At 44.6% G+C, this 141327-nt stretch overlaps 5 protein-coding genes across 14 annotated transcripts; 1 reads left to right on the forward strand and 4 right to left on the reverse strand.

Moving 5' to 3' along the window:
- The first annotated feature begins 9419 nt into the window (after positions 1-9419).
- PKNOX1 (PBX/knotted 1 homeobox 1) lies at positions 9420-48099 on the forward strand. 2 transcript variants are annotated; one of them, XM_085044596.1, is made up of 12 exons: positions 9420-9539; positions 20144-20228; positions 24463-24564; positions 26628-26755; positions 27920-28091; positions 35273-35443; positions 36804-36903; positions 37773-37870; positions 39950-40078; positions 41133-41209; positions 42750-42922; positions 43907-48099. In XM_085044596.1, exons 3-12 carry the CDS (start codon positions 24514-24516, stop codon positions 44116-44118), a joined length of 1311 nt encoding a protein of 436 aa, XP_084900722.1. In that variant the 5' UTR covers positions 9420-9539; positions 20144-20228; positions 24463-24513; the 3' UTR covers positions 44119-48099. The 2 variants fall into 2 exon arrangements, with proteins under 2 accessions (XP_084900722.1, XP_084900761.1); XM_085044635.1 differs by lacking the exon at positions 9420-9539 and adding an exon at positions 13936-14752.
- A 7897-nt stretch (positions 48100-55996) lies between these two features.
- Positions 55997-58603, reverse strand: LOC146444108 (fibulin-2-like). Its single transcript, XM_085054299.1, has 2 exons — positions 58541-58603; positions 55997-56787 (listed from the first exon to the last, which is right to left on the reverse strand). Exon 2 carries the CDS (start codon positions 56781-56783, stop codon positions 56277-56279), a length of 507 nt encoding a protein of 168 aa, XP_084910425.1. The 5' UTR covers positions 56784-56787; positions 58541-58603; the 3' UTR covers positions 55997-56276.
- A 2492-nt stretch (positions 58604-61095) lies between these two features.
- On the reverse strand, positions 61096-82366 carry LOC146444109 (cystathionine beta-synthase-like). The gene is made up of 17 exons (XM_085044717.1): positions 82214-82366; positions 81548-81698; positions 79898-80040; positions 76994-77100; positions 75207-75341; positions 73735-73814; positions 72413-72544; positions 71417-71486; positions 69807-69898; positions 68480-68605; positions 67723-67807; positions 66075-66180; positions 65483-65554; positions 64178-64312; positions 63523-63631; positions 63231-63315; positions 61096-61386 (listed from the first exon to the last, which is right to left on the reverse strand). The coding sequence occupies exons 2-17, from the start codon at positions 81557-81559 to the stop codon at positions 61289-61291; spliced, it is 1587 nt and encodes a 528-aa protein (XP_084900843.1). The 5' UTR covers positions 81560-81698; positions 82214-82366; the 3' UTR covers positions 61096-61288.
- Positions 82367-88293: 5927 nt separating this feature from the next.
- Positions 88294-112954, reverse strand: LOC146444110 (cystathionine beta-synthase-like protein). Of its 4 annotated transcripts, none has more exons than XM_085044863.1 (18): positions 112796-112954; positions 107042-107165; positions 106082-106293; positions 105732-105838; positions 104869-105003; positions 102000-102079; positions 101433-101567; positions 100822-100891; positions 99349-99440; positions 98408-98533; positions 97642-97726; positions 97233-97338; positions 96443-96517; positions 95600-95734; positions 94550-94658; positions 94213-94242; positions 92462-92546; positions 88294-91321 (listed from the first exon to the last, which is right to left on the reverse strand). In XM_085044863.1, exons 2-18 carry the CDS (start codon positions 107075-107077, stop codon positions 91212-91214), a joined length of 1728 nt encoding a protein of 575 aa, XP_084900989.1. In that variant the 5' UTR covers positions 107078-107165; positions 112796-112954; the 3' UTR covers positions 88294-91211. The 4 variants fall into 4 exon arrangements, with proteins under 4 accessions (XP_084900989.1, XP_084901059.1, XP_084901130.1 ...); XM_085044933.1 differs by having other exon boundaries at positions 112727-112953; XM_085045004.1 differs by lacking the exon at positions 94213-94242.
- Positions 112955-123083: 10129 nt separating this feature from the next.
- On the reverse strand, positions 123084-136958 carry U2AF1 (U2 small nuclear RNA auxiliary factor 1). Of its 6 annotated transcripts, none has more exons than XM_085045237.1 (10): positions 136796-136934; positions 134320-134407; positions 134054-134110; positions 132126-132156; positions 131471-131537; positions 127309-127358; positions 126608-126706; positions 125359-125492; positions 124982-125074; positions 123084-123336 (listed from the first exon to the last, which is right to left on the reverse strand). In XM_085045237.1, exons 2-10 carry the CDS (start codon positions 134364-134366, stop codon positions 123201-123203), a joined length of 714 nt encoding a protein of 237 aa, XP_084901363.1. In that variant the 5' UTR covers positions 134367-134407; positions 136796-136934; the 3' UTR covers positions 123084-123200. The 6 variants fall into 6 exon arrangements, with proteins under 6 accessions (XP_084901363.1, XP_084901441.1, XP_084901231.1 ...); XM_085045315.1 differs by lacking the exon at positions 136796-136934 and adding an exon at positions 135456-135594; XM_085045105.1 differs by lacking the exons at positions 131471-131537; positions 132126-132156; positions 134054-134110 and adding exons at positions 130624-130690; positions 135456-135981 and having other exon boundaries at positions 136796-136921.
- Positions 136959-141327: the final 4369 nt, after the last annotated feature.

The following is a 141327-nucleotide window of genomic DNA, read 5'->3' on the forward strand; positions in this document are numbered from 1 at the left end:
TTTATAGTCACCACAGATTCTGGCTACATGCAGCTTGTGTTATACTAATTGGGGGAAAAAACACAAAACATCAAACCTTTGATAATGTAAAACTCTGCTCCCAAGCTTCCAAAAAGAAGGAATGTCCCTAAAAGCAGACAGGATTGAATCTCACTGTGCAAACGCAGTCTGTCGCACAAACTGTGCAGCACGGGAGCTCGGCTGCTTGCTGCCTGTGGAGGCTGTGGAGTCAGGGAATATCTTCCTTGGCAGCCAAAGGAATGCCAGCATCCTGAAAAAGTGCTGAGGAAAAAAAATCCACTGAGTGTCTCATGATTGTTTTCCTGTGTCTGATTGAAGTAAAGAAAATAATGAAGACTGACATGCAAAGTAGGCACACGTTTTCTACGTGGGATGTTGTACTGAGACAAACATGCTGGGTTTGAAACAGCTTTTTGATTCCTGTGTGACTGGAAAAGCAAAAGCATGACCATTTTTAGAAGAGAATTGGAGAAGGCAGTGCAAAACAAAAGCACAATTTTGACTGGGTTTGGTGATAGTTGTCAGAAAGTAGAACTGAGGGAAGCAAACCCTGGAGGCAGCTGAACTGTAAATCCCTGAAATGGGGAGGGAGCAGAGCAAGAGTCACCTCTCGATGAAGAGCAGATTTCATTGCTGCCTTTTCTGTTGCTTTAAACTACTTATGGAGAGCAGGATTTAGTTATGAAATGGACTGCAATGCTGGTCCTGCTCTATGAACACCTACAAAGCCAGAGGCAGTATTGCTTCTGGCACTTTTTGAAAGGTCTCTGCTGATTCCAGTGTGTTCTCTCTGACCGTGATCAATGCTATATTTATGACAGTAAAGCTGTCAAAATATGTTGAGTGACCTAAATGTGGCTTTCCAGTGCTTGAAGAGAGCCTACAAGAGAGCTGGAGAGGGGCTATTTACAAGGGCCTGGAGTGACAGGACAAGGGGGAATGGCTTCAAACTTTGAGACAGAAGGTTTAGATTGGATACTGGGAAGAAATTATTCCCTGTGAGGGTGGTGAGGCCCTGGCACAAGTTCCCCAGAGAAGCTCTTGCTTCCCCTGGATCCCTGGAAGTGTCCAAGGCCAGGCTGGCTGAGGCTCTGAGCAATCCGGGATAGTGGAAGGTGTCCCTACCCATGGCAGGGGGTTGGAACAGGATGATCTTTAAGGTCCCTTTCAACCCAAACCATTCTGGGATTCTTTGTTTCTTTGAAAATATATAGATTATTACAATGGAGCTGCAGTCTACATGAACTTCACTTACTAGACTTAAAAAAGAAAAATCTTGCTGATGTGATTTATTCCTGAGGTGAGTCAAAGGGAATGAGTTGCTAACGGCTCTCTTCTCCAGGGCTGCACTGGCTGTTGCCTGGGGCTGTGAGCTGGGACGCCAAGAATTCCACCACATCCCTGAGAGAGTTGTCAAAAGGCTTCTTGAGCTCTGGCAGGCTGGGTGCTGTGACCACTGCCCCGAGGAGCTGTTCCAGTGCCCAGCCACCCTCTGGGTGAAAAGCTTTTCCCTGATATCCAACCTAAACCTGCCCCTACAGAGCATTGCTCCATTGTTGCCTGTGCTAGTCAATAAATATTGTGTACAATGAGAATTAATCCCAGTGCTGGATGGTTCAGCCCCTGTCCCAGGAGGCCCTGTGGAATGGCATGGGCTGTGGGGTCTGTGGGGCTTCATGCACTCCTTCTACAGGAGAAGGCTTAAGTCTCTCCCTGGGAATCTGCACCTGTCTGGGAAATAAACAGGATGTTGCAAACTGAAAAGAGCTGAAAAGTCACTGCTGATTCGCCCCAGTCGAGCCTGGAGACACTTTAGAGACTAAGTCAGAGAAGTGGGTATTTGCTTTATTCAGTGCACTGGGTGTGTGGGAATTGTTTCCACCAAACACACACACCTCAGTAGCCCAAAGACACAGTGTTATAGGTAAAATTCATGAATATTCATTACATTCTTCAGGATAGGAGTGGTTATACAAATCATTTTTCGGAAGTCATTAATATCATTAGCATGTGCACCATGCAGTCTCTGTATGTCCTGGTGGTCTTTGGAGACCCCCAAAGCCCCCTCCAGGGTGAAGGTCCTTCATGGGATGATTCAGCCGTTTCTGTGCTGGTTTCAAATGCATGCTTGACTGATAAGCCATCAGGCCAGAGCTGTTACCTACAATTTGAATTTGAATTAAGGGTTCAGCCTTCAGCCCTAGAAGCCACAGACAGGCGCCTGTGCTGGTGGAAGGGGGGCAAAAGCTCAGAGAATCTTTCTCACTGCCCAGTTAGGTGGTCCACGGGGCAGGTGGGTCTGTAGCTCAGGCATTGCAGATCCTTGGGAAAATGCCATGCACAAAGCATCTCTGTGCTGCTGATCCCAGCCCAGGGCTGAATGGGCCAGTCTTCCTCAGAGGAAGAAGCAGAGCTTGGCAGGGAGACAAGCCTGGATCCCAGCACTGCCTTGCTAGCAGAGCGTTCAGTCTCAAGCCAATGTGCCTCCCAGCCCACCAGCTAACCTGGGCACAGCAGGAGGTTGGTATTTCTTCTGCTGCTTCCAGATCCAAAGCTATTTCATGCAGAGCCAGCATGGGGATCTCTGCAACTTATTGCTATGCAAGGTGTTGACACAGCCTTTCTTTCCTACAATGTTTTCTTATCAGTATATCTTGGAAAAACTGTCTGGAAAGTCTCTTGTATCTCCTCTTTCTTGTGAGGAAAGGCTGACTTGGGTAATCCAACTCCAGGAGAGACTTATTGGCAGGCAAAAGGACATTATAGAATTGCAATCTGTTCCAAAATGGGAATAAAGGATTTAATGGAGGAGAAGTCTGCCAGTGGCCATTGAATATGATGGTCTGCTTGAAACTTCTGATTCGGAAAGGTGCAAGCTGTGCCAGGGGAGGTTCAGGTTGGACATCAGGAGGAATTTCTTCATGGAAAGAGTGGTCAAGGGGCTGTCCAGGGAGGTGGTGAAGTCCTCATCCCTGAAGGTGTTGAAGGAACCTCTGGACATGGCACTCAGTGGTCTGCTCTGAATGACAAGGTGGAGATCCATAAAGGTCGAATTTAATGATATTGGAGGTCTTTTCCAACCTAAATGGACATGGTGTTCTTGTGCTCAGGTGACAGCAGCCCCTGGTGTTGAGGAAGAGCCTGAAAGCATCAATGGGAATGCTGCCCCAAACATAACCCATCAGCTGATCCAAAGCCTGGTCCAGATGCCTGGCTTCTCCAAAGATCAAGGCTTCAGCCAGATGTGGTGGGAATGTGTGTTATCTCCAGGATGTCAGTGTGGATGTGGCACTGGAGGAGATTGTGCAAGAGCTGCAGTGTGGACCATCAGAGACAGGCTTGGCTACCTTCCTCCCGGGGTGGGGGAGCACGGTAGTTTCCACAAATCCCACCTTGGCAGAGGTGAGAAGGGGAATGTTTGTGCAAGGCTTCTGCCCTTGGCATTTCCTATTTGCTTTTAGCTGCGTGCAGACATCTGTGTGGGGCTCAGCTTTGCTTTTGCTTTGTGCTGGGAGCTCAGGTGCCTGGCTAGACAGTTGCATTAGGCAGCAAAGCACCTAATCCTCACTGAAGGCCACCTAATCCTCTCAGCTTAATGGCCTTCTGCTCCTTCAGATAGTCCCTTCTTTATTCCTTCCCTATTTGCTCAGCAGTTGAATTCTTTCCTCTTCCATCTCCAAAAGAGCTGGCTCTGCTGGCTGGCCATTCTCATTCCTGGTTACCAACACCTCTCAGTCCTTTGAGGCTCCAAAATGCAGAAACCCATAAAAACAGCTGGAAGTAAATGAGTAATGGAGAGGGAAGTCAGGTCTCTATGGACTGAAGAAAGTGCTCTGTAGACCAGTGTTTGAGAACCTTTCATTAGTGCTTCCTGGTTATTTTTTCTGCATTTCACTTTGCTGAATCCAAACCCTGCTCAAGCCAGTGGGAATTATTCCACTGACTTCTGTGAGAGTTGGATGCAACCCCTTGGTCTGAAAAGCAAAACTAGCCTCACTGGTTTTCTTTTATTTCAGTTGGTTTCACTTTCTGCTTTTCAACTCCCAGAATAACATGAATGCATTCATAGTCCTCCATGGTGAGATTCACACAAAATATTCTCTTTTCATGTTTTTCATAAAATAAGATGTGTATCAGCAATTCCAGCTCTGTCCTTCTGACTCTGTTTTTCAACCCATTTTTTTGCCCCCTTCCATCCTCCCCACCTTCTACACAAAGGTAAATAAAAATTTCTTTTTACGCATAGCACATTTTTGAAGCAACTTTGACCAGTAAGATACTCTCAACTTTTGGCATCATTAAAGGCAGACGGTTTGCCCTCAGAAGGTAACCTGTTTGTAGTATCTCAAGTGGAAAAAAGATCCATTGGGTTGTGAAAGATGTTTGTTCCATCACCATGGAACTCCTCACACAGTTCCCAGGGCAAGACATGGCACATAGAAAGGCAACAGTGGATTTCTACATCACAGCTCGATCTTCCGTTTTTAAATGGAAGCTTTGCTTTTATTCCTAAAATAGCAGTTTGTTCCAATTAACATCCTTCTGGTAGCAGAAAGGGAGCAATGAGTAGAGTATGGTGCTACAGAACACAGAGAAGGGAACATTATCTTACAGAGCTCTGGGGGTTTGTCCTCCAGATCGCCCAAAATTTTTTCCAAGTAACGTGTTAGAATATTGGTAATGCAGTGACTCAACCATATAAACAGATGGAGTGAGTAGTGTGCAGCCAGTGATTCAGCTAATGTACAGCTCTGGAAAATTCAAATTTGATTTAACACGAGGAGAAATATTGAACAAGGCGTTTCTAATTTTTCCTTTTATTTAAGGAGACTTCAAGTAGGTTGGCTTTTCTACTCAACAGAGAGGGTGGAAAAACATAAGCCAGTAACAGCTGATTCAAAGGATGGCATCCTGATCCTGCACAGAAACTCCTTGCAGTAGTGCTGCACTGCAGTGCCAGCTCTTGGTCTAAGCCCAAGTCCTGCTGTGGGACACGAGCTCTTAATTTCTCCAGAGGGAGTGTTCCCAGCCGAGTTACGCAGATCTCCATGATCTAGTTCAAGCAAAGCTTAGCATTTATTTAGACTGAGTTAACTCATTAATTTCGGCTTTAAAATCTTAAAGGCTGTATCCACTAAAAAGTAAACCACATGTTTTTTCCAGGCTCCTCCTATACCACGTAAAGTTGTGGCTGCAGATGTGAATGTGCTGTGCCTGCAAACAGGGCACACCAAGGCTGCTCCTTGAAATGCTCTCCAAACAGCCAGAGGACATCTAAGTTGTTGACATGTCTTACTACATCCTTTTATTTCCCTTGGAGTGACGAAAGGAGAAACTGGTTTTCTGCAGAGGCCTCCCATTGTCAGGAGATCAACACTTAAAAACTCACCTGATCTTTATGGGAATCCAGGGGAAACCCTGTTCTCGTTAGATTATTCCAGTCTTATCACTGCAATTTCAGGCTTTATTCCACAAGTTATACATACAGATTACTGCCACCTGCATGGAAGCCCATCCCTTCACCTCTATGAAAATGTTGCCTTTGAAAGCTTAATTATGGAAGAGTTGGCATGTACATAGTCAAGAGGCACGAGAAGTGATCTGAACAGGTTAAATGCAGATGAATATTATGTTTTGCACACACAGTTGTAATATTCATAACGTGGTAATTGCTGAAGGATGTCAGAGTAAGCTTAATTCCTTTAGCAGATGTATGTAGAATAGAGTTTTTCCCCCCAATACACTTACACAATCCTAGTGTGCCTAAATTGATACTGAAAGTGTATTTCAGAGAAGAGATCTGGGAGAGTGCTTGTCTCATTTGATGAGGCAGGACCTAAATAGTTTAGTGTGTGCAATTATTTGGGCCAGCTGTGAGGAGTGCTCTTAAACATCAGGGACTGTTCTCAGTTATCAGGCAATGCCTGACCCCACAAATATATCTGGACTTTAAGTAATGAACTATACTGAATAAGTGTATTTAACATGTACAATGTGAAGAGGGTAACAGAAGTTAGAGAATCCGAGTGTTCTGTCAGTCGCCTGAATATTACCAAACTTCGTTTTCATGTGTTTGTAATTTGCTATTACAAATTATTAAAATGGCATTTCATTCACCCTGGCATGTGGGTTTTGCTTTTTTAGAAAGAAAAGCAGCCCTCTTGCCACTGCATTGGAGCAAGGGCACCCATACCAATGGGAGCTCAGAGCATAAAACCTCATCAGCTGTGTAATAATCCTTGTAAGATTTGTGGTATGGAGAATTTCCTCAGGAGTGCTCTCTTCCTTCCTACGGATTGGAGAGTTGTTCTTTTGCAGAACTGATGAGGGACAACGCTGTTTGTTTGGACAATCAGAAACAGAAAGAAAAGGCACCTGTCCTTTCCCTTTTTATTTTGTTTTGTTGGGGTTTTTTGTTGTTTGCCTTTGGATCACTCATCTCAATTACTTCATTCTTTTCCCCTGCTGCTCCTGATTTCTAAGTTACTGGCTTCTCTCAAAGGCCCTGCAATTTTTAGGCCTTTTCTTAAATCTTCATATCCTGGAGATGTTTCATCTGAGATATTTTACAAATTACACTTAAGATTTAAAAATTAAGCCTGCAGAAGCTGTATCAGAGATGACTGTAGACAAATTGAAAAGCAGGAACCTCTTGACAGTGAGTGCAATCTGAGCTTTCAGTGAGCTGGAAGTCATGAGTTTGATCAGGAATGATTCTTAGATTACTTTCTTGTGAGAATGAGTTTATATGGTCATGTCATGTGAGTACAGCTATATCTGAGGGTGTATCCATGTCATTTAATAATGTTTGAATCTAGTGGCTTACTGCAGACGGGATTAAAGCTGACAGAATAATTTATTTCCTGTGACTTTCATGAAAATAAAAAGGGAGGATATATCATGTTCTCCCTGAATTATGGAAAATCTGCGGTGGGAAATTTTGGGCAACAGCATCCACTGACTAAAGACCACTGACTAAAAAGAAGCCTTAAGTAAATCACAACTTTTTAAGAGATTTCAGTTAAAACTTGCGTCTTACACCTAAAGTTAACAAACCATGGGACACAGACATGTGGGGGACCAGGTTTTCTTCATTCTGGTCACAAGCTTTTAAGATTGAGGGAGTTAAAATATCTGTTGAGATCACAAAAAATGTAAGAGGCTGAGGAAAGTAATGAATGGAGTAACTCTAACTACAAAGGAGACCAAAAAATGGGATTACTGGGGTGAGGGGGAAACAGCAGATGAGGAATTTCTACACCTGTTGTGTGTGAGGGGGGAGCTCAGGAAGAGAAAGGGCTAGCCAGGAAGGGAAGGAAAAGCAAAGGGAAGCAGGAGGAGAAAAGAAAATTCAAGTTGGGAAAGGCACCGAGAAAGGCTTTGAAGATCACTGGGAGGAGAGATTAAACAGAAACTAAATTAGTTTTAATTTAATCTGTACATTCTCAGAAGAAATCAGTGAACTCCTATCCAAAGAAGTGCAGGCGAAGCAGAAGGAGAACAAAGGGGTTGCAGGGAGAATCAAATTTGAAGAAGAGGCAGGTCTGGGCATGGGAACCAGTTAATTTTAAGCACTGTTTAGTGAATGTGTCACTAATGAATGTGTCAGGGATAATGAGTGCTGAAACTTGTGGTAGAAGCAGCCAACCTGGCCACAGGAACTGTATGAGAGGTGTTGTTACATGACACAGGAGCGGAAACAGAGAAAGATGCTCCTGTGAATGAGACAAACTAAGAGTTGGTTGGGGGGCTTCTTTCTAATCTTGTGTAAATAAATCACCCCCATTAACACAGAGCTGTGATTCACCCATCTGAGCACTCTGGATTAGCACAGCTCGGTTCCACTCCCACCCTCTCTGCTTGGTGCACAAGTTCCCTCTCTGCTCACAAGCCCAATATCCACGTGGTGATGACTGTGCAGGGAGAAATGGCTGGAAAAGGAACCCCTGAGAAGGCTCCAGGCGGTCTGGCGAGGGGATGGAGCAACTGTTTTGTCAGTGGACAAATGGTGGCAGTGTGCACAGGGTGACCAGATTCCTGAAGCAACTGTGCTGGCTGAGCAGGGTCTTGACACAGCGGTGACGGCAGACCCGGCTTGCAGGAACATTTAAGTAGCTGTTTCTATTGCCAAACTATTAGCCAGATCTTTTTCAAGTGGCCTGGCCCAGGGAAGTGTTATATAAAACAAAAGAATAGCTGATTTGCTGCTGTTAAACCAGGAAGAGTGGCATGAGCCGTGAAAAAATGTAGAGTATTCCCACTTTACTGGGTACAGGATAATCACGTAGATTCCCAGTGGCTGCTTTGCAGAGGGACTACAAGACCTGAAAGTAAACCTGCTTTGGGTTTAAACTGAGCTTCCTAACATGAGATTTACTCTGTGTCAGCTTCTTCTTCCCCTTGCAAAGCTCTGCTCTAGAAGACAGCAAGGATTTGCAGGGATGATCTTCCAGAAGTCTTGAGAATGAGGAACAAGGTGGAGAGGACAGATCACCTGTGACATGCATGACTCAAAGGCATTCCAGTCATTTTGCACAGCAGAGACACTTATTAAATATCCCAACAGCAAAAGGGATTATTATGCCTTTTATCCCCATATAATATCCCAAGCCACAGGGCACCCGTCTGAAACCACATTCCTGACACTCTCCTGCCCCTTATGTAGGAATGGTTTGGGGAAAGGGGGAATATTTAACCATGGTAGCTCATGAGGGAAGGAGCTGTGATAGCGCTGGTTCCTCCCAAGTGGAGTTTCAGTACGAAAATACCATGTGTGGTCAGCACCTTGATTTCGGGGCATGGCAGGACCCGAGAAGGAGCTGATCCATGGGCAGGGTCCTGAGGGATCGCTCAGGGATCCCGCAGTCTGGGGAGAACAGGGGCTGCAAGGGTCACAGGGACCAGCCGGGCAGTTTCACCCCTCACAGGACACAGGAGAAGTTCCTGGCACGGTCTGAGGGCAGCCTGACCGCTGCTCCCACACCAGGGGCTCCCGTGGGTCACCCCGCCCGCCCCAGGCGCCTCCCGGGGACACCCCACCGGGCGCGGCGACTTGCAGCCCCACCAGCCGAGGCAAGGGACTGCCCCAAGCCCGGGGAGCCGCGCCCTGAGGAGACCGAGGGCGAGCAGCGAGCGCTGCCCGAGGGAAAGCAGCGCCAGCCCGCCATAGCGGCCCCCGCCTCTCCCCGCATGGCGGAGCCACTTGGTACCTCCCTCCTCCCCCCACCCCCAGCAGTGGTTTCACCCCACCCCACGGCGGGGGGCGTGGCCTCCCCTCCCGGCTTTCCCCGCCCCCTTCATCCATATCCACGAGGGCGAGGCGGGCGGAGCCAATGCGGAGGGGCGGTGCGCGCAAGCCCCGCCCCCCGGCGATGAATATTGATGAGGCGCGCCGTGGCGTCGGGGGCGGCGCGGGCGGCGATTGGCCGGGCGCGGCGGCGCGCGGTGACGCGCGCGGCGGCGGTGCGGGTCCCGATTGCTGCAGCCGCTTGTCAGTGTGACGAAGATTGGCACCCGAGGTAAGCGCTGTCACTCAAACCCCGCTCCAGCCCCGCCGTCCATCACGGCGCGCCCGCCGCCCGGGCACGGCCGCACCGGGGAAGCGGGAGAGCGGCTGGGGAAGGGGCGAGCGGGGCGGCGGCGGCGAGGGGCGAAAGGGGCACCCGCGCTGCGCCGCCGCTCGCACGGACCGGGGGGTTTAAGGGGCGGTGGCGGGCGCGGGGAGGGGAAGGAGGGGAGAAGCGGGGAGGGGTGGGGGGGGGAGCGAAGCGAGGAAGGTTCTGGAACGGCCGCCGTTCGCCCGTTGTGTCCCGGCGGGGGCGCGCGCGGGGAGGGGAGGCGGGAGCGCGCGCGGGTCCGCGCGGAGGAGGAGGAAGAGGAGGAGGAGGAGGAAGGAGATGGGGGCGATGGGATGGTGGGGGGAGGGAAGGGAAGGGAAGGGAGGGAGAGGAGGCGACGCGATGCTTAAAGGGGCAGCGCCGTGCTGGCCGCTCGGCCGCGGCGAAGGGAAGCGGGGGGCGCTCCGGGGGCTGCACAGCCGCCCCAGGGCCGGAGCGCGGCTCGGGGCGCCGCGGCAGCTGCACGCCGCTCTCCTCTCTCCCCGCTGCGATCCCTCTCCCTCTGCACACCTGCCCTGCCCCGGGGGACAGCAGGAGGGGACGCGGCGATGCCCCCGGGCTGAGGGATGCTCCCCTCGCTTCCCCGTTCTTAGAAAGCGGCGCCCGGCCGGGGCAGCGTGCGCTGAGCCGGTTGGGGTTTCACCCTCGTTTTTATCCTCTTTTCGCCGTGACCCCGTGCTCTCCCGGCTGGGTTTTGAGCTCTCGCCTTCCCCGCAGCCGGGCCGAGGGTTCCCGGGTGTTTACGCGGCCGCAATTAGGAGCTGAGACCTGACACTGCCCAGAGGCCTGGCCGGGATGTGTGTAAACAATAATAAATCAAGCGCTGGTTTCATCCCCGAGCGTTGCCTCAGTGAGCCACATGTCCCAGGTCTCTGAGCACTCCGTGGCTTTCCCTCATTCCCATCGAGTCTGGCAATTAACAATGTAACAATATAAGTAGTTAGCGCGTTTGTGTGATAATTCTCTGTATAGCTTGTTGCTAATTGTTTTTATAATTTATTAAATATTTTCTGTAGCCTTCAGTGGTGACATGCAGTGTACTTTTAGAGGCAGATCGCAGTATTTATTTTTTTGATCACCTGCTGTTGCAGTTTTTGGTCCCTTTTTGCATTTTTGTCTAAGGAAATGTCTAGTGTGGTTTGGGGAGGGAAAGTCCCGGAATGGTTTGGGTTGGAAGTGACATTAAAGATCATCTTGTTCCACCCCCTGCCGTGGGTATGGACATCTTCCACTATCCCAGCTTGCTCCGAGCCCCATCCAGCCTGGACACTTCCAGGGATAGAACATCCACAAGTTCTCTGGGCAATTTGTTCCAGTGCCTCACAGTAAATAATTTCTCATTCACATGAGATGCTGTATCTGGAATGAGACCCTTAAAAGTGAATCAATTGCTGGTTTGCTGGCTTTTTTTTTTTTTTTTTTTTCCATGTGCTCTTAAGAGCTGCCCAGGAAAGATTCATTTTTGTCCTTGCCCCTCTGTGGAATATGTTGTGTGCATTCCATGAAACAGATCACAGGAACAGGGAACACGGGCATTATGTTTTGGATGTTGGAAAACACTTGGGCCAGGATCCAGGTTAACAAGAGGGTTTAGGTCACTTTCAAAGTAGGCTAAATGTCTCATTTAATTTTTTTGTTTCTCTAGAAAATCCTTTCTTTTTACAAAAAACATGCACATGTAGTTAGTTCCTAATTTTATTCTTGGCTGTGCTCTTGCACAAACTTTCACCAGTGTAGATTGTTTGATGGGGGGAATTGTAACAACTATGGCTTAGGATATCCACACGTCTTGCTGTTCTCAGTACTGTGAATACACCCAGAGGTTGTTCCCTGTCCTCTGTGGATATAATCTCTTTATGGGCTGCCTGTGCTGTGGGGTTATATCCCTTTAGCTATATTTGTATGTGTGGTTGGAGTGAGATGGCTTCTGCAGCTGCATGGAGTCCTGCTTTTAGCCCCTGTTAGCTGCACGCGTGAATTTTATGGATTGCACTGAACCAGGAAACAAATTGTTGTGATTGTATCAGAAATCCATCCTTACGCGTATTTCCAGGCTGTGTCAATGCTACAGTATCAAGCAACAGCAAATGCCTTTTGAGAGCATTTTCTGTCAAGTAAAATTGCATATATATCCTTTTCTGAGTCTGTGTAGCCACATAGAATCATTGCATTCAAGTTTTCAAAAATTTCTGAGGAAAAAAAGCCCAAAACATTTCACCTGATCTATTCAAAATAATTCTGATTATTTTTTGATGCATATTCCACCTTCAAGTTATTTTATGAGCTGTACAGAATATTTTTACTTTTGATTGTCACTGCTTGACATATTTTTGTGTCATCTCAATTAAAGTATCCACAGGAAAACTTCAGTGTAGGTTTCACTGTGTTTTCTTTGCATAATCTCCAGTTAAGTGGTGAAAGGCAGAGCTCAGCGTGCTTCAGTCAGAGGGTAAAGATGGGGGAGGCTCAGATAATTTCTTATTGATCTCAGTGGATTTGGGATACTTTTTTTTTTAATCTGTACTTTTTTGGTTTGCTGGACTGAAATTTTTCTTATTACCATTTCCTATGTTCTGATAGAAAAACCAAGAATTCTTCACATTTTTAGTACATTGCTGTTCTTAGAGTTGGTGGGGGTTTTATTTTGTATTTGGAAATTTCATTTAGGCATGTAAAAAGTCAGTCTGCTATTCAGTAATTTACAGCCTTGATTTTTACTCTTAATCTCAATACAGTTTGAAATATTTGGTTAAATAAAAATAACGTTTTAAAGCTAAGTCCTTGCAGTCTTCCCTTATTAGGACTGAAAGGAGTTTAGAAAGAAATATAAATCTGAATTAATTTTAAGTACTTTAGTCTTATAAAATGGATATGTCTTTTAGAAGCTGCACTTTCTTATTCAGAATTTTGCTTTCCAACTATATTTTTCTCATGCCTTTCCCTGTGCTGTAAAGGCAGTGCTCTAATAAATCCCTAATAATTCTGCTTGCTACCACAGCAAGTTTAGGAGTGTTCAGGAGCAGTTCAGTTTCCTGGAAAAGAGTAACTCTTTGGTGATATAAAGCCCTGTACTAGTGGCCAAGGGTGAATGATCCACAGAACCACCACTGTGGCAGTGGAACTGCCTGTTCTAATGGCCATGTTAATGTCCTGAATGAAGCAGTCCAAATTGTATTTCAGAATATTATGTCGTGCTCTGGGAGCCAAATGTTGCCTCTGCAAAACTGGCACATATGTGAAAGCGTACAGTAAAGCAGATTAATATTTTTATTTTGGTCTGAGTAAGACCCAATTCGATTTTTCTGTGTGAAATTAAAAATTTTGCAAATGTTGCTTCTCTAATAGCAGCAGCTGGTTACTTCAGTCTCACTTGTTCAAAGAATCTGTAGGTTTAAAAATGAGAAGTCTCAGAGGGCTTTATTTTGCCACAGCTCAGTGCTGTACAAAATGTAAAACAACTTACTGCTCTTCTAAGCAAGAGGATTCCAAGAGCAAGGAGAAAAAGCTGCTGATGGAGTTCTTTCATTTGCTTGCTTGCTGCCAGATGTCACCAAAATCTTTTACCCAGACCATTCTAGATCTCCCCAAGGAGAACACTGAAATATTCACACTTGTAGCAGGTTCATCACTTTGTTCACTGAGGCTGTTTCATGCCAGAACTGTGGAATACAGGACTCATCAAAGTGGAACTGGGGGTGGGGTAGAAAATAAAATAATGGCACCACAGATCTGGAAATGCCAATTTTGTTGTTATGGAGCTGTGACAAGTTTTTATGAAGTTGGTGAGGGGCAGTAACTTGGTTCCTCTGCCAGCAGTGAGGGAACACCAAGTCATGTATGGCACTGAGAGGCAAAAGTTGGTGTTAGAAAGGGAAATAAAATTTAGATCTTGTTCTCGCATGGTTGGTTCTCATCCTTCCCAGGAACACATTGTTTGGGGTTTGATGTGGCAGCTGCTCCAGGCCATGCTGTACTCATTTTTTAGTACATAGGTGCACAAAAGAGGTATTTGCTGTTAAACCTGAGGGCTGCTTAAGTACACAGAGAGTCAAAAGGTGATTTTTGAAAATAGGAGCCAAGTGTGATAATCACAGCCTGTCCCTCACCCTGCTGTGCCTAGACATCTGCAGCTCTCTCTTCTGCAGCTGATGGGAAATTCAGGCAAAAAAAAGTAGAATATGGCAGCTTACTTCTGGTGTACTGAAAGAGGGATGCATTTCTTTAAAACCTCCAAATTCCAAATTTTTTTTTTTTGTGAGCTTTTGGAATTGCCTGTGTTTTTTCTTGAGGACAGAAGAAGCTAGGAAGTGTGGCTATATTTCACATCCTGCTTGGCTTTTTATGAGTTACATAGCAAACAAAGCAAAGGGAAAGGGATATTATCATACTTACTGAAAAATCAAGTCCAAGCCTTTTATATTCCAAGGAAACAGAGGCAATTAGAGAGCAGAAATTGCAGCTTTATACATGTTTAAGATGCCTACAGAACAGGGGAATGAAAATGTATGTGCTATGTTCTGTGGTTTTGTAATTAAAGAACTTCTAGGTCAGCCTGATCACTTAATTATGTGTTCTAGCCCATTTTTCTGTGTTCTAGACTATGATAGAAGAAATACCAGAAGTAAGATTACCTGGTTGGGTTGTTATTATTATTTTGAGCTGTTGTTTTCAGTAGCTGATTTCTTAGTTGTACTCAAATTTGTCATAATGAGTATGTTAGAGCACGGTTATTCTGGCAGCTTTAAGATAAAATGACTCAGCATCTTGAAAATTAAGAGAAAGTAAATATGTTGATTTAAAGGAAAGGGGGAATTGTTCTTAAGAACATACCAGCAGTTGAATTGTGGAATTTAGTGTGGCAGAAGGGAAAAAAGCATAAGCATTCCCACAGAGTACATGGCTGTTCCTTGGGAAATTTCAACAGGCCATAAGTTCTTGGAAAACATGGTTTATATATGTTTCTGGGCAAATATTTCTTAACTAAATTACCTGAATATTCCATGTAACATCAGTGTCTTCCTGTCTGTTGGTCCTTGCATGTCACCTGCCTGTGCAGTCATCACCTGGACCAAGTAGTTCAGCATGATGCAACTCACAGCAGTAGGTGATTTGAGGTGGGTAAGTTTAATCCTAAAAAGTCTTTTGTTACCCCACTACCCCTAGGCAGCAGTTATAACTCCTGGGGGCATGGAGACTGGTGTTTGGGAGAGGTGGGAAACAAGAGTGGAGCAGGAAAGGAAGAGTTGTTATTTAATCATCCTTTTGAAAAGAAAATAACAGTTCATTTTGGGGCCTGAACTTAGTAGCAAAACAAAGTTGTTCAGGTTTGACCAAATGTTAGAGTCAAAACAGGGAAGATTCTGGGAAAGTTAGTGATGGATTGGAACTGGATTTGACACAGCAAGGGCTCTCCTTGAAGGACCAGGATTTTGTGTCACTTTCAGGTTTTTTTGGTTAGTCCAAGTTAATGCTTGATTCATTGATGGGGTTGTTATTCCAGAAATCATAAAAGACATAAAAATGAAATAATTGGTAAGGGAACATCTTGATCTTGAAGTGTTTAAATGCCAAAAATGTGTAGAGGGCATTTTCTTATCCATTCAACATCCCAAGTCCATTTTAAATGCAGTTACTATTTAAATAAAACTCTTCTTCACCCTTCAACTGAACTTCAATAGCATCAGGAATTCAGTCCTTCATAGAATAATTGGAAACTTTTATGGTTTTACAGTAAAAATGTTGGAAAACATAACATATGCTTACACAAACTGCTCACATTGTAAAGTATTCAATAGCAATAAAGGCAGAGAGACTGGTGGTTATTCTGTGTCTTCTTTATGAAACCACAAAGTATAAACACAAAACAAGATTCATTTCAGTCATAGTTTATTGGGTGCTGATGCAAATCATGATTAAAATAGGATTTCCTGTTGCTTTGGTTTAATTTGCCTGGAAGGAGATGGTTCTAAGAGTGTCTCCAAAAGTAAGAGATTCAGGATGTGCTTGTGTGGATATTCCAAAGGCTTCAGTGGCAGAGGGATGGAGTTGTGTCTGTGGCATAGACAACCCTGTTTATCCATGTGGGGAGTGCCAGGGAAACAGGGAGGGTGGTGCAGCTGTCATCTTTTTCTGGTTTATTGATTTATTTTTTTTTTAAATGAAGTTGTGTTTGCAAAAGTAATTAAATATCATTAAGTAGGCAAGTTGAACAGGATCAGTTCCAGCTGTGGAAGTGCTCATACACATCCTGTGGAATGTAAGAGGTGTTTAGTTTTTCCAATGCCACCCTCTTGCCACGAGAGCAGCAAGGCACACACCACGCTGTCTTCCTAATATTTGGGTCCAAAATGTTATGACAGCACAGTGGGTAAAAACTGAGGGCCAAAAATCCTTCTCTGTCCTGTAACAAGAAATATGTGTGAGGATTCATGATGTGTATGTGAGGATTCTCAGGCTTGAACCGTAAAAAGTCCTTCAGTTCATAGTGTTAAGAATACAGAAAAAAGGAATCTTCATTTACGATGTGAATATTGGTGGTGGATGAGGGAGTGATGGGAAATACTTCTGCTCCCTCACAGCCTAATCCCTCAGCAGTCTTGGAGCAATTAAAGAGGGAGGTTTCCTTTCCCCTGAGTTTTGTTTTTCTCTTGCCAAAATTGCTGTTTAGTCCCCTAAATTCCTTACCATTACTTTATGGGGCTAATAAAGCCGGGTCAAATGACAGTGTGAATTGGGTAGGAGAAACTGAGATGCTGCAGGAAGTTCCTTCAATCTGAGGATCTTCCCATAGTCAGAATGAGGATTCCATTTTGCAGGAGGTAGGAAAGCAACCTGAGGATTTCCTCCTGGAATTCCAAGAGCTACCTGGGGGCAGAATGTCTGGCATACTGAGGTGACATCATTTTATGGCTGGATTGGGTAGGATTCCTCATCTTGTCCTTGTTAAGGAGGATTGTGGTAAATTGATGATGACATGAATCAGGAACGTGAACCGTGATTATGCACCTTTCCCAAGAAATATGCTGGTTTACACACAAAGGATATCTGCAAAATTGGGAGCTGGAGTTCTTCACAAGACCCACATCCCCTCAATTTTACTTCTGTTGTTGTGCCTGGAGGAATTTATATGATCTATGCATCCTTAATATCCATTTTATAAGTTAACTGCATATGCAATTTTAGCTTATAAAGAGGCACATTTTTAATAAGTTTTTTATTTGGTACTTGTAAATAGGAGAATTTACAGAATTAAATGTACCAAAAGCTGAATTTAAGCAAAGAGCGAGTTGCTAAAGGAACACAGATCTTTTAATGAGGTGGATTGTTGTTGGTCATGCTGTGTGACAATATCTGGTGTGCTTGGGAGGTGGTCTGTGATATGAACACTTTGTATGGCTTGTTAAGATCTGCAATGGAGGGATATGAAAGGAGGACGCTATGAAAGCTTAATGAGACAACAAAGCTGTAGATACACTGTTGGAGAGGTCTTGCTGAATAAAGTCACTGTTACATAGAATGTATGCTCAAAATCCTACATGCAAAACAAGGTTGATGGTAGCTTGGAGTGTAGCCTGTATTTCTGCAGAAATTCAGCTTCAGTTTTGTTCTTTAATTTATTTTTAATTTTCCGTTTCTTAAAGTATCATTTGCATTTTTTAAAATGTAATCTCATATCCATCAAGATTAACATATAAATAACTCCATTGCACCACCGAACAATAAAGGGAACAAAGTGACACAAAATAAATCTCATTTTACTGCAGCCAAAAATTGGTTTTGTGGCTTTTTAGGGCTTGGCTCCCAGGGCAATTGACAGCATAGCTGTTGTATAGTAACTGAGTGGCTGTATCTGTGTGACAGAACTCCCTGAGGCTGGGATTATGTTCCTGAACAGGAACATTGTCTTTCTTAAAAGTATAATATTCTAAATAATGACTGTGCTTTGTAAGTACATGAGGCAGAGGAAATGGAAGCCACCTTAGTGCTGAATGAGGAGAACATTCTCATTTAATAAACTTGCCTGCATCAACTTCCTATTGATTTGCTTGTGTTAATTTTGCTGAATGACTGTGTGGGCAGGGTGGTGGAGATGGATAACCACTGCAGCAAAGGTGGGATCAATCCTGGATGCCATGTGTATCCTACTTACTGCTTCATTAGCAGAATCAATTATTACTATTATTATTATTTGAACCTGTAAAAAGACATTGATCTTAATGTCTGCTCCTATTTGTACACGTGAATGTGCTCACAGGTCTTTGCTTCCTACGCAAGCTGAAATGCAGAATGAGAGAATGACTCAAAAGAGGGTTCTTCGACGCTTCAATGAACAAGTTCCTGTTTCACTTTGTAGTAAAAACCTTACTGGTGATTCACTTTCTAAGAGACACAGCAAGTTGCCCTTTGTTTTGGTTTTGTAGTTAGGTATTTTTATTAAGGTGGCATTACTTTAAAGCTTGTCTGCAAGAGGAATAAAAGGAAAACACAAATTGGGAATAGCAAGTCCAGGTTAAGACTCCGCAGTGCCTTGGTGTTGTCTCCACCCCTTAACAGGTGGATCTGCTCTCACTTCTTGCCCCCGCTGAGATCTGCAGGAAGACATAATGTGCAGGCTCAGACCTCTCTTGTCTGATATGTTTTAGGGTAGACAGCAGTATGAGATGTTGTCCAGTGTCTCTTGGAAGAGGGCAATACAACTGCAATATCCTCTGGCTCCTTCTCAGCCACACCTTTCCCTCTGCAGCATCTTTCCCCTGGGCCTGTGTTTCTTTAGCACCTCTTTGTTCCTGCCTTGGTATCTCCTAAGCTTGAGATGTCCAGAAGCTTGTTATTTCCAGAGTTTCAGCTGAAAGCTTTGCAGGCAAGGGCTACTTCTTCATATATTGAATATTTTTGACCAACCAGATCTGGCAGCAGTGGCACCATTGATTCTTGGCTGCAGATGTTTCTGAATGGAAGAGCAGAATATTTAGATTTGCAATAGTCCTCCTTATGTCTGACCAGAGACAAGGAATAGATAATTTATCTATTTATCTATCCCAATTTATCTGGCAGTGACCTCCGTTCTGAGGGTGCCATGAGTAGTGAGAAATCTTTTATTTGAAAGTAGGCTGGTAAATTGAAGTGAGAATGAGTACCAAAATTATACTAAATACATGTGTGAAGAAGGGAATAAGAGGGTTATACTGTCCTCAGAACAAAATTAAGAAGCTGCAAAAGTGTGAGAAGCCCATTGTCTGTAGACTTAGATCTTTGAGAGTTTAGGAAAAAGAATTTTTATTGTGCCATCTACTCCTTGAACCTTCAAGACCAGGTGTATCACTTTGGACTGAAACTCCTTACTCCAGTGTTCAATCTCTAACCAGTGGCTGAAATTTAAATTGCCTTTAAGCTCCTCAGATATCTTCCATGCTCTGTTTAGAACCAGAACCATGAACCAGAGATGGAGTCTAGACTGAGTGGCCTTTCACATTTCTTCTGTGAACTTGTCTGAAAAAAACCATCACTTTTTGAAAAACAACACACATATAAATTTTGCTTCTCAAATCCAAAGACCAATTTCATCTTGCTTTCAAAAATGTTGGAGTTAACTTTCTCTTCAGTTTTTATTGAGAACTTTGTCTATGTGAGAAACAGAGATAATCTGATTCAAGATCTCTGCTGTGTTTTAGCCATCATATAAGTTCTGGTGGCCTCTGTGCAACCTTAGTGTCTGGAGCTTCCCCTGAGATGATTTTTTAATGCTTTGCAGCAGTTGTGTTTTCTAAATATTCACAATCTTCGCTACTTTGCTTTCACAAGCTTTACTGGTTTTTTTAAAGTAGCTTCAATGTATCAAATGCATGCTATTAAATATAATTAAAGTAATTTTAAGTGGTAATTTTTGGAAAGCTTTTTAAAATTGCCTAATAATCCTGTAGCAGAACCTGTCTTCACAGAACACAGGATCCTAACAATGGCCCATTTCTAGCACCATGCTTTGATTTTACCATGGATTGTATTCAAATGATCATGAAGGAGATTTAAATGGGGGGGGAGGGAATCTCACACTTTTCTTGATTTCGTGCTTAATTTTCACAACACTGGTGAGTTATTCCTATTTGCATTTCATAGTTTTATTTTTGGGATGTGTCTTGTCTAGTCTTAGCAGACAGACACCGAGCCAGAGAGTAAAATATGGAAGTTGAACAGCGAGTGAGTTATTATCCAAATGGAGCCTTCTGTTAGAGGTGTCAGCAGAGACAAAGGTGAACGTGGAGAATGAATGGAATAAGATGAGAGAAAGATCAAATAATGGGATAAGGAGTTCAAGCGTGGGATAATGGGTGTGATTAGAGATTATTAACAATGCAAAAATTTGCAAAACGTGCAAAAAATTCCTGTCTGTTCATTTAAACTTGATGAGGGAACCACATAATGAACCAATTTTTTTTAATCATATTCAGCGTTAGAATGTGTGTTCTGTGGTGTTGCTTTCTTCTGACTATTTCTCTGTTGCTTTTTAGGTTTCTGTCTTCCACGTTGTATGTACATCAGTGGGATCTCTGCTGGAACAAGATAATGTCTTCTTCAACTCATTGAAGGAAAGGGGTGAGCAGCTTTCTCACAGCCAATAATTTATCTCCTGTAGAAAACAGTGTGCTCTGGAAAGAAATATCATCATGTGTTGAAAAGGAAGCCAGTTCTAGATGCTTTTCATGTGTCAAAAGGAATTGATTTTTGTTTCTTTTTAACTTGGTGTGTGAATGTAAGGATCTATGTTATATAGCAAGTGCCAGGACTAAAGTTAAATAAGAATGAACAAAGAGCCATGCTGAATCTGCCAGTCACGCATTTCTCTCTGGAGGACTTCAGAGAAACGTGTATGAGGGAAAATTAGAAGGAATTGCTAACAAGGCTGTTGGGTAGTTCCTTCCCAACCTTAAGAAGTTTGGTGGTTAGTTTGTAGCCTGAAGCATAATTATTTATATCTCTTACAAACATCTGTTGTAGCTTGTATATGTTAAAAATGATACGACTGATCTCCAACAGCTCACTTGCACCTTCTGTTAACGTTCCTGGGTGGTCCCTGTGCCCTTAATTATACAGCAGTAAGTGGAACAAGTGAGGAGTGATGTATGTTAAGTGATCACTTTGTGTGGATGTTTCAGCTCAGGTTTAATCTCTTCTCTTACATACTCAACTTGCACAAAGTCTCCACACTTCTAATTAGGATTACCCCTCCTCATTTAGCTTCCTTTCTGCTTTACATTTTACCTTCATACTTCATTTTATTAAAGGCCTCATATTTTCTTTTTCCCTTTGCTCTGTAGACCACAATGCTTTTTATGAATTCCCTTTTGCCACAGCTATCAGTGGAGTTTCTGATTGCAGTGGAAGCATTAGCTTAAGTCATGACCTTAAGTTTTTCCTTGGGTTTTCCACACACTTTGCTTTCAAAATAAATAGAATGATAGTTAGTTCTGTTCTGCATGAAGTAGACTTGCAGACTCACCCTCAGGTTATTTTTGTTATTTGTAAGTCTTTGAATATAACACAAACGCACAGTTTTCCCTCTACTCTCGATTTCTTTCACGGAGAATAATTGGCATTTTGAAAGCTAAGACATCCAGAAGTCACATATTCTTGGGTTCACCTCAGATTCCAAATCCTCCGTGTCCTGAGGAGCGTGCTGGTTGGAGATGGTCCTGCAGAGAGCTGAGAATCGACACCCCTGAGCCAGAAATCAGCACACGAGCAGGTCAGCCAAGAGCAGGGGTTGTCCGAGTGCACAGCGAGCGCCTCAGAGAGAGTCAGCTGCTTTCCATCACAGCCACCTTCAACAGCGAGAGCCCTGAGCTAGCCTGGCTGACTTGCTGTGAGAAGGATCAGAAACCATCCACGTGTTGTGAGAGCTCGGTGGAGGAGCTGGGGAAGTAATTAGCCGTGGCAGGGTGGCAGTGATGAACATCTGGGAGCGATAGCAGCCCCAGTGCTGTCTGCAGCCTGAGCATCTGCTGAGCTGCTGGCTAACAAGCCTGGGTGCTGCATCCCAAACGAGGTTATAAAAGCCAAATCTGTAAATACCTCTGCAGTTACTTTTCTTAAAGTTTAGCGTAGTTTGTTTCTTGCCTCTGCTGAGTAATGAGGAGACGTTTCTTTTTAGTGAACCGAAGTAATTCCTCAGTTAATTGCCTCAGTTTAAGTGTGTGATGAGCTCAATTTGTTCTTCTTGATTTGCAGTGGTTGTCTTCGCTAAATCTCGTCAGTTCCTATCTTGCCTAATAGCTTAATCTTTTTCTACTGTAATTATAAGTCAGAGGGGAAGCTCTTGTGGGAAATAAAGGATATACCCATGTGGAATTCTTTCCAGCCGTTCCCCTGGGAGAAAAGAGGGCAAAAGTCCTTCTAGATGAAATAATCTATGGATCTAGCTCAAAGCTGTGCACCTCCTTTCTTCTTTTGTGTGGCCTGAGGGCCTTCCAGATGTGGAACGTCTCTTCCTTATGGAAATCTGGAAGGAGGGGTTGGTCCAGCCTGTCTTGTTCCCCAGAAATTCTTACCATGTCCTATTGTCTTTACCAGTTTACATGTATTATCTTTGTGGCCTCCCTCTCCAGGTTTTTCTTCATGCTACTAATATGATCTCACATCCCTGTACTCTCTTAAGACATGCTTCCTGTTCTACGACTGTTTTACTTTTTATTTTCTCATTTTTGCCTAAGAATTTCATCCTTCTGCCACGGCCAAACAATTTCTTTGGCAGTGTTTTGTGTGGAGCTTACTTTGCTTTAAAATAATCATTAAATAGTGTTTGCTCTTTCTTTGTTGATCATTTCAACTGTTCTGCTTTTATGTTGGGGGTAGTCTGGTCCATGCTTTGGATGTCACAGTCATAAATTAAATGTGTGTCTTTTGAGAAGGAAGAAAAGCAGCATTTTCTATGTGCCTCTTCACTCTATCAATACAGACAGACACTTGCCCTGGCTGTCAGCTGCCATTTATGAAAGAAAATAAATGTTTAAACATAAGGCAAATGCTTACAGGGCTGATGTTTTGTAATGTGTTCCCTTAAAGTATTTGGAGAGGTATCCCACTTATTGTGGCAAATGCTGATTTAACTTTTAAAACTAAATGATTCATAACTATAAACAAAATTTTAGAATCTGAAGTACTTCTATCAGTGAGTGCACTGATGTTGTTCCCTTTTTGTTTTTAATTTTGGCAGAGAAATCAGTAACATTTTTGGAGTTTCAAGGAAAGAATACTGATGTTCTCTAAAAACAGATATAATCTGCTTTGTAGAGGAAGCCATGCTTACATCATCCTGGTGAACTTCTCTGGTCTTTGAAGCTGTTTAAAAAAAGAATTTAAAAATTGCAGTCATATTTAGAAATTACTGAGTAGAATTTGATGCAAAGTAAGGCTTGAGGTTTGTGCTGAGGAGTTTGATTTGTCTCTGTGCCTGAAACTGTTCTCAAAGAAGGGAACCTTGAAATTTGTCCTGTGTTTGCAAAATGAAACACTCAGTTGAGACTGTTATAATCTGTAGGGGAAAATATCCAGAAATGTAAAAATTGCTCTTAAAAATGGTCATATGCAGTAGTAGTACACAATAGTAAGGGAAGGACCTAAAAATAGTTGAAAATTTGTAGTGATTAAATGCATTACAAAAAAAAAAAGTTTCTGTTTCAGATCTTAAATGGGTGAAAATTTTAGAACTGAAGTGTTTAATACTGACGTAAGTGAAAAAGAGCAGAAAACCTGGAATTACTACCTGAATGTAATCTCTTTCAAGACATGAGCTCCAACTTCTTTTTAATGTGGGGGTTTTTTATAGTAGCTAAACATTAGGACTCCTACATGTCAAGGAAAATTGACTTCTGTGATAATAGTTACTGGTAATAGCTGAATGAGTTATGTGATTTCAGTTGTAATGGCTGCAAATCTGACAAGAAAATGAAATGTGAATTAGTAATTTGATGGGTACACTCTAGCTGATGGTGGTGCTTTGATAATTTTTTTTTTTTTAATTACTGGATGTCTTAACTTAAAAATGTTTAACTCATCTAGGCACCAAACTCCAGCTAACGCCTGGAGGGAATAACATGATGCATTTACTTGTATTTAAATCCTACTGTAATTAGTATTTCCCAAAGTGCCAAATGTCTCTGAAATCGAGACTTGTGAATTCCTAGGGCACTTTTGAAACCTTATAATCACGTGGACCCAACTGTTTAAAAGTTGTTAGATATTCTTCCATTCTTTGTTGAACTTTAAATGGCTTGGATGGCAAATTCCTGGTGTCAGAAGTGATTTGAAATCTTTGAATCTCTGAAAGTGGTTTCAGGCTTTACTTCAGAATATGGGATTCACACTCACAAGTAAACAGGATATTTACTACTTTGCATTTGGTTCATCAGTTTTAACTACTATTTTTTCAGTTAGAGTAATGCTTAGCGGGTTGGTAACCTTTTCAAAACACAGAAACACAAACCTGCCTGTTTCTAGGTTTCCTGTGTTACTTTAGAATGCCATTTAAGTAGTGCAGAAACAAATGCTAAAGTTTACTTGAAGTTTGTGAGTGTAAAAGGACCTCAGCCTCTTATTAAAAACTTTACTTTAAAACATAAAAAGATACTATGAACGTTTTGCTGATAAAACATGTTGTATTTCCAAACTGAATTCTTTGGTTGTTCTAATATTCATGTGGTCATTGCTGTCAATAAACTCTCTGCAAAGTGTGTATAAATCTTAATTTTTACCTTTATTTTTTCTTCACTTTTTAGAACAGGATTCTAAGTGGCCACTTTTGTAACTGACTATTTTTTTTTCCTCTTTAAAGAATATTTGTTCATGTTTATGATGATTTGACACAATTTATGTCTCAATAACCATGATGGCAACACAGACATTAAGTATAGACAACTATCAAGATGGACAACAGGTAGGTGTGATTTTCTTTCTCTAGGAACTAAATACAGTTAGGAAGAAAAAGAAAAATAGTGACTTTAATGCCTGCTTTGGCATTGTTTAAGCTGGAATAATGAAACATACTCATGTATGTCTGGTCATGATGTTCCTTTTTTGTACAACAGGCTGGGTATTTCTACATTTAGTGCTAAATTAAAATGCTATTAACTGAGATAAGTCATGAGGTGGCCTGTACTCTGAAGACCCCTTTTTCTGTGTCAGCCCTAAGTAATAAATGCAAGTACTTCTGTCAGCAGATGGCAACAATAGTGAGGAGTCAGAAGAACATCAGCAAATTTACACATCTCTTATAAAATTTTAATCTGAGCACAGTCAGATTTTTGATTTTTGCTTTTATTGTTTCTTTTATTGCAGTTCTGATTTTTTCTCTCTCCTCTCACCTATGTTATGTATTTGACTTTATTCCCCCAGCAAATACATACCGTCCTGTGGCACTGAAAGTAAAATATGTTTCTTTCTAAATAGCAGATGGGGAAAGAGCTTTTTCTTCCTATTTGTTCTGTATTTCAAGCTCTCAGTGTGCAAGGCAGACAGGTGATTTGGATGCCTGCTCTTCTAGTCTGGAAATGGCCCACAGAAAAAACCTCGCTGTTTTAAGTGAGCTATTTCCTCCTCCTAGTGAGACAGAAACCTAGCTGAACACACTCTCTCCCTTCAAACTCTGCAGATGTATGGCCAACATTTATAATCACTTGTCTGAGTCCATCCCCTTTTAATTTGCTCCTCCTTCCTGTCATTAGACAAGAAATTAGTCCATTAGTTGCTATTTTTTGGCAAGTATTCTGGCTTGAAAATTGTCTCTGCTTGCTGAGGAAGCTCTTTGCAAGGCAGGCTGCTCTGTTGGGTGGGAGATGCTGGATTTTCTCAGTTTCTGACTTTACTAGGAGATGGCTTGGCCCCAAGAGGTAATAAAGCACAAAACTTTTGGTTCTCCCAGAGTGTGTTCAAAATAGTAAAAATTTTTCTGCTCCTGTGGTGTGGAAATAAATTAGGTTCTGTCAAAGGCAAATTCTCTAATAGTTTCTGGAGGTCTTCCTCTCTGCAGCTGTCAGTTCTGGCTACCTGGAGATATCTAGAACAGTGTCTGTCCTCTACTGAGATAAAAGAGAAATAAGAGAAAAGATTGCAGTGGTTTCATGTCTTTGTGCAGATGCTCAAATGGGAAAAAAGCAAGGATTTTGGGTTGAGGGGTGGAAAATGTGGCTTTTACAGTTCAGGTTCCTTTAAGACCTTTTAGTCCAAAAGATATTTAGCTGGAGGTGATGGAAAAACCACTTTCAACCCTTCAAAGCATCCCAAAGGTGTTCCCAGCCTCCTAATGCAATTTAGGAGGTGCTCAATTGAAGCTGTGGCTCTGTCTTGCTTTTCTGTGGTATAAATGTGTGTTAAATGGATGTGTAGAAGGAGTTTCTGCTATTTGATAGTCCTAAAATGATTGGTTCTTACAGGTATATAAAAGGGATTGGTAAAGGTCATGGGAGGTTATGCTCCTATAATTGAAGGACTGGAGGGACAGAGAATATTTCAGATCTTCTTAAGAAAATGTGCATTTTAATGGGAAAAAAACCAAGATCCTTTTCTTCAGTATCCTGATACAATGTACAGTAAGAAATAAAAAAGAAAACATAAGAGGGTAAACTTTTCTTTACATTGATTTCATTCTGAAAGACTTTTGTGCAGACATTCCCATGAACATTTTGGAACAATATACTGTAAGCTGTTCCAAAAACAGCCCCTTCACAGACAAAATGCTTTAACAATTTACTAATATCTGTCACTCCCATTTTAAAGCCAAATGCTAAAACTTGAAGTGACCTTTCTCCATCAAAAACTGTCAGGGATTAAAAGAGGGGTTTTGTTACTTCCATGACTTCTTGTGCCACTGCCAAGTCATACCAACCTTCTGGCAATTTAGCAGCCCTTTGCACTGCTCTTTCCTCAGAACACAGAACCCTTATTTTACATCAGGGCTGCAGATTTACTTTGAACTTACTCTTTTTTTTTTTTTTTTTACAGATGCAAGTGGTAACAGAGTTAAAAACTGAACAAGATCCCAACTGCTCTGAAACTGATGCTGAAGGGGTGAGTCCTGCCCCTGTAGAATCTCAGACTCCAATGGATGCAGACAAGCAGGCCATTTACAGGTAGTGATGGACTCGTGTTCTGTCTTTTGAAGGGTTAAGGATAGGGTAGAGGATTTTTTTTTTTTAATAAATAAATAATAAGTAGCTTAAAATCAGGTGATCTCTTGGCTGTCTCTGCAGTTTGTGGGGAAAGAATGAGATCAAATAGGCTTCACTGTCAGTCATCAGCCAAGGGAAAAAAAAAAAACCTCCTGAGATTGTGGGATTCTTCAGTTTGAGCAGAGTTTTAAAGGGTATTCTAAGGGTGGCTGCAAAATTCAGCAATCTAGCTTAGACTTTCAACTGTGGTCACTATTTGTCAAGCAGTAGTTTTTATCTTTAATACGAGTTTTTACTTTTATTGTAATTAGGTCAATCTTTACTCCTTTTTTCTTTAGGTATTACCATCTATTCCCCAGTAATTAGCTCAAAAGGGATTGAATATTGATGTATGAACACACTAATTGGAGATTTTTCGGTGTTAAGTGCTGTGCTAAGCAGTTTGCTCAGTTTTGATGGGTTTAAGTGTTCTTTCACTTTAACTGCTTTATAAAGGCAGAATTGGTTTTGAAGTTCGGGGAAAAAAACCCAAACAGGAAAAAGCCAAACAAAACACAAAAAAGTCCTCCAACCTGAGGCAGAAAGGTGTATCCATTCATTTACAGACTTATGCCAACAAAATCATCTTCTCCTCAGAGCATGATGTCGTAAGAGGCCTCTGAGCACAGTCTGAATACTGTTCTCAATTTTTTTAAGTGATTTTGTGATGTATAAGTATGGCCCACATTAAACAATAAATTAATTTTATTAGGCCTCATTTAAATCTGCATTTGTCCTGTTTGTAAATCCCAAATCTCATTTCTAGTGCACTGTATTAATCTATCTCATGTCACTCAATTACAGTGAATTAAACAGTCAGAGCTTTTTTGCTTGTGGTTGTTCTCTTTAATTAAATATATACTTATTTTACTGCTGTATTTGCTTCTAGAGTGTGGTAAATCAAAATGAAAATAAATTTTTATTTTATTTTGCTCTAGCCAGTGGTGTTATATGCAATCTCTTCCAGGACTTGTCACACTTACATGAGTGGCTGTGACCTTACCTGAGCTAGGTATCTTAATTTTCACTGGTGTATACCTAAGTGAAAATATTTATTTATTCATGTATTTGAACTTTTTTTTCTAGGCACCCACTATTTCCCTTGTTAGCACTATTATTTGAAAAATGTGAACAATCTACACAAGGCTCAGAAGGTACAACTTCTGCCAGTTTTGATGTAGATATTGAAAACTTTGTGAGGAAGCAGGAGAAAGAAGGAAAACCTTTTTTCTGTGAAGATCCAGAAACTGATAATTTGGTAAGTATTAGCACTTTGTTTCATTTCTGAAACAATCATCACATTTGCAGCTTCTTCCTAATTTCTGATGTCAGCTGGTCCTTATAGTTTCTCCTCACATTTTTCTGCCTCTGAGAGATTCTACTTTATGTTAATGCTTACTTTTTTTTTTTAATTTCTTCTGACCCCCTTTTCCCTTTTATCTGTAAATTTACATTGGGCTCTTCACAGTTGTTTCCTGTTCTCAGCTGGCTGACATGAATGTATTGGAGACAAAAAGAAACAAATCCTTTCCATAGCCAGGTTGATTCTGTGAATTAATTTTAGAGTGTTAGGTGTTTAACATATTTATCAAAAGCATGTAATTGATGTAAACTTTTTCCTTTTTTTTTTTTTAAATCAGGGCTCATCTAGTTAATGTGGGAGAAGAGCTGCTGTAAGATGAGCTAAGAAAGTCTTTAACATATACAATTTTTTTCATTAATGTCATTTACTCCTTTAGGCTTTCTGAAAGTTCTCCCTATGATGAAGCTGTGATTTCCCTATTTTGAATATACTTGCCTTCAATATTGTACTCAAAATTAGAGTTAGCTCCGTTCTGCATGAAGCAGGTCTGCTGACTTGCTAAGCCTCAGGTTATTTTCTTAATTTGTATCTCAAATTCAACACAAAAATTCAACACAAAAACTTTGTTTTCCCATATCTCTATAACCCCAATTTCTTTTCAGAAGAACAGCTGAAATCTAACAGTTGGGATGTAGTAGCTGTGGCTCAATGATGAGGGAAGAGCAGTGGTTGTGGTTTATCTTGACTTTTCATGTCTCTTACAATGTTCTCTTAGACAAGCTGATAAAATATGGGCTAGATAAATGAACAGTGAGATGGACTGAAAACTGGGTGAACTCCTGGGCTCAAGGGATTTTGGTCAGCAGCATGAAGTCCAGCTGAGGGCTACTCATAAGTGATGTTCTCCAGGGATTGATCATGGAAACAGAACTGTTAAACATCTCCATTAGTGACTGGAATGATGGAGCAGAGTGAACCCTCAGCAAGCTTTCAGGTGTTGCAAAACTGGCAGCATTTTTGTAACTGATCCACAAATGGCTCTGCCACCATTCAAAAGTACTTTATTGCTTTTGGAGAAGCAGAAAAACAGGAATCTCATGGAATTCAACAAAGGGATTTGCCATGCCTTAATAGGGGAATAAAAAAGACAGACTCTGACTCTTCTCAGTGGTGCCTAATGAAAGGGCAAGAGGAAATGGGCATGGATTGAAACACAGGAAGTTCCATTAAAACCTTTTTACTGTGAGCTGCCCAGAGAGTTGTGGAGTCTCCATCCTTGGAGACAGTCAAACTCAGCTGGACATGGCCCTGAGGAACCTGCCCTAGTTGACCTTGCTTTGAGTAGAGGGGTTGAATAAAAAAATCTCCAGAGGTCCTTTCCAACCTCAGCTATTCTGTGGTTTCTGTGAGCCTCCAAAAATTGGTTTCCCAAATATCCTGCATGCCTTGGCCTGTGCCCTGTGCTTTTGGTCATACATGAACATTTCTCAGATCCAGCTTACTTTGGTTGTAGTTTGGTCTGGTGTATTCAAATAGTCCTTCTTGTCAGTTGAGCTGTTTGTGGTTTTAGTGACAAAGTCTCTTGGTTTATGTGGTGTTCACCTTTGCTGATGAGCTGCACAAGTCTGGCTGATTGTGCCTGAGGTGGGTGAGGAAGCATTTGTTTATGTCCTGGATTCTGTGGCTGCTGAGGTCACTAGTGGCTTAAACTGGAACTGTGTTGCAAAATCAGAGCTCCTTGGCATTGAACTGCTGTCCTGTGGTCGCATTGTTAGCTGTGACTTTCTGTCACTGGACACCAAGTGAAACCTGAGTGCAGCTTGTCCTCTGCCTGTCCTGGAGGCTGGCAGCTTCAGCAGCTGACCTTCTCACAGGCTCCTTGTTTTGTCTGGGGCAGTGAGCACAACTTTCTGTCAAGTTGTGAACTAGCTAGCGTGGTTTTCAGTGTCTTTTTTCAGCTTGAAATATTGGTGCTTGCCACAGGGAAGGCTGTAGATGGGCAGTTTTTTCTGCCTTGTGTCACATATATTTTTCTTCATAGACGTTAAATGTCTTTCTTTAGTAGAGAGGAGCACTGTTGAGCATCTTTGCTACATCTTCTGTTCTTGCTGTCCTTCCCTTTTTAATTCCAATGTTAACTCAACCATTCACTTGAAAGGAGAAGCTGTTAAGACTGATAATTAGACTGGGCTAGAGGGGTAGAGCAGGTAGGCCAGACAGAGTCAAGCAAATAAGGTGTAAATGCTTGCTTGCTAGCATCAACTTGGAGCCTGAGCTAATCTAAAACGAACTGAGCATCACAACACCCTAAAGAGCCAAGTTGAAGTCCTATCTGAGAGTCATAGGCCTGCTGCAGTAAGGAAATTGGTCAGCTAGTTAATTCTTTTTCCTTATACCTCTTTGGGAAGTGGCATGTGGAACTCAGCCAGACTGCAGTTTCTGTGACAAAGCTTCAACTGACAGCTCCAAAACAGCAGAATATAATTCCATGCTGCCTGTGGGCTAATTAAGTAGGTAGCAGAAATTATGAAGGGTCACAGATAGTGATTGTAGGGTCACTTACAGCCCTGGCCATGTTCCACATTGCTCACTCACTTGAAACGCCTTGGATACTCCACAAGACGAGTTTGGAGTTCATCCAGAGGACCACAGAATGTTAATCTGGGTGGCACAGGCATTAGATCAGTTTGACCAGAAAGGAAGTTCATTAAGAGCAGTGGATGCTTGGTCCAATTTGAGTAGCTCTTACTAAGCTATGGTCTAGATTATCTCGTTACTTTGGTATTATAATTCCCATTCTGAATTTATTGGTGACTTCCTATGTTAGTATTAAAGAGGATTTCTGCACTGGGAAACGCAGGTAGCATCCACCTGAAACTTAATTTTAAGAACTCATATATTGCTAAGCCTGGCCTGTAAACCAGGTTTCAGAAGACATGTGTTTGCTGTCAATAACCAGATTTTGGTGGTCTGTATTTTCAGTCAGGGGTTCTGAAGTGCACATGCATCTTTCTGGAAGTGTGCTCAGCTGATCCACCTAACTTGGAGTATCATCTGTTGGAGCTCCACACCCTTTGCCTCTTACCTGTGCTTTCTTTGCCTCATTTTCACAGATAAAACAGATCTTGAGATGAGCCAAGGTGCTACCTGCACTTTGTTCTCCATTAGTCTCCTTTTGTGCATAGGACATACACAGACAGATTCCTCCATGTCTGAGGTGTTGTTCAGCATGAGTGCTTACCGAGGATTTTTTTAGACCTTTCACAGATTATTTTACGTTTTAAGACATTCATTGCTTAACACTTTTTTTGTTGCTCACTGCTAACCCTGATCTTGCAGAAAGACCACGTTGCCTCAGGGTGGTTCCTACCTCTTGTGTAGCTTCTGTTCAGAGTCAACTCTTCCCACATATGGGTGGCTTTTTTAATTTCCCCTCATTCATAGGACCATAGGATGGTTTGGGCTGGACTGCAAGCTCAAGAGCTTTGTCCAACCTCCTGCACAAAGTAGGGTCAGCTGTGAAGTCAGAGCAGGTTACTTATGGCTTTGTCAAGTCTAGACACAGCACAAAACAAGGAGTGTTAAATATACTCTCCCTTTTGTATTTGAACAGGACATTGCCTTTTTTGAAGACCCCCCGAGTTTTTTGTTTCATTTGGGGTAAGGAGTTTTGGTTCAGTACCCTCTTGTCAATTCTGTTGAGTTGTTAGTCGTGTCAGGAAGAGTTGCAGTGGTGAAGCCAGCTGATGTCATTTGAATATTGACTGAACAAGCCTTTCTGAATAGTGGTTTTGCTATTTAATATGCAGATCCATCCCATAAACCTCTACTTACACCTTTTCTAGCTGTGTCTCCTAGCTGAGGACTCAAAATAGAGGAGAGAGGTTATCAAATCAAAACAAGTAAAAACAAAATACCCCTTCTCCAAGAGTTTGTGCTTTTCCCCTGAAATTCTAAATTGCCCCAGGAGGATTTGGGTCAGGAAGGCAGGTGAGCTGTGAATGTACGTCTTTTAATTGGGTTTTTTTGCAAATGAAAAGAGTCATTAGAGTGAGAAGATTACATGTCAGTATATGGAGATTCTTTCAGGTATATTGCCCACATGTAGTTCTGAAATTCCTAACAAACTGTGGCTCTGTGTTTTTTCATCAGCAAAGGTGACCTGGGCATCCTGACTGAGGCAGTGCATGCCATGGACTTGAGGCACTGGAGACAGGACACAGGCACCATTTAAAGCTTATTCAGGGTTAAAGATGCCATTTCTTAATTCAGCAACATATTTATATATGAATAGGCTCTACATAGCAAGAACAGGAAAATTTTCAATAGCTTTTCTTTCTATACTTAATAGTTTACCATTATCTTTCTCTACAATAATTTCAGCTACAGTGGAAGGTGCCCTGCCCTCAGCAGGGGATTGGAACTGGATGATCTTAAGGTCCCTTCCAACACAAACCATTCTAGGATTCTGTGAATGTACACAAATCTCATGGTTACTTCATCTTCGTGCGTTTCTCTGAAATGATGCTCCAGGTTTATTTCAACACCTGAAAAGACTAAATCAATTGGTTTATAAAAATACATTATTCCGTGGCATATTCTTTGCAGCAGCACTAAATAAATGAAATATCACTGCTGCTGTGACCTATTTGAAAACACGTCTTCATATTACTTCTGTCCAACATGGGTGATTTTACCAGGAATTCTTGATTTTTGTGGTTTTAAGGAAACAGTGACCTTCTGCTAACATTAAGTTTGGTCCACCCGTGCTGCAAGAGAGCAAAAGCCATATGGGCATGATTAATGTGGTTGTAAATGAATTAATAAGTTCTGGTGACAGGCATGGCATATTTACAAAGTTCTCTTTGCTTCCTAACCTCAGCAGCACAGCTTCCTGCAAGAGTAGTGTGACACAGTGGGGCTCTGCAGAAACCTGGGTAGTGTTGCTGAGTCTGGGCTTGTGGTTAATTTTGACTTTAATTCAATTTTCACCTCAAGTATCAACTATCCATTTTAAACTGAAGTCTAAGCTGAAGAAAGGACTTTCATTTTTCCTCCAAGCACATGCTGATAAATAAATAATACAAATATGGATAATGTTTAAAAAACCCTAACTCTGTTAACTGAGCAAAAATAAACTAATCTCTAACATAGCCAAATATTTTCTGTTCCAAAGCATAGTTTGTTGCATGAGTTTTAGCTGAATGTTTAAAGCACTCACTAATATTATGTGCGGCGTGTTGATCTATCACACGAGAAGAATTTTCTATTTTAAGCTTTTTTATCTCTGAAACAGAATTTCTTTTAACACAGATGACCTTTGCTTTGTGTTAAAATTTAGTTAAATTTGCATACTTTACCTTTGGTGTGTTTAAAGGTGCTTAAGCACAGTTTAACCAGCAGCCTGGGCTGGTTTAGAAGATCACTGGTTTGTGTCTCAGTGCTGGGTCACTGCACTTAGGGTTTCAAAGGCTTTCAGTGTCATAGGTCAAAAGAGATACCAGATACTAATTTGGATCAACTCCCTCAAATCAACAGCTCAGATTTTTCTGCAACTCTTTTTTGAAAGATGTATGGGGTTTGGTGTTTTTTTTTTCATGTTAGCATTGAGAAGAAATCATATTTCCTTCTTTTCTTTTTTTAATCTTGTTTATTTTAACGCACAAATGTCTGCAATGGGTGAGTGTCCTAGAGCTGGAATGCATTCTGCTCAAAAAACAGGGAAAAATATCAAAGCTGTCACAATGACAGCTAAAATGTCATGGTGGAGAGGGGAGCACACACACAAATTTCCCTGCCTTGATCTCCTTTGGGTGACTTCAGCAAAGGCATCTTCAGCTACCTGTTGGCTCCTTGAATTGGAAGTAATAGGTGGATTAATTCATAACTTGTCATTTCTGGTCATTGGATGCAGTGCTCTGCCCAGTTAAATAACCCCTCATATAGGACAGATTTTTCCAAATAATTGTAAAGTCAAGCTTTGTACTATGCAAAATTACAATTATTCAGTTTCATAAAACTGAGGGGTATTTTTCTCACAGATCCAGCACAGCACAGAAAAGTTGGGGGTGGATTTTGTGTAAAAAATAATTACTTTGCTGGTGTGTTGTGTACATATTTGAATGTCCTGGATTTCCTACTGCTTTTAGACCATCTGGATTTGGTTTTAGCTTCTGATCTTCTGCCATGACCCTTACAATCACCTAAGCTATTTTTATGCAGTATGTAATACCATTGGTTATCCAGGCTTACAGTGTTTTTCTCACAGTGAGCATGACAAGTATTCTCCTTACATACATATGTCCTGTACTGAGATTTTCATTTAAACATGGATTTTTGGTTTTTTATTTGGTTTAGTGCTTTGCATTTAATTGTTTGGTATTTCATAACCAGTCTCCTCACCTGAGAGTTCTTACAAGATTTTACCTGAGAGTTGTTCATCTTTGATATACAATCACAGAGGAGCTTAAAAGCTGTAGGACTGAAGAAATGTTTGATTACTTTAAGCTTTGTTGAACAGTATGACTAAATTTGGACCTCTTTATTCTGATTTTATTGAAAAACAAAAGCTGCTTTCATCCTCCCTAGCAATCTGTGGGACAAATTCAGGCTTAATGAGAGGAAAGTCTTCTCACTGTATCTTAAACTCAGCTGTACCCTTCTGGTTCCCTTGGGTCAGGGTGCAATGTGGAACTGAACCTGGTATTTCTGATTTATAGAGCTCAAGAGAACTGCTGCTGGCCAAGCTTGTTCCAGCAATGCTTTCCAAATAATTTGTGTGGATGGGATTGCTTTCCATCACTTCCAGTCTTGTGTGGTCTCTGACCCAGACTTGTACAAAGAGGTTGAAGACCACGTGGATATCCAGGCTCATCCTGTGCCCTGTGACACCTGAACTGCTCTGTCTTCCTGATGTGTCACATGTGACAAGGATCACTTTGTTGTCCTGGTTTGTTTTCCCTGTGTGGCAGTTTACTTGTGTTCCTTTCACATTCCAGGACCTAGCAATTAGTACCTCTGCTGTAATTGGGTGACCTTTGTTACCAGAAAGTAGTGTTTGCTTACATCTCACATTAAATATTTTTTTAAATGAACAGTTATTTTGTTTCTAATTTTTTCCCAATTCTCTCCCTCAGATGGTAAAAGCAATCCAAGTTCTACGTATCCATCTGCTGGAGCTAGAAAAGGTTAATGAACTCTGCAAGGATTTCTGTAGTCGTTACATTGCCTGCCTGAAGACAAAAATGAACAGTGAAACTCTGTTAAGTGGAGAGCCTGGAAGTCCTTATTCACCTGTGCAATCTCAGGTGTGTTTCAAATACTGTTCAGTGGATTTTTGCTTAGATTTCCATAGGAGCTTACAGCTACACTTCTTTTACTATCAGTTTGCAAGCAGAGTTTCTGCAGTTTATTTTCTCTAATCAGTTACTAAGAGTAGAAAGAGCTGTTTTCATTTCTTTTGGTGCACACCTGTGTGCCACTGCCTGATGGACAAATCTGTTGAAATGTGCCAGAACACAGAGTCCATTTTTTATTATCTGTCTTCCTTTTATGATTTTCTCCCAGTTCAGCAAGTGGAGACATTCAGAATAGCCTGATTTTGCTGTTTTGTTGGAAGGAGGTTAGGAAACAGAATAAACAGAGAAAAATTTTCCTTGTTAAGGTCTCCTTAGTCTGTCTCCCTCATTAAAATATTGAGATGACTGATACGATTTATACACAACCTGTGTTGTAGAATAAACAGACAATGTCTGATGGCTTAAAGATGCAGTACTGTATTTTCTGTATTAAATGGACCACAGTTAATTATCAGCAGTAAATAGGTTATGGCTGATGTTTTAGCTGTCAGATGCTGCAGAATGAGCTCTGCCACCCCAGTACCCCCTGGATCCTGAGTCTTAGAGGATGGCCCTTCTCTGAATTACTCATGCATCTGATGCTCTTTATTCCAAAAAAGACCCATGACTTTTAAATTGCATTTTCTGGACTCCTTACATAAGTTTTGGTGTCTGGATGTGGAAAGGAGATTCTAAAATCAGGCAAAACTAGCTTTTTAAAGGTTTTTTTTTTTTTTTAAATGTATCACAGTTTTCTGTAGAGACAGGAGGGTCCCATTTTACATTTGCTATCAAAAGAGATAATTCATACATACTAAGGAAATGGGTAAGAGTTTGCCTGGTCAGGGTCGAGTAAGAGCTATCTTGAGCAGAGTAAAACATATTGAATATTTAATAGATTATGCTGAAATTGAAGGAATTAAGGTAGTAACTAAAATTCTAAAGCTTTGATTTTTGTAATAAGAGCATCAAGGGTCATTTCATTTGTCCTTTTTCTCTCTCGCCTTTGGAAACTGTTTCTCTTATTCTTTATATACCTAGAACTAAAATTTCTCAAGATAGTTTTACATCTTTTCTAACAGTTGCTTTCATGAGGGTTTTCAAAGGTAATGGTTGGTGATAATGAGGAAGTTAATGTAGGTAATGATGAACCCCTAATGAAGTATCTTTCTTTTCAAAGGTAATCCTGTGATTAAACTCCAAATGCATTTTAGAGCCAAAAATATGTAATACGAATTACAAAAATACACAAGCATGCTATATCACATTACAAAAAAAAAAGAAAAAAAAAGTTTAAAAATGTAAGCAACTAATTGTTTTATTTTTCTAGCAAATTCCAAGTGCCATTGCAGGCACACTCAGTCCCCAAGGGATCATGGTGCCAGCATCAGCATTGCAGCAGGGAAATGTAACTATGGCAACAGTAGCAGGTATGACACACTAAAAACAACTGGCACCTTCCTCTTCATCTTGGTTTCTTTTATAGTTGTTACAAAAACTACACAAATACTTTCAAAAACGCGTTTTAATACCTGAAAAGTTGTTGTAATACAGTCAAGTGCTTTAGTGGTGTAGGAATGTTTGTTTAATTTATATGTATAGCAAGTATGCCTATGGGAGTGGCAGTTACATATGTAATATTAAGAAATCATTCTGTGTAACACTACATTTGTTAAAAGGCATTCCAGAGACTGTGGTGTTTTGCTTTTTTTTTTTTCCCCCTCTTAAAAAGAAGAATTCTATTTGACAAAAACATGCATTACCTAAACCACTGCACTTGCTGGCTGCCTCATGCTCCCTGGAGTTTGGAACCACACCTACAAGTCTGTGAAATCCTTGATGTCCTTGTTGCCCTCCTTCCATTCCATGGAAATGACATTTGAACTGAAATGTTTTCTCTTCCTTCTAAGCAATGTTTTAAATCAAACCCAGCTGCCTGCCCTAGGCACTGACCACACGTAGGTGTGGGTTTGGTGCTGTGACCCCTCTTGGTTGAACATCTCATTCAGTTAAAACAACATGGTGAACTGTTTTATAGCCTGATGATCATGGCATTTTCCTGATCTAATGGATTTGGAATGTCTAAAGTACAGGCAAATGAAATCAAATTTTGTACAGTTTTTTGTGGATGGGAGAAAATTTTAGTGTAGCAAAGAGCATTTCTTGCATGCTGACTAGAAAATAATAGTTGCTATATTATCAAATGTCTTGTATGGTCTGCAGTGCTGATGTGTTGAAAGAGAATAATACTTGAAGGGCTTTTTCTTACCCATATTCTGTGTTGCTGTTTTGCTTTAAGGGGGGACAGTGTACCAGCCAGTCACTGTGGTCACTCCACAAGGTCAAGTGGTGACACAGGCACTGTCACCTGGGACTATTCGCATCCAGAACTCTCAGGTTTGTTTTGTGGGCTCCACAGAATGGTGTTTGGGGTGGAATTAAATCTCAGTGGGTTTAGCTGTTTGGTTTAAATTTGACACGCTGGCAGAAGGAGCTCTGTGTACACACAGTAATTAATGGTAAATTAGTGCAGCCACTGCTGTAGGAGTTACAGGTTGTATAATTTGGCATAAGGTCCTCCTTGCCACAACAGGTCATCATAATTCCTACCTGTTAAATGTCTTCCTTTACTGATGCCAGAAGATTATAGGCACATGGAATTTAAAACAAAACAAAACAAAACAAAAAAACCCCAACCAAACAACAACAAAAAAACAAACAAAAACCCAAAATAACCAACAAAAACCCCCACCAAACTAAAATTTTAAAAAACCCCATCTCTAAACCCAACAAACAAAAAAAAACCCAACAAAACCCAACCCAAACCAAAAAACCCCTCTGAATTAAATGAACACTTCTTCAATGATTATAACTTTTCTAATTGTTGAACTATGTTTATGCCTGGATAGATTTAATGTGTTGCATTAAGTTGCCACACCACTATTGTGGGAAATTTGACTTTTTATCATGATGGCAAGCACTAGTACTGTGAAACTGTGTGTATTCAGAGTTTATCCATTTTGAGAAGCATTTTTCTATAAAACCTTCAAAATACTCAGTTGAGACTGGGAGATCTTCAATTTTGGTTGCTTATATCCTAAAATACAAGGACCAACACTCTTTTGAGGGAGGCTCTTCAGAGCTGGATCTGAAGAATTTAAAGAAACAACTAAAGAAAAGAAAACATGAAAGGTAGAACATCTTCTGTTACAGAAAACCTTGCTAGCTTTCTCTGGAAATGATAAACCAAATCTTCCTGGAATCTGGATTTAATTAAAAATGTGAATGAGGAGTTCCCATCTCCACAACATAAAATCTGTGGGTATTCACTGACTCACTGGCTTCTCTTTTTCCCTATTCTGGCCTTCCAACCAAAAATGTGTGCACAGAGTGTTCTTTTAATTGGCAGGAGCAAATCTGTGCTTTCCCATGTTTGCTCCCCTAGAATACAGACAGCTCTGTCCTCACACACTTCTCAGAAAGAAACATGTAAAGTTACTCTCCTGAACTGAAATTATTTTGAAGAAAATTGGGAGTTTTTACCTCTTAGGAAAAAAAATTAAATACTGAGAGGAAAATAATGTCTCTAGCCTATTAAAAAAAAAAAAAAAAAAGGACTTGACCTTCTGTGGACATCTGTGACTACCCTTGATGTTTGCAGGAGTCTCCAAGTCCACCTATGCAAAGGTCACCCATAGAAAATTCTTCTTCAATGTCTTTTTCAGTGTTTCAGATTGCTGTGGAGGTAGGGCAAAATACTGTGGAAAAGCTATTCAGAGTTCATTATAAAACCTCCACATGCAAGCAGGTTATTTAGAATGTAAGACATTACTTTGGAAATGAAAATGTGCTCCAGATGCATATTTGTTGTAATTTGATAGCTTAAACCTTGTTTAAAACTAGTTTCCTACATATTGATTGGCTTAAGAAATTGCTCCAATTTGTCTGGAAAACCTAATAGAGAATTATTTCAGTTACAATTGTCTGAAATAGAATCTTATATGCAATTTATGTTATGTATCCTTTTATTTCTGCATAAGCATTTAAGAATGTATTCCCAAATGTTCAGATAACCAATGTGCAAATGATTTGATGAATCCATAAGAAGTGAAAAACAAAGAGAAACAAATAGGAATATTTAGGAAGTAGTATGAGTATTGTAAAGTGTGCTGTAAAGTTCTGCTGTGTAGATCTTACTGCTCTTTGAGAATTTAGATGCATTTATTTAGCAGGACCTTCAGCATCTTTGTTTGCAACCCTAGAATAATAATTAATTTACTTAATCCTTCGTTTAAATCTTAAATCAGTAATATTTTACAGCTCCCATAGTTGTCTGTGTTTGCACACAGTGAGTATATTCAAGATATTCAAACCTCATTTCTTTTCATCCCTTCTATAAATGCATTGTTCATTCACTGATACAGAACTGCCATTACTATGCTAACTGCCTTATTTCTTCTAAAATTACGTGTGCAGCTCCAGTTGCAATTAAACCAAGATCTAGGCATCTTGCATCAAGATGATGGCTCATCAAAAAACAAGAGAGGAGTTCTTCCCAAGCACGCTACAAATGTGATGAGATCTTGGCTTTTTCAGCACATAGGGGTAAGGACTGAGCTCTGGTTTTTTATTTAGCTCTTTTATGTGGTCTTTTATGGTTTTCCTTCAGAAACAAGGTGAATTTATTCTGTTGTCATTTATGTAATCTCAGTTCAGTTTTCCCTGGAGTCATTTGGAGTCGTTCCACAGTCCAATGCTGGTTGACTTTTATTAATATTTTAATAAATATGTTACGACTGTACTGCATGGTCTCAATAAATATTGTTAAAGGGAAACTTGCTTCATTTCACTGTGTTGAGAACTTCATGCTCTCTACACCCTGGCTCATGGCACAAGGCAAAATAATTCCACCCCTTTTTGTGCTGTTTTGGGGATATTTTTGATACAGCAAACTTCAAATTTTCTGTCTTTATCTGCTTTCCAACAATCTTTCTAATGAGCACCAAGCATATCACTATCTGCTTGTACTTTCAATTGTCTTTCCTTTCCATGAATACTTTGAAAGGATAAATGATTCTCAAGCTATTACAATCTTCAGCTGATTGGTATTTTGCCTTTTACAACTATTTTGCAGCAGCAAACTGATACAGGGAAGCCACATGTGCACTTCTTGTGTTACACACCCTGTCTTCATCTGCTTAGTTGAGAGAGCAGCTTTATTTAACTGCAGAGTGCTCCTCAGCTCTCTCATATGACACTGCCCTGGCCAGCAGAACTAATCAGAGCTGCTCACATGCTGTGCTGCCCAGGGATCATGCTCTTTAATAAGGACTGTCAGCCATGAGAAGCTTTTTCTTCTGAATTACACAGCAGCAGCTTCATGATGCCACAGATACTTGCGAGGATAAAATCAGTTTTTTTGTGTAGTAAAGCGCTCTTTGTTAAATCATTTTCATCTATAAAAGTTCATGAGGTTTCCAAGGTTTGTGTTTTAATGAGTCAGATGGCCTTAATCCACCGTCTTTAATCAGATGTAATAAAGGAGTTCTTATTTTTGATGAGGAGCAGCTTTAATCAGTTGTAATAAAGGAGTTCTTATTTTTGATGAGGAGATGAAACAAGCTTATGCCTTTTCTGTTTGCTTTTTTTACCTCTTTAGCATCCATATCCAACAGAGGATGAGAAGAAGCAGATTGCAGCACAAACAAATCTGACACTACTCCAGGTTAACAACTGGTAAGAGCAAAGCCCTTACTTAATAGCTGTCCTTGTCCCCATGTGCTAAAAACTTAGAAACAATGAGGAGTAGAACTTGGACATCAGGAGTTAAACTTAAATATTCTACATATGTTGCAAAATACGTATAGAGATACAAGAGTTATGCACTGGCACACAAGCATGTTATTTTTACAAGGTATAATAATACTTATGCCATTTAAATTATATAAGGACTCCAGAAAACATGGCAACATGAAGGAACTGTGTTCTGTTCTAGTGCTGAGGGAGATGGAAGTACTCTCCTGTCTCTTCTGCAAGTGAAGAAATTGAAGTCTAAAGGCATTTAGTGGCCTGATGGCTGCAGATGTTTAAGAAGTTACTGCTGACAGATTCTGTCCTTGTATCAAAGGATGCTCTGCTGAGCAGTGATGTCTGAATGGGGAGGCAGTTCCTCAACTGCACTAGTTCAGCATGTTTTGTCATGTCTTGTCTTCCCTGGAGGTGTAAGATAAGACACCTTCCCCCACAGAGGAGAGCAGGGAAGGTGCTGACACGTGTCCTGTTCGCCTTGTGGCATCAGTTCCTAAAATTGCAGCAGCAAAGTCCCACTGGGATCTGCCTCAGATTTCAAAGATGGCACTGGCTGTGAGGCTGTGGAGGGGTCCAGGGGGGAAATAGTCAAGATAGTGACAGAACTCTGGTTCCAAAAGTGGAACAGGGTGACTGTGCCTGAGTGACATGTGGTCACGGAGCTCTGTGCTCTGGGATCTGACTTATGTCTTTGCAGAGCATTTTATTGCAGCTTAAGGACCTGCCAGCTGCACCTGATTTCCTTCCATTGCAGGTAAAGCTGGGTCCTGGATGTGTTTTGTGAGATTTAGGGATGATAGCTTCAGTCACAACTCCTTGCCGCAACTCACTATGTCGATGTTGATTCAGTTGAAATATTTTCTTGTTCACTAGCAGAAAGGGGAAGAGCAGCAACTAGTATGCTAAAGTAAGCAATTGAAAAGCAGAGAATTAAAAGGAATTGGGAGAGATCTGAAAAATATGTTTGCTGATTTCTGCTGTATCAGGAGCCAGACCTTGGAAAGCCATGGAGCCTGTAAAATAAGTAATGCAGAAGCTTAAGGGAGTAAATGAAACCAGCCCAAACAAACTAGGTTAGGCAGGGGCTAGATTTTAGGTGAGCCCTAATGAGAGGAGTATCAGCTTTCTGAGCTGGGCTGTCAGCAGGTTTTCTGGTGCTTAGTTTTTAATAAGATCCTGAAGGGTACATCTGTTGTGCTGTCTGGAGAATTTTTCCTTCTGAGGTGAGGGAAAAAATGCTGTTTGCTGCAAAATGGTAGAAGTGTTTTTTTAGTTACTTTGCCAAAATCAAAGGGTGCTGGTGTTCTAGGAGTGGTTCTACACTTTTAAAAGAATGTGAAGGCCAGCTGATAGAAGATTTTATATCCATAAGTTTTCTCTTCTCCTGCATATTTTGTGAATGTGAGAGAGAGAGAGGGAATTTGCAACCAACTGGTCCTAAGTTCACCTTGCCCTCAATTTTATGTAGGTTTATCAATGCCAGAAGGCGAATTCTTCAGCCAATGCTGGATTCCAGTTGTTCTGAAACCCCCAAAACAAAGAAGAAAACAGCTCAGAACCGACCAGTGCAGAGGTTCTGGCCTGACTCCATTGCCTCAGGAGTAGCTCAGCAGCAGTCGAACGAGCTCACGATGTCAGACGGTGAGGAGAGCTGCCTAAACGTGGATAATAAAGTTAATTCCTCTCTGCCAGAGACATGGAGGGTTTGATCCTCTGGGGGGAGGGGAACTCCTGGACATTTCAGTGTAAACGTTTTCATCTGGAAGAAACAGAACGGAAATGTGTCACTTTTTTCCTCTAACAATTTTCTGTGGTTTAAGGGAGGGTATTGTGTTGGAATTTATGTTGAGAGACTGTTGCTCGTTTCAAAAGTTATGAAACAACAGAACAAAAGATGTAAAACTGTGATGTTCAGCTAAGTTCTCTCTGTGCACATCAGGAGTGCCTGCTGGATGAGCAGCACTGGGCTGCAGCTTCAGCTTCATGGCTGAGCATCTGCAATTCCACATCTGCCTCACGTGGTTCAAACTTAACAATGAGAGGTAGAAAAATGTCATAGAGCCTCCAAAGACTTTGACTGAAGTAACTTCCTCAGCATCAGATAAAACAAAAAGATCTAATTTAAGAAAGATAAAGAACTGCTTTAATCTCAGGACCATCCTTTCTGTCCTTCTGCCTGGTGCTTTATTCTTTCCAGTTTGTAATAACTTTTCCCTCAGCCTCTGCTGGATCTGACAAGAGTTTTATCCACTGAAGTTACCTTGAATTTGTATGAGCACTCCCATTTTTCTGCAATGAATTCAGCTGGGATACTTTGCAGAAATGGCCTTGTGATGACTTCATTGGAGAATTGCTGTAGTGGTGTCCATAACCCAGATTTAAGATTCACAACCCAAAGTTTAATATTCCTGACCAACCTAAATCTGGCATTTCCTGATATTTAAGTGTTTGACAACCTATATAACATGTATATAATAACATGTATTTTATGTGCATGTATTTTATATCTAACATATATTTTAATGCAATTCTTTAAGCTTTCTTACCGTTGATTAGAAACAAGCTCTGTCGTGTATACGCAAAAGTGAAGGAAGGTGCTAAAGTGCTGTGCCTGTGCTTCTGCAGGTGCTGTTGTGACCATCACAGCTCCAGTGAACATGAATGTAGACAGTCTGCAGTCCTTGTCATCCGATGGTGCTACCCTGGCCGTGCAGCAGGTGATGATGGCAGGGCAGAGCGAGGATGAGTCTGTGGACAGCGGCGAAGATGACGGAGGAGACCTCTCAACAACAAATATCAGTGGGCTGGTCTTGGATAACAGCGATTCTCTGCAGTAGGAAGCAAGAGAGTGTGGAGAAAAACACTTAGGAAAAAAGAATGGACTGACTGACTGACTTTTTATAGTTTGCACAGCAAACATTTTACACAAGTTTTATTTCTAATATGTTTTATATGTAGATATAGAAGGGTGCACTTTTTTGTATTTCATAGTAAGCTTAAAGAGTGTTTTTGCAGGTGCAGCAACTTCTTTCAAATGTGGGGTTTTTTTTTTTGTTTGTTTCTTTTCCTTTCCTTATTTCAGAAAATTATATCTAGTAATATAAAGAACCACGTAAGCACCCCTTTGCTCTCTGAATTGGAAGTGCTGCAGTTTCTGATGAATTATGCAGTTTCAATTAGTGCTGTTATTTAACACAGCTTTTGATGGGCAGGTGATGTAAATTTAAAGCATGTGACACTAGTGTGTGAAACTTGATTATTGAGTTAGATGCATATATTTGAAAGATGCTTCTGCACCTTAAAAACTGCTAGTCTGAGGTGGACAGCAACACACATAAAAAAAGAAACTGTTGATGTGTGATTCAGTAGAGAATGTATGGCAATTTAAATAAGTTTAGTTTCTCTCATAGTCCGTGAGCCTGTTTTATCATTTGCTATAAAAACTCCTATTTTTACCTTGCTGGGGTTATTGGATAAAAAAAAATATTTTTATAAATTCACTAGAAATTGGGATGACAACTGTATTAAGCAGGAGGAAAAAAAATTTCCAGAGGGGAAAAATAAATGTTTAGTATTCCTATTTGGAAAGTCTGAAAATTGACCCAATTTAATAAACAAGCCTACAGTAGCATTCTATGATTCTCAGCTATCCCACAGTGATATACTATATTTGATAATAGCATAAGAAGGGCCCACTGTTTGATGGGATTTTGATATTGTCAAACATTGATTTATATTATGTGTAAACTAATATTCAAATTGCATAACTCTGTATCTAGACTTGTATCTGAAAATATTTGCTAAATGAGTATTCAGGTAAGTAAGTTCAAATACCCACAACTTTTCCAATTATTAGAGGAATTTAACAGTTTATAGTTTGTACAACTGAATCTAAAAAAATGAAAAGTTGCCTACTATACAGTCATGAATTCTGCTATTTTATTGCATTTGAAATATTTTCCCCTAATACAAAAAGAAATATAACATGGATTTATATAAAATTTCTTCAGATCTGAAGTTTACTACCAGAACATACAGCAGGCTTTGTTAGAGTAGGAAATCCTTGTGTGTCATTTGAAAAACAAAGAGCTGGTGTTGAAAACAGCTGGTTTTTGGTTTTGTTTTGGTTTGGGTTTTACTTTTTTGTTGTGGTAACAATTCATTGCTTTTATTTTCCCAAAGTTTGAAGTCTGTGATTGTCTATCCATGAACACTTGCTTTTTGGAACTTTGTATTTCCCATTGTTGAGTACAAATAAGAGACTCAAGAGCCTCATGGTATGATCAACATCCTCTTTTGTCCCTGTCCATTTGTCACAGTCTTGGGTTAGATCAAAGCCAGAACTTCCTTCTGATTTAGACCAAATCTGGGTGTGTTTCCAACGTGACAAGGAGAAAGAAAGGTGGTAGCTTTTAGAATCTTTAGCCACTGTATTTGAACAAAGCCCTTTGGCAGATGCAAATATTTAACTGAGTACTTAAATTTCTGCTTCTCAGAACACTCAGGCACGTGCTTAGGTCCCCTTGATTTCAGGAAGATGAAGGAATGTACTGCTGGACATGCTGAAATGGTTGGAGCTGGTCATGGCAGATTGTCTTCCAAGGCAAGGCTGAGTTGGTAGGAAGAAAAACTTCAGGAAGAAAAACTTCAGGAAGAAGTGTCAATAGCATTGCCATACATACATGGAGAATAACAGGAGTTTCCAGTGACTGGTGGTTATTTTTTAAAAATGTTGTTACCCAGCACAAGTGGTGTTTCTGCTCTGGCTCTCACCAAGTCCTGGCTGAGGATCTTCCTTAGTTCAGGTGCTGTGATGATCTGCCCCACTGGACTGGTGATTCTAAAGGATTTGTTTTCTTCTGACTTCTCTGCTTTGCAGCTCATGTGCCATGTTTGTTTAACAGCACAGTAAATGAATAATGGAAGATTTAATTAGGAAGGCTTTGACATAGCATGACTATCTCAAAGCCTATGGTCAAATCCAGTTTGACCCCAAAACACTTTAAAAGACAAACTGTGTACAAATCCTGCTCCTTTGGAAACATTCAACCTACTGCCCTTACAAAAGATAGCTCAGATTACTGGAACTGAAAGACAGATTTCTTTTAATTGGTTTTAATTGTTTTTAACTCCAAAAGTGCTTCATCATCCCCCACAGTTTCCATTCTATAGCAGGTTATATTTGTTGGTTTGTTTGGGGTTTTTATTGGAAACTCAATTGGAAACAACCAGACCTCAGGGTTTGCAAATTTCTGAAAGTTTATTTTTCAGAAAGAAGCCATTTTCTAGTTAGCTTTTTAAAAAATATTATTCCCCCCACCTTACATGCAGCAGAAGTTTTATTCTTCCAAAGCATTTGTGACCTTGTTTTCAGCTACTTTATCAATACCTGGAGACTGAAGTTGACAGAGTTTATACTGTGAAAGGGGAATATGGAATTGTTTCACTGTCAGATTAGAAACGTTAAAAAACATATGGGGACATGAATTCCTAAAACTGAAAAGGCTTCACCAATATAAAAGTATTGCTTAACAAATGAAACTCAAACCTCTTTTTTTAATTCAGTGAGAATTCTGTAGTGGGTGTGAACTGCAGGGAAGTGCTTGTTCTTTTCATCGTTTGAAAAAAAGAAAAAACAAGTAGACCTTTTTTTTTTTCTTTTTTTTCTTTTTTTTTTTTTTTTCTGTGTAAGAAAGATTGCTGGTTTCAGCAAAGCATCACCATTCAGGAAAGGTACATGTTTACATTAGTTAAAAAGTCTTTATAGGGGACCTAACTTCAAGTCCATGTATAATTCCCCCACTGCCCCCAGTTAAAGTCATATTCATATGCAATAGAACTAATTTGTTTTTTGAATCAGCTCAATTCTCCTGCAAATATGATTATTGAAACTTCTATTTTTTTTCAATGTAACCCAAAACAGGGTTCTCAGTCCAATTTTTTCAAGATTCCTGGAACAGGCAAGGCAATTTTCTGTTGTTTTTTCACTTTGGAAGCATTGCAGTTCAGTAAATCAATTCCAAAACAATCAGGATAAGTTTCTGAATGACTGTTGCAGAGAAATAATCACGCTGGAAAATATGCAGAATCCACTCTGGCTCTGCAGAAGGTTTTCTACATCTGGATATTGTGTCACAGTGGAGTCCTGCTGACCTCAGGGAAGCTCCATATGGATCCATGTCAGGCTGCATTTACCTGCCAGGGAATTGGTTCCTTTTTCTGGTACCTGCTGTCTGTCAGGAATTTTTTGGAATCTTTCTGGAGGAATCTCCAACTCCACCTTGCCTGCATACCTGGCTCTTCTTCCAGTGCAAACCAGGGTATGGATGAAGGGCTTGGCAGGGCAGGATTTCATGTTGACCTGGGGTGCAACAAATATTTATTTTGATGTTCAAAATGTGGCCAGAAGCCAGACCTGCAGTGAGGAATTGTAGCTCCCTGTGCTTCCAAAGTAGCTTTAGGTTTATGGATTTTGGAGTGGAGTAGGAGCACAAAGCTCAGCTCCTGACCTGAGATTGGCTCAGGTGCTCAGAGCACAGTGCCAGTGCAACAAGAGCCATTCAGGGGAGAGTTGGATTCCTTGAGGGTCCCTTCCAACTCAGAGTGTGCTGTGAAATCTGTGAATTAATGTATGGATCTGTTTCTGGAAGAATCAGAAGTTCACCTTCCTGACTTCATGAACTTGGCAGCCCACAGGATGAAACAAAGCCTTTCCAAGGGATGATTGTTGCACTGAAACAAAAATCCAGAACACCGTGGTGTTTTGAGAAATTGGAATACATGTGTTTAATTGTAATTAAAGTTGATTTAGCATTTTATTTTCTGAAGCTGAGTCGTCTTGGGAGGAAAAAAAATGAATAAGTATTTGTCTATGCAAGACACAGATGTCAATAATGTGTGAATTACCCATTTTTAGGTACTGTATTGTTACTGTCTTTCTGACTTCTGTTCCTTTGATTAGTCTCTTCAACCTTTCAGCCTTACATTTGGCTTAGAGTTGAATAGGCAAAATGTAGTTTTGAAACCCTGTTGGAAATGTAACTAACCTTCGTTCCCTCATGAAAATCTCGCATGTTAAACAATTCAGTGAACTGTTTTGGTTTCCTAATAATAAATTCAAGCTCTCACCACCTCCTGAAAACAGCAGATCCATGAACATGCAGGTTTAATTGTGGTGTGCAAACCATCAAACCATCAGCTGGATGCACTTTGCTCTTTGTTCTGCAGCAGAGCTGAGGAGAAAATCAAGTTTGTTCTGCCAGACTCAAACTCAGTGTGGATTCCTTCCCCTTCCCCTGCCCTGGGCACGCTGAACTCCTTCAAAGACCTTTTGGGTTGTTTAATTTTTATGTCCTGCAGTAACCTGATGGTCCAGTGCAAAATGCAATGAAATTGGCACTGATGTGCTTTTAGCTGATTGCCCAAATCAGGTGATTTGTTCTTTCCTGTCGCCTGGAAATACGAAATCTGTTCCTTTTCTGTGACTCAGTTCTTTAGGACCTGCTGAGTGAGCTCAGCTGGTTGTGCCAGAGAAAAGCAAGGTGTGAGAAGGCAGGGAAATGCTTTTCCAACCTTGTAGGCACCTATAAAGATTCATAGTTGGTGTTAATAGAATCCAATGTTTTCAGGTCGTGACGGAAGTGGCTCATAAATCTGCCCATGGATTAGCAGCACTGGGTCTGTACAACTGACAATCCTTAAAATGTGAACCCTGTAACTTCTTTCCTTGGTTGTTAAGGGATTTTGAAGCAACTGATCTGTCAAGGGATGAAATTAAAAATGAGAATATGCTTCATGGATGATTTGTTTTTACACTGCTGTTCTCTGTGAACAGAAAAAGCACATTTTTGAAGCAAAGCATTTACATTGCTTTAACAGTATTGTTTGGCTGAAAGACAAATATGTTTTCAGGAAATCTTGAGCATAGTTTTAAACTATTTAACCAGTTCTTGGCCAGGGAAAGTCCTTGGCCTTTGTATTTGTTTGGGGTTTCTTGTTTATGCAAATGAAGAAAAATGTTTACTAGTCCTTACCAGTGTGGGGATTTTTATTACACTTTTGTAATGCAGGAGCAGCTTTGATGAAAGAAAGAATTAGCAGGTAAATAATCCATAATGTTTGTGACTTTGGGTGGGCTTTTTTTTTGTTGTTGTTGTTTCAAAATGATTAATTAAAATGGCATGGACATCAAACTTCCAGCAATGGTTCCAAGCATACATGGTAGTGACTTCTTTGAAAACACCTCCTCTCTCCAAATCCCATGTGTTAACTTGTTTAGCCAGATTGTAATGCATTTCTAAAATTACCATGTTGTACTAAATCAGAAATCTTCAGGAAATGAGCAACTCCTTTATTACAAGACTCTTCTCTAGCAAGAATCTCAAGTTCATTTCATATCCAGCATGCAAGTCCTGCTCAGCAGAGATGAAGTGGATGCTCTGTGGATTTACTTCTGCTCAGCACTGGAGCATTATTTATTCCTGCTGGAGCATTATTCATTCCTGCTGGCTCTTCCCCAACATCTGGCGTGGTGACACCCATGATTTGGGGATTTGGGCAGATTTGGGATCATGTTTTGTTGTTAGAGGGTTAATCTGTGGATAGCTGAGCAGTTTGTGTTCTAGACAAAGAAATATTTATCATTTCTTTGTCTGACCTTAGGACTGTCTGAGAGTAGTGCCAGTGACTCCTGGTGATATAAGTGGAAATTATTTTAACTCCACTGCTGCCAGGGAGCAGTTTTTTCCCATGGATCCCTGGAAGTGTCCAAGGCAAGGTTGGACAGGACTTGGAACAACCTGGGATAGTGGAAAATGTGGAAAATCCCCCCATGGCAGGGGATGTTGGAATTGGACGATCTTTAAGGTCCATTCCAACCCAAACCATTCTGTGATCATATATCACTTAAATTGGGTCCCATATAGAGTATTTTCAGTTGAATGATTTCAAATTCCCCTGAAAGGTAAATCCCCACTTCAGGTTGTAGGTAACTGGTGACCTGGTTTGCTTTTGTGAAACATCACTTTAGTTCTTTAGTCTGCAGCTTAGGGTTGTTCCTAAATAAATTTCTTTGTAAAAACCACAGCAATATCCTCAAGGCTAAAACAAGGGAAAATAAACTACACAGAAAATGTAAAACTAGGATTCTGGGGGGGAAAAAAACCCCAAAACCAATAATAAAAGCTGGGACACATATTATGTATTTATTTATCCATATATCAATTCATGCAAGTTCAGGGTATATGAGGTATGTGGGATTATGTCTGTTGTGTATTTAAACCACGAAATGATAAATCATTTAGAGACCCTCCTAAAATCTGAAAGCAATGTGACCTTTGAGGTGAAGTTTGGTTTGTCTTCCTGATGCTACTGAGGTGTGATCTAGGCTTGGGAAGAAATCAGGGAAAAACTGTGGGTATTTACCTTCTCTGCTGGACTTGGGTGTCACCTCTGGCCCAAGGCAGGAGCTGAGGCTCTTGGACCTCCTGAAAATTATTCCTTGCCCATCTTTTGTCAAGTGAATCCTGAATCCTAAATACAAACTGATGCATATATACTAAATGTGACTGTGGCAATAAAAATTAATTTAGATAATTTTTTTTGCTAAGATCCAAGAACTTTTCAAGTTAGATTTTTAGTAGTCGTGAAGAAACAAGCAGATCATACTGCACAGTGATTGTCCCTCTGTGCTGGGCATGAGTGAGGGACTGTGTCCAGTTTTGGGCACAACTGAGAAAAAATTGAGGGGCTGCAGAGTGTCCAGGGCAGGGAAAGGAGCTGGGAAGGGGCTGGAAAACTGCTGAGGGAGCTGGGAAAGAGCTGAGGCTGGAGCAAAGGAGGCTCAGGGGAACCTTGTGGCTCTGCACAGCTGCTGCCAGGAGGGGACAGCCGGGGGGTCAGGCTGTGCTCCAGGGAACAGGGACAGCAGGAGAGGGAACAGCCTCAGGCTGGGCCAGGGGAGGCTCAGCTTGGCCAGCAGCAGGAATTTCTGCATGGAAAGGGTGCTCAGGCCTTGGCAGGAGCTGCCCAGGGAGGTTTGCAGTCCCCATCCCTGCAGGTGTCCCAGGAAGGCCTGGCTGTGGCACTCAGTGCTCTGGGCTGGGGACAAGGTGCCCATTGGGCACAGCTGGACTTGATCTCAGAGGACATTTCCAGCCAAAAGGACTCTGTGATCAAGAAACTGCTGACTGACTTCTTGCCTTTTTATCCCATGCTGGGCTGTTCTTCCCTCCTCCTGCAGCCTCTCACTGTGAGCTACAAACTGTGGACATTTGCCTTAATTTCTGAATGCTCATCCAATTATGTTTCCTCATGTTTCTGCGTAGCTCAGTTCATGGTCCTCTTTGGTCTTTAAGATTTAGACCCCTTGCTTTCTGTGTGCTTCTGCCACACAGAAAGGACAAGGGGACTAATTTATATGTGCAATTGCAAGTAATTACAATTTCGATTACTGTGCAGGTACTGGTTTTCTGATTTTTGTAAGATACTTAGCAGTATCTGTGGTTCCATGGGCAGGATCCCAGTTAAGGCCAGGAAGGAGAGAGAATATTTCTGTTGCTTTCTTTCTTTTTTTTTTAAATACACAAAAGGACTATTTTGCACAGCTGATTCTGATTAAGTTTCTTAACTCAAAACTATAGCTGGATTGAGACCTAAAAGCTCTTCAAAATTTTAAGCATCATCATCAAATGAAACTTGGACTGGCAAAATTCCAGAGATTCTGATGAACTGGGTTGGCATTTGTTAGGTAATACCTATGCTGCTCTCCCAGATTTTCAGATGCTGGGAGGAAACAATGTTCCTGACTCATTTATACACACAGGGACACTTTCAGCAGCTACAGAAATAATAAATTTCCTCTAAGCTCCTGCATTCTGCTTTCAAACAACTGGTTTTGTATTCTTTTTTTTTTCTTCTTTCCTTCCCACTTCCTTTCTTTAGAAGCTGGCAACAATTAATCCTTGATTACATACCCCGGACTTTTTTTGTGTCTCTTGAACTTCTGAACTGTGAATAGCCATGAATAATGTCTCTGCAAATCACTCCAGGATTCAAAGCTGCTGGAAAAAACCCAACAGCCTTAGAAAACTGAGTTGTGGATGCTGCATCAGAATGATTAAAAAAAAAAAGCTGTCCTAAGTGGAGATGCACAATATTGAAGCTAAATAAATCATGGAACAGAATGAATGAAGTTGAAAAGACCTCCAAGATCACAGAGTCCAACCTTTCACCAAACACCTTCTTGTCCCCAGCCCAGAGCACTGAGTGCCACAGCCAGGCCTTCCTGGGACACCTGCAGGGATGGGGACTGCAAACCTCCCTGGGCAGCTCCTGCCAAGGCCTGAGCACCCTTTCCATGCAGAAATTCCTCTTGATGTCCAACCTGAGCCTCCCCTGGCCCAGCCTGAGGCCATTCCCTCTTGTCCTGTTGAAATCACTTTGGCCTCAAAACAATTTGAACGTTATTTTCCCAAAAAGTGTGTCACTTTTGTCACATACAGGCTTTTTTATGATGTTTATGGTTGCACCAATAAAAGATTTTAGGATTAGAAATGCGTATTTCAATATTCTGCCTCACAAAATATGCACACCTTAGGGAGACATGCATAACCCCTCTCTACTAAATCACAAAAACACAAATACACTTGTGTGAGGTTCCCATCCTTGTGCCATTTGCTGGTTTATGCATCACACCTTTAGCTTAAAATTTCCTATAAGGAACACATCCAAAAGTGTCAAATGTTACCTCTCTCCATTCCCCCAAGTTTTAAAGAAAAACTTTTTCTAGGGGGATTCAGTCAGTCCATTACCAACACTGAGTGATACATTCTAATTAAATTAGGGGATCCTCTGGGAAACCTCTGTTGTACTTTTCTCATCCTGATAAGAAATCATCAGTGCAGAACCTGCCATGGATCAGGATTTCTGATCATTTAAGAGTGATATACCTGGAAAAAAAAGAAATGCCAGGCAGCCATCCCTCACCCCTGGGCTCTGCAAGTGAAGTCTGGGGGTACTAAAGCTGTTTGGTGAGCCACAGCTAAGGTATTCACTTCTGGCAGGTTGGTGGAAAAGGTAGAAGGACTTGGGCAAACACTTCAGCTTCTTGACATAGCTGTGCCCAAAGGAAGCCTCCTGATGGGCTTTCATTCATGAATATTTTAATGTTTTACAGCCTCGTGAGGCAGGAACTGAGAACATGTTAAAAGGACTGAGGGCCAAAGCATGGTTGTATGGAAATCAATCATTTTGTGATTAAAACAATGAAGAAAGGCTCTGTCCCTTCCACAAATAACATCAGTAATGATCTTTTACAAAGTTACAGGACACTGAAAAACACCAACAGCCCTCAAAATTGATTGCACCACATGTAAAATGAGTTCTTTTTAGGACCTGGAAATTTCAGCTTTTGTTTCAATTTTTTTAAGGATGCACAGGAATTTGTGTGTTTCTTTTCCTTGAGAAACAAATACAGCTCCTTCCCTGCAGACACTGCCTGGCTGTGGTGCAAAGTGACAGTGTGAATGAGTAGCCACAAAGCTACACCCCTTCCCAGACTGGGGAAAATCTGACCTGGAAAAATACAAATAATACCAGCAAAACTGTGTCCAAATTGTAGACAAGCACAGGGGTGATTAATACTGGAGAAGCCAGGACAACACCCATGCCAACAAAGCATGCCAAAGCCCAGGACATTAAATTTAAGTGAACAAATTCTGACAACTGATCACTGTGGTTTTTTAATTTTCTCGCTGTGCTGGTGCTGTTCATGGTAACAGAAAAACAATGCAGCTGCTGCTTTCAGTGTGATGAAATGCAGACAGAGGAAGGATCCTCACATCAGCCGTGGGGGCAGAGCAGAGAAACTCTTCACCACCTCCAAGGAGCAGCTTGCAAAGGAGCCCACAGGGGCCTTTTTGCACAGATATTTGCACAATAACTCTTCCATTGTTCCAGTGCTGACACTGGGTAGAGAACACAAACCCAATTTCATGCAGGGGTTGCCCATCTGTTGGCCATTCCCTGTGCTCAGAGGTTATCAGTCACACAAGGCAGGGAGCAGCCAGGCAGATAAGATACGTGACAAAGGATAAGCAACCCCAGCAGCACACAGCCTTCCCCAGGCAGAGAGGAGTCTTGCCAAATCCCTCGGGAGGCTCCCCAGGAATAATCCCTGTGCTTGAAAAACCCATCACTGCACTTGCAGGCTCCTTCTGATCTCCTTAAGTTCCTGGCAGACACAAAAGAGAGCCAAACCCCATGGACTCAAACACTCTCACCTTGCAAGGGCATACAGGGTGTGGATTCCTTCAGCTATTTGTAAATACCTGGACAGCATGTAATTGGAAACCTGTGATGGGAAGAATTCCATGTGCTGCTGGTGGACATGGTGGGTCAGGGTGTCTGGTGTCTGTCTGGAAGGTGGACAGAGAGTTTTAACCAAACTAAAAACTCAGATTTTTGCACTGAATGGGGAAAAGCAGAGGGGGAAGTGTTGTCAGGTCAAACTCCCTTCCCTGCCACAGAAACATGGAGCAGCGCTGCTGTGAGGAAAGGCTGAGAGAAATGGGATTGTTCAGCCCAGAGAAGAGAAGGCTTTGGGATGATCTAACTGTGGCTTTCCAATACCTGAAAGGGCCTAAAAAAACATGGAGAGAGACAATTTCCAGGGGTCTGGAGTGACAGGACAAGGAGGAATGGCTTCAGACTGAAAGGGGGGAAATTTAGGTATTTAGGAAATTTAGATATATGGAAGAAATACTTCCCTGTGAAGGTGGAGAGGCCCTGGCACAGGCTGCCCAGAGAAGCATCCCTGCTCCATCCCTGGAAGTGTCCAAGGCCAGGCTGGATGGAGCTTGGAGCAAACTGGCACAGTAGAAGGTGTCCCTGTCCATGGCAGGATATTGGAACTGGATGTTCTTTAAGGTCCTTTCTGCAGTTGATGGAGATCCTTGCTGCATCCCAAAAGGCAAATTCACCTGCTTCCTCCAAACTGAATCCCATCTGCTCACTGGTTTTTTTGCAGTCAAACAGCATCAGACAGAGCAGCAGGGAGGAAAATTAAAACAATCCAGGGGACACATTTAACATGTCCAGGTACACCTGGAGTGAAGGTGGTTGAAGAGAAGCTTGTGTGGCCCAAGTTAGCCACCAGCTAACACAGGAGGAAAGTATATGTGTCCTTATCAGTAAAGTCTTCAAAAGTTTATTGGCAGCACTGATTTTATTCAATCCTTTAACAATTAACATGGGTTAATAACTCAGCCTGATGAAGCTGTGGTTTTTATATATAGATATATTTATATGTGTGTGTGTATTTATATATGTCAAAGCATTCAGAAGGTGCTGTATCCTCGGAGGACACATGATACACATTTTGGGGGATTCCTGCTGAACTGGGACACAGCTGGGACTGACAGAGAGGTAACATCAGCCCTGGGTAACATCAAGGTGGCTGTGAAGGACTGAGATTTGACTGCCAACATCTTCATATGAGTCCTCAAGGCTTTGCTCCAGAGGATGGAGACATGAGAGGAGTTTGCCTCCTAAGAACACAGCCCTGTGCCAACCCACCTCATGAAAAGATTGGAGAGAAGGTGTCAGCCAGCCTTCTGATCTTGGTCCCACCACTTTGAACTCAATGGAATCACAGGAAGAAAAAGCCTGGCTCCTGGGAGGAAGTTTATCCAGCAAGTTTAATACAAACAGCCTACATAAACACAAACACACACGAAAGCAGAATCACCTTCCAAATAAATAAATAGCTGTGCTTGCTCCAGTTTGGTGCCAGCAGCACTCAGCCCAAGCCCTGTGGAACAAACCTCACAACCAAGCAAGCTCACCCTCCACAGACCCTCTGCCATGGCCTATAAGTGACAGAGATGTGACATCTCCCCAGTGCTCCAAGTCCTTGAGGACACTTTGGATCTTCTCAGCGAGGATGCCCCAGGGTGCAGGAAGCCTTCTGCTGCCCTCACCAGCACGGAGCAGAGCTTCACTCCTCTCCTTTGCCACCACTGCACTGCAGCTGTCCCCCCTGGGCAGGGCAGGAGCAGCTTTGGGAGCCCCGGCTGGTGACAGTGCCGGCTGGCACTGCCATCCCCTCCTCGTCGTAGCACACACAGCGGGGACAGCCATCGGCCACGGGGCTGCCCACGGCCCGGCAGGCGGGGGACAGGCGGGGACAGAGCGGGGCGCAGGCGATGTCCCCGCCGGGCTGGCAGGTGCACAGCTTGCGGGCGAAGTCGATGTAGAAGGAGCGGCCCGAGGGGACAAGGCCGCTGGCGAAGCCTTGCATCTCGCAGTCGCTCTCCAGGTAGGGCGGGCAGGGGCAGGGCGGGGGACACGGGGGACAGCAGGCACCGGCAGCGGGGGTGGCTGTCCCCTCGGGGTCCCTGTCGGGGCAGGGGGTGCAGGCGCTGGGGTCACAGGCGGGTCTGGGGGCTGCGCTGCAGAGCAGGAGGCAGGCGAGCGACAGGCGCAGGGCGCTGGCCAGGGCCATGGTTCTGGGAGGAAAAGGGGGAAATGGGAGCAGGAGTCACACGGGGCATGGCCACATCGAGCCCCCAGCACCTGGGCTGCCCCTCCATGGGGTAAAGCAAAGGGGATGCAGCCACATCCCTTTGGATGGAGTTTGGATCACCCACATCCCCCTGATGTGCCCATGGCTGGAGTTTGGATCACCACAGCTGGCTAGCACCAGTGAGGTTTGCTCTAAAACAGAATTTCTCATCCCCAAAAGCTCATCCTGGCATGAGCACAGTGCTCTCCACCCCCAGGTGTTCAGAGAGCTCCAGTGTGAGCACTGGGTGAGCAAAGTCCACACTGCAGCACTCATTGAGCTTTGGAGTGGTTGCCCTGACTCTCAAATGGAACTTGTTCCCCCTGATATTGATGCTAATAATTTACATTTAAGTGACTAATTAATTGTTCCTGGGAGGCATTCAGGCATGGACACAAGAAGGGTTCAAAGAAGCACTGTCTGCCATGGTGGCTTGTCCTGTGGCTGTTCCTGCAGATGGGACCTGGCCTCTCCAGGAGCCAGGTTTGGTGTCAGCTCCCAGCTTGTCCTGCTGTGCCACTCACTGCCTGCCTTTTCCAGCCACCTCACTCCCTCACAGGAAGCCAAAGGGGTCACTGCATCTCTGTTTCAAGTGGAAAAACCTTTTCTTCTTAAGGAAGTCGTTTCCAGTGTTGGGCTCTCTGCTCTTTGCCTTCTCAGATTTTTGGCCAGCCTGTTTTCAGGCAGAGTCGTTCATGGCATGAAATTCCCTCCCTGTGCCTGCTCCCTCCTCCCTCTCCACTCACACCTCAGATGTACAGCACCTGGCAGCCCATGCTGAATCCTTTTTCTGCTTAAAGGCTGACTGTTTTTTTTTTTAGCTTTTCAAAACCCACTATTTCCTTTAAGTGCATTTTTGTATCCCTTCCCTCTGTCTGAGTGACCTTATGTCCTGCTGTATTAAATACACTTCCTTCCTTCCTGCACTGGGTCCTTCCAGGTCTGGTCTCTTCCCCCATTGCCACCTTTGATTACATTTATATCATCATCATCCTCATAGTGTGCATTTGATAGCCCAAATTCCCTACTCTTGCAGATATGCAGCTACCTGCAGTTATTTCTTAACATCTCCTTAAACAAAAATATTTGCAAATTGCATAACCATAAAGAAAAAAATTGAAAGCATGGACTCCACCCACTATCAATTTGAAAAAAGGGAAGACTTTGAAGCTTTTCTGGTTTTAAAGCAAGTTCTCACCTAGTCTGAGTTACTTACACCCATTTTATCTTTGCTGGAGTTTACTGTTCTGCCCCTTCCTTTCATTCACATATTTTAATCTAGTGGTTATTTTACTGTCATTGCCAGAGGACTGATGGCTCTGCCAAGCAGAACAGAGCCCAGAGATGTTCCCCATGGAGAAGCTGCTGCTGGAAAGGATCTTCCCCAAGCCAAGAGCTCCCTGCAGGCTGCCCCAGAGCAGGACACCACCAAACATCATTCAGGCAAAGGTCTCTCACACCCCAACCTCTGCCCAGCCTCATCAGTCCCATCCATTGCCAAAACATCACCCAGCAGTGGAATTGGGCATCTCCAACAGAGCCAGTTCCCGGCAAAACCACACCATGGCTCTGTCGCTCAGCAGCGGCAGCATCATCACCCTCCCGCTATTTCCTAGGGAAATGTCCATCCTCCCCCTCACTTCTGGGGATCCAGGCTGGCCCTGCCCCGTGCCAAATCCCCGTGGTTCCCGGGTTACCTGCAGGGTGGCCGGGCAGCCGGGATGAGGTGTCAGACCTCGGGAGGAGTCCCTTCTCTCGCCCCACAACCCGCCAGCACCTCTATTTATGTGGCTCCAGCCCTGGCTCCACGGTGCAACCCTGGCGGGGGGAAAGGGAGGCGGGGAAGCCTCCAAGGAGCTGGGCAGGGCCGGCGAGATGCTTATCTTGCTCGCGGTGTTGGTTTAGTCTGAGCGCACACGAACCCGGCGCGTCCCAGCGCCTGCAGGTCTGTCCTCTCCCCGCTCCCCTCTGCAGGCTTCACCAGGGCTCCTGAGCCACCAGCATCCCCCAGACTGCTGGGGCAGGGCTGCCGGGCTCCACAGGGACAGCAAAACGAGTTAAAAGCTCTAGCGAGGCAGCACAGGTGAAATGCAGCCAACTGTGGGGTGATGCACCCCAAAATGCAGGAGCTGGTGGTGGACATGGAGCTTCTCAGAGCTTCCTTCTCTCCACAGGGCTTCCAGGGACAGGACAGCCTTCCCATGCCACATGGCTGACATGCACTCTTCAAAGCACTTGTGTTTGTTTCCTCTTGGTTAAGCTGCAGGGAGCCAAAGCCATGGATCTCAGCAGAGAAGGGATGCACAATTTTCATGTGCCCTGACCAGCATGGGCAGCCCGAGCTTCTTCCCCCTGGGCCATTTGGTGTGGAAATACCCTGATGTACTCATGAACTCGTTGGAAATGTGCCCCCCAGCCTTGTAGAGCAGAGGGATGAAGGGCAGAGGCATCCTGCAGCAGATGGACTGGAAAGCAGTGAGGTTTTGGGGAACTCACACTTCCCAATCACCCTTTGGAGCAGGAGGTGTTGGGGAAGAGCATGGGCAGGAGCTGCAGGTTGAGTGTTTATCTCTGGCACTGCACTCAGGACAAGGGGCTGGGAGGCTGCCTGACCTTCACCCAGCTCCTGCTTCCCTCTCATGGCTCCTGAAGCCTGGAAACTTCCATCCCTCTGGTAAATCCCCATGCCCCACAGAGCTCAAGAGCACGGAGCTGTGCCAAGCTGGGCAGCTGCTGCTCACTGGATGCACCAAATAGTGACAGGCCTGGGTGGCAAGGGAAGGGAAAGGAGCTCAAAAGACCATTTATCTGAAGGCAGTCAGAGGGCAGCCCCAAGGATGTGGGGAGAAGGGACAGAGGGTGGTGTGGGAGACACTGAGACACTGCTCCTGCCACGGATGCTGTGTATGGGCAGCCATTCCTAGGTCCTGCAGGGATTTCTGCAGACAAGTCAAATGAAACCTCCTCCTTTGCTTCCAGAGGCCTTTTCCACCCCAGAGAGATGGTGGGCAGGAGGGCACCAGCCAGTCCCTCTCACCCCCAGCACAGCACTCTCATCCTGGTGGGGCTGTGCCCTGTGGGTATCCCCAGGATGCTGCATTTGCATCCTCAGGGTCACAGCCTGGAGAAGGACAGGAGACACAACACCAACATCCCTGGGCAGGGCAGTGACACTGTGGGATGTGCCTGCAAAGAGCAGCCCCAGGGGCAGGGGACAGGGCCCTGGGAGTGCCTTGGCCAGCCTGGCTCCAGCCCAGGTACAGCAATCCTGAAATATCTGGAGCTCACACCCCAGTTTATGAGCTCCTGCACTCATAGCTAACATACAGAAGCAGTTGTAAATATTCGTGGTTAATACTCAGCAGTTACTTCACCTCTGCTGGAGTGCATCTGCCTGTCCTGGAGCCTGTCTGCAGCTGGCAGCCACTGCCCTGCAGCCCTGCTGCTGCTGCTGCTGGTGATGATGATGAGGATGCTGGAAGCACTGGGCTTTGGGTTAATCCATAACATCCAGCCTGGTCCATATTCAGACTAATTTCTGGGCTTCATGCAGTTATGGGGCACTTTAAGACTTATCCATGTGTGTTTGGAATACATGCATGGACTAAAATCTTTCACTTTGCAACAGGATTGCTAAAATAAATACAATACGATGAGGTTTGAGCTGATCAGTTTTTGTTTTTCTGGACAAATACGGTTATTGCTCAAGGAAAAACTCACAGAAAATCTGGTAATAGCTTGTGTCACTCAGGAAACAACAGACAGCAGAGACACTTTTCCTAAATATAAATACTTCAGCATTCTATAACTTAATAAAAGTCTTGTACCAACTGGATTAGATTGAGAATATGGAGTAGCCAACTTAGCAGCAAGCTGAAACTGAAATTGGTTGTTGCCACCTTGGAGCAGCTCCTGAAACTTATGGAAAGATTGAAAACCTCTCTGGGTCTTTTGAGAGCAACTGCCCCAAAACTGTGTTTCAATGGCACTTCAGTTTGGTCCCACAGCTCACTTTTGAGAGAAATGGGGCAGAAATTCTTGTGGCAGAAGTGGGGTTTGGCCCAGAGGGACCAGGACAACTCTCAGCAGCTGCAACACAGGCAATGCACAGATCCCTGCAGCTGGCAAACACCAAACCTCCTCCTGCTAAAATCTGGGCAGCAACAACCATCCCCATCCCACCCTCACCTCCCCACATTCCCTGTCCAGCCCTGGGAAGCTCCCTGTCACCACACATGGCTATTAAACACCATTTCTGTCATTATCTTCTCTTTAGTGATACTGTGGGTGGCATTTGGCAGACAAATAGAATACATTACAATTTTCACCTAGGCATTTTGAGAAACTATTGATGGATGAGGCCAGAGGGTTCCTTGACCAGGTGGTTTGGGCTCAGGGGCACACCTGGACCTGCAGGAGGAGTTGGGGGCAGCTGAGCTGCTCTGCTACTTCTTGTCATTCCTGCTGACAAAGGTGAGGAGATCCGTGGCTGTGACCACACCAAACACCATCTGCTTCATGAAGGAGCTGCCGTTCCCATTGACTGGAAGCACAGAAAATTCCAGCTTAGTGGGAAAAAAGAAACCAAAACACCTCACCCTCACCAGCCCCACCACCTTCCAGCTGTGCAGAGGCTGATGTTCATTTATTAAAAAAGCTTTAACAGGGACAGCATCTGTCTGAGCTCCACCTCCACAGAAATGACAGATGGAGCCTCAGTCAGGTCACTGTGATCACACCTGAGAAGTTTTTGCTGCAAATAATGCACCTTTCCCAGAGCAGGAAATTTTATTTCCCAGTTGTTTTTACCCAACCTCTGCTCCAGTTCTGCTTCTATCACCACAAAACTTTCCAAGGCCAACTAATGAGACCCTCTAAAAGTGAGGCACTTTTCCTACTCTGTTCTCATAACATCCTCCAGCCCCGTTAATGAAACAGCACTTCAAAAATTGATTTAACTGTCTGATAAATGTTTTCTTAAATAAAAATAAAACTAGCCACCAGAGTCCAAACACGAGATAAAATGCAAACTCCGAAGGTGTGGGGAGAAAGTAATAAATAAGGGGGTAATTGTGACAGCATTAAACCAGCAGCTCTGGAAAAGAAAGTGGGTGTTGTTTGAACACCAGAGCAAGAGGTGCTGCATACAGCTGGCTGATATTTTTTGGTGCCATTTAATTGCTGATGCCATTTAATTTATATCAAAACATAATACAAAGCAGATATTGCTTATTTTGTGATGACATAGAGAAAGGAAATTCTGCCTGACATTAACTTTGGTGACAGAAATGGAAAAGCCCATCAAAGGCAGTTTTGAGTGGCAGGTTTTTGTTCGCAGCCTGTTGTGGGAACATGGATGGGCTTGCAAGCTTCAGAGCTGATGGGGCTCTGGGGAAGCAGGAGATAGAAGGTTTGGGATGCTTGGGCAAGGTGGGTTTTGGAGGCACAAGCTCAGCAGGCTGCTGACAGTGTCACCCACTGCACACCCTGGGGATGCTTTGCATGTTTCATGTGTGATCCTATCAAATCAGCATAATTACACCCTTCAGCTCTGATTCACAAGACCTAAACTTGGGTATTCTGACTGCTTTTCCATGTTGCTCACTTCTCCCAGCAAAGCAACTCCCTCGAGATAAGGTCAAATTTGTATTTCTGGAAGCCTTATGGTGCAATTGTGCTGGAAAGGTGTGTCAGGTCAGATTTGCTGGGCAGCACCTGCCACCACACCTTTTTTGGGTCAGAGGAGGGACAGGGGGTGATCCCTGCTGTCTTTGATCCCTGGCTGATGCTGCTGTGGTGTTGCTGGAGGTGACTTGGCTGAGCTGGTTTGCCGCACCAAGGGGAAGGTGGCTGTGCAGTGGATTGAGAATAAACCAAACCTGCTTTACTGGGCTAGTCTGATGGTGCTCCAGACCTGGCAGAGCATCCCTACACCCAGCCATGGTCCAGGTAAGATTCTCACACAGCTGCCCTAGGCTACACATCAGTGTTCCCAACACCCCATGCCACAGGACTTGCTCATGGCCTGAGCCATTCTTCCCATCTTTCTCAACTTACATGCCTGAATTCCACCCAGGCTTTACCTAACGTGCCCAAATGCACCTTTTGACCTTGCCTTTGGGATGCAGAAGCCTACAGAGATCCCCTATTCCCTCCTTGCTTGCTTTGCCCCTCTCCCCTCCTCCCTGTGGTGTCAGGAAAAGACATGGGTGAATAGTCAGCAGCTCCAGGCTTTGCAGAGCCATGGGGCAGAAATCCCTCCTGCTGAGGCTCAGGGGCTGCACAGGTGGAGCAGCTGCACTGACCAAGCCACACTCAGCTTGAGAATTCCCTTTCCCCTCTCAATCATTCATGCCAAACCCATGGAGAGTTCCTGCAGATACCTACACTGCATTTGCTCGTGTACAACGATAGCAAAGTGATCATTCTCCAGGATGCAGGAAAGCTTCCCCAGGCTGTCCTCCAGGCTGATCTAAACAGCACAACAAGAGATATTTAATGTTTTACTTCACCTGGCTGTGGCTGGGCTCTGATTTCAGAGGGTGCTGATTCCACAGGTGGATGAAATTCCCATCCTCCTCTCCCAGCCCCTCTCACACACCACGGTGGTGGTGCTGCACCTCTCCCTCTCTCCCTGTCCCCAAACAGAGGCTGACAGCAGCCCCAGCCCCAGTGGTACCTTTGAGAATTGGTCGTAGGTGACCTTTGTGACAGGGTCTGAGAACTCCGCGTTTCCAGCCAGCATGGAGGTGAGGGTGTTGCTGAGGGTCACCATTCCCAAAATAAGCCTGTAAGGGAACAGGGAGTTTTCCAGAAGGTCAGACCTGAGTAGGACACATGTTTTATGTAGGGGCTGGACTGCTCTGGTTGAAGTCAGTGACTAAATTTTTGCTGCAGTCAGTGAGAGGCACCAAGTTTCTCCTCACTTGTGCAGAACAAGAAAGTCTTTGTCCTCACCAAGCTGTCGGTTTCACAGTAGTTTAAACCTGCTATTGCAGTGCAGGATTTAGCAGCTGGGAGAAGGAAAACTTGTGGACTCTCCAGTTGCTTTTTTGTGTGGGTTTCCCCTCAGCCCTCACCACTCCTCTGGGTTCCCCTTGCCTGTGCACTGACCCAACACCTACTGAGTTTGGTGGGCACTGGATTGAGCTTTCACTGGCTTGTTTATAGTTTTATTGATTAATCTTCACAAGGAGGCAGAGGATCTTTTTAAAAATATGCATCAGAGTCCAACAGAGGAGCCCCAACTCTGAATCAGCAAATGGGACCTTAGCCTCATCATGACTGATTTTTCTGTGTGAATGGCCTTCTCTGTAGTGAGCAAAAATAGTTACCCTGACTCAGCAACAACAGGAGCTTGGTCATATCCCTTCTCCTGGAGGATCTCCACTGCCTTTTGACAGCTGACTTCTGGGAGGAGAATGAGAGGGGCCGAGAGATTCAGTTTCTGCACCTTGATGTTCCACCACCTGTTGGAAGACAAATGGCAGCGCCGAGCTGTGACTCTGCTGCACAGCTGTGGCCTTGAGCAGGGGGCAAAGCCAGAGGAGAGGAGGGATATTCTGTCAGCCTGAAAAGCCAGCCCCACTCCTACACCCAAAGCAGAAATGCCACCGTGGGCAGGTCTTGATGAAGCCAAGCTTTCCCAGTGTTCATGCATCTCCAGAGGCAGGGCTGAGACCAGCAGCTGGCAAGGTGCTGAGCTGTCCTGAATCCAAGGAAGCTACTGAGGGCTTCACCTCAAGCTCATAAATGGGTGACCTACCAGTTTTACTCCTTTGGTCTGTATCCTTGGTCCTCAAAACGCAGCATTTGCAGCTCCTGCAGGAGAGAGCCTGGCAGAGATGCTTGCGTGACTTATGAGGGACAAACTGAGCTGCTTTGTGGGGGAAAAAAGCACCTCCCAAAATCTCAAACCTTGCAGAAAAGGCAGGGCAATGCTAGAGCCTGGAAAGGCCAAGAGCAACTCTAACCAGTCACAAGAGATCTTGGAAATGTATTAAGTTTTTAGGGAATATTTTGCAATAACCTTTGGTTATAGTAACCCAAAGGAGCAGGTGACATCAGTAATATCTGCTGTCTTTGAAGTGAAACTAAGGGCTTTTCCAAACAACTGGCATTTGTCCAGCCACACATCAACTGACACCAGCACTTTGCCTGTGACTCCCTGCCTCGAGGGGACTCTCTCCCCATGGTGTCCAAGAGACAGCAGAGTTGGTCATCTTTTCTGGCCAGCACCTCCACAAGGTGACAATTTCCTGTCCCCTACCTGAAAAGACCTGCAGAGCTGTTTGAAAGGAGGCTTGCTAGAGCAGAGACTCACCTCCCCAGCAGCCTGATGGTCCTTTGAACATCAGCAGTGGAGCAGAGAGAGGTTTTGAGAGGGTTTAGGTGGCCTGGGCAATGACTGGATCTGCTACTTTGGGACAGAAAGGGCTCCTTTACAGACTTTGATTGGAGAACTGGGACATAACTACACAAAAGAGAGGAGCTGACATTACAGCCTCCCCAGAGGGGTCTGGACTTGACTGTGTTTTTTCTAAACACCAGAAGAGAACACTTCCCTTTGAAGATAATGATTTCCAGACTCAGAAAGCTGAATCCCTTAGCACAGTTTACCCCCGTGGAAGTTGTCTTACCAAGGCTTGTGCTCCTGGACGTCATTTAGGAACCCATTTTTTATCATCCACTTCTCATTCACAAATTTGGACCTAGAAATCACCACCAAAGAGCGAGTCTGTGAGGCTTGCAGAAGAAGTCGTGCTTTGTTTCATGCACCAGACCACAGCACTGCCCCCGGGGCTCCCATGATTTTTGCAGCTGGCTACTCTCAGCCCCTTTTAAGGTCAACAGGAGCATCGGGTGCTCAGTAACTCTTTGAAGCATGCCAGCTATTTGCCTTCCTAACTTTAGGCATGCAAGTTCAGAAAGTGTAGCTTGGCTGACTCCAGGAAGTCAGTGACAAGAGGAAATAAACCCCAAGTGTCCCAATGCTCATTCCCTGGTGATTGCTACAGTAATGTGCTGTTTCTCCATGTGGTTTATTTTGCTTTTTTCCTGTGATCCACCTGAAGGAGACTCCCAGCTCTGGGCTCACTCTGTGTGCCTTGCTATCAGATTTATTGGGGTGGTTCTCCAGAACCCCAAGCACTTGGGTTCAACTCATGTCCCAGAAGGCCATGGGAGCTCCCATCTGCTGCTGGAAAGCAGGGGAGGGAGCAGAACACTCACATGTAGTTCCGCACGGAGTCGGGCAGGATGACAACGCAGCGCTGACCCTCCTTCAAGTCCTTGGCAGCTCTCACAGCCACTGACATGGCACTGCCCGAGCTGCCACCTGGATAGACACCAAGGAGAGGGACACAAGGGTCAGGGTGGCACAGGACCACTGTCCTGGTGTGGGAGGCACAGCTAAGGGTGCAGAGGTGGCACCTTGTGGGATGGTGGCTTGGGATGCTGGGATGGGAGGACAATCAGTTCCAAAGCCTTGGAGGCTTTAGGGTCAGGCAGAGGTAGGGACTGATGGGATGTGTTCATATGGTGGCTCTTGGGCTTTTGAGGCAGCATAAAAGCCACCTTATGAACTTCATGACCCACATCTTATGGTGACTGTGGGCAGCCAAGGGCTGAAAGGTTCCCTACAGGGACATTCACACCACACTGCCCACACCACACCCTCCTTTTGCATGAGCACAGCACCATGCCAGTTCTAGAACTCCTGGCTGACATACTTGGCAACCAAAGATCAGCTTTAAATGCACTGTAGAGACTGAAAAAACCATAAACATTACACTCATGCTTGGAATACCAGGCCAACGTGATGGGAAGGCTTGAACACTCCCCGTGTCTGTGTGCACGCATGTGGTTTGCTGCACGTAGGGAAAGCAGGGATCTGCCTTACAGAGGCAATTCTTCCACCAGTAGTCTGAGTACTGGAAGTCAAACACATTCCACTATCTGTGTGCCAATTACGCACTGCATTCAAGGCAGCACGTATTTTACAGCAGGTTAATTATCCCTGGGTCACATTTTTCAAACAAACGAGGAACGGCCCTGAAAAATGCAGCTCAGGGAACATGAGGCTGTTCACAAATTATAGTTGAGTTCAAACAAGTGGTTTCTGTTGAAACACAGTGACTCTGTGCCTGCTAGGTTAAGTCAACATTTAAGTGTTTCATTACATATACATAGCCTGATCTTTTCCCAAACTCCCTGGATATGAGTGCTCAGGGCTTTTATCAGCTGTACTACGTAGTGTCTGGTCCTGGATGCAAACCTGTGTCTGTCTGCTTGGTGTCAGGGGAGGCTGAAAACACACTGATGCTGTGTGGAGACTCTCAGGGCACAAGCAGGGTTTGTCTGAGGGCACCTGTTCATTTTGGGAAGCCAGTGGGATCACTTACAGCTTGTTGGCACGAGGAGAAATGCTCAGCAAGAACATCTCACACTTTCTTTGCTTTCAAACTCCCCGGGTCCAAACCTGGCACCTCTGGTGTGGCAATGACACCAAGCATGGCCTCACAGAGCTGCTGGCAGAGCCCACCTGTCCAGCCCTGAGCCCCACTAATCCTCCCTTCAGCCTCTGTAACTCTACACTGCCTGAAGATCCAGTTCCACTGCAAGAGCACTCCAGTAAGAGGAGAATTATTGCTTCTATAATTATGGTGGCCAATGAGTCAGACCCCAGACCAGAGTCAGGGACACACCTCTGAAATCTGCAGTGACCTCTGCTCAGCTTGGGGCTCAGCCTTTCAGCTCTGCTGACCCAGCAGACACAAAATGCAGAGGGCACCTCACCCTGGAGGGTTTTGGTCCCAAAAGGATGAGGCTCAGAAGGTTTGTTAAGAGAAGAAATGTCGTGGTTGGTGCCAAAACTTACCACACAACAACCCCTCCTCTCTGATCAGCCTGCGGGACATGAGGAATGATTCTCTGTCATTGCTTTTGTACCACTGATCCACCACCTGAAAGAAAAGCAAAGAACAGTGTTGGAAAAATCATTTCAGGCTGCCCTGGCCCTCTGAGACACACCACAACATCTGGCAGCTCAGAGCTGCCTTCCACACTTTTTGAAAGCATTTATCAGGGCACCCATGGTCTGGAGGGTGTGTTCCTGCCTTCAGACATCCTCACCTTTCCAGCCAGCACCCTTTCCCTGGAGAGTTAGGGATGCCTGACAGGTCCAGAGTTAGGATGTGGAACAGGGAGTGGTGTTTGTGATGTTCCAGGTCAGACTACACTAAAGGTTGAGATTTTGCCAATATGAGACCCAGCTACAAGAATCAGTTTGGGTTATTACAGGTGACAGCTCTACAGCCATTTGCTGACAGCAGGGATGTATTTAACACACATCTGGAAGCAGAAAGAATCAGGTCTGAGGCTGTGAGGGACCTTTCTAGAATGAGGCACGGGGAATGCAGACAGCCTGCTTTTCTCCTCTATTTGCCTCCTCCTTGTGGGTGAGTTATAATCAGAATTACTCAGAGAGATGCTCCAGTGCTGGGGTCCCAATCCCCCCACAACAGCTTGCTCTGCACTGGGAAGGGATGTCAGGGCCACCACAGCTCTGGGCTTGGGAGTGGGCTGGATGCAAAGCCAGAGATCAGGCAGAGGCCTCTCCCCCCATGGTTACTCACTGATCTGTCAAGGACAGTAGGGATGAAGTCATGCCCAATTCCCTCCACCTCAATGGTTGTGGTGTTGGTTGTGTTCATCTCGCTGGGCAGAGCGACGATGGAGCCATCAGGGTCTACACCAATGATCTTGGAGGGAAGGACATTTTGTCAGCCCAAAATGGGAATTCAGAAACAGCCAAACACAAAACTCAAAGGAAAAGTTACCCATACCCTTATCAGCAATGTTTCCCTTCCCACAACCTTCATTAATTTTCCTAACCACTGGCAGCATGGAGAGCTTCCAGGATAAAAGGGTGCTGTTTTTCACTGTCTTTTTAAATAGATCCTAGGTAGTCTTCAGCTGTTGCAGAAGTGACTGGTGGCTTAAAATGTTATCACTCTCAAGGTGTTTGTCATCACCCCTTTGGCAGAGCCTGCCACTTCCCCAGCCCAGCCCTTAGGACAGTGCCAGTTCTCCTTAATCTGCTCCAGAGTGAAGCCAGCCAGGGAACTCCAACCTGTGGAAACCTGTGGATGCAGACATCCTTTCTGGATCTAGCTGTGCTGGCTGATGGTGACACCTCCCTGATTATTGACAGCTTTGTGTCTGGGCTGTCTCCTCCCTCCCATCCCAGCCCTGCAGTGGTGGCTCCACACCTCTCTGGTGGATCAGGGATCACTCACACACTGCCCAGACCAGAGAGGCAGTGACTGTCACACCTCCAATGTGCCTTGAAGCATGAGTTCTGCAGGATGAGCATCGTGGCTGATGGCAACCCTAAAGCATGGAGGGTTTTGCAGTGGCAGAGGAGAAGCATTTGCAATCTGTGCCCCCCAGAGTATCCTGCACAGGGCAAGGCACCAGGCAGGGGGAGATTTTAGTGGGGCTGTGGAAACTTTGGTCTCTAAGGCACCTGGATGGGTCTAGGTCAATATAAGCATCATCAAATTGCTCCCAACAGAAGCCAAAGTTGCTGTGAGAAAACAAATAGGTGAAGACAACAACTGCTCCCTCAGATGAGATGTGGGGTTAGGCAGGAAATGACAGGCAGTGACAGGACAAGGGGGAATGGCTCTGAGCTGAAAGAGGGCAGGTTTAGATTGGGTATTAGGAAGAAATTCTTTGCTGTGAGGATGCTGAAGCACTGGCACAAGTTGCCCAGAGAATTTGTGGACTTCCCACCCCTCAAAGTGTTCAAGGGTGGAAGGGGCTCTGAGCAGCCTGGTCTAGTGGAAGGTGTCCCTGTCCATGGCAGGAAGGTGGAATGGGATGACCCTTAAGGTCCCTTCCAACCCAAACTGCTCAGTGATTCCATGAAAACCTCATCAGTCCTGCCTCCTGCCTTACCTTGCACTCTGGGCACTTCTCCTTCAGCTTCCTGGCCACACCAGTGATGGTGCCTCCTGTGCCAGACCCAATCACCACCATGTGCACCTTGCCTGCAGGGCAGGGAAGAGAGAGGCTTACAAGGACTCAGCACAGCTCCCAGCACCATCTCCCCTTAGTTCAGACCCCTGTACAGCCTGTGTCCACCTGAACCCCATGGGAGGAGAGGTCAGGCAGAGGCTGGGCTGGTGGCCAAAGCCTGGTCCTGTGGAAAAGTTTGGGTAAACTTGCAGGACCTGAGCTGATCCTGCCTCAGCTCAGGGAGCTGAAGGTGACCTCCAGATCTCCCACTCCAGCTCTCCATGATTTCTGCATCTTTGGCATCTGCTGAGCAGAGGGAGCAGCATGAAGTTGTGTCAGGGGGGGTTTAGGTGGGATAGCAGGGAAAGGTGATTCACCCAGAGGGTGGTTGGGCACTGAACAGCTCCCCAGGGCATGGGCACAGCACCAAGGCTGACAGAGCTCAGGGAGGGTTTAGACAATGCTCTCAGACACATGGTGTGACATTTTGGGTGTCCTGTGCAGGACCAGAAGTTGGACTTTGATGATCCTTGTGGGTCCCCTCCAACTCAGGATATTCTGTGGCTTAAGGGGCAGGGAATATCTCAGCACTTTCAGCCCTTCCAAACCACACCAGGTCAAACAAATCACACATGTAAATATCACTGACAGGGACAACTTTTCAACCTGTGTTGGCATCCACAGTGTAGGGAAGGCTGAGCTCTGCCCTGCCACCATCCTCTGTCAGATGTAACCCCCTGGCATGGCTGAAATTATAAAGATTTAGGGCTGGTAGGAGCAGAATCAGAGTCTGTCCTTCAAAACCTGATGCTGCAACTGCATTGGGAAAGGTGGACCTGCAATCCACAGCTGGCAGCCAGCTGGAGCAAATCCCAACACTGCAGTGGAGGGAAGGCTGGGACTCTCTTGTTCCTGTTGATACCTGACTGCTTTACTGCTCTGATAACTCTGATAACTTTACTGCTCTCTCTTAAAACCCTCGAGTCCTGCTCCCATTTTACAGTGCTCCCAGAACTGGCAATAAATTTCCCTTCTATCTGCACAGACACCGACTGGGACAGTCCTTTGTCCTCCCCCAGCCCTCCAGTGACTTAGTGACTTCCAATGTCACCAGTTTGTGAGGTTTCAGTCTATTTTGATTTGCAAACGAGCATGCTGGATCAGACTCAGCCTGCCATGCCCTGATGGATTTATATTCCCCTGCAAGGCTCGTGGGACATCTTGTGCTGGTCACAGAGGTGTTGTGCCCACCAAGAGACGTGTTCTTTCTCCTTTTGGTACAGCCTGAATTTCTCAAGCCTCGGGTCTCCTCCCCCAGGCTTTTGCAATGGGAGGGGACATTCGGGAAGCCCTGCAGGCTGAGGTGTATCTGGAGTGGATTAGGAGAGGTTGCTGCACCCTGCGTGTCAGTATTATTAAGATAATACCGCCTGCCCCTGCAGAGGCCCTTTGGGCTGTTTCTAGACACTCAGGTCAATAAACGATGTAAATTAAGCCTCTCAGAGAGGTTTACAGCCCTCTGCACGTAGGAGCAACAGCACAGACAGTACCTTCACACTGCTCCAGGATCTCCTCAGCCGTGGTGTCGTAATGAGCCAGGGGGTTGCTCGGATTTCGGTACTGTTTATTCCAACAGAGAACAGCAGGAGTTACCGTGTGAAGAGTAGGTCAAATACCAAACCAGCAATAGCTCCTGACAGAGCTGTGCCCAAAGCATGCAGCTGCCCCCTCCTCTCCCTGCCAAGGGGGGGATTGCAACCCTGCCAGAGCAGGTCAAAGGAATTCCTCCTGCTTGTCCCTTTGGGACAGATTTCCAAGCACATTTGGGGTTTTTCTATGCTGGAAGGTTAAATGAGCCCACAAACTGTCCAGCACTTGGTGCCCATCAGGTATGGGGTTGGTTCAGGGGATGGGAACTGTGAGCTGGAGAAGCTGTCTTGATTCAGATCTCACACACAGAGACATTTTGCAGCACTGATATTTGTGCACCCCACGTTCACACCCATGGGCCAGGCTGCTTCTGAAAAGCTTATTCAGTCTTTGAGCTCATTTTTTTTCTTAGAATTAAGGAGCTTCTCTGAGTTTCCTGCACTCCAGGGGCTCCCTGCTCAGGGGTCAGACCAAGTGCCCTCCTGTCCAAGACTCAGCACTGCAGGAACCTCTGGCAGGAGTCACCAGGGTTTGCCCTTCACAGCATGAAGTTTATTTCTGAGGCAGAACAGAGGCTGCTAGCTAGGCATAAAAAGTGGGTTTTTTCCAGGTCAAAGTTAAATCTGAAGCAATTTGAGGAGTCTTTGAATTGTGCAAGAAAACCCAGCCTCACCCACGCTGAGGCTTTGGCAGAAGAGATGCAGGTTTGGAAGTGTCCCTTATTTTGTTTCTGTCCCCCTGTGCTTTGCAGAGGAGCGATTAAGTTTCAAATGCCATAAAACACTGACTAAATCTGCCTCTGGTGCCAGTTTGAATGAAGCCCCCAAACACAGTCACTCTTGGAGCACGTCCTGTAAAGTGTGTTGGGAAAGAATCAGTGGAGGGATGGCCTTTACCTGGTCCAGGATGTGAGAGTTTGGGATTTCGTTTTTCAGCTTCCAGGCGACACGAATGTTGGACTCTGGGGCATCAAAGCGAGTGCACGGGGTCCTCACAATTTCAGCACCCAGTGCCTTCAGAATATCGACCTTTGGGAGGGAAAAGAGGAGATGCAACACAGCTGATCCCACGTAGGGATGGTAACCTGAACCTGCGGGCTCAGGGCAGCGCCAGATGCCAGAGGAGCTTTGCGTGCGAGAGACATTTATCATTTGGAGATACAATGTCCAATTCTGGGCTGTGCTATCTCTGACATGCTTCTGGCACCCCAGGGCCTCCTGCCTGAAGCTGGCACATGGATTGAAGGCTGGCCTTGTGCCCTGTCCCACTTGGAGGGCGGGCTGGGGACAGGGTGGAGGGAGGTGACACTGTGCTGCTCCTTGGTGCCAGGGGAAAGGGCAGAGGGAGCTGGACAGGGAACAGTGTCTCCTGTGTGCTGGGGTTTGAGTGCCAGCAGGAAAAGGAGAGATCAAAAAGCTGGTTTTGCCTTTCCCTTCTCTTCTGTCACCAAGCACAAGGGAGGAGCAAATCAGCCCTCAGGTGTCTGCACTGGGAGGTGAGGCTGTCAGTGGCAGAGGAGGATTTTTGGGACACCTGGAGATCAATCCCATGGCAGCTGGAGGTGGTATCTGATCCAGACTGAGCCTAAGTGAGACTGAGGTTGAAATGAGGGTGACACTTTGGAGAAGGGCTCATTCTTGAGCCAGATCAGGGTCCAGGAGTGGCTTCGCTGGCATGAGTTGAGCTGAGCAGTCTGTGAGGCTCTTGGCTCACCAAGGAGGGATTTCTGCCATCTCCAGGATGGCAGGTTTACCTTTTCACCAGCTCTCATGCAAGTGAATTGACTCCCACCACCTTTTGAAAGCAGCTCAGGCAATTCATAGTGTCTCCAGGTTAAAGAAAACCATAAATACCCAGCAAGGCCAAGTGACCTGTCAGGTGTCAGAGGGTAAGTGAGCAGGACTGGCAGGAGAGCCCTGCCTCTCCTTCTGTCCCTCCAGCCCTCACAGGCAGCAGATCCTGCTCCATTTCTCTGCAGCCACACATTGTGTTTGGCTATCCCATCACTCCAGCTGCACTCCTTACACCAGACAGTCACCAGGCCACCATAGGATGCCTTTTTTCCCCTCAAGAGACAAATTTCTGAACAGCAGCTGTGGCACTGTGTGTGCAAGGCTCGGTGGCCTTTAGAGGAGAGGGATCCACGAAGGAAAAGGCAGAGGGAGAGAGGGAAGGAGATGTTCCTTAGCTGGAGGGCAATACCACACAGAGCTCTGACCTTCTCCATGCTCATTTTCTCTGGCAAGACGATGATGCAGCGATAACCCTTCAGTGCAGCCACCAGAGCCAGCCCAATCCCTGCGTGGTGGGGAGCAAAGGGAACGGGTTGACAACAGCATTTGGCAAAAGAGACTGATGTGCATCACTTCCTACATTCTTCTCTCCTGAAGGCAGCCATGAAATGTTCACTGACAAGCCACAGGTGAGGGCATCCCCCTGGGAGCACCAGGGAGGGTGGGAGGATGTGCTAACAGGCAAGTGGAGCTGCAGCATATCCCTGCTGCTCACAGGAGCCCACTGGCGTGGCACAGAGAATGGCAGGGCTGGGGAGAGCTTTCCCCCCCTCACCCAGGCTCAGGCCTCTCCCTGTGTTTTTGGGAGCACAGGAGAGAAGTGATTTTGCTTCAGGAGTGCCTTTCCCTCCCCCTGAAGCACGGTGAGGTGTGGGGGGATGGACACACTGCACATGTCACCCCACAGCCAGCGGGCAAAGGGCACCTCTGCTCCGATTTCACGGCATGATGGATGGAGCCAGCTGCTCCCACCACAGCAGGAAGGTGAGGCTGGAGCAGAGTGGCCCTGCCACGGGATGGAGGGAGCCTGGTGCCATTCTAGGGGATGGAGGGAGCCTGGTGCCATTCCAGGGGATGGAGGGAGCCTGGTGCCATTCCAGCTGCCCTGGGCAGGCAGGGAGCCAGAGGGATCCACCTGGGGAACAGCTCTGGGGAGGACAGATCCTCTTGCTCCATGTCTGGGGCGACAAGGGGTTGGGGCTGGAGCTGCCTGGGGCACAGGGCCAGTAAGGAGCAAAATTCCTGGAGATGAACACTGTACTGCCTGGTAGTGAGGGGGAGGCAGGGAGGAAGCAAGGGACATGGCCTCAACTCCATCCAGAGTGCCTCAGCAGCCTCTGCTGTGCTTTTTGGTAGGAAATCATGCTGTGCACACACACAGGTCCTTGTGGGGCAGGGAGAAGCAAAGGAACATTGGAATTTGCACCAGTGGTGCTGCAGAGGATGCAAAATAGGGGGGGGGGAGTCTCCTGTGGTGTGCCCCCTCATCTTGCAGCCCAAAATAAGGGACAGTGACAAGAGAAAAAAAAAAAAAAAAAAAAAATCACAAGATTTCTCTTCCAACCCATCAGGGAAATGGTCTCTGGGAATTCTGAGAATTCAAAAGCTTCCCAGACTGAAAACAACCAGAGTTGCCCCAGCTCCTGATGCTGTCTGCCCTGCCACAAGGTGACCTTCCAGGCACACCTGTGCAGCTGTGGGACCTCTCAGGGCCCTGGAAATTTCAGCAATGAGGCACCTCAGCATCCCAGGGTACCCTTGGCCTCCAGGAGGGGAGCTGAGGGGAGGATGGAGCCAGAGCTGATCTTGTAACTGCAAGAGCTCCTCAAATCCCTGCTCCTCAGAAACGTCTCCCTGCCCAGCACCCAGGCAGAGGGAGCCTCCCTGCCCTTCCCACCTGTGTTTCCTGAAGTGGGTTCAATCAGGGTGTCTCCTGGTTTGATAATCCCAGCTCTCTCTGCATCCTCCACCATCCTGAGGCTGATGCGATCCTTCACGCTGCCCCCCGCGTTGAAATACTCACATTTTGCCACTGCAGAGGAAAGGAAAAGGGAGATTCCATCAGCTCCTTGCTCCCCCAGGCCTCACTGCAGTTTTAGGACACCTATTCCTCCTCTGCAGGATGGTCTCTTTGCTCAGGGGAGTACATCCACCATTTGCTCTTCTGGGATTATCTATCAGCATAACCTCTGCAGAGTCCTTCTTTCCCCCGTGTTTGCTCCACCCTGGATGGGTTTAAAATCAAGCTGGTCAATCCAGGATGGGTTCAAAACCAACTGGACATGGTCACTGCAAGGTGGGAGGTCTCACAGTGGCACAACACTCCTTGCTGCCCTGCTTTGAGGGTTCTTCTGTGGGCAAGGCACTGTCAGGGTCAGCAGCAAGGTCTTGCTGTCTGTCCTGGGGCATTGCAGTATTTAATAGATGTCTAAAAAGACCCCATTTTAGATATCTAAAATCACCTCCAGGGGTGATATGTAGTCCTGAGTGGGGTGCCATAAAGGAAAACAAACAGTAGAAAGAACATTTTCAAGTGTCAGACAAAATTACCATTTTTTCACTGAGCTATTAAAAAAAAAAAACAACCAGAAACAAACAAACAAGTAACTTTCTAAGGTGCATTCTAATTGCAAGGCACATCTTGGTCCTAATCAGGGTCTCCCCACCACAGGATTCTTCCCACCAAGGCTTTGATGAACATCTGCAACTGCACTGGTCACTGGTGCTACTGAGCTCTGCTTTACAGGCAACAGGGAGAAACAGGGATTTCCAGGGGTCATTCACTTCTTCCTGGCAGGGAAAGCTACCTGAGGCTGAGAAAACAGCCCAACACCTGAAAAGAAATCTCGTGCTCATGATTACATTTTATAATGTAATCCAGCTGTAACTTCTTCCCTGAGGCAGCTGTGCTGCAGGCATTGCTGTTTGCTTGGGAAGAGGCTCTGAGCTGACACATGGTGTAGTTACTCTGCCTGTTCCACTCTCCTTCCCCTCCTGTGCCAGGGGAGGGAGACAGCATCCCAGAAATTGGGATCTGGGTATCCTCCCCGGCACCTAGGGATGCCCCAGCCAGAATCCTCCAAGGGACAGGCTGCTCCAGAGGTGGACCAGGCACTGCACATCTGTCCTGCCACCTCCACCAGCTCCCTTCCCTGGTCTGCTGCCACCCCCTGGGGTCTCGTTCTGGGCAGTGCAGAGCAGGGGTTGCAGGGTTAGTGGCCCAAAGATCCCAGATGCTGAGCAGGGATCTGGTGGGAGAGCACAGCAGGCTGCCTGTGTCAGTGTGCTCTGCTTGCACCATGGATTCCCAGCTGCCAGGCAGGACTGCAAGGTTCTGCTGTGCCATTTCACTGAGGATGAGTGCTCAGCAAGCCTCTCCTTACTCAGCTCTGTGACACTCATGGCACTTTCTGCCTCTGAGAATCTGTTTTTCTGCCCAATCTGGATGAAATAAATTCCCAGGGTTAGGAGTCAGAGGAAGGGAGACTAAAAAGCCCACATGCACAGATCTGATTGTATCATCCTTGTGATTGTAGGGGACCAGGCTAAAACAAACCAGCTCTATGTTAACATCCTGGGGAGAGGATTTGGATCCATCCCCAAATTTAGCCCATATCTGTGTTTCCTCTCTTCCCCACCCTCACCTCATACCATGGAAAAACCTGCAGGGAAAGGGAAACTCACAGAGCTCACACTTGAGCCCATAGGACTTCCCAATCTTGTTGATTCGGACCATTGGGGTGCAGCCAATTTTCTTGAGAATACTGGGCAAGATCTTCTTTTCTTCTGTCCTGAAATAATGCAGGGGGGGGAAAAAAAAAGTCAAACCAAAGCTGTTGTTATGCAACATGAACCAAGAGAAAATCTGAGTGAGGTTTCAGCAACTTTATCAAGGCCACCAAAAGATACTCCAACTCCAAGAGAAAAAGCCCTTATCAACAATTAATGGCACCAGCAGTTAGTTATGGTTTTCCATTATGAGTTATTCTCTCTTTTACATAAAAAATAAGCTAATTAATTTTCAGGATTGTTCTGAAATGCCTTGTTCTGCAAGGCCCTAGGCCAGGTTTATAATGAGAGAGAAGATGCTGGCAAGCCTTGGGATTTTATGCCGTGGGTGAGGAAACCAGGAGAGCACACACATCAAAAGGCTCCTCCTCTCTTCCCCATCCTACCCTGCACCACCTCTATTCCCACATCTCCAGCTGTCTCTGGGCCAAGGGTTGTTTGCCTGGCCAGGACTCCCAAACTCACAAGGATGGCTCCATGCCATCAGAGAAGCCCAAACCACAGAGGGTTCTGGAGGGTGTTTTGCAAAGGATTAAAGCCAGCTCTGTGATCAGTGAAATCCAGCTGCCTGGCTTGGCCAGGCACTGCCAGACTCCAGCAGAAGCCAAAAACCACATCACACCAACTGTAACCAGAATGAAAAAGACCTGTTTGCCCAACCCAACCCATCTTGCCAGGGAACTCACACCCCTGAGCTCTTTCAAAGACAGAAGGAGAAGACTGACAAGGGCTGTGTTTCTTTGAGCCACATCACATTGCCCCTGGTCACAAGCCAAGCACATCTCTCTCCCAGTGGGGTGACAGCCCCCCACTCCCTCACTGCCCAGCTCTCCCCTCCTGCCATCCCCTGACCCCTGAACTGGAGTTACCCTGTCTCTGTCACGGCCAGGCAGGTGGCTGTGTGCTGGCAGAGAACCTGTGAGGAGCAGGGGTGACACACTGGCTTACTTAGACACCTCACAGCCCTCCCTCCAGGTTTGGAAAGCAAAACACCTCTTGATTTGCAGGAGTACAGGGGTTTGGTGAAGATCTTCACTACAAAAGGTCTTTACTCCTTGCATCTCAGGCCCAGAAATGAAGGGAAGTGCTGTCACCTCTCCCTCTGTGGAAAGTGTTTGCAGAGACATCACAGCCTCCACTGAGTGCTGGCAAATGTGAGGCAATAACACAATAAATGAGCTTTCCCCACATTGCCCATCTGCTCCAAAAGCCACTGAAACTCTCAGGGGTTTCAGTGGGGCTGAGCCATGGCACCAGGAGGCTCCAGCTCCTTCAGGTAATGTTTAACTAGAGCCTGGCTCTCTTGGGAGTGACCTGTGTTACTGCAGTACACATCTGGATCACATCCTGCAGGATCACACCCTGATATCAGCTCAGGACAGTGGACAAGGATGGTTTTTCCCCCAAGATTCCAGTTTTTACTCATGGCTTGCTATTCCTTAAGATGTTCAGGGGGAAAGCAGTCCTGGCAAAGCAAGGAATTCCTGCTGAGATTATAGTGGGTCAGAACTGGCTCAAGGGATACCAGAACTAGTCTACCTCTGTATCTTTTAAAAAAATTGCATCATTAATATTCTTGATTAAAATAGCAACTTGCTTCTCTTTCTGCTTCTACCCCCAAAACTCAGTCTGATTTCACACAGGAATCTCAGGAAGTCCAGAGATCTTTACTACATTGGCTGCTATCTGTGGTTTACCCAGAGCAAGGAAACCAAACCACTCCCTCCACACAAAGCTGTGATGATCCAGTGTATTTTTTTCACTGCTTTGCAGTGGGTTATGCTTCAGTTCCTGCCCCAGCAGTGCTGTGAGACCCCCCTCAGCCAGACCCCATTCCCAGGGCAGTGTTTGATGCCCAGGGCTGGGGAATGTCTCTCCATCTCCTGTCTGGGTGTGGGATGGGTCCTGGCACTGGCACCACCACAGCACCCTGATGCCAAATTGTTAAAAAATAAGAATATTATCCTACACAGTATGGGGAAAAAACCCAATTTTGACTGAAAAGAGCCAATTCCATCCTCGCATGCCAGCTGCAGGGGTTGCACTGAGTGAGTGCCTGGATGCACAGCTTGCTGGATCAACTCCAGGGCTCTGCAGTCCTCATTCATGGGCCAGACCCAGTGGCTGTTTTGGGCTGCCCACATGCTGGTGGCTGTGCCCTGGCCCTGTCCTGCCTGGCTCTGGGTCAGGCATGGCCATGCAGAGCAGTGCTGCACCTCCCGTGGGCTCCAGCTCCTCACTGGCTGCAGCTGGGTTCCTGGTTTACATCTTTGCACTGCAGGGAGGTGTCTGCAGCTCCCCTGACATTTATGGGAGAGCCTTATCTTTAGTAGCTTGTCTGTGTCTGGTTTGCAGGGTCATTAAAGCACCTCTTGTCAAGCCTAGTCTGAGCCCTCTGGCAGCCTCACGTCACCCTGGGAGCAAACCTGCTGCCGTGAGGGCAAGAACAGCTCAGAACAAGCACTTTTCTCTGCACTGTGTGGCCATTTCCTACTGATTTAAAACCCTGGAACCCATTTTTGTCGAGGTCTCTCAGCCATCTAAAATAAGATGCCCCAAACGAGCAGATGTTTTCAAAAGGGTGCTGGAAAATACAGAACTGAGACTCAAGCCAGCTACATCTTTCTGCAAAACTAAAGGGAGGGAGAAAGATCTCCTTGGAGATGAGGTACTAAGCTGGTTTTGCCCTCTGAAAAATAAACCATCATTCTGACCATCCTGGTGTAACAACAGTACTTCACCTCCAGGAAAAGGTGCTGAACTTCCCTCTGAAACAACCAGAATGGAAGAATTACTTACAGGCGAACACAGGAGTGTGGAGACTTGCTGGCAGGAGTTGTGGCTGTCCATGTGCACCTGCTGGGCAGGTTGGGATGGATCCACGTGCTGTCCTGACTGCCTGCCCCACTGCCATTCACAAGGGGACATGTCTTACTCAGCTCCTGTGTGGTGGAAATAGAGGTCACACAGTCACCTTGGAGAAAAATAGCTGCAGAAGGCAAAAAAATGGCTTTTGGGTGTGGAGGCCAGGCTGCTAGGAGCATCCTGCTAACATTGCAATGACATGGATCTGGTGGATAAGGAGGTTGAAGTGATGGAAGGAGGCTGGAAGGAGATGAACAGATGGAAGGATGTTGTACTGAGGTGGGTGTCAGTCTCTTCTCCCAGGGAGCAAGTGATGTGACAAAAAGAAATGGAGTCCAATTGCTCCAGGGGAGATTATGCATCAGAAATAAAACTAGATTTTTTTTTCTGGGAAAAGAATTTCATTGAAAGGGTTGTAAAGCATTTGAACAGAACTCCCTGGGCAGTGGTGTAGTCACCATCCCTGGAATTGTTCAAAACTCACATGGACGCAGCACTTGAGGACACAGAGTAATGATGAACACGCTGGTGCTGGGTTCGTGGTTGGACCTGATGATCATGAGAGTCTTTCCCAACCTTAACAATTGCATGATTCCATGATTACATAATAAAATTGCTCTTTCAGAATGCTAGACCCCACACATCACTGGGGTATCCTCTCCAGTACATCTTCCCTTGCTCAAAATCTCCCTTCCACTAGAAAATTTGATGCTCCTTATTTAATTATTTGCTCAAGAACAGTGTTTTTCACCCTGACAGTGAAGAACCCGCAGGTAAATCCACCCAGCAGTAGCTGGAGAACACTTTTATGGTGGTGGCAGGGGGACTGAGAGGTCACCTCTACTCTGACATCCAAGTGTATCAAAATTGAGAAAAAAGAGCCAACAGAAATAAAACAACAAAGGGCAGCAAAAGTGCCACAGGGTACAGAGCAACTCCCACAGTTAAAAAGTTTAAAGAGAGAAGGATTCATCAGACTGGAAATAAAGCAAATGGCTGGTGCTGAGAGCAGGCTGTGAAATCCTGGGAGAGCTGGAGAAGGTGCTTCAAATAATGAGCAACAAATAATAAGGCAGAATGGATTATCAGGAACAACTATAGGGGCACAGCAGGTAAAAAAGGAGAGAGAAAAGGGTTAAACAAGTTTGAAAAGCTGAGTTCAGTAGCAGATTTTAAGCACACAAGCCCTAATGGCATCAGTGCTCTGTGAAAAAGGCAATTTTCTGTGCTGTTGTCTCTGTATTGCTGGTGCTCATACAAACAGATGGAGAAGTCTGGGTTCAAAGTTTATTCTCAGCATCTGCTACTGAGCAATAGCAGAAACAAGAGTTACATGCAGGTTTGGTGTGAACCTCTCTGCTCTGACCCTCTCTGCAATCCATCCACCACCCCTCTGTGCTAAGGAAACAAACCACATGGTGAAAAAAGACAATTTTGGGCGTCTGGAAGTTCCTCTTCTGGCTTGCTCACAGCATGAATTCACCTTGATTCAGCCAGTATTGAACAAAGGGGCCTTGCAGCTCTGTAGAGTCATGGATGGAGACTTTGTGGCTTGACTTATGAGACAAGGGCAGCCTTAATTACCATTTCTGCCATCCTTCTCCTGCTCTCCACTTGGCTCACCCTCCTGGTGGGAGTTTGCAGCAGGACAGTCCAAGCTTTGCTCTGTGATCCCCTGGTGGTCTCCAGGAGGGAGGATGGGGCTGAGGTTTGCTCCCTGAGGGTTGGGCTGTCCCTGGAACACAGAAACACACCACACCATCACTCCAGCAGCACCAGAGGGATGAAAGAGGCCCTGGTGTGTGGCTGAACCTTCTCCTCATCCAGAAGCCCCACAGCATCTCTGAAGATGGAGGTGAACAACCTCGTGTTGCAACCTGGCCCCACAACTAAAGCAGACAGAGAGCTCTGGTCCTCCCCCACACCACACCCTGAGCCACCTTTTCTCCTCCAGAGACACCACAGAGACACAACCCCAGCCTCAGAAAGCAGCAGGAAACTGTGAGGGCACAGGGAATTCACTCCAAAATGCCTTGGATCCTGCTGTTGAAAAAAGCTTTCCCCCCAAACTTTGCTTCCCAGTGCTCTTCCCCACCACTGGCAAACCTGCTGCTCATTGGGAGGGATTAAAGGGGGAAAAAAAAAAAGGTTTGTTTCCTTGCAAGCCAGGATTTGTGTTGGCCTTGAGTGTATCTCCCGAAGCAAATCTGTGTTTACCTAAGGAATTAGCTGGGAAGGAGCAAAAGTCACCTGTGGGTAAAGAGAGATAATCCTCAGTGTACCAGAGGTGGGCAGCTTTCACAACTGAGGTCGCCAGTTACCACCTAAAATGCTGGCAAAATGGATTTTATAAGTTGTTAGGTTTTTTCCTTCCTTTTCCTGGTGATGCACATCTCTACTATGATCATGGAAAGAGACAAGGTAGGATGGTGAAATTATTGGGGCTGCAAAGCCTCACCACAGAAGTCTCCTCTCCCCACCAGCCCTAATGCAGAAGGGATTAATAGAAAAAACACCATTACCAGCTCCCCACCTTCTAAAACAAGGTTGCATTCTCCTCACTGTGTTCAGTTTCCCTGACATCTGATACCCAAAAAAAAAAAAAAAAAGCCAAGAATGGGGTTTTCATTTGTTCTCTCACCCAAAGTGAATACAGACATATTTTCTAGGCACCCAAACAAACAGGAGCTGGCCCTTGACTAGGTCAACTCCTGCATTCCTCTCTGCTGGAGAATTCCTCATGTGTCTTCTCAAGGCCTGGGTAATTCCCAGTGCTGCAGGACTGCAGGGATGTCCTTCCACTTACAAAACACTCTCTGCATCAAATCACTGCATTTCTGTGCCCAGAGCCCAGATTCTTATTTAAATTGATATATGTCAAAAAACCCAGAGTGGCTATGAAGGTAACCTTAAAAATTACACACCTGAAGTGTAGAAGCCCCAAAATGAGGTGGCAGAGGGCCTGAAATGGCACCAAAGGATGGGAAGGATCTGGGATTTTGGAGGCTTTAACATGACACTGGGGAGCTGCTGCCAGCCTTGGAGTCACATCCCATCAGCTGGGATGGGTGGGAGTGTGAGGAGAAAGAGGTCAGCATGGACAGCCTGGCTGCAGCCAAGGATGGCAGGGAGGAGCAATGTCCAGCACAAACATCTCCCCACACTGCCTCCTGCATGGTTTTAAATCACCTTAGATGACAAAGTGAAGATTCATCCTCTGTGATGACCAAATCTCTTACCTGTGTCCCAATACTCTCCCCAGCCCCTGCCTGAAGCTTCAGGTGTCATCTGCTCAGCCACCTTGTCCTGCCACAGCCCCACTACTCACTGCTGAACACAGAATCCTGAGAGGGCTCCAGACTGGGCAAAGGATGAATGGAAATCTCCACTGGAGTTGGGAAGCAGGAAAAATGGAAATCTCCACTGGAGTTGGGAAGCAGTCCAAGAAACTGGGAATGATAACACACAGCTGCTGCCACTTAATGAAAATATATGGCAAGGAGCACAGGCTAATGTTTACAGAGCACTTTGCAGATAGGAGATTGCAGCTATCAGGTTATCAGGCTGCTCTGATAACTTCAAGGGGAAGAAAATCAAGATGCTCATTAAGTAAAGTGAGGGAAAATAAGACACACTCTGCAAAGCAGAAATGCTGTTTTCTTGCTTTATTCTAAAGAAATGGTATTGTTGTCACTGAGCAAGACAAATGTGACATCAGTTGAACAGAATGATGGAGTGACCCAGGCTGGAAGGGACCTTGGGAGGTCCTGCTCAAAGCTGGGGCACCACTAAATTCAACCCAGGCTAATCAGGGCTTTGTCCTCCTCAGATCTTGAAAACCTCCATGGATGGAGCTCTACAAGTTCTCCAAACAGCCCTCTACACCACCTCACTGACCTCATAGCTTGAAGCCAGATCCTCCCTGGTTGCCTGGTTTATTCAGGACTTATTGAAAACACAGCTCTTCCCAGGTCAGTCAGCTTTTGCACAGCATGGGGAGCAGAGGCTGCCCAATCCCAAGTCTCCCCACAACACCAAAGGCCCCCATTTCCCATGGAGTCTGCCAGGAGGTAAGAGATAAACCACTACTCACCCTCCAGCCTGTCAGCAGAGTGCCTGTGCTGAGCCCCAGCCCCAGTTTATATGTGCTGGTGGCAGGGGACACCTGTGAGGGACACGATTGGGTCCTGCCCCGTGTGCCCTGGTTGCTCTCTGAGGGGAGGTGACTGGGGTATAAAATAGAGATAAGCAATTTATTGTTTGTTTTAATTCGTACTTATCTCCAGCAGTGCTCTCAGCCCATCCCCCAGCAATTTGGTGCTGATTTTAGAATTTCGCTGCTGTTCTGGGTTTTGTGTCTTGTGCTGGAACTTCAACCCAGGTCACCTGTGTCAGCATGGGCCTTGCTGAATCAGGCACAGAAATAATCATTTATGCAGAAATCATGACAGAAATTATATTCTGAGTTAGGTGCTGCCTGGTGGGGACTCTCTCTGTCCTCTGGGATCCTAGGAAAAGTCTCTGCAGCACCTCCAGCCCTAAACCTCTGTCTCCTGCTTCTCAAGCAATGCTTTACTATTAAATCAGCTATTAAATTAAAGCAGTGTGCAGCTTCTGCTCCGTGGTGATTCCCAAACACCAGCTGGGGATCAGAATATCCCATGGATGCAGATATTTTGCCAAAGAGGAAGAACCCTTAAGAATTTCAGTCCCTCTTTTCCCACTCCTCCCCAGAGCCAGGGCAGCACACAGAGCTGCCTGGCCCAGGCTGGGGCTGTGCTCCTCAGTGGTGAAGGAAACTTCATCATTTCTGAGGTGAAGAAAACTTTTCAGGCAGAAAACCTCTTGTCAGAATGCTTATTTTGGAAATAAACCTTAGAAGACAAGACTGGTGTGGGTATTAGCACAGGGATGACTTTACCTTTGGTCTTTTTGCAATAAATGAACTCTCTGGAAAACATTGCCAGAGATAATCCATCTCAGAAAACTCTTGTGGGCTATCTGATGTGACACAGAACGTGCAGGTGTCTTGTGAAGAGGCTGCAAATAACCCCAGCCTCAGCAAGAATTGTATTTTCTGGGCATTGCAGTTACAGAATAACCCAGCCACCCCTTCCTGGTTGTCTCCTGCAGCAGAGTGTGCTCAAAAATAAGATTTTTCAGTGGCAAAAATGACAGAGAAGGGGATCTTTTCAGCCTGGAAGGAAACAAGATTTAGATGGGGATTGGAGGGACAGAAGACAATTTTGAAATAAAATGAAGACAGTTTTGAAATAAAATGCTTCCTTAAGAGAAATATATTTTTTAATTAAATACTTTCTCCCCCCAAAAAAAAGAAAAAAGAAAAAAAAGAAAAAAAAGAAAAAATGTCTGAATGGCAATTTGGGGGACTTTGAAGGAAAAAAAACCCTTTAACTCAGCCCGGGAGTTTTCTCAGTTTTACCCTCCTGAATCTCTCCTCATCCCCCTGGGAAGTTGTGCGTGGCTGTGTGGGGCTGAGTTGCTGGCTGGGGTTAAATCACAACATTTTCCCACCACCACCATCCCCAGAGCTGCTGTGCAGTCAGACTCTCTGGCATCACCAGCCCTATGATCACACACAGGTTTTTGGGGTTTTTTTTGCCCCAGCAGGTGAGCACAGCTCCCACTGCCCCACCCTCTATCTGAAGAGCTGCCTTGCAGCATTTAACCTGCAGGAATCCACTGGCTAAACATCAGCATCTTAAAGCTGGGGAGCAACAACTGGAGAGAAAATCAGGCAGCCAAAAAAATGCAGGGAGGCAGCTGAGACCACTGGGGTGGCTCTGAGCTCTCACAAAAGGTGACACAAAGGTGTGACACAAAAGTTCATGCACAGGGAGAGAGAAGGATCCTACTTTTAAAACATCATCAAAAAGACTCTTTGCAGTAGTTTTATAGTATTCATCTCCTCTTTACTGTGAGGGTGGTGAGCCCTGGCACAGGTTGTCCAGAGAAGCTGTGGCTGCCCCTGGATCCCTGGCAGTGTCCAAGGCCAGGCTGGATTTGGCTCTGAACAACCTGGGATAGTGGAAGATGTCCCTGTCCATGGCAGGGGGCTGGAACAAACTTATCTTTAACATTCCTTCCAACCCAAACCATTCTGTAATTCTGTGATTCCTGTGAGGATGCAACACTCAGGTTTTACTTGTGGGCACTTGTGAGGAAAGATCTCCCATGTCCACAGTCATCCCCCAAGTGAATTTTTCTCCTAGAGGAGACAATCTGGTTTTATAATGTTCCTGATTCTGCTGTACCAAGTGCTAAGAAATCCATATTTTCTCCTCCCACATAATTTAATAATCAAAATGGCTTTATCAAGGCAGTTGAAGCTCCACATCAGGGCTTGAGAAGATGTCAGGAGAAGGATTAGCAATGTTTGGGGAAGGCCTAGCAAATAATCCAGGGCAGAACAGGCTTTCCTTGGTTCTTGGCTTATTTTTGGCCATCAGAGAAAACCATCTTGCTGTGAGGGCATGAGGTTAAAACTGCCACTGGTCAAGCTGAATTGGACTGTGAGTTGGAATACTGGTGATGGCATTTGAATAATGTGGGTAATCTGGGAAAAAAGAATGCTGTCACTTGCTGTTAAATATATATTTTTACCTGTTCAACACTCAGTGTAGAAGTCTTACTGCAGTGCAGAATGCTTCCAGCTGAAATATCACCATTACAGGGTCAGGAGTGCCCACAGCCCCTTGCCCTGTTTGGCCACTCAAACCCAGCTGGTTACCACTGGAGGAAGCAGCAACCTCCCAAAACCTGTGCTTCAGCAGGTGTGAGAGAAGCTACAGCTCGTTTTTACCTCCTGAAAGAGCAGTGAAACCTGCAGTGTAAGCAGCACTTGGCTTTTCCTCTAAACAGAGGTGGATTTTTGCCATCAGAACAGGTGAGCTGGCTCTTACTGGTCCTGTGGGTTATCCCCTCACCTACCATCCTCCAGCACGTGGCAAAGGGTAGCAGCACTTCCACCAGAAACACGAGTGAGGGTTGGTGGTTGTGGTTCTTTTCTTTTTTTTCCTTCCCCAAAGGGAATTTATTGCTTTCGTAAGGCAGCTTTCTGGACTGAAGTCCTCCCTTTATCTGCAGAGCCACCACAGCTGATTGTACCCAGTACTTTTCCTGCAGGAGGGGCAGCTCCCCAGCTGGGGACAGCTGTGTCCCAGGGGTGCCATTAGGCTGTGACTCAGCTGTCAGGAGGTCTTGCAAAAACGAGGTGTGGGCAGAGCTCTGCTCTGCTCTGCTCCAGCCTGGAGCTGCTGCTGACAAGGTGCTGAGGAAGCCTGGCTGTTTCCCTCCATGGCTCCACTGGGTAAAACCTGGTTTAGAACCTGATGTGCCTCACCAGGGCATTTCTGAAGCTGTCCAGCTCCATGCTGGGCTTGCTGGAAGGTGGAACTTGATCCCTCATGCTTCCTGCAGCTCTCTGTGCCTGGGCAGCCTTTGGCTTGTGCTGGAATGGTCTCTCTGTGTGGGTCAGAAGGGAGAGATGCTGGCCTTCTGCCTCTCCAGGATCCCCTTTTCCCCCTCTGAGGAGCTGCCAAAAGGGAAAGGGAAGGCAGGGATCTGCATTTTCTGCCAGCAACGACAGCATTTCAAGGATCACACTGATGCCCTGATGGGCTTAGCTAAAACAGAGGCCAGACAAAGTTAAGAGAATAAAAAGCAGTTAAATTTACTGAAGGACTTCAGGTGCATTTAGGTCAATCACAGCCCACCCAAGGGCTACACCCAAAATGGGTGGTGGGTCACTGGTTTTTCATACTTTATAAATTTTGTCTATTTGCATATTGAGGTTTAATCCTCCAATTACAACTTCAGGTAATGAAGTCAATTACTCCAAGTTTGCTCCCCCAATTCACTGCTGTTTGCACATCTTGGGGCCTGAGACAGTAAGGTGTCCTTGAATTTCGAGCTTAGAGAGGAATTGTTTTGTCTAAAAATGAGAGAAGAGCAGCTTAGCACTCTATATGGAGCCTAGAGTTATACACTAAAAGAATTACAGGATTACAGACACATGGAAAAATATAGAAGCTAAAATCCTAAGGCATCAACATGAGAAGGATGTGCAAGATAAAGTCACCCCCTGCTGCTGGAGCAGGAGTGAGGAGATAAAGCATTCTGAGTGTGGGGAAATCCTGAACACCCAGCATGAGAGCAAAGAGGTCATGTCCAGAGACACAGAAATACCTGCAGAGTCTCACAGGCCACACACTGAGAGAGAGGGTTCTTCTGCACAGATTTCTTCCAGTCTAACACACTTATAAACTTGAACTGGCATTAAAAAAAAAACAAAACAAACCACCCAGAGCTGTTTTGCAATCAGAGAGCTTTTATTGAACTCTTCATATCGTACATTTGTGAACATCTGTGCAATAAATACAGCTCAGTGTTGATTCTTCCCAGCTCCTTGAAGCATAAGGAATCTTCCCTTTCCCTTAGTTGACACTCCACGGTAGGAAAAGCTGTTGGATAGTAGGGATAATGTCAGGAAGCTCCTGACAGTGAGCCTTGTGTGAGATTTGTAACAGCAAGCAGGAGTTTTCAGAAATGAGTTTAGTGGGCAGATGAGACTGGTCTGGCTGCTTGGAGGAACCTCTGCTAGCCAGAGTTCTGGAGTCAGCCACAGCTAGTGCAAGAAATGAGAGATAAAGATCATTTTCACCTTCCAATGTTAAGTCATTGCCTGGCAAGTGCTTGCAAAATATTGTACAGATTTTACTGAATAGTTGCCTTCAGGTGGGAAAAAGTATTATTGCAGAGCTAACATTAGGACTGATAATCTCTTAACAGTGACAAATAAATATACAGCATAAATTGTTGATAAAAATATCCATGTGCAAAATAGTTCTCAGGTTTAGTCAGTGCTTGCATAAGCAGCACAGGCAAACAGAAGATGCAGGCACCCAGTTCAGAAAAAAAAAATACAGTTCTGTTCAGGCTCTGGCCTTGAACTTCAGATTAAAGACTGAACAAACTGCAGTGTCTTTCTTGGTCTTCAGAGCATTTGAAACTAGGATGAGCTCAGTTTTAATCAGCCCTACCACAACTAACCAGGACCAGGCCAGCAATGAGGTTCTCAGACATGAAAAAAGCATCACATTTACAACCTTGTGCAGAGGAACTCCAGCCCTGCTGGATTCCCTGTCCCCTTCTCTTTGCTGCCTTCATCCCTCCCATGGAAAAGAGCTCTGGAAAGTTTTTCAGTGGTGCAGCAACTCCATTTATTTCCCCAATTCCTCTGGTCACACTGGGTTGCTGCTGTGAATAAAAGGTGGTGGCTGCCTTTTCCTCCCTGTGCCAGAGCAGAACAGGAGACAGCTCCTGTTCTTACAAACCCAGGGGAGCAGGTGAATTTCTTTGCATCCTTTGGCTGACTTGGAATGCTTCAGACTCCCATCCTTTCTTCCCAGCCATTTCTAACCACCCCCTCTATGTCTCAGTCTACAATACTGCCAGTTTTTGTGGCACTACAGAGATTGGTGTATGAACAGCCAACTAGAAAAACAGATTCAAATCTTTACACTTCTTCATAATCCATTAATTGGCTGCCCTACCTTTAACTTCTCTCTTGTGCTGCTCTGAAAAGCAGCTTTGGGAACTTCCTTCTACCATTTTCATATTTCTTGCTGAATTCAGGTCAGGACATGGAGCTTTTACAGGGGAAAAGGACAAACCTCAGCTACTCCAGCTCCTCTCTCCCTGCTGCTGTCAGCAAAGGTCAGATGGAAAATGGGGGAAAAAATAACAATCAGATTAAAGCCAGTAAGGTAAACATTCAAAGGCAGCAGTAATGCCAAAATCTAGCAGCAGTGACATCCACAATGCCAGCAAACACTTCAGGTTGTAGCATCCAGTGAAGTATGTGGGTTCTTTTACAAGTGATCAAAGGATGTAGTAAAAATAAGTAAGAAAGAAGTCTGTCCTCCCTGTAAATTAAGATATGGAAATGTACCTGACAACAGCATTTGAAGTAATTGGAAAAGGGGTTTATAAGCTTGGCTGAAATACTTATATGTCTCAATGGGGTACAACACCCTTTAGAACATTTCAATTACTATTGAAATTGTACATTTTTACTTTATAGTAGCTTTTTTCCCAGACCCTTGGGAAAAGCTGTCTTAAATCTTAAAGAAGATGGTAAACCACAGTTTAAGGTCAGGATGGCTCACATTCCTTCAGCAATAGCCCCAGTCTGAAGGGGTAGCCAATGCAGGAGTTTCTCCAGGAATTTTCTCCTGGAATCTCCCAGTATTTTCTCCTGGAATAAGGCACTACAGAGCAGGAGTACCTGAACAAGATGTGGAAGAGTTTACAGCTCTTGACAGATTATCTTTGGCTCTTCTAAAACAGGCACAACAAAAGGCACTCCAAGATAAACAAGAAGGTGCGAAGAGGAAGGTAATAGATGAAACAGCATGATTTTAAAAAACCTTCAGGCAAGGAGCTTGATCTTACTTTGTAAATCTTCCCACTTGTGCTCACTTATCAGGGTACCATTGGGGAAAAAAAAAAAAAAGGTCTGTCATGGCAGGGAAAGCTCGTGCACTGTGCAAAACAGTGCCACTGGTTTATGTTTGTCACTTCACTGCCATGCTTCCACTCAAACTAGCTTCTCCTCAGAGCACATGGTTGGAGTGAATCTCAGCTCCAGCCCTCAGGATTTTCTCTTGTTTTACAGTGGTGCCACCAAAAGGAAAACCCTCCTTTCTCCTCCCCATGCCCCAGTCCCAGTTTTGTGTCCACACAGGTAATATCTAATTAACATCCTTGAATGGGGGAAAAAAAAATCCAGAACTTTCCAGAGCTCTCTTGGGCCTCTACTTCAGTAACTCTTTATTTCAGCACATTTTATGAATCTGAAACAACATTTTGGAAAGCCAGACTTTAGACATAACAAGTAAGGAACACACCAGTTAATTCAGGCAATATTTTTTACACATACATATATATATATATATAGGTAAAAAAATAAATTGTCTTGTTAAGAAATATTGCTTAACCTGATTAAGAAACAAGTCCCAGAAGCTGTGCAATACAGCAAGACACATTGGCTGTAGAGCTGACACCAGGATAGCTAGCTGCTTGTTTTTAGAATTAAAAAACAAAAATAAAACCAACCAAAAAAAAAAACCAAAAAATGAAAAAAAAACCAAAAACTTAAGACATCAACCTGATTCTTTGTTGGAGATTGCAAAATGTTGAGGAGGCTCCACGTTGCTGCTTGGCTCTAGATGAATTTCCTCTCCCTCTCCCGCGCAGTCACGAAGTTCAGGAGGTCGATGGCTGTCACAATGCCAAACACCATCTGCCGCTTGCTGGAGGAACCATCCGTGTGATCTGCACAGAGAAAAAGGGAATTCTGGCTCCAGGAGGCACAACCACATCTTCTCCTGCTTGGTTTTAGTGGCACTGTTTGTAAAATCAGGGGCCAAGCCATGCCAGCTCCACTGAGCTGTTGTGACTCTGGTGACTTTGGCACACAGAGGGGAAACACAAAAGGCACCTTGGCCAAGAGTCACAGAGGAAGTGACAAGGATTTTCAGCTCAGAAAGGCTCCTCAGCAAAAGGAATACACAAACATTATAGAAGGATGGATGAGAGTCCACTGGATTTATTTTTCTTGACATGCAAACTCAACCAGGCCCTCTGTTATAAAGTGTATTTTCCTCAAACATTAATTACTTGAATCTGCTGCAAGTGGCATTACCCCACTGTGATTTTTTTTCATTATGAGCCTAAGCCTTTGACCTGGGAACCAAGTGGCCACATGACTTCTGGGCCTTTACCTATTGTCTGAATTCCTTGTTCCTCAAGTCTGACTGTACTGAGATGTTTAGTCTACTTCTACATTCCATTTTTTCAGTCAGCTGCACTGTCCTGGGTGTTTTGTTTACTCAAATCTCTGTTCCACTGCAAGCTTCCAGTGAGATTCTAGGTTTATAAATAGTCAGCACAGAGCCAAGAACACATCCTTAAGGAGATTATCAGGAGCTGCCCTAAAATTGATGACTCTTCTTCCTCCAGTTATAATTGAGAAGCTGTCAGATGAATTCATCTGGCAAGTCTTAATATTGCTTTGGCTCTCATTTCTCAGTGTTTGTAACTTTGCAAGTTGGTTGTTATAAGGAAGATGAAACAGGACAAAATATTACTCACATATAAGAGTGATATACCCCAGCTTTGAAGATTTATTTGATCTTATCAATCATGGAATGGTTTGAGTTGGAAGGGATGTTAGAAACCATCTTGTTCCACCCCTGCCATGGGCAGGGACACCTCCCACCATCCCAGGTTGCTCCAAGCTCTGTCTAACCTGGCCTTGGACACCTCCAGGGATGGAAGTCAGTGTTAGTAGCACATAGTTAGACACAGAAAGAGGATTTTCCTTCTTCAGAGCTCACTCTGCACATTCACACTCACACTTGCTTCTTGTTACCACACAAAGATTTGCCCTCCTGAGGTGCTTTTTGTACTCACATTGAATTTGTTCATGAACCACCAGAGCAAAGTGGTCTATTTCCAGGATATGAGAGAGTTTCCCCAAGTTGTCTTTCAGGTTAATCTGAGGAGAGAGTTACAAAACTTTTGAATAAAACGGTTCTTTCTGGTTTTAGTGGTCAATAATCCCCATATGCTCCATACAGAACTAAAAACAGTAGATCAGCATTTGTGTGCTGCTCCCACCTGAAGAACAAGAAAACACCAACAAATAGAGGCCAGCTTAAAAGACTAGTTTTCTTTGTTTCTAGTTTCCAAGAAAATGAAGTACTACATGAAGTTATTTGTTCTGATTCTGTAAGCATAATGACTATAATGAAAATCTGGAAAATGCTAATAATCAAAGAAGGTCAAGTGTTCCATGTGTCTTAACAAAAGAAGTCACCATAAAACTCTTTATACTTGGTGATTTTATCCTCAAAAGACTGTAAAAAAGTGAATGACTCATGCTGCTAATCATTATGTAAGTGAATACAATCTACAAAAGCAGAAAAGCCCAAACAAGCCAAAAAAACCAAGGGTGAAAAATTGCTCAGCTGACACTGTATTCAGGTGCAAATCAAGGAACTGAGAGTTAAGAATTCATTTTTTGTGAAGTTCAACTTTGTTAAGACTGAACAAGAAAGCACCCTGTGTTAATTCTGCAAAAATACAGATACTTCCTAAGCACTTCAGCAATCACCTGCTGCAATCATTTAAAAACAAAAATCCCTAAAACTGTTCATACATGATTTAACATATGAAGCAGCAGCCACAGCTCCATTAACCAACCAGGTGACTCTCCCCAGCACCTTCCATCTGACACACCACTGGAATATCTGACTTCACAAGGATGGCTCTTCTCTCCACCAGCACTTGTTTGGACTGGCAAATTATCCTGTAATTGTTGTTTCATATCCCTGGAGCACAGTCATACCAGGGGCTTTCAGAAAAGCTATGACCATTCAAAGAGATTGCCACAAAACCATGGTGATGATCCTATCAAAGCAGGCTGCCCATGGTACAGAACCACAGAATGGTTTGGGGTGGAAGGAACCTTAAGGATCATCCAGTTCCAAGCCCCTGCCATGGGCAGGAACACCTTCCACTAGACCAGGCTGCTCAGAACCTCATCCAACCTGGTCTTGAATGTTCCATGGATGGCAAATCCACAAGCTCTCTGAGCAACTTAAAAAAGCCAAAAGATGCATCTTTCCAAAATACACCCTTGCCCTGGTTTACAGGCTAAGCCTCTTATTTGATGCATGCTGTGGTATCTCATGTAGGATATCAGAAGTCATTTTGGTGACACAGATGATTCATTTTCCCAACTTCACTCCTCAACAAGCCACATCAGCTTGACTAAAGTGGTAATTAAAGCAAAATCCACCATACTTCTGAGGTTATGTGCATTCCACCATGTTTCCCCATTAACCCACCAATTCAAATGGAAAATAACCATTTTTAGTTAATGTATCAGCAGTACCACCCCTTGAGTCACTCCCCTTCCAGCCTCCACCAAGAAAATACCAGAAATAAAGGGAAAAGAAATGGTTAAGCTGTTCTTCACTAAAGAAGCCTCAGAAACTCCAAGCTGCCCATGGCAAAAGGCACAACCTCAGAAGTGCAGAGCATTGGCTGATGCAGCCAACACCAGCATAGGCACAGAAACCATCACACACCACCAGCCCCAGAAACTCTCAAGGTGTCCAAGTGAGGGAGAACATGAACTAAGCAGTTGTGTTACGCACCACATTTCCCCATGATGCTGGATTATCTGTCTGGGGAGGAAAAAATAAATTTACATTTGCCCATAAATAGCCAGCACCTTTGCTCAGCCTCAGGGTGGCTCACAGGTTGAGCAGAAACATTACACAAACTTCCAGAACACAACATTCAATCTACTTTGGGACAGTGCTGGAACTTAAAGTCTGGTGAAACCTAAGCCAAGCATTCCACCTTTTTAAAATAAAATTCTGTGCTCAGTAACAGCTGCTGGTCCCAGGTAGACCTTCCCCAGCCTGTGTGCTGTTAGCACACCTACTCTAATACTTGCAACCAGAGAACCAGCAGAATATACCTGCCTACCTGCTGGAATTGCTTGTAGATCACTTTTCTGACTTCATCAGAAGGCTTAACTTTTCCAACAAGCAGTGAAGAAAGCATGTTACCCAGGGTAACCATGCCCAGAATCACCCTGGGGAAGGAGAGAGAAGATAGGGATAAGCAACACAAAAGCCTCAGGTGCTCCTGTAGAAAAAAGCATCCACTCTCAGCCAGCCTGGAGGAGTCAGTTCAGCTACTTCATGGTCATAATGCAGCATTATTGATGGGATACTTGGATTCTGTGTGTCTGCAGGAGATAGAGAGCAGTTCTCAGAGGTTCTGGAGACTCACACACAAATCAGCAGGTGCTGTGGGTCCCTCTGGGCACCAGGACCTTTGTATCTCTGCTCCTTGCAGCTGGAGACAGCTACCTGCAACCTCAGAGAGCTTCTGGAAAGCACAAACTACTTCCTTTTTTCAAAGTTTCATCTGTCCTTTTGAAAGGTGTGACAGCCAGAGACAAGCTCACCCCAGGTTTAGTTCATTTCCTTTTTTCTTACAAGGATCGACAACAGTTCATCCCTCAGGTCAGCACAACTGAGCAACTCTTCAATACTCAGCCTGTCTGCAGGAGACCTGCAGGGTAATAAGGCACTTTCAGCTTGCTGGGGACACCCTGGTTTATAGGGATCACTGCAGCACTGCACTGTAACACCGTGTGCTGAAGAAACTCTGTGAAAGCTCTGATAGAGGTGGGCAAGTTTGGGGTTGGTTGTTTTAAACAGGAATTTTGGCTTTGTTAAGTTGAACAGGTATTATTTTAAAAAAATAAAAAATTATCCTGCAGAGACACACTGAATAATTACATCATAACAATCATTTAGAATCACGTGAAGGGCAGGACAGCCCTGGCATGAAAACACAAAGTGCAGCACTGCTACGTTCAAGGCAACATTTCTGAATTGTGTGGCTATAAATGAAAAAGGATGAGTGAGAAGGCACTACACTTCCAGTAAGCATTTAAAAGACATCCCTGAGGACCTGGTGAGGGGAGTGATACACATGGATGAAGAGTGATAGATGTGGACATACCCAGATTCATCAACAACTGGTACCTGGTCGAATCCCTTCTCCCGGAGGATTTCCACAGTCTTGGCACAGGTAACAGTTGGAAGCACAGTCAGGGGAGCAGAAAGGCTCAGCTCCTGAACACTGATGTTCCACCACCTGGGGATGGAATAAAACACAAACCCATGCAAGTCTGATGGAGAGAACAGAACCTGTTCTTCATGCACAGTGGCCTCCAGCACTGCAGGAATGGCAAAAGGAAAAGTCAGGATTCAGCCAGAGCCAATAAAGCTTCAGGGCTCTCAAGTTTTATCCCCAAGATCAGAAAGTCACTGAAGTGTGAGAAGGTTTGACAACTGAAATCCCTTTCCTTGTTTCATCAACTTTCAGTGAATACAGATAGTTAGTGGAGAGCACTAATCTCCCCAGTTTCATTATCTGGATCTTAAACAGAAAGTTTTGTGCTCCTACTCAAAGACCTACCTGTATTTACAGTCATTAGAGGCAACAATTTAGGGAAGATTCAATTCCACCTATGTTGACTTGCAGTGCTTTGCACTCAAGAGCTCTGATTTTAGAAGGATTCTTTGCATACTTCCTTTTTTTTAACTCCAGATCTAATGCTTTTGATAAAAAAACCCCAATCATTAAGTACCAAATTTTCTTCTGCTGCCATACAACTCAAGGAAGGATGTCAACTAATTAAAGCAGATTTGATTAATAGCTGCAATTATACATCAAGACAATAGCATGGAAGATCAGCCAAATCAAAGGAGAAGTGTAAATTGAAATGAGCTTTAAATTAGCAACTGCCATAAACCCGATTGAATAGACTCATGAAAATCCAAATGGATCTGACAGGCTTACCAAGGTTTGTTGCCAAGGTCTTCTTCTTTCATGAACCCTTTCTGAATCATCCATTTGTCACTCAGAAACTTGGACCTGCAGAGCACCAGGAAGCAAAAAACTCATTAGCAGGGGTTGAACATCTGACAGCAAACAGAGGCAACTGCTCACAGCTCACTGTCACCAACAGCTGAAGTGTAATTGGAAATAAACCATCATTTGCCATCTAAGCTTACCAGCCAGGGACATGGGGAAGAAATACTCATGGGAAGAAAAAGGAATCCCATAGGAAACAAAGCTCCAACTGCATCAATCCCTTGGAATACAACAGAGACACAGCCTGGAATGGAGGTGTGTCTGTCTGCAGCTTCTGTTTGTCTAATATTGAGCAGCATGCAAGAGCAGTCAGGAGATACAAGTGAAGATATCATGTTTGGAGATATGTTTAAATGTGGTTGGAGAAAAACTTCTCAGCACAGCTCAAAGCCCTGACACTTCCACCTTTAAACACCCTGACTGTGGCTGCTGCTACAGGAGTGCTAGGTGCTGCTGTGGGCACAGGGATCCTTCCAGGGGTGGGATAATACCAGTGATCCCCCATAAATAACATGGGGAAAGCAAATCCATGCTAACCAGCGGTGATTATCTACTGAAATCAGAGCTCAACTTTAAAAGCGAAAAGTTCCTCCCCTGCTCCATGATTTTGGACACCTCAGAACTTGGCATTCCTTGCTGGGATAACTGAGGGTTATAAGGAGATCTGAGGGACTGCCTCACCCCTTTCCCAGAGAGAAAACCAGCAGGTCCTTACATGTAGTTCCTGATGGAGTCAGGGCAGATGACAACACAGCGCTGACCCTCCTTCAGCTCCTTGGCTGCCTTCACAGCTACAGACATGGCACTGCCTGAGCTGCCACCTGCCAAAACACACAGCAGGGGCAGAACTTAAGTTTTGTAAGTTCTAAATGAAGTAACAACCATCAAAAGACACGAGGTGAAAGAATAGATGAGCCCAAAGCAAGGAGGAAGACAAGTTCTGAAGTGGAAGGAGGTCTCTGAATCTGCACAAGGCTTCAGCCTCCCCTGTACTACACAGAGAAAGCCAAAGGGGGGAAACTCCAGACAAGTCCTGCAGTGGGAGGAGGTCTGTGTGATCTGCACAAGGCTTCAGTCTCCCCTGTATTACTCAGAGAAAGCCAAAGGATTCCCAGTGCTCTTACCACACAGCAGTCCCTCCTCTCGGATCAGCATCCGTGCCAAAGCAAACGACTCCTCATCATTGCTCTTGTACCACTGGTCCACTGCCTGGGCAGGGGCAGGAGACAGAAACAAGGGTCTGTTTAAATGGGGAGGGAGAGGGGAACTGCACAAGCAGGGTGAATTCAGCCCAGGCTCTTTGAGTGAACAGCTGCCCTACTGAGCCTGGGTTTCCATCCTCCTCCAAATGCCAAGTAGGGTTTTTGCCAAGGTAAGATGATCACATCAGCACAACAGGCTTCCTATTGGAACCTTGCTGTTCAGCCTCAGCTTCCTCCTCTCTTGGAGGGCTTCCCAGGGACACAGGTCCTGCTCAGGATGCCCTCATACCACTATGTCCAGGAGGGGCAGGGATGCTTTGTTGGAGGTGATTTCTTTATTCCTTAGTTGTTGGGGTTTTTGTTTGTTTATTTTTCTTGTGTGTGTTTTGTGGTTGGTTTTTCGGGTGTTTTGGGGTTTTTTAAGCATAAAAATAAGTGTTTATAGATTGTATGTTATCTCAAAAATGTTATCTACTCCCTTCATGTTGACTTGGCATTGTAAAATTAGTTTGACCACTACAGAAGCCTTTCAAGGGCTGTTTATGCTGATGGAAAGAATAGGAATAGTTCTGTCTACCAGCTCTCCCATTTCTGCTCAGAGAAATACTTCCCCAATTTTTTCCTCTGCCTTTAACCTCATCCTGCATCCCAGCAGAGGGCAAAGGGCAGCAAATCAAGCTTTACTTACAGATCTATCCAACACTGTGGGGACAAAATCATATCCAATTCCTTCCACTTCATACATTGTCTTGTCAGTCTTGTTCAGCTCTTCTGGTTCAGCGAGGATGGAGCCTTCAGGATCCACACCTATGATCTGGAGAAGCAGATTTCCCCTCAGGCCACCAAGACACACAGCTTTGGAGAGCACAGCCCCTGTGAGTGCTGGCCTTGTCACAGCTGCTGGTGTCACACAGCCAGCCTGGTGTCCTGTTCATTTCCTCCTGGCAACATTCACCTTGCCTGGGAGATAAATGCTTTGCTGCTTCTGATCCCTTGGAAATCCTATCCCATCTGCTCAGGCTGTGCTCACTGAGGGGCACCACTTGTTCTACATTGGTTTTGCTTGGTTTAAACAGGAAACAGGGTTTCCCTGAGACAGGATTGTCCTCATTCACATGTCAGGCATCATTACAGACAACTCATTTTGTGTCAAGTGCAAGCAGGTCAGTTTTATTTTCTTCACCACTCCCTGCCTGTGTAGGGAAATATTCAGGATTGAAGCAGGATACCAAGGTCTGGGAGGAAATCTGACACAGTACATGGGTAAAGACCCAAGTTGTTGCTGTGTGCAGAGACAATTCCACTGGGTAGGGGCTCAGCAGCTCCAGAGCAGTTGGGGAAGGCACAGCCAGGGAGGAAACTGAAGGCTGCAGAGCACAGAGCAGAGAAAGAAGTTTCCCAGACACCCCATGGAGGGATCTGAGGGTCATCTGCTGAGCCAAACTTGAGCTCTGGTTCACCAGTGATGATTTCAGACACTGAAAACCCTTCTTTGCAGCCAGAACTACCTTCTGAGAACTCCCAGGAGCTTCCCAGAGAGACCCAGGGCAGCCTAGCAAGGACCAGGATGTGCCAAGTGAGGCGGTTTGAGGAGACCCTAAAGAGAAAAGTGTTAGATTTGTCACTTACTTTGCAACCTGGACACTTCTCCTTCAGCTTCCTGGAGATGCCAGTGATGGTCCCTCCTGTGCCAGCCGTGGCCACCACCATGTCCACCTTTCCTGTGTGGGAGAGAAGGCAGTTGTGGAATCTCCAGCAGAATGATGGGTTGAAAGCTCACACCTAAGTGTGGACTTTCAACAAAAATGCAGGAAGTGGCTGAAAGGGGCAAGACAGAGCTCTTTGCTTCCCAGGAGCTGGGATGAGACCTACATTGCTCAATCATCATTTTCTCCAACAAGGGTTTTGAAATGTCCACCCAGAGGCCTGGCAAGGCACCAATCTGTGGCACTTTGGACACAGCTGGAGGTGACCCACAGAGCTGACAGCTGCAGTTTTCCTGTTCCTGTATTTGCTGATACAGATGATTCATTCTCTAAGTTAAACTGAGCAGCCCATTATGTTTGTTAATTAACTGAATGAGTGCCAAGAGCATGGGATAGACAGCCCTGGGGAGAACTTGAACATAACTACTCCTTCCTTTTCACATGAAAAAGGCTGTTTTGGTCACTAGCACTCAGAGGGAGTGTGGATTTGACAGTTCATCCCTCTGTCACCACCTACAGCTTCTCTGGTGCATCCACACAACAGCTTTGTTAATTAGAAAAAAAAAATTCGATTTTTGAAAGGTCACCAATTCACACACAAAATTAATAAACCAGCCAAAAGAATAACACCCCACCAAGCAGGGGTAACTGAACAATGCCTGGCCTGTCAGGAAAAGCAGATACAAATAAGAAGCCTAAAGCTGGAACTCATGTGGACTCTCAGTTTGTGGGATAGCAGCTTGTAAAAGTGTACTCAATTTAACCCAAAATTTGTCACAGAAAGACAGGCCAAAGTCTCCAAACAGCTGGTTTTAGGAAGGAGGAGAACCTTTCACACATTCTTAATCTGAATGAGAATGAATTTAACAGCTGATTTTCTTATCAGAGGGTCCCATCAGAAACTGTACTGTTGAATAAGACAGGACTGGAGCCTTCTGTATGACTCCCTTCTATCCCCTATGGAAATTCCCACATGGTTGCAGTGCTCCTGACAGCACTCAGTGTCTCCTGACAGAGCAGTTTGTGCTCCTGACAGCTCCTCAGTGAAGATCCTTCCAGTGCATTTGGTCTGGGAATGTTAAAATACCTATTTCTGTATTTGTGATCAGAGAACAATGATCCCATTTCACACCAGACTGTCTATGGTGCTTTTTTCTGAGGTAACTTAAGCATCACTGCTTTCTCCACCTGCCCACAAGCTGAGGAATTGAAAACCCAAAGAATTCTTCTTTAATGGAAAAAAAAAAATCATTACTGTGACTACTGAAATAAGGTGATTCTATAATGACACAGAGCACATGTATGGGGTTTGCTCTATCAAAATCCATGCATTTATCACCCAGCCCAGGTCTCATTCAGGAGCCTATTGAAGGGTTTAGCAGTAGAGCAGACTCACCATCACACTGCTGCAGGATCTCCTCAGCTGTGGTGTCATAGTGTGTCAGGGGGTTGCTGGCATTGCGGTACTAAATTGAAAGACACAACAGCCATCAAGGAAGCCAGAAATACAAAAATCACATTTTGAGCCACTTCAGAACCACTTCAAACAATCCCCAAGGCCCACAACATTTATACATACTCTCTGCAGACTGTTTTGTTGTGTATTATCTCAACCTAGGGCTGAGAGTAGATACAACCCTCCCAAGTGACCTAATTTAAGCACTGTCAGTCCTAAGGTGCCAGCAGCCTCCCCTGCCAAAACCAGTCCTGTCTGTGGGTCAGCTACTCTTAGCAACATGAGCCCTGTGTCCATTCTTCCTCACAGGATTGCCAGTTCAGTGGAATTAGACACAGTAAGTGTTGTAGTTCTGGCAATCACCAGCTCATTGCTGCTCTCTAGTGACTGTAAAAACTTCCTTTCCTACAGCACGGTGACTGCTCAGTTCCAGCTCCAGATTTGGGGTATTTTCTCCTTCAGGGACACATGGAGAGTGTTGAGCTGACAACCCAGGACACTACAGAGCCTCCTTCATGCAACACCTGCAGCTCTGACACCCTGGCTCTCACCTGGTCTAGGATGTGTGCGTTGGGAATTTCATTCTTCAGTCTCCAGGCCACTCCCACGTGAGATTCAGGAGAATCAAATCTGGCAGTTGTTGGGGTCCTCACAATCTCAGCACCCAGAGCTCTCAGGACATCCACCTGCACCAAATAGAAGCAGTCACAAACCCCAAAACACCCTCAAGAGGCTTCCTCCACACTCAGCCCCAGGCCCAGGATGTTTGCAGAATATTCAAAGCTTCAGCACTGCCTTCCTTCACCCTCTGCTCAGCGAGGGACAGCTAACCCAGGGCACAGGTAATGTCAAGTCAGGCTGTCTTGACATCTGTGTTTGAAACAGTTGTGGGAGTTTTCTCTGTGGCAGTGCTGTGGGGATGAGTCTTAAAGACATTTTCTATCCCTGGCTAGCCAGCCTGGATTTCTCCAGGCACTGCCAGAAACCCCTTGGCAGAGTTTTGCCTGGTCAAGAGCCAAACCTTTGTTTTGCTGAAGCCCCAGCACTGATGTGCACCAGGAACTCAGCAAGTGCAAACATGTTGACTATTAAATCCTTGCAAACACAGCAGCTCTGACCTTCTCCATGCTCATTTTCTCCGGCATGACGATGATGCAGCGATAACCCTTCACTGCTGCAGCCAAGGCCAGCCCGATCCCTGCAAGCAAGAAAAGGCATGCAGAGCCCTCAGAGAGCAGAAGAGAAGCACAAAACCCACAGTGCCAGCTTTGGCATGCCCTGGCTTTCATCAGATTTTCACCAGAGGCTTGGATGCAGTGTCTCCAGAGGGCTGGCAAAGGGAATGTTTGTGCCTGTTGTGGTTTACAGATGCTGATACTTGTTTGAGGTTGGCAGCCAAGAGAAGCTTTAGCCAAGGGTGGGGAAACTTGACATGTGCAAACTGCTAGCTTTGCCACATGCACATCACCTTCCTCCTGTCTCACCCACTCCATTTTTCCAGAAGTAATTTGGGAAAGGAATGTACTTTAAGCTGGAGGAGACCAGAGGAATCACTTTGATTCTGCCAAAAGATCCACAGAGTCCCTGTTGACTCACTTCTGCATCAATCCCTATTTGCAACGGGCTGCAACAAAGTCCTTTCTAAAAAGAAATTATTTAGATGCTGTTTGTGATTGAGTTAGACCCTGGCTGTCAGACATCCCATCCCTAAAAATCTGTACCTCCAGCCTGATTCCTGCCTTCCTGCTGGTCACTGCCTGCCCCTGAAGGGCTGAGCTCAGAAATTCTTTCCCTGTGGAAGAGAAGCTTAGACCTCCTACCAGATCACCTCTCTGCTGGACAAGCTGAGCTGATCAGGTTGGCTGAGAGGTGTGTGAGGTCAGGCTGCAGCTCCCCTGCCCTTCTGGGCACCAGCACAGCACCAACACATGCAGCTCACCCTGCACAGAGACTTGCTTGTTCAAAGCTGGCTCTGTTTCTCTGTGGTGCTGGATTGCATAGGGGAGGGGAAAAAAAACCAAAAACCAGAAACAAAACAAAAAAACCCGAACTAATAATCTTTAACTGTTCCTGTAAGAGGAGCATAACTCACATCTCAAGTAATTCAAGTGGTGTTTAATATACTGGGAAAGGAAACAACTTTTCTCAGTGTTTTATCCATAAATATGGATGCCCAAATACAAAATAAATAAGACAGAAAAGGCCTCATTAAAGCCAATGAAGAGAAGCCATTCAGTTCTTCCTTATTGTCTGTGATGAAGAAGAGATTTTGAGACCTGAACTCTTAATACTTTGTACTTTCTGCTACTGACCTGGAAATGCAGCAAACATCAAAACAGGACTTTGGCTGAAGGGGAAGTGAGTTGAAGAGGATAAAAATATAACACATTAGCTCTCACATTCAACATACTCAGTAGCTCTGAGCAGTAGAGAGCCAAAGCCAATTCTCTCAGGTTACTGTGTGCCCTGGTCTTTGCTCTTGCATGACAAAAAAAAAAATCAGCTTTTTGAAGTTATGGTCCTGCATCTCCTTTAGTTCTGCCTTTTTGGATTCTGTGGCAAGGAGAATCATTTATCAGGTGCTGACCCAGAGAGAGGGATGTCATGGGATGACCTTGGATACTCGAGGAATGTAACACACATGGATATTTTCCACTCCATGCCGTTGTTCAGGCAGGAGGCACAGCCACACTCACAAAGGCTGCAGCTGCCCTGAACACCCCCAAAATTCCCTGATTCCCCCCCAGAGAAGCTGCTGAGTAAACAGCAACTGATGTGACTTCCCAGTTTGCTGCTGCAGTCTGGGGAGTTGGTCACAGATCAGCTCATCACCCTAGGATCAGCTCAGCCCCTCCAGGAACAAAGGACAAAATAAATATCTGCCTGCTCTGTGTCTATCAAAAAGCAACAGCAGGTGGAAGCCCAGGGAAGAGTTTAGCAGCAGGGCCAGGCACCTCTCCAGAACACATCAGGCAGGAGGGCAGCTTGTAGCTCACCTCAGGAACCTCCTCAGAGCAGGCAGTCTATTTTAAATTTAACTATTTATATTTAACCATGTGATATATATTTTATATTTGACTCAAGTGGCAACTACAACAGCTATGACACAGGAGCCCAGAGTTGACTCCACACTGCTCAGATCATCAGAAGCTCTGCCCTGGCCCCTGATTTAATGGGACTGTTCCTCTCTCCAGCCCTCCAAGGAGGAAATGAGGACCCAAGTGGGATGTGTTGACAATGCAGGTGTGCAGGAGCTCTGTCAGACAGTGCTGTGAGAGATGCAGCTCATCTCTCATCCCAAGTGCTGTTTAGGAACAGCATGGGAAGGGCTGTTCCTAAACCAGACCCACCTCACCTGACAGAGACACTGTGGGATATCCCAAATAGAAAAAAGGGAAGAACCACATTCACACCAGTCTTTTGGGTGCTGTTTTCCCCAATAATTTCCAGTCAGACTTGAATTCCTAAAGACTCCAGCGAGTCTGGCCTTGCACTTCTTTTCTTTTAAAGCAAAGAGGCTCTGCAGTTTAGCAGAACTCCTCACCAGCTGCTCTGGCCAGCACAGAACACTGCAGAATTGCTCTCTGTGTGAGATGGCAGAGGCACTGCTCCCTGCACCACGCAGGCAGGAAGAGATCAAGGTCTGATCTCAACCCTGCCTTTCCCAGCAAAACCACCAGAGCTTTCCCCCCACACTTCACTCAGCCGCTGTGGCTAGCACAGGTCTTTCTCATGAGAACATTTCGTTGTGTTTTATAAACAAAGATAAAGTTTGGATGTTTTTTAAACAGTGTCTCGAGATTTGGACAGTTCAGGCCTGGCCACTCAGGCCTAGTGGGAGGTTTCTGGCTGACCAATCTGGGCGACCTCTGAAAAGTCTATATATATTGAAATCAAAATAATAAATCTCCTCGTTCTTGCCACACTGAGAACTTGAGTCTTTTTCTCTGCTAGTGGCTCAACAGTGACAAGCCTCTGCATCCCCACCTGTGTTCCCAGAGGTTGGCTCAATGATGGTGTCCCCAGGCTTGAGGATCCCAGCTCTCTCAGCATCCTCCACCATCCTGAGGCTGATGCGATCCTTCACGCTGCCGCCGGCGTTGAAAAACTCACACTTGGCCACTGCAAACACAGAACCAGCAGGGCTGGAAGGGAATTCAAAGCTCCTCCAGCTCCACTCCCCTGCTCTGGGCAGGGATACCTTCCACCAGACCAGGGTGCTCCAAACTCCATCCAAGCTGGCATGGAAACTTTGTCTCACCCCTTTCCTGGTGAGTTCTCCAGCCAAAATCTCCTGATCAAACTGGGAGTTTCTCCCCTTGCTCAGGCTGCACTTTCACTCCCTTCAGTGGTGTTGAACACCTTTCAGGACTCTGATCAGAGCCTCCTGATATCTCCAGGATGGCTGGGTTTAAAACCCAAACCAAACGAAAAAAAAAATTCACTGACAGTTTCACCCCTTCAATACTTTTCAGTGATCTTTAGTGATAACTGCACAGCTGCATTTTGCACACATTGATGAATACTCTGAATAGGAGAAGCAATCAAAAACTTCACACAACTTCTTTAAATTCAAGAAATTATTTATGAAAAATGTTTTGCTTTTTTTTTCCACAAAAATGGAAAAGCTGCAGGAAATGTTCTCATGAAATACAAGCTGAAAGATGTTTTAGATACCCAAATCCTAAACCCCTGAAAATTTGCCAAGGAAAACCAGCATTTTTTTCCTCACCATTCCTTGCCAGTCACCTGCACTCCTGTGCCCAGGTTATATGACAACACTGACCAGAACTACCCAAGTTTCTGAAATAATGTTTGTTAGTTTGTTCTCTGCCTGCAGCAACACTCACAGAGTTCACACTTGAGCCCAAAGTGCTTCCCAATCTTGTTGATCCGCACCAAAGGGGTATTGCCAACTTTATTCAGGATGCTTGGCAGGATCTTTGGAGGCTCTGGCCTGGTGAAAACACAAACAAAATCAGTGTATTCACAGAGGGGTCACACAACAACAACCACACAGCATTTCTGATGCTTTTTATTTCAACCAGCTTTCCCCTTCTCCTTCATCAGGAGTTATTTTACTTTAAAATATCCATTGGACACAAACTCACAACATCAAGTCCTTGATCCAAAACGAGGGTTAACCAGACCAAGGAAACCTTGATTTGTGCTGAAAAACAGCAAATAAAATAACACTTACAGGGTGGCATGATGATGGGGGGAGGCAGAGAGGGGCTTCCCAAGCTTCCAGGTGCATTTGCTGGGTGTGTCAGGGCGGATCCACTGCCTTTCCTTCTCACTAGCCTTGCAATTCTCACTGTCCACCCCACCAGAGACAAAATTTTTGGTAGGTGCATGAGGGCATGAGTTTGTCTCTGGCTTCTTCTGGGAAGGAAGATCAGGGATTCCATTCTTGGGGGAGGGAGAAGGAAGAGAAGAGGAAAAAGAAAAGGAAAAAGAAAATAAAAAGAAAAGGAGTTGATGTTTCCATAGTACTGTGAGGATGGGAAAGTGTCTCAGCACCATCTTGGTCTGCCAAATCCTTATCACCAACAAGAGAATCTTGCACTGCAAGTTTGGGAGCAAAAGCTCACCACAGTGCCCTACACAAAGATAATTTAAACACACGTGTGCTCACTGTAACAAGCCTCCACAGATATCCAGAAAAACCCAGGACTATTCTCATGGGAGATATCCCTCCCTCAGCAAAAGCTCTCTGAAATAAAACCTCCCCATCCCAAGCAGGCTGGAACACAGTGAGATTGCTTGGTGACTGATTAGAAAACTGTGCCAAAAGGCTCTGCATTGCTCCTGATGGTCATGGAGACCTTCTGGGAAGGTTTCCACAGCAGCTTCCTCCACAGCAGCTCAGAGCCCAGATCAGCCTGGCCTTGAAAGCTGACCTTGCCCCTCCCCTGGTAAGTTCTCCAGCCAAAGGATTTCTCAGCAAACTGGAAGTTTCTCCCCTTGTTCAGCCTACACTTTCACTCCAGCATTCCCAGAATTAACCCCTTCGGTTCATTTCATTTAATTTTCATTCATTATTCCCTTCCCTCCATAGAATTTCAGCAAAATTATCTAGAAATCTCCCTGGGAACAGATAGAACTCTCCTAAATCCTGGTGATGGGCCAACAGTATTCCCCAAAGACCCATGAGTACCTTAGACACAGGAACAGGCTTTTCTGACCTCTCCATGGTTTCTGTGGAGGTGATGGCACAGGAGACTGGACTTTCTTCAGGAGAATGAGTACTCTGGGTCACGAGACTGGAATCCTCTTCAAAGCTGCAGATCATGCAAGTTAGAACAAAAGAAAAAAAAAGAACCTGTCAGGAAACAGTCTCTCACAGGGGCAAAACCACACACATCTTTTTCATAAGGATACAAAAAAGAAGCTGCAAAACAGAGCGAAGAAAACTTATATAAACAGGATTATAAATAAATCATGCAGCAGAGGTACTGTGCAAGATTGATGGAGGATCCCCTGACCCTGACCCTTTCTTTACTGCATTATTTAATCTTCCCTCTGCCCTGTCCTCCACAGCTCAGAGCCAGGAAAGAAAGCACAAAACATCTTTCATCAGACCATCTGCAACTCCAGAAGCTTGAAAGCCACAAAAAGTAACAGGAAACACTTCAGTTCCCAGGCTACACAGCTCTACAGACACAAAGGGTGAAAGGGCTTCGAGGTGCTGTCCCCAAAAGACCCTGACACAACTCTGGAAAAGGATTTCTCCAGGAACATTTGCAGAGGCCTCTCCACCCTTGAGGAGAGCAAAATCTCTCAAGTTCCTACCCAAAATGAATTATTGTTGCATACACAGCTACAGTGATGCTGGCTATATTTCTGAGCTTTTTGCTCCAGAAATTAGCAAATACAAAATGGAAGCAGCAGTAAGTTCATTTATCCTACCAGCTGTTTTCAGAGCCTGGCTGTTTCCTTTCCATTAAAGAAAAAAAAATCTGGCTAAAGTTTTGGAAAGCACAAGGGGTTTTTTCCCTAATATTTGTTTTTCTCAGCACTGTTTTGCAGCAAGGTTCAGCTCTCCTGGCCTTGTCCTCCTTCTGACAGAAGCACACAAAACACACACTTGGATCTCAGAGAGCTGTTGGTCTGGTGAGAAAACTGGGGGGAAAAAGTGAATCACAGCATCAATGACCTTTAGTATGTGATCCTGCAAGTTAACAGGAGCCACTAACTACTGCTGCCTCATGCACACCAATTCCCTTCCTGCATGCTGAGTTGAAGAAAATGCCTAAAGCATTTAAAGTGCTCTCTTTTAGGGGGAAAAAACAAAAAAACCCCAAAAAACAAAAAAAAAACCCCAAAACCAAAAAAAAACCCCAAAAAACAAAAAAAAAAAACCAAAACCAACCAACCAACCAAATAAACCAAAAAAACCTCTGAAAAGATCAACTTTCCAGACTAAGACTTGAAATAATTTTCCTTCAATATTTCCATGCCACCAAAATGACACAATTTTATTTCACCAGGTTAAATCATGCCCAAGAGCCAAGATGGACTATAACCTGTCATAGACTCTTGACCAGGATTAAACTGAGAGGCACCAGCCTAAAAAAGCAAAAATCCTATGAATACACAAAATCTAACACCAACCAGCCACTGCTACCAGGAATCAGCTTGTTTCCAGTTCCAGGGTGAAACCCAGCCCTCCTTTCTCTTTCTAGGAGGTTCCTGGTTCACAGTTCAGAGTATCAGTGGGGTTTTTCAGTAAAGGAAAAATACTGGAGGAGTTTCAAGGTTTCCTGTGAGGCACATGGTCCCTGAGAGAGCTGGCATGAGCCACTGGACACAGACACTGACTGCCTCTGCCACAGGTAACATGACAATATTGACAAAGTCCAGCTAAAAAGGGGTTTTGCTGCCAAGGGATCAAATAATTTCAAAATGCAGCAGGAGAGCAGCGAGGTTTAGAGACAGGAAACTGCAAATTTTGTTCTGCTTCCAAGTTGTCATAAAATAGGAGCACAAAACCTTTAAAAGCTTTAAAATACCAGCTCTCAGTGTCTTTGAAGAGTGTCCAAAACTGAGATGAAAGAGGGAGAAATGCATTGCAGAAAAAAATAATTAAGAGGTTTTCAGTATTTGTTCTTTGTATTGATGACAGAGAACAAATTATTGTGGCTCTCAAAAAGCTGCCTTTTGGAGGATTCCCTCTGGATTGGGCAAGGCAATAGCATCTCATTTCCTTTATTGTAAGGCAAAAAAAAAAAAAATCCATAGTTCACTAACAGCAACTCCATCACTTCTTGAACAGCAGAAACTGAGGAAAAGCTGCATTTATTGCCTTCAAATAAGCTGTGAGATTCTCTTATACTTTCAGAATTAAAAAAAAAAACAACTTGATGTTTGATCAAAGCTTCAATAATGAGGCTGCAACTCTGCACAAAAATGAGGAGAGGGACAAAAAGTTAAACACAAGCAGTGCCAACAAAAATCCTGCCACCAAATACTAACCTTAAGCAACATAATTAATTGCTTACAGCCCTAGATGGCAAAACAGGGGGCAGAGGTGGTCTAGGACATCCAAATCCCCACCCTGATCCTGGCTACAGCCCCAAAATAGTATTTTTTTATTATTATTCTGGGGAGACAGAACAGGAGGATGGCAACTCTGCTTCTGGAGCTGCAACTGAACACTGCTCAGAAGAGGCTGAGGGAGATAAGCTGCAGGAAGAGCTGCCAATCTTTAGGAAAGACATTCTGCCAGCCTGAATTTAATTTTCCTGTAAAAGAGAACACTCCCCAGACTAGTTGGGAGTGTGGGTAGAGTCTAACTAGAAAAGCCTGCCTGGCTCCTGGCATTATATCTGCAGATCACACAAGGCAAAAAGAAAAAAAAATTCATCAGAAAAACCATTTACAAAATCACTTAAACCAAAGGGCAGTGGGACACAGAGGTGTGAGACCCAGAAAGTCTCCTGGGCAAGGGAAAGTCTCTCCCCAGGGAACCCAAGCCCTAAACTATTTCTTAGCTCCTAGAGAGCAGGACTGAAGGCCAGCCAGTGAAATTAATCCCCAGGCAGCCTGAGCTGAACTCACTCCACAGCTGAGTCAGGAGCTGCAGTTTCTACAGCTGTTTACAGTGTGTGAGATCAGCACTGATGTCCTGAGCTATTCAAACAGCCTGTGAACAAGAACCAAATTAACTGGAGATGGCCTGGAGCACAGATGAAGCTGTCTAAGAGGAGGTGTAAGAGCTGAATCAGAGGGAGATGTCCCCAGGGGTGACTGCTCAGCAGAAGATGAGATACAGAATTCCATTATGCTGCAGCCTGAGAATGGGAAACTTCATGATGTTAAGGAGGGACAAATAAACCACTGCAGAACAGTTGTTCTGCTCACCCTGAGCATCACAGGGTCTTGCAGAGCTGTAGGATCTTTGGAGATAACTGGGTGCAGCAGTACCCATCCAGACTGGAAACACCACAGCTGTAACAGATTGAGGAGAGAGTCAAATATTTGGGTTGTTTAGCTGTTGTGGTTTTTCTGTGAGTGTGTGTGTATCCTTGCTACTTCCTCAGGAGCAGCATCCCTCCTGTGCCAGGAGGTATCACATTACCTGAAGTAATAGGGGAACAAATTAACAACACTCCAGCCCTAGGAAAAGATCCTTCAAGAATCCAAAGCCTTATTTCCATTTCCTCCTACAGAGCAGATGAGCACATGCACATCCTCTCAGTGATCATTTTTTAGAGGACAGCAAAGCAACTTCCACTGCTGTAGCAATTGTTCCTCTAGAAATCAGCCAGGGAGAGCAGGGAAATGTTCAGTTTTCTCTGCCCCCACAGAATGAAGCTGTGGCTGCAGCCCTCACACAGGTGTCTTCTGACAGCTCCACTCCCTGAGTTCACTCCAACCCTGCCTGGACTTGACCTCATAAATCTTCTGAGTGAAGACTGATATCTTCAGGAGCACCACAGCATTAGAGAAAAGACTGGAGAATGCTCTACCTGCATTTTTACCTGTTGCAATCAGAAGCTTTCACTATTTCTTTCCCTGCTTCCAGCTCCCCCCCTTAGCACACAGAGATGGACCAACACTGCAGCCTGAGCAATTCTCTAGATCTGCTCAGCTCACCAAGCATAGGGAGAAGAGGGTTCCAGGTAGGGTGACAGAGGCTCAGAGATTAAATAAATTGCCCAGCAAAAAGAGGGAAAGAAAAGACAAAAAGAGGGAGCTGGAGCTCTGCTCTCAATTTCTGACCAGTCTGTAAACCAGGCAGAAGCACTGCTCCTCTTCCCCAGCATTGTGGTGCCTCCTGCAAGGCTTCACAACTTTTGTTAGCCATGGGGCCTCTGATAAAGGCTGGCAGGGAGCTGGGCAGGAAGGCACCTTTCTGGCTGATGCAGGTTTTGTGGGAAAGACCAGCTGCCACCACCCTGTGGAGCTTTTAGCAGGACGCCCAGAGCAGGCAGAGCACAGCAGTGCTGTGTGCCTGTTGCTGTGCTCACATGCAGGCCACAGGCCAGTAGCCAGAGGCAAGCCCTGCCAGCCACCCTGGCAGGCTGCTGTGCTGTGCCAGGTCAGTGACATCCCTGAGGCCACACGTTCCAGGACAGAGTCCCTCATGAGCCTGGCTGCCACCACCCTCGTTGGAAGCACACTCTGGCTTCAGGAATGCTGAGAACTCACACACAGAGGTTGTGGCAGGATGCTAAGAGCCAGCAGATAGCATGGGAAAGGATGCCATGAGCAAATGCCCCAATACTGGACCTTCTGCACCTAAACCACATTTCAGCAGTGCTGATCTCACTGCAGCCATTTCCCTCCCAGGAAACATCAGGTTCTGAGCAGGTCTCAGCTCTCCAGGAAACACCTTTCTTCTCTCCAAAAGATGCCCATGTTTCACCTGTCTCCATGCTCTGTGGTTTTCCACTTTTCCACAGCACAAGCTTTGCAGAACACGGAGCTCTCACGCCTCACATCAGCAAACAGGCTTATTGCAAGGGCAAACAGTGAGAGCAACTTTGCTGGAACACAGCCCAGCACTCCAGAAGCTCCATGGTCAGAGGCTTTGGGATTAGAGAGACACACAGCAGACTAGATGGTCAGCCAGGAATGGGAGAAGAATCACTTGTCTTTTAAGTTGTGGCTGGTTCAAGACACAGGGAGCATTACTAACGCTGCTACTGAATAGATCTCTCAGGTCCTAGTCAAGTTCAGATCCCTCCCAGCTGGGGAGGGGTAATATATGAAATCAAATGCAAAGAATAAGCTTCATGGTCAAATGGTCAAATTAGCCGGAGTTGCAAAAAAACCAGGAGATCCTCATGGTACTGGGGAGAACAATGGGCGACAAGCCAAGACCAGAGAGCCGGTGCAACAGCCTGAGCGAAACCAGAAAGGCACAAAGTCATCTTGTGAAGCTGTACGAACAGCAGAGAGCCCATCCCTGCTCCGGGCTCAGAGGAGGCTCTGCGGGCACCCTCCGGCGATCCTGGGCATCCCCAGCAGAGCCAGCACCTCCCGCGGGTGTCTGTGGGACCCCTTTATCCGCAGCTGCCTCCCCAACTCTTCTCTTCATTACAAAACCAAAACAGGAGCCCAGCTGTGTGGCACAGAACGGGTGAGGTTGGAAGGGACCACAGTGGGTCACCAGGTCCAAACTCCCTGCGCAAGCAGAGTCACCCCGGAGCACATGGCACGGGATCGCATCCAGACGGTTCTGGAATATCTTCACCCAGGGTGACTCCACAGCCTCTGCGGGCTCTCCGCTCCAGCACGCAGCCCTCCATCCTCCATCCCGTGTGGGATGCGGGGCACGGCCGGCCCCGTCTGCCCCCACCCCGCACACAGCCCGCTCCCTCCCGGATGATGCAACCTGCGGCCAGCGGGATGCGCCTGCCCTCGCCCGCCCTCGCCCGCCCCGCCGCTGCGCTCGCCACCTCACCCGCGCGCTCCGGACGCTGCCCAGGACACTGCCGGTGTGGGGTGGTGGGGACGGTGACTGTGATGAGGAGGGTGATGATGAGGAGGGTGATGATGAGGATGAGGATGAAGATGCGGAGGATGCGCGCAGGTTTAAGAGCAGCCCGCGAGCCGCTGGCCACGCCCCTCCCTGGCCACGCCCCTGCCACGCCCACTGCACACCGGTGGGGCGGGAGCGGCGCGGCGAGCGCTGATTGGTCAGTGCGGGGGCGTTGGCGGCCCGAGCCAGCCAATGGGAGCGCGGTGCGCGGCTGCGATGTCGGAGCGCTCGGGGATGTCCGGCAATGCCCGGCAATGTCCGGCGATGTCCGGCAATGCCCGGCAATGCCCGGCGATGTCCGGCAGGATGGCTGAGGAAAACCCGGCGGGACACGGCCGGGATTCACTCACAGGGCCTTCCGAGGCTGTGGGCAGTTTGGTCGCCTCAGTTCAGAGAGGACACTGAGGTGACGAGGCTGGTGAGGAGTCTGGAGCACGAGTCCTGCGAGGGGCTGAGGGAGAAAAGGAGGCTCAGGAATGACCTTATCACTCTCTACAGCTACCTGACAGGAGGGTGAAGCCAGGAGGGTTGGCCTCTTCTCCCAGGACGAGAGGAAATGGCCTCAAGCTGCACCAGGGGAGGTTCAAGTTGGACGTTAGGAAGAAGTTCTTCACAACAAAGGTGGTTGGATGCTGGAATGGGCTGCCCAGGGCCGTGGTGGAGTCACCATTCCTGAAGAGGCTGTATGTGTCAGTGACATGGTTTACGTGGTGCTGATCAGCCAAAAATCGGACGTGATGATCTCAGAGGTCTGTTTGACCCTGTGACCCTGGAGAAAGGGCTCTGCCGGGTGCCTTTGGAGGTGTTTCACTCACGTGCCCGAGGGCAGTGGCCTTGCTGGGGACACACACGTGGCTGCCAATGGCTCTTAAGCACAGCCTGTGGTAGTGGCTGCTTGTCTGGTTTGGGGGGAAACACCCACTGCATCTGAGGGGGCTGTGAAGGGGATTCATGGCTGGGGCAGCAGTTGGGTGCTCCCCTAAAAAGGCTTTGTGTTTGCAGGCATTGCCCAGGAACCTCAGCTTGCCCAGGCCAGCAACAGGGCTGAGAGGGGCAGGCAGCTCTGGAAATGCCCGTCCCAGTTCAGGTGGATCATTTGGGTTGGAAGGGACCTTAAAGGTCATCTTGTTCCAACCCCTGCCATGTCCAGGGACACCTTCCACTATCCCAGGTTGCTCAGAGCCCTGTCCAGCCTGGCCTTGGACACTGCCAGGAATGAAACAGCCACAGTTTCTCTGGGCAGCCTGTGCCAGTGCCTCACCACCCTCACAGTAAAGAATTTCTTCCTCATACCTCTTCAAACCCTACCCCCCTACAGCCTAAGGCCATTCTGATGGTGTCTGAGAAAGTGACAATGAGATACACACCTGGGAAACAGCTCAGTGTCACAACAGCTACATCCACACTGTGTGAACAGAGCTTGATTATGTAGAACACGTGGTGCAGGTGAGTTTAGTACACTCCATGCAAATTATCTCAGAGCAATTCTTAACAAGGTGCTCTACATTATGCAGAAAGTTTTTTTAAAAAAGCAAACCAAACAGAAATCCTTGCATGAAAGTATAAGATACTGAAAAGGCTTACCAGGGAGAAATGCCTAGAGAACACAGCCTGTGGCTCTGGAAAGTCAAAGCAGCAATTTCTTCTCTATCTATAAAAAGTACCAATACGGAGAAAAGCAGTTCAAGGTAGTTTATTTCAGGACATGATTCTCTCTGAAGTGTTCCACATGTTGGAGGTCATCAGAGGAGTTGAGACAACTGTATGTCTCCATCTGTACACTTACTATGTAGTAGGGCTATTTGGAGAGCATTGCATGCTGTATAAATATGGAAAATAAGGAATAGGGTGTTTTAATGAAGTGGTAAAACAACAGAAGAGATTTTACAACTGGATGGGACTGGTCTAAAGCTGAGGGACCAGTTTCAGCATTACAAAGTCAAGGGTCTGTCTCTCTGGTAAGAAAATGGACCATGACTAGAATGTGGAGTGAAATTTATGAAAAAAAACCAAGCAGGGAAAACACTGAGCAACTGAGAACAAATCAAGAGAAGAGACAAATATTTTATATTTGCCTTAAATAGGGAGACTAAAGCAGCTGTCTCATTATGTTGTTAAAAATTCACAAATTGCAGAGAAACAACCACAACCATGACAAATTACAGAATCACAAAGTCACAGAATATTCTGGGTTGGAAGGGACCCACAAGGATCATCGAAGTACAACTTCTGATTGAAATGACAGTTTTTTCCCCTACCCTCCATATTCTTATTCTAATTTTGCTAAAGAGGAATTTATTAGAAAGTATTGTTCTTAAACAGAACAGTTATTTACTCTAACCACACTTTGCTTACACAAAATTAATTACATCAGAAATATGCTATGAAGTGATGTTTGCACAAGTAACCATTAGCCTCATTAGTAAAACATGAGTTGGAAAAGCATGTGGAATAAGATTGTGGCTTGCATCTGGTGCAGCTAATTTATGGAATGGCACAAGAGCCATGCAGAGTGTGAAAATGGTGATGTTAAGAAGGCCTGACCCTTGATTTGGGTCTCAGAAAACCATGAGATGTCAGGGCACACACAGGGCCCAGCTGCAAGTGCAGCTAAGCAAAAATCCACGAATATTTGGAACAGGAGTGTAATAATTTACAAACTGCAGTTGTGCCCACAGAGGGTGGCCAAGGAGGGATATCCATACCTTTCATGCCTTTCAGGAGGGATGGGGGAAGAGGCCCTGAGTCAGCTGTTCTGCCTGAAGAAGTGCCAGCCTTGCAGCAGCCACTGTAACTTCAGGCAGATGGGTGTCGAGGTATGAAATCATCAGCACAGATGGATGTGCCAGATCCTCAGAAATGTAAAACAGATACCTCAGAGGAAACTTGTAAGACCAAGTGACAGTGCCAGGCCTGTTGGAAGCTATCTGAATATAATGTGTGAGGCTAATTAGAGGGAGTTGTAATTGCAGCACAGCTCTGCACTCAAGATTCAATCTCCTTCAACAAGGCAGCAGCCAGGTGAAGAATTGCTGGGGTTGGAAAGGACCTTAGAGACCATCTTAGTTCCAAACCACAGCCATGGGCAGGGAGGCAGAGACACCTTCCACTATCCCAGGTTGTTCAGAGCCCTGTCCAGCCTGGCTTGGACACTGCCAGGGATCCAGGGGCAGCCACAGCTTCTTTGGGCACCCTGTGCCAGGGCCTCATCACCCTCACAGGGAAGAATTTCTTCTGCATACATAATCTGAACCTGCCCTCCTTCATCCTAAGGCCATTCCCCCTTGTGCTGTCACTACATGCTCCTGTGAAAAGTCCCTCTCCACTACAAGGGAGTTTTGACATACAAAATAAACTAATTTAAAAGATTTCCACAGCAACCCCAACCCACACTGTGCCATTGGCATTAAAGGCATAAAAATCAGTCAGGGTGGCTGGGAATAAATACACAGTGCTAGTTAGATCCATTAGAGCTGAGCCCAATCAGTGGGACACATAGATCCTCATCCCAGCCTTGAGAATAATTCCCATAAATCAGCATCAATTTCATAAGTAGAGCCACTTTATCCATTTCCTGAGATCTGGCAATGCTTGGGTTTATTTCTCTTGCAGGGGACCAGAGAAGCTGCGGTGAGGGTTGGTATAAAAACCAAATTATTATCTGATCTGCCTAGCAGGTATGTGACAGTGGCTGGAATATTAACATGGAAACAAACAGCTTGTTTAGGAATGGCAAGAAGAGAATGTTTCCTGTGTCAGTGATGAGTAGACATCAGTGAGGTCAAGGAGGAAAACCCTGTGGAGAAGCACAGTTGGTGATCAAAGAGAGGGAGAGAAAAAAGTAAATGCTGTTGTGGTAGGATCACTAAAGGAGGAGAGCAAGTGGAGGAGGATTTTTGTGAGCAGATAATGAAGTCACCAAAAGAACCAAAGGAGCTTTGGTGGTACTCAGAGCCCTTTTGGGAAGGGAGAGCACAAGCCTATTGCACAACTTCGTGGAAATGTTTTTATGCAAATGAAGGAAAACACAGCCCAAAAGAAGTCACTCCTTATTTTAACTGCATGGGATAAACCACAATTTGGAAAGAATCATATTTCAAAATGATCTTTGGCAGACTGGAGATATCAGAAGAGAAAGTAAAATAGGAAGCTGGCCGATAAGGGCAAATGCAAAATTATGCAGCCAGCCAGGAGGAATAAACTGCTTAAGTACCTGGGCAGTAATTGTGTGGAGTGGAAGGTATGACTGCAGTGCCAGGCAGGCTCAATGTGAGTCAACAAGGCCCTGCTGTTGAGCAAAAAGCAAACATCATACAGGGTTACGCAAACAGGAATCCAACCTGCAGGACACATGGCACTGTCAGCACCTCTGTGCTGTGCTGAGGCACCTTGTCCCATCTGCAGTGACGTGGCTCATGTGCGACACAGACTGAGAAACACAAAAAGGGTGTAGGGAGAGATGTGGCCCAGGAGTAAAGACTGAAAAAAGTGAAGTTGTTCAGAGAAGAGAAAACAGACTCTGTCAGAAACTTTGATAAATCACCTACAAGTACTACAAGGAGGACATAATTTGCTGCTTGTTCTGCACTGCAGGTCTATTCCCTTTGCTGAAGATGTTTGTTCTGTAAGGTGTAACAGCTGCCATCACACACGTGCTTGAGAATCCCAGGGTTGTCCAAAAGACTTGAAGGGTGGCTTGCTTGGAGACAGAGCAAGAAGGACAATTAAATGTCTCTTTGCTGTGGTCAGCATGGTCACATGAAAGAGTGAAAAATAACAACTCAAACCCCTGCAGAATAAAAAAATGGCCCAGACATTAATGAGACTGTTACTTGGTCAGATTTTGGCCTGTCAGACTTTGGAATTTCCCTTGCCCATCTGCAGTCCAGCACTGCAATAATTAATGTTGCATGCAATCCCCAAGGCAGTAAGGCTGGCTGCTCATTCTCCTCTGCAGCTTTGTCCAGAAATCAGTTCTTTATGTCCTGCCTCCCTTTATCAAATCATCTCTCCGGGACTTTTTCCTACAACACAAGAGGAAACATTTTGCATGTTCACTAAAGAGGAAAGAAAAAGGAATGACTGAAGATGCAGGAATGTTTTGATCCGTGAGGTTCTCTCTCATTTTTCTCTGGGACAGGAGCAGTATTAGCTCTCAAGGAAAACAGGTGGGTAGAGAAGGGAGATGTGGTTGCTCCCCTTGGCTCTTCCCACAGCTCCCAGGCCCAGGAGGCAGGCTGGTGCAGTCTGCAGTGGGAGCAGCTCCCTCCCTCCCTCCCTCTGCCTGGCCAGAATCCCAGACAGCTCCAGGAAGAAAGTGAGAAGGATCTGAAACACATCCAATATTCAGCTGCATAGGTAGCAAGGCTTGAAATGAAGCCAGGTGCTGGCAAAAGCACAGCAGGCCTCAGCCTGGCAGACTAAAGGCTTTTCCATGAAAAGCAAGTAGGCAGGGAGACTCCATTGCTCCCTGCTGCCTTTCTCCCCACACTTTGTCTCGCTGCTCAAGCAGAGCCGAAATTTTGGGTGTTTTCCTCCAGACATAACTACACGTGCAGTCATGGAAATGGAGAAACAGTGCTTGGGAAAACATTGCTCTGCAGAGCTTTGTCAAAAACACATGGGTTTGTCCCAGTGGAGCACCTGGATCATGGTGATTGTCTCTTCCAGTGGAAAGCCCTCAGCATTAAGGCATTCCTGAATGCTGTTAAGGCACTTGGATCAAAGGGGCAGCCACACACACAAGCTGCTGCCCACCCCTCACCCACATCCCACCACTTCATCAGTTGTCCTGGCAAAACAATCTAGTTGGAAAGCAAACACCAAAACAACACAAATTATGCAAAAGTACCGGACCTGATGCTTATCAGAGCACCAAGAAGCTGGCACTTGTATCTGAACAGTGAGAGATAAGCACACCCTGCCCCCTCCTGCCTTTGATACCTCAAACGAGCCGCTGGCTACCCGAGCCAGGCTGCTGGCAGCCGACCTGGGCTGTTGGCTGCCACCGTTCCACCCGATCCCACACAGCCAGTTTACAGTTGAAACTTGAGATCAATTGAATTGATGCCACTCCTGGCAATAACCACCAGCAGGGAAACAGGGACCTTCTAAAGCAGTTCTGCTGCTGAAGAACCACAGGACTGCAGAGTGGGACAGCACTGTCCTCCTGCTTGCGGCTCTTCTCGCTGATGGTTATAATTTTGTAAAGAATAAAATATGAAAGGTTAACAGAGGTTTCTGACTGATGAGCAAACTGCTGACAAGGAAGGACTATCTACATAGCTGAGGAGATATACTCAATTTTTCATAGAAGTGCATTTAACAAAATGAAAATCACAAAAAAAGAATAAAAAAGGATACTCTCACCACTGTGACAGTGCAACACAGGTTGCCCAGACAAGTTGCAGACTCCCAACCCCTGGAAGTGTTCAAGACCAGGCTGGATGGAGCTCTGAGCAACCTGGTCTAGTGAAAGGTGTCCCTGTCCATGGCAGGGGGGTTGGAACATGATGATCATTAAGGCCCCTTCCAACCCAAATGACTCTATGATTTGTAGAAAACACACTGGCTAATTGGATAAATTCAGAAATACTTGTGGATAGCTTTAGAAAGCACCATGTACCAATTCAACATGAAGATACATTACTTTATTCCACAGACATCTGGATGTAATTTCAGTATTTTTTCTTAATTGAAGTCCATTATCTCCAGGGTAAAACTGTGCAGTAACACAGCTCAGCTTCAGCCTTGCAGTAAGTAGCAAAGGCAGCTACAAATATTCTCTCCTGTGACAGCCTTGCCACTCAGCCATGACTTCCTTACCAGCTGAAATTAAACACCATCTCAGTTCTGCTTTTCAGCTGGAACCTCTCCTGACCAAGACTCTTTTTAGGGAGTTTTAAGTGGAATTATTTGCCCACACCCTTCCCACCTGCTATGAAAGCAGTTTCACTTCTAACGTATTAAAGACAATTCTAATTCTAATGTATTAAAGACAGTAAATGAAGTTAAAGGTGCTGTTGTACAATTGTTAACACCCAAAGTTTTGCAGCTTGAACAGTGTAACACCAGGAGGAATCATCTTTAAAACGCCATAACCCCCTCTGATTACTCATTTCTCCAATTAAACATGTTCCTTCTGTCAAAACTGAGCTTTCTTGTGCTCTACACACAACAGAAACTTGCAGGTTCTAACCTTAACCATAACCAAAAGCCTTATCAATTAAAAGAACCCAAACCAAAACCCCCCAACTCCTAACCCCAAGTTGCATTCTTAAAATTCAACTTTATCAAGTGAGTATGACGAGGTTGGGGTTATTTTAGCTGAAGAGATGCTTCACTAGCTCTAAAAAACAGAAGGCAAAGAATCACTCAAAAACAGCTCAAGACCTAGGAATTTGGAACTTTAGTCTACGTCCTCATCGGGTATTTAGAGAGCGGTATCCAATCTAAAGGAAAGGGATAATTTTTGTCAGATTCTTATAAAAAAAGGCTTTATTTTGAACAAGTTTTCTCCATTTGGTTTTACAGTCTCAACATACATCATATTCATGGACAAGCAGCATTTTCACAGAATAAGAGCCAAATACAAAGAAGAGGAAGCCACTTGGGACTAACAGTTTCAACCTAATTGACTCAGACTTCAGAAAATCCTGTATGCTCTCACTTATTTGAGGTAAAGGAATTCCATAAATTAAGATCCACTGTTCAACAGAAGAGTCAACAATGAAATATTTGAGAAGTAGGTACACCCTGGGGAGGAGGGGGGAAAAAACAAATCTTAAAACACATTGTGAGAAACAAGAGAAGGGGGAGGTAGGACTTCCACTTGGTTTGTATTGGTGAACCAACACTTGGGTCTATCAAGGGTAAATGTTTAACCAAATTGGTGTAGTTGAAATTTCAAATTTGATGAATTTTACTGGTAGCACAGTATCAAAAGGCGAACCTGACAAGATATGTCATGAGTTTAGTTTATATGCTGAATGCTGTCACTAGGCACCCATTAGAGTATCCAGTAAAATCTGCTGCTTTCAGTGCCCATTCCAGTTACATGGGTAATTTTTGGGCAGCTGTGCAATCAGACCACAAAATTATACATTCGGTGGAATTCAAGAATGCTTTCTTAAGTAAAATTGTATTGGGGGAGAGAGAAAAATCAACCTTCCACTATCTGTTCATGCAAAAATATACCAGCAGTGAAACAGGGTTTAGATAAACAGATTAAAGCTGTTACAGGGACACATTTGTACTTGTTTTAAACTAACTTTATAGAACAACTAACTTTTAAACTAACTTTATAGAGCAAATCTTAAACCTTGTAAAGAGTATCCATATTGTATTAGACACTGTTAAAAATCCCCAACTAAAAGACTATCCTCACCTTTTGTAGTTTGAGATTTAAATGAGCTCACCAATAATCCTGAATCTCAGTGAAGAGAAAAATGGAACTGGATTAATATCCTGTTAACTGCAAGAACTAAATTACCAAGGTGAAATTCCTAATGCCCAGCAGAAATACATTTCAGCTCAGTCATTTAATGCCAGGCACTGCTCAATTTCTTCCAGTAAAGAAAAAGCATCATTTCCTTTATGTACTTACAACAAAACATCATGTGGAGATGGGCTTCACTGCTTGAGTGATACTTCTTCAAAAAGGCTCCTGGCACACCAAGTTCCAAAGTCTGGTTGGCCAAACCATCCAGTGGGAACAAAATAAATTCAAACTGAACTGGTGCGAGAATTTAGTTGTAAGAAGCAAAGCAGATTAATTTAGAAAAGCTCATTTTTCAATATTGTTTTCCAATTCCAAGTTCCAGTGAGCAAAATGGTTTTATGCTTAGAGGCAGAAAAAAGCTGGTTTGTTAATCATCTATGTGATGCATCCATATCCTAGTTCCTTTTTTTTAATAATCACCAAGGAGCAGATTTATCATTTAGTAAGTTATCCAGCTCAGAACTGAGGAAGCTCTAGTAAATTCTCTCCCCCACTGGAAAGCTGTGTTTTATCACATAGCTTTGTGTACATGAAGTTGCATCTTGCAGAAATATCATCAATGACTGAAACATCTTGCTACGTTACAGTCCGAATAAAAGCAGACATGAGTAAGGTGAAACTGCAAGTCAACCATTGTACAAACTGCCTCTCAGGATTCCAACATTTCCATGGAGCTTTAACGCTTTGGGACACAACCTACGATGTTCAGCAATTGTGCAATTCAAGCTCAGAAAAAAAAACAACTATTTGTGAAGGAACTGCCATCTGTCCATTTGCTTTCATCGCACTCCAGATTATCAGAAAGGTGGAAAAAAGATTTATTTTCCGTTAGCATCCAATTAGTTGTCTATGACCTTGAACGCTAACCAAATGCTTTTCATTAAATGACAGGTGAGAGAGCAGAGATTACAGAGAAAAAAAAAATGTTAAGAAATTTGATCCTTATATTCAGGACCTTGCATTTCCTTCAATAGCACTTCTGTATCAGGTTGCATGGAGCATAATTTTGGTGGATTTTTTTTTCACAAAACCCTCACCTGCCTATTATGAATCATTGCAATAATTTTTTTTTTCTCCACACTGCACTAGGCAACTTTCTTTCCAGCTAAAGAAAGGAATTTAATCAAGAATTATAAAAACCTGAACTATGAACTCTGGCACAGCCAGGAACAGCCACTCAACTATGCCAGAGTGCTTAGAAAATAGGCAGCCAGGAGTAGCAACTCAACTACTCCGGAGTGCTTAGAAAATAGGCTTTAGATTTTACACCAAGAAATTGGATTTATTGTAAATGCCACAGTCACATTGATAGACAGAGCACAGACTTCTGGTAACAAACAAACATACATTTTTGTAACTAAGCGTTTCTACTTGGTAAATAAATGCATTTCGCACAGCCTTCCTCTTAAATGTGCCTAAACTAACCTAAATAAGCAGACAGCATAGCAGAAAAGGGAAACTTATGTGAGTAACTGTTTCTTAAGCAGTATATTATTTTTACTATGTATATAATATTTTATATTATATACACACACATTTTCATCAACAGTTCAAATTATACCCGAATAAAAAAAAAACCCAAACCAAAACTGGCGCTCCTCCAATACATTTACCACCTTTCCCTCAGGCAGACTTAATCCAGGTATTTGTCAAGATAGAGGAATGACAGTTAAAAAGACTCCCCCCACAAGAAACAAGTTACACAAAGAATACTGTATCACTACAAATTTTTTATTCAGAAGCCCATCTTTAAAAAAAATGTCATTATGAACTTGTTTGGTCAAACTACAACACTTTCTAGCAGACATACAGTAAAAATGGCATGGCTCAGAATCGACCAGATCGTTCACGATCTCTTGACCGCCTCCTGTCACGCTCACGTCCTCCTCCTCCTCCTCCACCTCCACGACCGCGATCTCTGGATCTAGACCGACGTTCACGGGACCTCGACCTGGATCTATGCCTTCAAAGAAAGTTGAGACATTTTATTGTTTCATCCCAGGCAGCAATTTATTTGTAGTATCACACAGTGGAATGGGTAATTAAGAATGGCAGTGTGTCATTAGAAGGACTGGTTAATCGGCATTTGGGCTGCAAAACCTGACGTATTTACAAATTGCACAAACTTCACTGGGGACACACAGAGGCACAAGAAGTGGCTGCTCCCTGCAGTCACCTGTTACAATGGATGTGCAAACCCCAAGGAAAGGCAGTTACACTGCTGTATTTAAAGCAGGAGAAGGGGACACTTGTTTTGGCAGACGGGAATAGCTCTTAGCAACACACACCAAAAGCCTACAGCTGCTTTCAAGTCCACTCATACTAAATCAATTGCATTAATTAGCAATTACAACCCAGTTCTCTGTTGTTGTTCTCCCTATATAATTTCTACCCCCCAGGACATCACCACTGCCAAATCATCTTTCCTGCCTCTTAGATTGATGATAAATCAGGAAGGAAGCTAAAACCACCCAGAACATAGTGCTATCACAGCTACCATGAACCAGCATTATTAACTCTGAGAGTTCGAGATTTGTAACAGTGACCAAAAGTTAATATAAAAAACACACTTTATATTTTTCCTAAAGTATTCAAACATCTGAAAAATTTACTTAGCCACAAATACATGTGGCTAAGCAACACAATCTATGTTTGTCGAAGTTAAATTCATCCTCACAGATTCCAAAACACTGCCAATTAGAGACCTTTATAAGAAAAACACATTCCCAATCCCAGGCTCCTTTTGTGATTGATAGAAACCTAAAAATCTGTGCTCTACATAAAAGATCAGAAATTTTATATGCCTATCCCAAATAGCACGGTCCTAAATGCAAGCAGATTGAATCCAGCTCCAAGTGAACCATCATAGTAACAGCAGTGATAAAAGCCTCTCTGCAAGGTACCTCACTAAATGAGTAATATTTATCAAATTTTTTACCATTAAGCAAAATTACTTTTCCTTTCTCCTACTGGGAATTCCTATCAAGAAGGGTCACATTGTGAAGCTAAAAGCTCAATATAGTGACTGCCTGGTACTAACAGTGAGAAATGAATATAGGCTACAAAATTTCACCATTAACAGTTAAAAGCAAATATGGTTGGGTCCTGAGTGTAACCTATAGATATGCTTGACTGCACATAATGCTGAAAGCAGCTAATCTGATGCTGCCAAAATGCCCATTAGCTAAGCAGCCTGCATCTAACAGAGGCCATGAGCAAACATATTTGAAGAGTATAAAACAGAAGAGGCATAAAGCAACTTCTCTCAAATAATGTCCATCTGCACAGTTTGCAGTTTGGAGATCTCAACAACAGGTAGGGCCTAGTATTTAGTAACTCAGTGAATTTTCTTCTCCTTGAACCCTGCCTTCCACACCAACCTTCAGAATTCACAGCACTGCAGAGCAACAAGCACTGTATTTTTAGAGCTTTACTCCTTTGTTCTAAACTGGCCACTTGCCAGCTTGACTTGATGCCCTTTGGCATGTGCCACAAGTGCATTAGAAAAAACAAGAGGACTTGGCAGAAGTTTAAAGATTTATCTTTGGATTTTTCAGCAACTGATCCTTAAATTACTTGTTTTAATAGCGTTTAAAAAACAAACTTACTTTTTACGACGCCGCCCATACAACTCGCGCCTTAACTCTCGAGAAATGGGCTTCAAATGCATAAAGTTGCAGAAACCTCCTCGTGTACACTCTCTGAAACAGGATGCAAGAGGCAGTTAGAATTCCCAGCTCTATGCTATTTGCTTAAACCTTTATCTCCATCACCTCTAATATTAAACCCAGTAAATTGCAAGCATCATTTACTGACAGTGCCTCACTTCCACAACAAAATCCCCAAAAGATGGCAGAAGTCAAGAGGTTCACTGCAGGTCCTCCCCATTACTGTTACTCAAGTGTATGAAATGCACCCCTAAGCAACCTCCCTGCTGTGCTAACACCTCACAGGCTGTCAAGGCAAGAGGAAGGCCCTGCTTTACCCCATTTCGTATTGACGGCAGCAGGCCTCTCTGAAGTCAGTCACAGGCGAGAGCTCGGCATGGATGGGCTGCCCGTTAAACCAGCGGTTGTTCAGGTCGATCACAGCCTTTTCTGCATCTTCTTCACGGCGAAACTAAGAGCAAAATCAACATTTTCCTTACAATACACAGAAGCAACTGGAGGATATAAAAGATTCCTATCAAATCAGTTGTGCGGTATCAGAGGCTCAGGGCTAATGAAACTAGATGCTACTTCAGATTTCGTTGGACAGTCCATCAAATCAAATCAAAGGTAAATATGCCAGCTTTTCATTAACTGGGACTCAAGAGCTAATCAAAACATTGATTTTCCTCTTCATTAGGTTCTATTTGGTCTTTCAAGTGAGGAAGTTAGTCAATAGAAGATACTGTGTTTTCTTAGTACAGCTTTAAACCAAGAGAATGCTAATGAATACTTTCTGGAGCACCAACAGCCCTGATGTAATGCATTTTTTCAAACATTTAAGAGATATTTATATAAAAATATAAAGCTCTCATTCATTTAAAATGCCTTTTCACAGCTAATTTTTTTAAGACAACTATTTTTTCTGATTATGACCAACACAGTCAAGAATTTCAGGTGTAAAAATACTTTTCAGCTGAGGGAATGTACATTCAAAATATTCAAACAAACTCTCTCACACCTCCCCAACACTGTGCACACACAGTAAAATTTCTGCAGGTGACAACTTTGTACTCATTATTCAAGAGATACCAATGACTCTTGAAAGTTAAACCCAAGTGCTCCAGTTTGAGTCTTAAACCACCCAGCTACTGCCAATTATAAACTGGTTACAGACACTGGGTTTAACTGGGAAGTTAGAAAATTAATGCACCAGTTGCATATAAACCTCTCTCATACTGATGTGCTTAAAGGGCAGCATGGTGCTGAGACAGATGCCCTATTAATCATCCCAAACTGAATAGTCCAGTAGTGGAAACTGTTTATAACTATGTAAAAGGAAAAAAAGTGTTAATCTTTCTGAAAATTACAGATTTTGACTGTCAAGAAAATTTCTCAAAATTTATTAAAATTTCTTTTGGATTCCTTTCACATTTTTAGTCTTTCTACTTGAAATTGTGAAGCTGGAGAAGAGCTTACATACTGAAGAGCTTCCCTTGCAAAATCTACAAGCATACAGTAGCTTTAAAAAATCCTGAATCAATAAACACCACCCCTGCTGATTAGATGAACATCTCTTTATCCTACCTTTACGTATACATTTCCAACTAGATGATCTCCAAGGTTATCACAAACGTTCATCTCCTCAACTTCACCGTATTTCTCCTCCATTTCTGTGAAGACCTCCTAAGCACAAAGCAACCCAGCAGAAGTTTGCAGCACATTACTTGTAAGTACAGAAATACTGCATTTAACTCTAAATAAGTATAAAAGAAGACCTTCCTAAGAAAAAAATAAAAAATCACTTTTTTTTTCACATTTCTAGGTTTAAAATTAGTATTTTCTTGGCCTGTACTGTGTCCATCTGTAAGCACAGCATTACCAAGATACAATAAAAACCCATGGAAAACACACACAGCATTTACAGAATACACAGGATGCACTGAAAACACAACATAGAAACTCTGATGCTATAGGTTCAGGTACTCTGTTTCTATACAAATAATGAAGTATACTTTAAATTTATAAAACAGGAGGTTATACAATCAAAATGCTACATAATTTAAACTGCTGATTTTAAAACAAAGTCTACTTCAAACAGTCAAATTAAGGCCAAACTAACCAACAGTTACACCAGAAGTATTTTTCACACAAGGCTGTACACTTTGTATGAACACCACAGGAAGTAAGTTCTTTTTCCTGATTCTGGCTAATTGTGCTATCCACTACATCAATTTAATTTATTGGTGGTGAGAGATCCAGTAACACTTTAATGCATCTTTACATACCTCAAAGAACTCATCATAATGTTCCTGCATCTCAACATCGCTCACAGCACCTGCAAAAGTCAAAGAGTCAGATTGATTAGAGTCTGCCAGTAAGGAAAAGCAGATTTTGATCATACTACAAAACAATCTAGAGGCCGTCTGGAGCATAAGAGACACCATATAGCATGGAGCTAACTAACAGGAATATTGCAAAATAAGGATGTGTGAAGAGTTTTGAGTCCCCAAAGTATCTGTCAAAAACATTACATTGATATGATCAAAGCAAAGTAAGTTTTAATCAGAGCCAAACTTGTATGCCACAAATTTAAAGGGGAAAAGAATTACTATGAAATACACTTTAATGTATAGTCCCCCTGTCTAACTACCAACAGTTTTACCTAAACAGAAGGCAAGTGCTTTGTTTCATTTCCATACCTTATTATTATAATTTAGTATTCCTCTTCCTAAAGGCAGAATTTTATGTCCACCTCTCCAGCATATCCACTAGAATTTGAGAGCTCACAATGTAAAATAGCCCAGAATTTTTTTTTAATTTGCTCAAAATAGTCATTGAAATGACACACTTTTCTCAGTGCCCTCAGTGCTTTGCAACAGAGAGCCATTTTATAGTTTAAGTGTCACTTCATTTTTCTGTAGTCCTGCAGAACACCTTTCAGTGCAAGACAAGCCAGCCTTATATTCAGGTTAAGCTTATTTTCATGCTACAAGCTGGACTTCAAAATAAGTGCTGCTTGCCTGCTGCTACAAAACCCAACATAAGTGTGGCTTATTTTTCAAAGCATTAAAAGTATAAAAATGAGTTTCATTTATTTCTTCTAGAGCACTTTTAACAAGCTGTATACATTAAAGCATTAGATTAGCTCTTCAGCAGTTAAGTGGTTTATTAGGATGAAGCGGAGCAGTTTTACAACAAACCCTGCATTTTATGCTAGAAAAATATGCTAGTGTTTAAAATTACAGACCATACTGGTTTACTTCACTGAATGTGAAAGACAAGAAACTGAGCCAATAAAGCTGAGTTTATTCACTTTCAGTGTGCTATGAAAAGATTTTTGGCTAGTATTACCACTTGGACAAACTTTATGTTTTTCTTCAAAGGCTCTAATATTAACCAGCCACACTCTCTGGAACTGCAGTTCCTGTTCTTCCACCCAGCTCACCTCCACAGCAGGCTAAGGGGCATTTGGTTTATAGTTTAGGCTAACAATCTTTCTCTGCATTTGAGACATATTTGCTTTTATGAAATTTCTTCTCCCCCATGGTTATAGCAAATTAAGGAATATCAAACATTAAACCAGTAATTCTAGGCAGTTTAATACTTAACTATATTCCCATGGTTCTGCCAACACCACTGATAACAGCTTGCTAACACCTAAGGATTTTTTTGTTTTGTTTTTAAAGTTATAAAGACAGAGGCTCTGAGAGCCACACTGGGAATAACTACTTTTTACCAAATGGACAAGTGCTAAAAACTATTTTTTTTGGTCAAATTAGGAGATCACAGGCAACAGTTAGTTAATGACTACTTCAATGACCTTCTAAAGTGGGAAGCATACATATGCACAGGCTTTATAAACATCCATATTTCAGGGCTACTGGTATGTGAACCATGAGAAGCCCAATTACTAGTTAAAATACTCAGGAAAACTATTGCTGTTCCAAACTAAGGTTAATCCTCTACGACGGCAATAGAAAGGAAGACAGTTAAGCAACAACGACAAGGCATTAAATGGCTACCCAAGTTATCCATTTAAAATACATGCAATACTTAAGTAGGGACAAATATCAAAAACCAAGGAGCCAGGAGTTTCAGCAAACCTACTGCTTGCAGAGCTCCAGCTCTACCCCAGGAGGTACAGTCAGGCTCTGGCACACAGCTACTCGCTTGTCACGACAAACTAGAGTTGGATACCAGCATTTACAACACTGGAGAATCTGTGCAGGACTCTTGCAGCTGTAAATCTAAACAGCTCCACAGACCAAAGTGCTGTAAACTCTTGTGCAAATTAGTTACCAGCGCATTGAGAGTTTAAGAAGAGGGTGGGAACACCCAACTGGGAATGTTTTGGTCTACTGAAACAGCATTAACTACTAAGCATCTGCAAGGAGAGAGCCTACGGAACCAATGGAACCATTTAAGCATCTAGACAAAATGACACACAGCTCATTTCATGGCCAGCTTGATTGTGTGACAAAAACACCAATTATGTGATTGAGCCATTATTACTTTTAGAAGCATGAGAGACAGTGCTGACTTTTAAGTTAGTGGCTGATTTCACAAAGCACTTCTAATCAAATGCTGGTAACTAATCTGAACTAGTCTATAAACCAACAGTCAAAAAAAAAAAAAAAAAGGATAGCCAAACAAAGCTTTATTACCACACAGTCAATACTCACTTCAACAAGAAATATTAGTTAGAAAAGAACACCGATCCTTTTTTGGTTCTAAAACTGTTTTTTTTTCTTAAATCTTATTCTAATTTTGATGGTTCAATTACAATGATATATCAGTAATCGCCGATCAACAATCCTGGGCATTAACTGCTGCCAGTCTCACAGGAGATGTGTTTGCTTATGCCCATTTGTATCTCAGGAGGAGTCATTAAATTACTTCATGACCATACCCAAATGCCTTCCCCTCCTCAAAAGTACTTTTAAAAGTACTTTTTGTTAGGCAAATATGCCATTTGGCTTTGGAATTTGAATTTTCAAAGCATGGAAAGAATTTTAAGCATGCACCCATCCAAAAAGGACAGCTGCCAGAAGGGAAGCGTTAGTCAGTCTTGGTGTATTCTTCCAAAGTGCACTCCCTAAGTGGAAGCTGCATTAACCTATGACAAATTTATGCATGCAGTCTGAAAAGTTTCAAATTCAAGTTCTCTTAACATTTACAAAGCAGGACATTTGTTCTGGATGAAGTCAATGTGTCATTGTCCTGCTCTTTTCGACAGTGGAACCTAATGGATAGCACAAAACATACAGAAAACCACTCGTAGGATGCAGGCAACTGGCAGGGAAAAAGGTGACAGGAAGAAAGCAGTGCAACCGACACTGCTTCACAGGGGAAGTACAGTTTGAACCCTTTTTTGATTTAGTAGTCGGTATTCAGATTCCCCTCACAGTTTTGGGAGCAGGGAGGAAGGTAGTGGGACAAAAAAAGTTTGGGATTTTTATTCGTTTGTTTGTGTTTGAACACATGTAACAAAACGTGGTCAGTTTGATCTGTTAAAACTAAAATGGCAGACCAGCTTAAGTCGACACTGAGCTCTGACAATCAAGCCCAGGGAACCAGTGAAGGAACTTGTATGAACTTACAGCGCAAACCGTCAGCAGACTGGGAAGAGTTTTGAGGGTTACGGTAAATGTTCAAGAGGGCAATGGTCTGAAATACAAAACGCAACAACTTTATATTATGGAAAATAATTTTAACAAGAAACTGGTTTCCTTTAGGGTCGCTTTAGCCGAGTCTGTGCTGAAAGAGAGGTGGTTATTCTCTCCTAAGCAGGAGAACTTGCGTTTAGCTGGTGACCTTTCTACATCAGCCTAACACTGTAAAGTAATAGAGATCTCATGATACTCCATTATTGTATTTTAAATTTTATTTCATTCACCAGTATTACTATGCATGATTTCAAACAGCTCTGAAATAGGTGGAATCCAAACACAGCATTTGCATTACAGGCATAATTTGGGTTTGGTTTTACTTGGTGGTTTCTTAATTCCAGGAAAGGAAATAATACAATAATTAGAGTATAACATGAAATCTCCATTTTCCTAAAGAAGTTAAGATGAAAGAAAACCCAGTTTTGGGGAACTTACCGTACATCACATATATACCTATTTTTTTAATTTTTTTTTTTTTTTTTTGTTACATCAAGAATTTGAGAAATGTCTGCAGTTTAACCCTTTCAAAAGAATGCAGTGTTACTAAGCAACCAAGTTTCACTTTGCAACATCAAGGCCAATTTATGCAGTCACTGCTGCACTCGGAATTGCACACATTCCACAAATTCTTGATCTGTGCGCAAGAAGAGTTCCGTCACTTGTCCTGTTTGCAACAGCTTTATGTCAGCAGCTCAGAAGCCAACATTATTTTCTCATAATTAGGAGTGGGCTCTTTAACACCATTCTTTAAAAAAATTTCTCCAACTGTGGGACTTACAGTGTGAGCCGTCAGCCGTCTGTGCACTGTTTTGGGGGTTACGATAGATGTTTTGAATCAAGATGGTCTGCGGGGAAAAAAAATAAAAAGGGGAATTCTACTGGCTGCTGTGCATATAATAGACAATTGCAAAGAGACAACTTGTTTGCAAACAGCTAAAAGTTATATTTTATCCTTAAGACTTCCTTTTGTATTTGCAGAGTATCTTCCAAAATTGCATCCAGACCATCATATTATGAAAACAGTTTTAATTAACCACCAAGAAAGAGCTGCATTTGTCTCAACAGCTATCCTCAAAATGGGAGGTGTGAGGCACAGTAACCTAAAATGTCACACGAAGTATTCCGGAGATGCCTAAACTTTCGAGACCAGATTCACTATTGCAAGTCTAAGGCGGGGGGGAAAAATAGTGTTATGTGCACAGCAAGTCATACATAATGCCACAGTGTCCAAAATGCTACACCAGACCATAAGGGCTTTAGGCAACAGCTACATCTTGATTTGTGCATCAGGAATTTCTTGGTGGAATTTCTGTTTAAATAATATAATAGCATCATTGGTTCACATGTTTCCGATCCTTCAAATAAGGACAATATCCTTTTAGCCCTTCTGCTTTTTACTTGAAGAATTAGCCCAGGCAGACTTGAAACCTTACATTTGTACCGTTCTTCTTAAAATCAAGTTGTCTGAAAAAACAAACCATGTTTAAGTTAGTAAACTAATATTACAAAAAAAACTCCAAACGTCCATATCACTGTAAGCAGCTCAAAAATTGAAATTTGATTACTTAAAATACAAGCTCAATGTTAGTCAGTATGAATGGCAATCCCCAAGTAACTTTAGCTTAGATATTATTATTATTAGTCACAGTAAGAATTCAGAGCTTAAAGAAGTCACAGGACCAGCAATGTCACACCTACATATGCTACCCATTTAACACGTAGAAAAAATACATCTGTAAGAGCATATTTAAAATCAGACACTCATTTAATTATGGTCTAGCCATACCAACCAAAGCTTCGTGCTTCTGTGGCCCAGGTTTACACTACCTATGCTTTAGCCTACAACTGCAGAGCGCCAGAAACATGCATCTCATTAGGGTGTTTCTGCTGATTGGGGGTAATTTGATCACTCAGGATTGCGTGACCTTTCCTAACACAGCTCTTCTGTAAAGTAGCTGCACCAGCAAGAGCTGCACAAGGTTAAAACATTGTGCTGGTAACTTCCCATTAGCAAGATCTCTGTTGTTCTATTTTCTATCACAGCTGATTGTCAACCGGCACACAAATAAAGATTTCTGCAGACCCTACACACTGCCAGGCACCTCAGAGATGTTACAGCACAGCTGCCAAGTATGAGGCTGTGCAGTCCCAGACATCCCTGGATGAATGGGATGTGTCCTGCTGACCCACTTCAGCTGGCATTGCTAACCAGAGCCTAAAGCAAAGCTAAAGGCTGCACTGATTGAGGAAGCTGCAGTAGTACACAAAGTTTTATTGGGGGAAAAAAAAAAAAGATGTAAGGGTGGTGAGGTTTTTTTGTTGGGCTTTTGGGGGTTTTTTTAGCTTAAAAGACAACTACTGTGGAAGCTGTCTGCTTTAGAAATATTTTTTAGTAGCCACTGACCTAAATTCAGCTCTCTAAATAACCAATTGCACTTCAACATGAGCTCCATGTAGGTCAGCAACACAAGATAGTTTTGAAAATGGACAACACTCATTTTGAAATAAAATGTTTGCATTAAAAATTGTTCAATTCCCAGAAGCAGTGTTTTTGTAGCTGAAGTACCAGCACAAGTCCCTATCCATCAGTAACCCTGATATTCTCCCCTAGAAGTCCCTCTGCCCACTCGCAGTTTAACTTGATAGCTTTGAACTATGGATAGTAATCACCTCCCAAATTTCTCCCCAAACCAGCATCAGCCCACATTTCTCATCAATTCTGCTAGAAAGCTGATTAAATGAACTTGCAGAAGACTCTTTTATGTGAACTTTAGTTAAAACCACTGCAGTTAAAAATGCAGTAACTTTCAAAGGCTTTATTGCTCATGTACAAAATTCCCAAAGAAATTCATCTGTGTACCTTGACAATCAGCATTGATAGAAAGAGGACAAACATACATTTCTCCAGGAATGTAATCTATGAGTAATATGCAGCTCACAATAATAACAATAATGAAAACCCTGTCACTCCCTGCACCTTTTTAAATTTATTTTTATCTGGCAGACATGCAGTCACATATGATGTCTCTAACAATATTCACTGAGCCAAAGATTAAATAATCTATCATGTCAATTGACAATTCACCCTCAGCAACCAGGCAAGTTGTTTTCAATAAACAATTTATTTCTTCCACATTCAAAGGAAGTATGCAAGTCACTCTTGAAACTTAAGAGCCTGGGTCAGAGAGCAAATGTAATGATAGATGAGTTACTTTTATCCATTAATTAGCTTTCTTCTGTTATATGCATAAAAGATTAAAGTTCCCACCTTTGGGACAGGTGGAATGCGCTGCCACTGTCTGTGATTTAAAACATCTGGGATGGTTTAAGTGCCTGAACACCACTGAGAGGGCACACTCACCTGAAAGTTAGCACTGGTTGGTCTCTACTACAGGCAAGCTTACAACAGCATCGCTTCCTGCAGCCATTAAGGGTGACAGGAGATAATTAGAAATGCTGGGAGAAGTAAATGGAATACCCCAAAAAAAGCAAAGACCCAGATAAACTGGGGCCAAAACTGAACTAATTAATCTGGAGCTTGGTAATTATCCACTTGTATCTGAGAATCTACGTTTTAAAGAAGCCAGAATACACTTCCACAAGAAAGAGAAAAAAGGGGAAACAAACCTGGCTAAATGTTGGTTTGTTGTGCAACCGAGAACATCTGTCTCCATGGCGACATGCTCCAATTTTGAAATAAAATGAACAGTTGACTCTGCAAGAAAAAAATTAATAAAGTAGTTACCTACTGGAACAGAAAACATTAATTTTCAAAAAAGCATATGCCCTAAATGTCTTTATCTTGATGTGGAGAAGTAACACAGAAAAAAAATTCCACATCAAAACTGTACAGGAAACCATTACAACAAACCTGTCCATGTTCATTCTTTTTACCCCTAATTTACAGCCAGTATCTGACCAATTTCCCTTAAAGTGGTTTCACAATCCACCACACAGAGGTGATCTCTTGTTTTACTCTTCCGCTTCTCCATTCTTGTCTTTACATCAGTTTCAGTGGGTGATGGGATGGAAAATAACGAGAAAAACGGTCTGAAAATTACACTGCAAGCTCTGTGGCTGAGTTCATGCAGCCCCTGGTCCAGGCAAGAAAACCTGCTTCAAAGCTGACACAGTTGCACCTCTCTCATGTTTTAAAAGCCACCTGTTTAAGTTATATTCTATGGGTAACTCAGGCTGCTGCCAACACAGTATTAGAAATAATTCAGGGAAGAGAAAATCATGGTACAGAGACAATACACATAAGCAAAATAAATTCACTCAATTAAGCCATTTCCATGAATATAGTTAATGATTTTAAGAGTAAGCAGCTTTTTTTTTTTTAAACCACAAGCTTTTCTTGAATTATCCATCTCATGACACCTTGAAAACGATCCTGGTTTAGAAATGTTACTAAAACTTCCACAAAAAGGTGTAATTCACATAGAATGATGAAGAAAACCACAAGGAGTTTAGTTACCTTGACAGGGAAATGCAAAATTCTGAAGGGCAAGAAAACTATTATGGGCTATATATGGGTAAGTGAAATACTAGAATTCTCCTGGAAGAAAAATTAATATTCCCATAATTAACACCAATTCTTTCCATAATCCTGTGTAACCAACATCATCAGCTCACGGAGGGGAGAATTATTAAAGTACTAAAGCACATCTGATCTCTAGCAAAGCATTCTACTGTAAAATTGCAACATGCTCACTCTTCATTATGTTTTTGAAAACAAACACTTAGCATTATGAAATACTTACTGTCTTTTCTGAACTCTAACCTGAAATAAAAAGAAATACCTAACTACAAAATTTCCAATAGTGCCTCCAACTTCAGCACCTTCTGGAACGTTCCGTTTGCTTTTTTTAACAGAAAACAAGAGCTGCACAGGAATTTCATGCCTGATTAAAACTCTGAAACTGTAATGCATTAAATTCCTATGTATCTCCTTTGTGTGAAAGGATGCTACAGTAACAGAGCTCAAAAGAGAGGCTGCCGACACTGCTTTCCTGGAATGGCAGCACTACAGAGCAGAGCAGAAGCCCCACGGCCAGGGGCTGACAAGAGTAATTTAGTCCAGCAGCACATCGATGCCCCCTTTTCATTTTTACGAGTGGAAAAACACGCCGGTTTGGTCAGGCCGATGGTGACCAAATTTTCGTTAGGAGGGTTTTGTGTGTGTGCTTCCAACAACCAGAGAAACTAGAGGCGTTCCCGGACGCGTGGAAGGCTGCAGGCAGAAGCCTGTAGGATCAGGATGCAGCAGTCGGGGAAATCCTCCGCACCCTGGGGAGGGGGGAGAAATAACCAGTCGCTGTCCTTGCAGCAGAGCGGAAGCTCTCGGGCTGCTGCGAGGCTCAGGGACACGAACAAAAGGGGAACAGGAGGAGGAGGAGGCGCTTTCTGGCAGGAGGCGGCGGGAAGCTCCGGCACCCAGCGGCCCCGACAGGAAGGCGCAGCCGCGGGGGGAAGGGGGGAGGGCGGAGGGAGGCCGGGGGAGGGCGGCAGCGCGCCACGAGGCGCGGGCACACCCTCATGGCGGCCGGGGGAGGGGAGGGGAGGGAAGGGGTGGGAGAGGAGGCAGAGGAGGAGGAAGGGAAGGGAGAAGGGGGGAAGTGCCCGAGAACGGCCCCGGCCCGAGAGGGGGAAGGGGGGGAGAGGGAAGCGCGTGGGCGGGGCCGCCGGGCGCGCGCGCGGGAACGCGCGAGACCCACGCGCCGTCGGGCGCGCGCGCGCGCGCTCCGGGGAGGGGGGGAGGGGAAGGGCCTGAGGGAGGCGGTGGGGTGGGGGAAGGGGAACGGGGAGCGCGGGCGCCTCTCGCTTCCCTCGGCCCGCCGCGGTCCGGCGGGATGGGAAAGGCGGGGGACGCGGGCCCGGCGGCGCCCCCGAGGCGGGAGCGGAGGGAACGGGCCGGGGGTCCCCCCACGGGCAAGGAGGGGCGGGGAGAAGGGAGGCAGGGCTGACCGCCGCGATCGGAAAAGGCCGCGTCCCCGCGCAACCCGCTACGGGCCTCCGGCCTCCCCTCGAGCTTCCCCCCTCCCTCCCGGGGGTGCCGCAGCCGCGGGAGCGGCGCGGGAAGCGGGGGATTGGGGCCACTCACTTGTCCTTCTCGGTGCCGAAGATGGAGGCCAGGTACTCCGCCATCTCCCACCGCCCGCCCGCCCGCCGGACCGCCCCGGCCCCGGCGCCGCCGCCGCGTCACAGCGACCGCGCCGGAAACGCCGCGCTGGGGGAAGGAGGGGCGGGGGGGAGAGGAGGCGGGGCGCGCGCCCCACGCGGGGTCGCCGCGGCGCGCGCGCAGGGGCGGCGGGGCGGGGCTTGGGGACGCCGCGCTGCGGGACGGGAGCGGAACGGCGGAGCCGCGGGTTCGAGTCCCGCCCCCGCCACGGGCTGAGGGGATGGGGCTGCTCCGGGGAGCGAGGGTTCCAAGTGCTGGGATAAAGGGATTCGCTCACAGGCGGGGAGTGCGCTGTCTGAAGGGGTTTACAGTTTAGAAAAAAATTTAAAACATGCACCTGAACCAAAAGAGTGGAAGGTAGAACCGAATTCTTTCTGAACGTCGTTTTTGGGGGTTTCACGGAATTCTGGGCCAAAAGCTGCAAGTCTGAACGCAGTGAATTGAATTTTCTGCAATGGACTAGCAATGCATGCAGAAACTTCCAACGCTGTGCATCGCTGAAAAGCACATCAGGAAATAAACTTAGTTGTTCTGCTGATTCAGAAAGCAAGACTGAGCGCTCAGTGTGTGACTAGTAAGATTCATCTCAGATATTTTGCAATTCCCTGAAGCAACAACAAATGTACCTCACAGAGCTCCAGCCCCAGCTGGAGTCCAGAGCACCGTTCATAGAATTTTGGAATGGTTTGGGTTGCAAGGGACCTTAAAGATCATCTCATTCCACACCCTTGCCATGCACAGGGACATAGTCCACTGGACCAGCTTCCCCATCCAAGCTGACACCTCTTGAAATTCCTGCTTTTGCTTTGAGCTGTGACCTCCTCAGGACAGGGACAGTCCTCTTGGTACTGCTCCATGCCCTGCCATGTGCCTTCTGTGCTCTTTAGGGATGTAAAGCTCACCTGCTCCTCCCTGCTCCTTCCAGCAAACTTGATTTTTGCTTTAATGTTTTTGTTAAAGCCATCAGCTGAAATATATCAAAATACATTTTCTCTGGGGAATCAAAATAATATTTGAAACACTCTGGGTTGTGTGGTGGTGTGAGTCAGGGGATCTCTGCCTGGCATGATAACAGGAGCCAGTCTTTTCCCATTTTTTTATAGTTTCTTCTTTTTACACCTATCTATAAATCTCAGGTGAGTGACTCACTGCAGGTTACTCCTGCCCCAATTTGCGTAGATCTATCTGGATAAATGCTGCCACAACCCCTCCTCTGTTTTGCTCTGCCTCCTTAAGTCCCAGTGTCATCACTGGGTATCAACTGAGGACAAAATGGGGACACCCGGATCTGGTTTGGAGATAAAAGGGCTGAGAGGAGAAAAAAGGAGGAAAGCAGCTGGTTTTAAGAAAGGCAGAGCTAGGAGGAAAGGCAGAAAAAAATTATTCTGGAGAAAAGAAAGCGGTGCTTGGATACGGAAAAAAAGATTGAAACAAGCACAGAAACACATCCAGGGGGTCAGTACATGGAGTACTTAATGCATTCAATGGAAAATAGCACTTTCTTGTTGCCAGTGCCCAGAACTCTGTGCTAAAGAGGCACCTGGAGTTCCAGGCCAGTGCACAGGACTTGGTTTCTCAGGTTAAAGGGATTTTGCTAACAGTGCATAGGCAGGGATAATTACTGACCCACAACCAGCAAGCCCTTTGAACAATTTTTCCAGCTCTCTGCTTGACATGTCTTGGAACAAGGCACAACTGTGAGGAAAGAGAACCAATTTAAGATGTCAAAAAATTAATCATAGACGGCAGCCTGTGTACATTAGAACAGAGCTGTAGCTGGTAATCTCATCCAATCTACTTGTGTGCCTATACTTCACTAATCACCATGGTTATATAAGCAGATTTTTGATAAGATCCTTAATTATAGCAAGCCCAGGAAAGGCTGCACAGCAGAGAGAAGGGTGAGGGCTTTGGAGCCATATCTTCCATATGGGTCTGGGAGAGGACCGACTGGCTTTGTTTCATCTCTTGGGGCAGCATGGCCTGGCATGAAGGACTCTGCCACCAAGCACATGGGGACAGAGCCTCTCTGAGGCACCCAGGTCACCCACAGCTGAGCCCTGAGCACCAGCAGTGCTGTGAGGACACTGCTCTGATGGCTGAAGGTGAATTGAGCCAGTCTGGTACCAGGGGAAGCTGGTTGGGTTGGATGAGCAGCAGGGAAGAGGAGAGGAAATGCTGAGTCAGAGCCCTGGAGAAGCAGCACTGCAGACACTGCAGAGCATGGCTGAGAAATTTGTGTGTCTTATGGAAGTTTTTCCTTGGAGAGGTTTTGAGATCCAACCCTTGATTAGGAACACTGCTGGTTTATTAACTGTTGCTATTAGAGTGAGCTTTACAATTGCAAGCCAGGAAAATTAATAAAGTTGCAGGGCTTTTAAGTTCAACACAATATTTGATGTGATTAGAACTTTCATCCAGCAAGCTGCTGTGCAGTCTGGGGTCAAGACCATCATTATGGCAGTTGCTTTTTGTAAAAAGCCTTCTCTCCATTCCCAGAGGACCTCACAAGCTAGGCAAAAACACCATCCTCCCCCTTAACAGAGGAGACACAGAGAACAGGTGATTTTCCTAACATCAAGGTGGACAGGAGATGAGCAGAATCAGGATAAGAATTTAGGAATAGCCTTCTTGGTTCAGATGGAGGGTTCACCAGGCTGCACATGCAGTCTCCTCACTCACACACGAGGCAGCAGGACCTCTTAGCTGGCAGTGAGGGCGGAGTGCCCTGGCAGGGAACAGAAAAGGGAATATTCTGCACTCAGTGGTGAGCACTGGTGTGTTTGTGGCCTCCTTCATGCCTCAGTGCACAAGTAACATCTGGTGCCCACAGCTGCAGCTTCACTTCTGGCTCCTCCAGAACCACTTCTGGAGGTCTGATTTTTTGCACCCCATTGTTTACACTCTCCTTATCTGGGTGGAAATCTGTTTTCTCCCTGTCCTGCCTCCCCATAGCCCTCCAGCACCCTTTGCTAGGCAGGAATTCCAGGTTTTGTTCAGGATCTGTGCTAGCCTGGCCCAGAAGAGATGTCAGTAGAGACTGTAGCAGTACCAGCCTGGAAGGAGAGCTCTGAAGCCAGGAAGGTGTTGTTTCAAGGTCAGCCACATCCCTTGCCCTCTCTCTGTGTTAATCCCCAAATGTGGGTAATTGGGCAGTGTCACTGTGCTGTGGCCATGGGGGGATGGCATCCCTGTTCACCAGGAAAAGAAGAAGAAAAATCTCTTTTCTTCTGCTTTCAGTGCCTGCCCTGTGAGTGTAATCCTAGCTCTCCTGTCTCAGACCTCCTTGGCCAGCCTTCTGAAGTGCTGTCCCAGGGCTGTCCCTGACCCATCTCCACACTCCAAGGGCCAAAAGAGTTCACTGGAAAATAATCCAAGTGCATCTGATAAGCAAACCCAGCTGCTCCTTTGAGGGACATTCCTCTCTGCGCTGTCCTGGGCAGTTGGATGGAGCATTTTGTGGGAGCAGCTGATGTCTTTTGACCTTTCTAAGCACTCTTGGAAAAATTCTCCAGGTGTTACTTGCTTGCTGCCCTCAGGTGCTCAGTGGCACTCAGAGGACCAAGAAGACACCAAGGCAGTGAAAGGAGAGGGTTTGGTGGAAATCTTATTATATCTTTCTTCTGATGATTTTTATGGTGCCCCTGAGCCCACGCAAACTCTTTGCATAGGAAAGGAACTTGCAGATGTGCTGTGCCCGTCCTGTAATGATGTTTATTTTCTGCCTGCCTTCATTTGGTTGTGGTTTCCTGGTGCAGCAGGACCTTGGCTCACATGAGCCCAGCCCGGGTGCAAGGGGCAGCTTTCCCTCCACCCCTCCCCGTGCTTATTTTGTTCCATCTCTCACACTTGCCTGACTGCATCGTGAGTGCCTTGAACTGGCTCAAAGGGCCAAGTTAATAAGCTGAATCATTTTATCTTGCAATCAGAACGGGGAAATGAAGTCGCACTGCACAGATGGAAGCACACAGCAGGAGGAGGGAGGGAAGTCAGGAAGGATGGGGTAGAAGGAAAAAGACAGAAGGTTTCTCCCTCTCTGGAGCAGCTCAAGCCCATCATGGGACTGTACCCTCACAGTGGAGCTTTTACATCAGCAAATATTAGGTCTAAAAATAGAAGGTGTTTCTGCCAGAGAACCAGAGCAGGGTTATCAGAGAAAGTTGTTGTAGGAGGGGGGGGAAACCTCCTGCACATTCCCTTTGCTGTCTGCAGTTAAACTCTGCTCACAGCTCCACATTCACAAAAAAAAAGTATCGTGCCAGACTTATCCTGAAATATGTTTACAGAAAATAAATTGTTTAGGAAGAGAGCCCAGTCAGAACAGCCTGAGTAGTCAGAACAGTCAGCAAGGCAAGGTACAGCCCACCTACACCAGGGTTCTTGCTGCTTGCCTGGGTCACACAAACCTCTCCCAAACCCACCGGGAGCTGGGCCAGGCAAGCCTCACAACTGCA

This window comes from Lichenostomus cassidix, chromosome 1, assembly GCF_008360975.1.
Source record: "Lichenostomus cassidix isolate B80296 chromosome 1, HeHo_3.0, whole genome shotgun sequence".
NCBI lineage: Eukaryota > Metazoa > Chordata > Aves > Passeriformes > Meliphagidae > Lichenostomus > Lichenostomus cassidix.

Bases quoted from the DNA above. Each gene is read 5' to 3' on its own strand.
- PKNOX1 (XM_085044596.1), top strand. From the start codon at position 24,514: ATGATGGCAACACAGACATTAAGTATAGACAACTATCAAGATGGACAA. The intron at 37,871-39,949 runs GTTTGTTTTGTG...TTACGTGTGCAG, and splicing joins TTCGCATCCAGAACTCTCAG to CTCCAGTTGCAATTAAACCA. The intron at 41,210-42,749 runs GTAAGAGCAAAG...AATTTTATGTAG, and splicing joins CTACTCCAGGTTAACAACTG to GTTTATCAATGCCAGAAGGC.
- LOC146444108 (XM_085054299.1), bottom strand. From the start codon at position 56,783: ATGGCCCTGGCCAGCGCCCTGCGCCTGTCGCTCGCCTGCCTCCTGCTC.
- LOC146444109 (XM_085044717.1), bottom strand. The intron at 71,487-72,412 runs GTAAAGGCCATC...TGGAATAAACAG, and splicing joins ACTCTCACATCCTGGACCAG to TACCGAAATCCGAGCAACCC. The intron at 69,899-71,416 runs GTACTGTCTGTG...CCTGCCCTGCAG, and splicing joins GATCCTGGAGCAGTGTGAAG to GCAAGGTGCACATGGTGGTG.
- LOC146444110 (XM_085044801.1), bottom strand. From the start codon at position 107,176: ATGATCTGCAGCTTTGAAGAGGATTCCAGTCTCGTGACCCAGAGTACT. The intron at 99,441-100,821 runs GTGAGTCTGCTC...TCTCCCACACAG, and splicing joins GATCCTGCAGCAGTGTGATG to GAAAGGTGGACATGGTGGTG. The intron at 97,339-97,641 runs GTAAGAGCACTG...GTGTTTTGGCAG, and splicing joins AGAGGAGGGACTGCTGTGTG to GTGGCAGCTCAGGCAGTGCC.
- U2AF1 (XM_085045105.1), bottom strand. From the start codon at position 135,625: ATGCATTACAGTTTCAGAGTTTTAATCAGGCATGAAATTCCTGTGCAG. The intron at 125,075-125,358 runs GTAAAGCAGGGC...ATCCTGTTTCAG, and splicing joins TGCCGTCAATACGAAATGGG to AGAGTGTACACGAGGAGGTT. The intron at 123,337-124,981 runs GTAAGTTTGTTT...CTTTCTTTGAAG, and splicing joins TATGGGCGGCGTCGTAAAAA to GCATAGATCCAGGTCGAGGT.